Genomic DNA, 144179 nt, shown 5'->3' with positions numbered 1-144179 from the left:
ACATCTGGTGTAAGGACTTCTTAGTGCGAAGCTTTTACCTGAAAAACGTCCAGACGCAGGAGACGAGAACCGTGACGCAGTTTCATCTGCTGAGCTGGCCGGCACACGGCATCCCCACGTCCACACGCCCACTGCTGGACTTCCGCAGGTAACGCACACACATATTCTACCAATCATTCCATTTCCTTTCTTCATCATCCCACACATGGCTTCTCCTCCTCCTCTTCCTCTCTCTCTCTGTATGCAGGTTGGTAGGTTTGTATTTTCACATCTCCCAGTGTCATTTTTGTGGTTTGCAGCTAGTACTCTGGCTCCAGTTGCATAGTCACAAAAATGAGCATTGGCAGGTGGGACTGGCTGCTACGAGAGGGACACTGACGCCTTTTTCCTCTCTCTCTTTCTCTTTTTTGTCTGACTCACTCATTGTTCTTCCATCCTAACGCATCATTTCCATCTGCTGACGTATTCCCACCCTTCCTCACTCCTAACAGTCAACCCTAACCCTGTTATCGTCATTACCTGAAAGTAGAATTCTAGCTGCAATGTGACCTTTTTAACAAAGCGTGTTTCCCTTCCTTGTTTCTTTTTTCCTCTGTTTTCTCTTTGTTCTTCATGCTTTTCAGGAAAGTGAATAAATGCTACCGCGGTCGATCCTGTCCCATCATCGTCCACTGCAGGTAAGCAGGGATCTGTCATTAGAGAACATCAATGTGTACTATGTTATGTTTGCAGTTAGAGTATAACTTTCAGTGGGTATTTCCCACAGTGATGGCACAGGCAGAACTGGCACATACATCCTCATTGACATGGTTCTCAACCGCATGGCTAAGGGTAAGTATCACCAAACACACACACACACCTAATATAGTCATCAGAATAGATTACGGAGCTCAAAATTAGCAATTATTTAGTGTCTGTTAGCATAGTTTAATTTAAATACAAATGAACCATAATGAGTATTTCAAGTGCTACATGCTATCATAAAACGCTTATTAGCATTAGCTCACCTGATTCAACTAGATCCAGGTTATGTAGAATTTAGCGAAACCATTACACTCTGTGCAGAATTAGCATGTTCTCACTGAGTATATGTGGATTTACTGTAGGTCAGGGAGGCAGGGTGGCCCACGTCTAGTCCTGGTAATAATTAGGGCTGTAAGAAAATTATTAGATATTATATATCTATTCAGTGATATATCGCAATATTTCACAGCATGATTATCGTATCGATCCAAAAAAAATGTCCAAATCGTGTTTTTTAAGGAGAAAAAATGTTTAAAGGGTACCTGTAGTGAACATTTATACAATACAAAAAAAATGTTTAATGTATGACCAATAAACAAAATATGTGCACTTTTTTTTTCAACACATTAAAAGGACTTTTTAGAACAATTTTGTACCTAAACTATGGAGAGCTGCCATTTTGGACAGGAAAATACGCACGTTCGTTGATTCTTGTTAGCTGTTGCTAGGCAACAGTGTTCCGTTGGTCTACAGTTTCTGAACAAATGGCGGAGTGTAAAGCTAATGGTTGCTATAACAACATACTGGCTCAAAACCTGTTTTCCAAGCATTTATTTCAGAATGTAAATAATATACGAATTCATCAAGTGCTCAGAAAATAACAAAGCTTTAAAGAATGTTCAAATAATACATACTGTATCTATTGAATGTGATGCGGCATGGTGGGTAGTTATACAAATCAGTACATGAAGTATTTGCGCCCCCAGGCGGAGCTGTTACCCTACAGCAAAGCATTAGTCTTACGGTGTTTTTTTATTTTTGTCTTTTTTTGATTATTAACAATTAAAAACACCACAAAAACTGTCACATATTCACATGTACTATTAAAATATTTACATTTAAATATCACATCCCAGAAGCTCTGTCGTAAAGATTGAGAAGGGTTTAGCTGCTGCCGCGGAACTGTACAAGCAACACCCCTACAACCACGCCCCCTACTACAAACCGCGCCCTATCGATCCCCCTGAGCCAATACCTGGACATGAACCTTTTCACTAACCTCAACCGCTACTGCCTCCACTTTTCTGGCAAATTTACTAACCCTAACCGCTACGGCCTCCACTTCCTGGCTAAATTTCTGGTTACATTGAAAAATTTCTTCACCGGCTTGCGTGGCACATGTGGGCATTTTTTAAAGGCTCGGCGCATTGAAAAATTGCTTGTGAGGGCGTGGTTTGTCAAAAGAGGCGTGGTTGTCGGGGCGTTGCTTGTACAGTTCCGTGACTGCAGCTGGGTATACAGTGAGGATCATATGTGACAAGAAAGAAAATACAAATACATAATTTTAAATCAGACAATGTGATTTCCTGATTATTATTATTTTTTGTTTTATTATTATTATTATTTTTGTTTGTCTCTCACAGTGGAAATGCACCTAAGATGTAAATTTGAGACCCCTCCATAATTTCTAAGTGAGAGAAGACTTATGTTCCTCACTGTACTTGTAAAGATTGGGATCGAAGCAAGTGATGTAGTCTACGTGCATACGTTGAAAGGATCGGGCACAGACGATCATGATTTCGTTACCTATAGTCGATGAAAACGATGACGGAATTTTTTAGTCAACAAAATGAACGCTGCTTGAGACTCTCTGTGACGACCTGATGTTGCTTTCCTCTAATGATCAGGAGTGAAGGAGATCGACATCGCTGCTACTCTAGAACACATCAGAGATCAGAGACCTAGCCTGGTCCGCACTAAGGTACCTCCACCGTTGCTGGTCCTGGAGCTGATTTCCTTTCATGTTGATTTTAACCCAGATCCATCTCTCTGCTCTGCATTCATAGGACCAGTTTGAGTTTGCTCTGACGGCAGTGGCTGAGGAGGTGAACGCCATCTTGAAAGCCCTCCCACAGTGAGACGCAGTGAAAAAGTCATGGACGGAAAAAAGGACACATACAGATGACTTTAACACCGTCGTTTTCAGTATTATTCCCTCGACTGATTTTAAAAAGAAAAGGGCAAAAAAAAAAGAAGTGTTGGACAGGATGAACACGACAAATTTCCCATTGCTCTGTGTAGGGTTGCCAGGTTTGTCAGTTTTAGGTTTATTTTATGGTTCTAAATCTACTTATCCTGAACTAAAACATTCGTTCACGTCGCCTTTTCATGATCGTCCTTTAATCCAGAGGTTCTCAACCTTGGGGTGGGGTCCCAAGGCACTGGGAGGGGGTCGCCAGATGCCTTTAAGAAACTAACTCAATTCAATTGATCGTTATTTATATAGCGCTAATTACAGCAAAAGTCATGTCGAAGATATTTTTTGAACAAATTGAGCCCATTTTTCCTTATTTTTACAATTTTTCTGCAACTACAGCAAACTTTCCATATTTTAACGTATTTTCATTACTTTTCTTGCCATCGTTTTGCATTTTTGCCACATTACTCCCATTCCTCCCACTTCTTCATCAAATTTCAATGCCTATTCTCTACATTTTTTTCCAATTTCATGACATTTTCAGCGCTTTTCAACTACTTTTCCCTGCACCTAAGGTTGCCTATACTCACCCATTATTGTCACTTTTAACCTCTTTTCATCATATTTCATGCTTATTTTTGCCAATTTAATCACATTCACGATTTGTCATGGCCATTATTTGCCTGTTTAAACTAATTGTTCCTACTTTTTTTTTTGCCACCTTTAAGCCAATATTTATCCCTTTTTCTGTCCTTTTTCTGCCCACTCTAATCTGCAACTTTGAATCAATTTCTGTGATTTTTAAAATCCCATTTCACCAACTTTTACACCATTTTTGGTCACTTTTAACCCATTTTATTTTGGATTAAAACTGTCACGGGTAGCAGACAGGACCCAATTGCAGGACTCAGAGGCAGGATTGTGTTACAAAGTCTTTATTTTAACCACATATAGCACCGACTGACGTGAGGAACAGGGCGATCCTCAACCTGGGGTGTGCGGCCGACCTGGACTCCAGACTGACGAGTAGGACGGACCAGACGTGAAAGACTAACAGACCAACAAGGAAGATACACACAGACAGGATATATATAGGTGATGTGATTATAGCAGATTGACTACAGGTGTGGTGCTGACAGGAACGCCCAGAACATGTGACCCTCCCACTAGCTGAAGGTGATCCTCAGCCTAGTCCCTGACAGTACCCCCCCCTCCACAACCGTCCCCAGACGGCCCAGGCATTTCAGGATGCTGGAGATGGAAATCCCTCACCATGTCCGGGTCAAAGATGTCCCTAGAGGGAACCCATGCACGTTCCTCAGGACCATACCCCTCCCAGTCAACTAGGTACTGAAGACCACGTCCCCGCCGACGAGCTGCCAGGAGCCGCCTGATAGTATAAACCACCTCACCATCTACAACCCGGGGAGGAGGAGGGGCCCTAGAGGAGGGAACCAGTGGACTAACCCTAGCAGGTTTAACCATGGAAACATGAAAGGTGGGGTGGACGCGGAGTGAGCGAGGCAGGCGAAGGCGAACTGCAGAGGGACCAACCAGCTTAACTATCGGATAGGGTCCAATAAACTTAGGGGATAACTTCTTGGCCTCCGAGCGGATAGGCAGGTCCCGGGTGGAGAGCCACACGCGCTGGCCGACAGAGTAAGCAGGGGCGGGAACCCGACGCCGATCTGCGAGCCTTTTACGCTCTGCAGAGCACTGCAGGAGCCTGCTTCTTGCTTTAAGCCAAGCACGCTTGCAACGCCGCACCAACATCAAAGCAGACGGTACACTAACCTCTGATTCTAAGGCAGGAAACAGGGGAGGTTGGTAACCAAAAACACATTCAAAGGGAGACAGCCCAGTGGAAGAACAGGGAAGAGAATTATGGGCATACTCTACCCAGACCAACTGCCTGTACCAAGAAGCCGGGCTGTCAGAGACCAGGCAACGAAGGATGGACTCCAACTCCTGGTTTACCCTCTCCGTTTGGCCATTAGACTCGGGGTGGTAACCGGAAGAAAGACTCACGGTCGTTCCCAACAGTCTACAAAACTCCCTCCAAAAACGAGACACAAACTGAGGTCCCCTGTCCGATACTATGTCCCGTGGGAACCCATGGAGGCGGAACACATTAGTCAACATCACCTCTGCTAGCTCCTTGGCCGATGGGAGCTTCACCAATGGCACAAAGTGGGCCATCTTGGAGAACCGGTCCACCACAGTAAGAATGGTAGTAAACCCCTCTGCCTCAGGGAGACCAGTGACAAAGTCAATGGACAGGTCTGCCCATGGCCGGGTGGGTACCGGGAGTGGCTGTAAAAGACCAGAGGGGCGAGAACGAGAGGTTTTGTTACGTGCACAAACAGGACAGGCACTGACATACTCACGGACATCCCTGCTCATTCCTGGCCACCAAAAACGTTGCCTCACCGTGAACAGGGTGCGCTGACCTCCTGGGTGACAAGACAAACGGTTAGTATGGGCCCATTGAATGACCCCAGATCGTTGTGGGGAACACACAAACAGGCGATTAGGAGGACAACCTGGTGGTATCGTTGCCCCCTCCAGAGCCCGCCGAACCCGCTCCTCAATCTCCCACGTCACCGCCCCCACCACACAGGTAGGAGGTAAGATAGGCGTGGGGGAACGAGGAGCCGGATCCGGCTCAAAGGCACGGGAAAGAGCATCAGGCTTCACATTTTTTGAACCAGGGCGATATGACACCACAAAATTGAACCTGGTAAAAAACAGAGCCCACCGTGCCTGACGAGAGTTTAATCTCTTGGCTGATTTTATGTACTCAAGGTTCCTATGGTCAGTCCATACCACAAAGGGGTGCTCCGCACCTTCCAAATAATGCCTCCACTCCTCTAATGCAGACTTTATGGCCAGGAGCTCTCGGTTGCCAATGTCATAATTCTGCTCAGCAGGGGTCAGGCGCCTGGAATAAAAGGCACACGGATGCACCCTACCATCTGCAACGCTCCGCTGAGACAGAACCGCCCCAACACCCACATCTGAAGCATCCACCTCCACCACAAACTGCCTCCCTGGATCTGCAATACACAGCAAAGGTGAAGATGTGAACCTGGCCTTGAGTACAGAAAATGCTCGTTCAGCCGAGGGATTCCAAGAAAACGGAACCTTGGGAGAAGTTAAGGCATGCAGAGGCGCAGCAATGGAGCTAAATCCTCTAATAAACCTCCGATAAAAGTTAGCAAACCCCAAAAAACGCAAAAGTTGTTTACGGTTACCCGGGATCGGCCATTCAGCCACAGCTCTGACCTTCCCCTCGTCCATCTCAATCTGACCTTCAGAAATTACATGTCCGAGAAAAGAAGTTGAGAGAGCATGAAACACACATTTCTCTGCTTTCACAAATAAACGGTTACTCAGGAGGTGCTCCAAAACAAACCGAACATGACCGACATGACTAGCTAGGTCAGAAGAAAAAATTAAAATATCGTCCAAATACACGAACAAAAACTTATTTAGCGCTTCTCTCAGCACATCATTGACCAGGTTTTGGAAAACTGCAGGAGCATTGCATAACCCAAAAGGCATCACCAAGTACTCATAGTGGCCTGACAGAGTATTAAAAGCAGTCTTCCACTCGTCCCCCTGTTTAATCCGGACTAAGTGATAAGCATTACGTAAATCCAGTTTAGTAAATACTCTGGCACCCTGCAGACGTTCAAAAGCCGATGTCATAAGGGGCAGTGGGTAACGATTCTTAACCGTAATCTCATTCAGACCCCTGTAATCAATGCATGGCCTAAGTGTTTTATCCTTCTTTCCGACAAAAAAAAATCCTGCTCCTGCAGGGGAGGATGAGGGCCTAATAATACCTGCCTTTAAAGCAGACTCAACATACTCCCTCATAGCTTGGTTCTCAGGTTGTGAGAGTGAGTAAATACGACCCCTGGGGGGAGTGGTTCCCGGTAATAAATCAATGGCACAGTCATAAGGACGATGAGGTGGCAGCGACGTAGCTTTATCTTTATTAAAAACCTCTCTCAGATCATGATAGCAGCTGGGAACTCGATCCAGGTCTGGATACTCTGAAATATCAATCGCTGCAATATTAACTAAAGGCCGACATTGTTCAGGACATTCCTTTCCCCAACTCAAAATCACTCCCGACTCCCAGTCAATATGGGGCTTGTGTATCTGTAACCAAGGAAGGCCCAAAATAACTGGGTAAGATGGACTCAGACCTAAATGAAAAGAAATGTTTTCAACATGGGAGGATCCAAACAATAATTCAACTGAAAGTGTTTTTTCATCAATGGAAAAAATTTCATGTCCATCTAAAGCAAAAGCTTTTAAAGGTGATGGTAATGGTACAGTGGGAACATTGTGTTGCTCAGCCCACTTAATGTCCATAAAGTTCTCATCTGCACCTGAATCAATGAAAATGTCAACGTTTACAGTGGTGCTATCAAACCTGAGTTTAGCAGGCGTCAGTCTTCTTAAAGGTGCAGTGGAGGAATTCTTAAGTCTCACCGGAGCCCACCTTAACCCAGGTGAGACTGATCTTTTAACGGGCAAACTGCAGCTCTGTGCCCTTGCTGGCCGCAGTACAGACACAGGCCGCTGGTTAGACGCCGATGTCGCTCCTGCGTGGAGATGCCGGTGCGGCCAAGCTGCATCGGCTCGTCTGGATGCTGTGCAGCGGTGAGTGATCGCTCCTGTTGCGGAGCGGGGCGGAGAGGGGCGTGGTCCTCACGTGCGTTCGTGGCTCCTCCTCTCGGCGCGTCCGTCTGCCTGAGGCGTTCACGAACCGCCAGACGATTATCCATCTTGACAGCCAGGGCGATCAGGGAATCCAAGTCCTCCGGGAGATCCATCGGAAACAGCTGATCACGGACAGGCCCGGTCAGCCCATAGAGGAAAGTGTCCCTCAGTGAGGCCTCGTTCCAGGTACAGTCCGCGGAGAGAGTCCGGAACTCGATTGCGTAGTCAATCACTGACCTTCTGCCCTGACGCAGCGCTGCCAGCGCCCGTGCCGCCTCCTGTCCACCAGGGCGTCTATCAAAGATCTTTGACAGCGCGTCAGCAAACACGTCCACAGACTCACACAGCCGAGATCGGCTATTCCACTCCGCGGTGGCCCAAGCCTCTGCTCTCCCCGATAGGTGGGAAATCATATACGCCACCTTGGACCTCTCTGTTGGAAATGTGCCTGGCTGCATTTCGAAATGGAGACCACACTGGACCAGGAAGGGTCGCGAGTCTCCGGAGTCCCCAGAGAAGCGCGCTGGGTTTGACAGCTGTGAAGACGGGATCGCTGCGGCAGCCGGCGAAACCGATGGGAGGATCGGGGCCTCCGGAGCTGAGAAACGAGTGATGAGCATCTGGACCTGTTCGGTGAGTTGAGTTAACTGTGTTTCCATTGAAACGTGTCGACGTGAAAGATCTTGGAGCCCCGCCGTTAACCCAGCCAACTGCTCATCATGTTGAGTGAGGCGGCTCCCCTGCTTCCTGATCGCTCCTCGAAGCTGGTCAGAGTCTGCTGGGTCCATCAGGGTTGGTCTGTTCTGTCACGGGTAGCAGACAGGACCCAATTGCAGGACTCAGAGGCAGGATTGTGTTACAAAGTCTTTATTTTAACCACATATAGCACCGACTGACGTGAGGAACAGGGCGATCCTCAACCTGGGGTGTGCGGCCGACCTGGACTCCAGACTGACGAGTAGGACGGACCAGACGTGAAAGACTAACAGACCAACAAGGAAGATACACACAGACAGGATATATATAGGTGATGTGATTATAGCAGATTGACTACAGGTGTGGTGCTGACAGGAACGCCCAGAACATGTGACCCTCCCACTAGCTGAAGGTGATCCTCAGCCTAGTCCCTGACAAAAACAAGGATTTACATCTTCAAGATGACTATATACTATGGCGCAAATAATAGTAAACTTCCTGGGTAACAGTGGATATTATTCAGATGAATAAATGTGGTTATCACAGATTCATAGAACAATAAACCATCAGTTTGCTGACTTTAGGGATGGGCCCCAAAAAGGTTGAGAACCACTGCTTTAATCTAATGGTGGATGTTCTATTATTTTTGGGGCCAACCTAAAACAACACAACAAATGATTCTGTAGGATTGCAATAACACAATTTAGAACTCTCATATACACACGACATAGTTTATCTTATCCTAAACCAGCAATTATTAAACTTTCAGACCAGGGACCATTTAATAAAACGTGTTGGGCTCCTCTCAGACCACTACAGGGTCATCACTCACTAGCCTCCACACTTTGAAAGAGCTACTCGGGAAACACTGTGTACAATAGTAAGTGAGAATAATGACACAAATTGACTCCCATTATTTTTTGTTTTTGTGCTTTTCTTTCATATTTTCAGCTCAAAACTCAAACTGAAAATAACGTAAAAAGGTTTTAATTTGTAAAATGAACCCAAGCCCCATTGAAATAACTCAACCAACACATGCATGAGACCAAGTTGGTTCCTTCTCATTGTAACGCTCTGGCTATCGTGTTTCATGTCGACTGGAATATTGTAACTGACTGTCCTGTGTGTTGTTCTCGTTTTTCCTTCCTACTTTTGTTTTTGGTTTTTCTTCAGCAAAGCTCAATAACTTCTTTTTTTTTCTGTTCACAAAGAATCCTTTTTATTTATTTTGTTATTTCTGACTGTGCACAGCCTTGTGATGATCATTGTAAATAATTCATCCTGATGATTGTGTTGATTTTATGTAGCAGACAAATGGAAAATATCTATAAAAATGTATTTTTAACTCGATCTAAATAAATGTGATGTGATGCAACAGAAAGACAGAAGTTGTGACTTTTTTGAAACTTTCTTCACTTGTCATCATGAGTGTCATAATGAAAATGGCTTTCATTTTTAAAAAAAAAACATAATTATTGTCCATTAAATGTAAATCTGAAGCGTAACTTAACACCAAATTGATGTAGTCGAATTTACATTTTCATTTATTCAGACAACGAGGAAATTTATTTTGATCTCCCGACATGTTTCAATTGTCAACTGCCAGTCTTCTACAGAGGCATCTGCTGATCGCTTTGACGTATCCTTGACTTCTACGTAATAATTCCAGCAAGTTATTTTTGAATTATACTTTAAGGCTTCATTTGTTCAGAAAACTATTTTTAAGGAAATTTACTTTGATCTCCTGACATGTTGAAACATCAAAGGAAATTGAAACCTTAACATTGTATTAAAAAAGAACTTGATGGAATTATAATTTTTGGCTTACTTTAGTCCACATAACCTGTTAATTAATTCAATTTATACAAAGAATGTCACACCTCTGATCTTGGTCACTCACACTTCAGGTGAAATGTCACTTCGTCATCAAAGCGTTGGCTATGAAAATCAAAAGGAAAATATGCGATGGTAACAGGTTGGTCCTCAGTATGACTGAGAGTGCAGCATATAATTATTTAGTTGTGTTTTAAATCCAAAAGTAACCTGTGACAGTCGTTTAATCTACGTATATGCAATAAAAGCCTAATTGTGCTTTCACAGAATGGATACATAAAGACAGATTAGAAATCAAATGATCTTAAATGTTTTCATGTTCTCAATATTTTGTTGGTGCAATGTTTTAAGGTCTCCAAATATTTTTAAAATGTTATCAAACAATAAAACTAGGTTTAAAATTATTACAAAAAAAAACTTGTGATATGCAAGTATATAATATGCAACAGGTCGACTGGTGCAAGTTGCACTCGGTGACATCACATGTCTAGATCCTTTTTATTTCCCCAGACGCTTTTTTTTGTTAAGGTTTCATTTATTCAGACAACTATTTTTCAGGAAATTCATTATTTTCAGGAAACATAGTATTCAAAAAGAAGACAAAAACAATTATTACACAGAAGTCAAGGAAACATCAAAGCGATCAGCAGATGCCTCTAAAGAAGACTGGCAGTTAACAGTTGAAACATGTCAGGAGATTAAAGAACATTTCCTGAAAAACAGTTGACTGAATAAATGAAACCTTAACATATCAGATTAGGAAGAGGTTGGCAAGGCAACACAGATGAGGATGAAGAAGAGGAATATTGAGAGATACATTCCAGTTCTGGTTTATTTCATGACTATTCAGAATTTAGAAGCACATTTATAATCTGCTGATCAACTGACAGATAAATTATAACAAAGCTTGAAAGCAAACAAAAAAAATCTCTTATGATATCCCAACACAAAACATGTGATTTTCATACAAAACTCCTGACTTAATTTGGGTGTGACCACTTCCTTTCTCCCTTCTCTGCACCTCCCCCATTTTCCTCTCCCATGAGGAATGTTATGTTATGAAAGGACTCCTATGTCTGCTCCTCTACGCCATTCAACTGTGACTCAGTGAAAACAAGAGTGAGATAAATTAACTGACAAAAAAGTCACTATCTGCTAGTTTGTGTTATCCATAGTCAGACAGCAGCCTGAGGCCATGACAGGATCCCAGTTATGCACCAGTCAGTGATTACTGATCCTACTATTCAAGTTAAAAGGTTTCAATAAGCAGAATACAGGCCTGTTCTTATTTATTTGTTGCTTAGTAGTTGCTACTGTGTTGTGTCTGTGCAAAATTAAGGAAGCGGATTAGGGCCAACTTTGATGGAGAAAACTATTTTGGGCAAATCAATAATAAAGTTAAAATGTCTAGATTACAGTTTAAATATGATGTCGGAAAAATGAGATTAAGTCAACATTTCAAAAATGAATTCAAATACAATATTGTGATAGAAATTGAAGGTCTGCGAATAAAGTGAAATCTAGGGAAGCTGACTAAAGACAATTCACCATATGTCAAGAAACAGCAGATTGTGGCCATTTACAAAATGCCATGTATCGATGAATGCATTAAACTATACTTTGAAGATTCTTTCTCCATTTCTGACAAACCCCATGGGGGTGTAGACGACTCCTTAAACACGTTTTTTCAGTGAGACTGGAGCAGGGAAACATGTGCCCAGAGCCATTTTTGTTGACCTGGAGCCAACTGTCATCGGTCAGTTCTGTTAATGTTCATTCGTCGTAGACCGGTTATTTTTTCATGATATACTTGGGGCCTTATCAAATCCATTTTATTTTTTCCAAGTTTTCTGTTTTCCTCATTAATTTTCAAAACATATTTTAGAAATATTATTCTTTTTTTTTAATTTGCATGTGAGGATATATTCTCTGTAATATTAAAATTTACATTTGATTTTGTTTTAAAGGTGCAGTCCGCGAATTTCAGATTCCTCTCTCTCCCTCCCTCCTCGCTTGTCCTGCCTCCAAACTTTCCAAAGTCCCTCCCTCAGAGGAGCTAACGTTAGCCAGACAGCAACATCACAGTAATATAACATGCTCTGTTAAAAGCATATCATTGCAGCGCTTCTCACTCTCAAAGTTCACACACCTCAGCAGCAACAACACAGTGTCACTTACGGCAGCCACACGGAGGCTGCTGCGCGCACACAACTCATGCACTGCAGAGTTTTAGTGTAACAATTACAAATCAAACATAATGTAAGTCAAACAGCAGTAATTACCTTTTAAGCAGAAAAGTCATCAATTCCATCTTCTACTCCTCCAGACCATACAGTGTAAAAATAGATGGCGCTCTAGCTCCGGGAAAGGGGCAATGCCTGTGAGCAACAGCTGTCAGACAGCCCATCAAACACAATCCTGGCTCTGATTGGTTCTTTTTGCTCGATGGCGGTGCTTTCTGGCAATCTGCCAAAGGCTGCACGGGGGACTCAAAGAGCCTGTTTTTTATCACACAACTACTAGTTTGATGTAAAGCTGTCCTTACATAGTGACAGCTTTAGCAAATATGACAAGTCACTTTTATAAGAGTTGCAGACTGCACCTTTAAATAGCATTAGAAATACTTGTGAAATAATGCAAATGTCAACTTGTTTAGTTAATTTATTTTATATGCTTCTATATAAATGAGTGATGAGCCCAAACCTGTCTGATTCCATGTATATTAAGGTTGTAATAATTCATCTATGTTGAATCAATTATCAACCCTGTTGATGAGGGAACTGTGAACAGCGCAACAGGCAACCACTCACTCTCTCCTACAGGCAATTTGGAGACTCCAATCAACCTAACAGTCCTGTTTGCGGATTGTGGGAGGAAGCTGGAGAAACCGCACGGGAGAACATGCAAACCCTTCACAGAAAGGACCCAAGTCTCCACCCCGGGGCTTGAACGCAGGGCCTTCTTGCTGTGAGGTGGATGTGCTAATCCAGGGATGTCAAACTCTTTTTAGTTCAAGGGCCACATACGACCCAGTTTGACCTCAGGTGGGTCAGACCAGAAAACTCCATGTTTTTGTAAAGGAATAAAAGCACAAAATCCAGAATGTAAAGCTAAATGGGAAAATTCCTTGACTTTGCAACTAATTTTCTCGAAATGACCAAAGTAATTTGCCAGAATTCTGTGGGATAATTTACGTGAATTTTCCAGCTTTTTAAAAAAATACCTTTTTTAAAAAATGTATTTAGATTTAATATCACTGTAAATAATGCAGTATCGCAGCCCCATCACATTTTATCTCGAACTTATATTGTAATTTACAAAAAGTCCTGTTTTGATTTGTAAATTCCACTTTGAACGAAATCTTCCTGCGGTCCAAATAGATGATCTGGCCGGCCGAACTTGGGCCGCGGGCCTCGAGTTTGACGTGTGCTAACCACTACACTACTGTGCACCAATGATAAATTAGTTCATTAAAAGATAGTTTACGATATTAAAATAATTACTTATTAATTCATAAAAAAAAATCAAACGTTTTGAACAAAGCAAAAAATAAATAAATCAGCCCAAGGCCAACATTTGCGTCCTCATAAATATTTACCAATGTTTTTGAAGAAATATTTCATTTTTACAATTACAAAGGGTTCAGTGAATGCACTGTTAAAGCTTGGAGGGTTTAGTACCTCCAATAAGATAGAACCACTGCGATAGAACAACTATCCTCTCCATTTATTATTAATAATAATATATTTTATTTAAAAGCGCCTGTCAGGCCACCCAAAGACACTTTACAATAAAAATAGAATATTTAAAACAGTGCAATAGATTATAAAACAGAATAATACAAAAAAAGAAAAGAAAAAAGGACGATGTAGCTTTTTTTTTAGCTGCCCCTCCCTCCATCACTAAGCTAATGCTACACAGCTACCACTTCCTGTCCGCTGACTCCGCCCCCTCCACATGCTGGCCTATATAAGCCCCTGCTCTCCAGGTTAACGTCACTACTTTATCCCTGTGACTGAATCTTTAACGTCAGTCGAAGGACAAACGAACAAAAAATGGTGAGTAGCTGCTTAACTGATGACGTATCCTCTGAAATTCCCTGTTTATCCTCTCAGCATTTCCTGCTTTCTGTTTTTCTCATGAGTTAATGCATTTCATAGCATGCCCTCTTTGGCTTCGAGGCCTTACCGTTAATATGAGGCTTAAATATTAAAAAAACTACTTTAAATATGACTAATAGTTTTAATTTTAATAAATCACCTTAAGGTTTGCACGTAAGAATTATGAGCTACCAAAGAACATGACCTAAAAGACGACTTTGTTCTTCTTTGTGACTCCATCCCCTTGTTACACACAAGTGGTCTGGAAAAGGAAGTAAAGAAACGTACATAAGATAATAAAACAATAGGTTAAAGTCTTAGTCACGTAGTGTTCTGGGATAGTTTTCAAAATAAAGTAATTGTGGCTGAAATTAGAGCATATAAAGATGAGTGGTCTGTTCCGGGAAGAATGACTTGGCAGCCGTTGGGAGTTTTTGCTTTAGATGATGTGGCAAGAAACGGGAAGAGAAAGGAATGTTGAGGAAGAAAGAAGGCGGGGCTTAGAAAAGAGGAGATTGGATGAGGGCGGGGCTTAGGAAAAAGGACCCGGAATGAGGGCGCGGCTTTGGAAAGACGATACAGGATGAGAAAGAATGGGTGAGGCTCACCACATACCAGGGTTGGGGTCAATGACATTTTTTAGTGAAAATTACGGTTTCAATTACAGTGACTAACATTTTATCTTTTTTTTTTATCCTCGGAAGTTCAATTATGTGCTCTATTACTAAAGTTCAATTACAATTAATCACAATTACTCAGTCTTTAATAAATAATCTCATAAAAGTTAACTGTCTCTTGTTATAAAAAAATCCTAAATCAGCTGTGAAATACATTAAAAAAAATCTAATTTTAGTCTGTACTGTAGATAGAAATTCTATTCTAGCTCATGGTTTTCGTCAACATTTCTCATGTGGTTATTGAAGTCAGACATCTGGCAAAAACGAATTAACTCGAGCACAAATACATTGTACTTGTAATCTAATCTCCTTGTCCTTACATGAGTTGTTACCAGTTTTAATTTGAAATAAAACAAAAGCCTTTGACTGAGAAATGTGACTATTTTTCATCCTGTTTTCTTTCTCTCTTTTTTTTTTTTTTTTAGCGTGAATGTATTTCCATGCATGTCGGCCAAGCCGGAACCCAAATGGGCAATGCCTGCTGGGAATTGTATTGCCTTGAACATGGGATCCAGCCTGATGGACAAATGCCCTCTGACAAAACTCTCGGAGGTGGAGATGACTCCTTCAACACGTTTTTCAGTGAGACTGGAGCTGGAAAACATGTGCCCAGAGCCATTTTTGTTGACCTGGAGCCAACTGTCATCGGTCAGTTCTCTTAATGTTCATCCATCTTAGAGTAATAGTAAACTTTAACATATTGCAAAAACAGTGCATTTGTATAAATCTTTAAAGTACTGTGTAGTGTACTGATACATTTTCAAATATTGTATGATAGTAATTAGAATATAACAATTTCTAGTCAATAATCGTTAGTTTTGGTCTTTTCCAGATGAGGTCCGTACAGGAACGTACCGTCAGCTGTTTCACCCTGAGCAGCTGATCACAGGAAAGGAAGATGCTGCCAACAACTATGCCCGTGGGCACTACACCATTGGGAAGGAGATCATCGATTTGGTCCTGGACAGGACTCGTAAACTGGTGAGAGCCGGTTTCATTTGGTCAGGTAGATATGGTTTTCATTTCTAGCTTTAAAACTCTGGTTTTATTCTCTCCAGGCTGATCAGTGCACTGGCCTGCAGGGGTTCCTCATCTTCCACTCCTTTGGTGGAGGCACTGGCTCTGGTTTCACCTCCTTGCTGATGGAGAGGCTCTCTGTTGACTATGGTAAAAAGTCCAAGCTTGAGTTTGCCGTCTACCCAGCACCTCAGGTTTCCACTGCCGTAGTTGAGCCTTACAACTCCATCCTGACCACCCACACCACCTTGGAGCACTCTGACTGTGCCTTCATGGTGGACAACGAGGCCATCTACGACATCTGCCGCAGGAACCTGGACATCGAGAGACCGACCTACACCAACCTGAACAGGCTCATTGGCCAAATCGTGTCCTCCATCACGGCCTCTCTTCGCTTTGATGGAGCTCTGAATGTTGATCTGACAGAGTTTCAGACCAACTTGGTGCCTTACCCTCGTATCCACTTCCCTCTGGCCACCTACGCGCCGGTCATCTCTGCTGAGAAAGCTTACCATGAGCAGCTGTCTGTGGCTGACATCACCAACGCCTGCTTCGAGCCAGCCAATCAGATGGTGAAGTGTGATCCTCGCCATGGTAAATACATGGCCTGCTGTCTGCTGTATCGAGGTGACGTGGTGCCGAAAGACGTCAACTCTGCCATTGCAGCCATCAAAACCAAACGCACCATCCAGTTTGTGGACTGGTGCCCCACAGGCTTTAAGGTGGGCATCAACTACCAGCCTCCCACTGTGGTTCCTGGAGGAGACCTGGCCAAAGTGCAGAGGGCCGTTTGCATGCTGAGCAACACCACCGCCATCGCTGAGGCCTGGGCCAGACTGGACCACAAGTTTGACCTCATGTACGCCAAGAGAGCCTTTGTCCACTGGTACGTTGGAGAGGGAATGGAGGAGGGAGAGTTCTCAGAGGCCAGAGAGGACATGGCTGCCCTGGAGAAAGATTATGAAGAAGTTGGTACTGACAGTGTGGGAGAGGATGATGAGGAAGGAGAAGAATACTAAAGCACTTGATGTAACCACATATTCCAAAAGTTTACATCATTCCAGCGTTCTGAGTAACAGTTTGCGCAGCAGTGATGTTGGAAAACTAATAAAAGTCATTTACAGTGTCCTTGGGTGCTACTCAAGTATTTGTGTCCTTGTGAATATTTGCAATTGCTCAACACAATGTTTTATAACTTGCTAAATTAGTTTAATAAAAAAAGTTTAATATATCTAACCTAAAAATTTAGTAGTTTGACCTTCTGTGTCAGAATCATGACTCAAACAATTACACTAAAAGTTTTATTCTAGTAAAAACATAACCACTGCCGATTGCTTGCAAAACTTACTCATGTATTAATGTCCAAATAAACTTATTACTGCAGGGCTTCCCTCCAATTAATTCGTGAAATGCCTTGTGTGTTCTGTCTGATCTAGTTGTTTTTACACTGTTAAAGCTAAAATACTCATCTCAATATAATTTGATCGAAGTTTCTGGTCTAATCCAGCAATAGCAAGTGACGTCATAAAGTCACATGGCTAAAAAAAATGAAGCCATAAATCAATATTTTTTTAATCAACTATTCTCCACTCCAAACATTTGAGGTTGCCACAATGACATACTGTTTTTTGTTTTTTTTTTAAACTAGTATACATATTAATAGCTTAAAATGTCCATATAAAGGCAATAAAATGGATGCATAAAGGCAGATTGAAAATTACATTCTTAAATGTGTTCGTAATTCCAGCTCTAATATATATAATGAAATATTGAACAATAAAAGTAGGTTTATGACACAAAAACTTGCTGGTATGTGAGCATTTAATCTGCAACAGGCGGACTGGGGCAGGGCGGACCCGGTGACGTCACACCGCACTTTCTAGACGCTTTTATTTACCCCAGCTGAGCTCGTGCTGATGTATAGCTAACCGCAGCTCTGAGCGGACGGGCCTGACATCCTCGTACTTTCCTAACACCGCTGCACCGCGGAGGACTAACGGCGCCGGGCCTGTGGTGCTGAGCTGTGGAGGGGCCGGTGACGGAGGCTGGATGAGGGGGCGGTAACCCAACACACACGACGGGAGAAGCCAACAACACTTACTTATTTGTACTGACTTTAAAGGCGGACACCACTGACAGACTACCACGGTAGGTGATTTTTGTTTTTTTTCTGCTTTGTTGACTTACCAAATATTGATATCCCACCTCTAGCTTAACCTACTCGCTATGTATCATAGCCAAACATATGATTCCCCAATGACAGAAGAGTATGTAGGCTAAAGAAGGGTTGGGTTAGTCTAACACCTGCGTTAACAGCCCTGTGTTTAAGCCTGTGTCGGCCTGCTGTCATGTCAGCAGCAGTTGTCAGATGCCACGGAGCTAGAAATAACGTAGTAATAATAAAACATGCGGGCCGGGCATGGCAGCTCCAGCTCCCCCGGAGGGACGCTCTGTGGCTGGAGCCTGAGGCAGAAATGGCGACTCCAGAGGCCCTGAATTTATGACAGTAACTTTTCTTTAAAATGTATGATAAGGATAGGCAACTCTATCACAAACATGTGATTGTATCTTATCCGAGGGTCACATAATCAATATTCACATCAGCTTTTTAGAATAATGACTAATCAGATCAATTCATTTATTTGTGGGTTTGATGTTTTGTCAGTTTTTATTTTTTGTATTCTTGGTGTAATTTTCTACATTTTTGTTGTCTGTGTGTTTTTCAGGTCACTTCCTGCATTTTTTTTTTTTTCGGTTTCATTTTGTGTAAATGTAAACAGTGTAAACAGTTTGTGTGTCTTTGGAGCTATTCTGTCATGCGTTGTCATTTTGTAGTCATTTTATTTGTTTAAGTGGTTGTTGTGTCTGTCTGTGTCATTTTATGTTTTTTGCAAGTCATTTTGTGAAGTTTTTCTGTACTTTGTGTATTATGTTGGGCTTCATATTCCTTGCAACTTCTTGAATTACATTTTTTGGGGATTTGCTTTGGGGCCGCAAAAATGTTGACTGAGGGCCACCTGTTGTCTATTTCCGCTGTACAGCCATCTACTGTATGAATTGAATTTTGAATTTTATTTTGGCAGTTTTCAGAAAAAAAACAAAAGAACACTCAAACAACTGTATTCTTTACCATCTTGTTCTCAAATATAAATTTAGTTCAAATAAAATGCGGTCTAAAAAATTTAACTCACCCATCTCGTCACTTTGTGCACTAATCCTGGCTTAATCCAGAAATTTGTGATACAAAATTAGGTCTTGGCTCAATAAAATTTCAGAATACTGGATTAAAGTTCCCTGCGAACCTGAACAGGAATAAGTGGGTCTGAAAATGAATGAATGGATTAAAGTTTAAGGTGTCAATTATTTGATGTTTTTTGGCTAATAATAATTTTTAATTGTTAATTTGAGTTCATGAATATTTGTTTTTTAGAAATGACAAAATTCTGAAGTTATTGTCTTCAAAAGAAAAAAGATGAAATTATGAAAAATGTTCCCTTAAATGAAGCAGAAAAAATTATATTGTTGTAAAATACCTAAAAATAAAACCTACACTAGATATTTAAGGAGGTTATTGTGACATTTACAAGTGTAATTGATTTAAAAAAGTCCCATATTTTCCAAACATAAACAGTAATATTAATAACATGTCAAGGGATCATTGTTTTCTATTTATTGCTTCATCTATTTTTTTTTTACTTTGACTAAGTTGCTAATTTCCAAAAGAAGTCAACTGTGAAGAGCAACAATTGGTTCAGATTGTTGTATATCTATCGACCATCTCAGGAGAAGTGCTTAGTTTTTTTAGTTCAAAATCCTGAATATTAGCTTACATTAAAAATAAATAAATCAATAAAACTAATAAACACTGTAGTTTACCATTAACACTCATGGTGATATAATCCAACTGTGTGTGATGTAAGTACTATATGTTTTTGTTTGCTTTATTTTCTAGCTTGGCCTTTTATCAAAGTGAGTCATGGTGGACTACTACAACATACTGGGAGTGTCCAGGACTGCATCTCAGGATGACATTAAGAAGGCGTAGGTATCTGGAGATTTGATCTGATATAAGGAATATTATCGGTTATCTTTTCTGTAATTTTTTTATTTAATTCTTTTTTTTAAATTTTGCATTTCTTCTATCTGGATAGCAATTAACTTTAGCATACATTATTTTTTTTGTAACAAAAATATAAGTTTTAACATGAAAACATGTTAAAAACAACAGTGAAAATGTCAAATTCATTAAACCCTGGTGGTGTGTATTTTTAATTTTGTCCACAGTATTCACATCTGATTTTACATTTTAAAAATTACCAATTCCATTTCCGTTTTGCACTTTATACGCCTTTACGTTTCATCATATTTCTCTAATCCCATGTCATTAATGGCTTAAAACCGTCCCTAAATTGTGTCAAACATGCTTTGTAGGGTTAATTGGGTAAACTATTGTTATTAACTTCATATTTTTCTGCTGTATTTGGGCCAAAGCACATGTTGAAATTACGTGAGAAAGATTTAACATCTGTTTGCTAAAGCTGCTACACATTCAGCCCACCGCTTTATTGCGAAGAAATGTTAATGTAATGATATTGTCCTAAAATATGCATGTGAGGGTATATTTTGTGTAAACATCGCAATTTTCACTTGATTTTGTCAAATAAAGTATAAAAAATAATACATAATAAAATAAAAACAATATTGCCATTTTCGTTTCAGGGAGTGAATTCTCTTTTTTTTTTACCGCCAGTTTTCCGTGTCAAACTCAAACTCAATGCCCGGGGTCCAAATCTGGCCCTTTGTAGCATCCAATTTGGCCCGCAGAAGAAAGTAAAATTGACAGAGAAAACATGAATCATTGTGTAAATGAAACTCAACATTATTTGCACAGTTTTCCCAGTGCTTATATTGCATGATTGTAGTCATTTTTAATGTTACACAGTTGAAAAAACTCAAAAGTCTTACAAAATCCTTTGATTTTCCTCAAATAATGACCTATTTTTCTTAATTAAGTAAAAATTGGTCACAAAATCTGAAGTGAAGATCCTGTTGGGACTGATATTTGTCACTTTTTGCTTGGATATGGTTGGTTTCTTACATATTTTGATTTTTATGTAAGCGTAGAAGTGCAAACTTGGGCACAAAAATCTTGAAATTAGTCGTTTTCTCGCATAAAATCTGCGTGAGATCAAACTGCTCCGTATTGTCCCCTGAACTACAATGAGTTTCTCTATATAGATGATGGTTGTTCAGATTGGTACATCTCTGTGTCAATTGCTGCGTTTCCATTGCAAAATCTAAATAGCGCAATAAAAACTGGTAATCGAAAGACCTGAAATTAAAAAAAAAAAAAAAACATTCAAATATGGCAAAAAAGTTTTTTATGCTTTCATGAGGAGGAATTTCAGATGTTTTGATATTGAAATGTGTTGCAAAAGCACTATGGAAACAGTTTTTACGCATATACACTGGTCACATGACAACTTCTGTCCGAGTAAACATGACGCGATATGTATGGACAGAAGAGGAGGCTGGGATGAGATTTCATGGGAGATTTCAGACATTTACAAATATCGCTTTTATTTTACAAAAATCTGTAATGGAAACCCAGCTTCTGACTATGTTTTTTTTTTTTTTTATTTTGTTTTTGCAGATATAGAAAACTAGCTTTGAAATGGCATCCTGACAAAAATCCTGACAACAAGGAGGAAGCGGAAATAAAGTTTAAAGAACTCGCTGAGGCCTATGAAATCTTGTCTGACAGTAGGTTATACACATGTTCTATATACAGTTTGTTGGGGGTAATTTCTTTATGATAAAATCATGCACTGTTATTTATGGACTCTTCTTTTGACAGAGAGCAAACGTGATGAGTATGACAGATATGGAAATGACAGGATGCGACACACAGGTAATATTAATCATCTTTAGAAGAAGATAAATGTATCTCTTGACTCTTTGTGAACCTTCCTCCCTCCCTCCCTCTCTTTCTTTCAGGTCCTTCTGGCTCCGACTTCTCATCCGATTTCCCCGGATTCACCTTCACATTCCGCAGCCCGGATGAAGTGTTTAGAGAATTTTTTGGTGGCCAGGATCCATTTGGGAGCTTCTTTGGTGAGAAATTCATTTAAAATTTTAGAAGCGTCACATTTGTCTTATTTTCAGGATTGAATGGGTTTCCTTTTATTTGGCACCAGAGATGGAAATAGTTCGGAAAAGTTTTAAATTATCCTCACTTGAATTTTACCTCACTTTGTGTTTTTTTTTTTTCTTTCTTCTTCAACATTTAGACGACTTCCCATCATTTGGAGGTTCATCATCTCGACTTGGCCCCAATCGATTCTTCTCATTTCCCTCAACAGGAGGTACATGTCTACATTTCAAATAGTATGGAAGCGGATTCGGGACAATTTTGATGGAGAAAATACTTTTGGGCAAATCAAGAAAAAAAAAGTCGAAATGCCGAGTTTAAAGTCGCAATTTTGAAAATAAACTAAAAATACAATATTGTGATAGAAGTCAAAGGTTTACTAATAAAGTCAAATCTACGGAAGCTGACGATGGTTAATTTATTATATGACAACAAACAGCAAAATGTTTACAAAATGCAGTATAACAATGAAAACGTTAAACTATACTTTCTAAGTTTTTTATTTTTTTTATCTCATAAAGTTGTGTTGTTATCTCTTTATATATATATATTGCCAAAAACGTAATCTGTTCAGAAGGAAAAAAGCAGGCAAGTTTGGAAGAGGTGGAGCATTCAGTCCGTCTGTGGCTATTGAGGAGCTACGGAAACAGATTAGGGCCAATTTTAACCTTTGATGGAGGCTGTTGTCGTATAGTCCGCTTCCGTATATTTGCCTTTATTAGCAAACTTTCAACTTTTACCACAATATTGTATTTTGAGTTTATTTTTGAAATTTCAACTTTAATCTCCTCGTTATATTTTAACTTTATTCTTGACATTTTCACTTTATTCTTGATTTGACCAAAATCATTTTCTTCATCCAAAATTAGCCCAAATCTACCTCCGTAAAATAGATTTGAGCTCTTCATTTATCTAATTATTGTTTACTGGCTAAAGTAGTAAGGTACTGTTTTTTTTTTTTTCTCTTTTTTATTTCACCTTTTGGATTTCCTACAGTTGAATTCACCTCCTTCTCCTCTTCATTGGGCGGTTTGGATGGGATGGAGAGTATGGGTGGCGGAATGGGCAACTTCAAATCAGTTTCTACCTCCACTCGCATCATAAACGGCAAACGCACCACCACAAAAAAGTATGTAACGTGCACAGGGACATTAACCACCTTTAAGAGATAAAAAAAAAACAACAACAGACGATGAATATGTGCTTGCTGTAATAACAATGAATGCCAAATTACTCAGATCATTGAAATGAATGAAAGGAATATGGATTCCATTGTTTGTTGGAAAAACTTTCACTGCACATAATAAAGGATACGTAAGACGTAACTTTCAGAGAACAAATGTTTCAGCTTTGATTGTGTTTTCTTCTGACAGGATTAAAGAAAATGGGCAGGAAAGAGTTGAGATTGAGGAAGACGGAGTGTTAAAGAGTGTCCTCATTAATGGTAAGAGCATCATCGCTGTATTTATAGCTTCTGTTCACTGTTATGATTATACTTTAGTGCAGAGGTGGGACACTTTCATCATAAAAATGTGATTGTCTGATTTGAGGGCCACGTTATCAACATTGATGTCAGCATTATGTCTGTTTTTTCCAGTTTTGTGTATTTTCGTTGTTGTTTTGTGTATGTTAGTTTTGTATATTTTGTGTATATTTGTAGGATTTGCAGTGTTTTTCAGGGCAAATTTGTGTATTTTTGTTGTCCTTTTTTGCATTGTATTGTGATTTTTTTTTAATGGAATTTTCTTTTGTTGTGTGTTTTGCTGTTAGTTGTTTTATGTATTTCATTCGAGACATTTTAAAACAATAATTCCAGCAAGTTCATTTTGTCTTTTCAAAAAATAATAATAATATGTTAAGGTTACATTTATTCAGACAACTTTTTTCAGGAAATTTATTTTTGAAATTTACTTTGATTTCCTGATGTGTTTCGACTGCCAACTGTCAGTCCTCCTCAGAGGCATCTATTTTCAAGAGGGCTGATAGTTGGCAGTCGAAACATGTCAGGAGATCATTGTAATTTTCAAAATAAATTTCCTGAAAAAAATTCTGAATAAATGAAACCTAAACATATATTTTTAAAACAACGTTCTTTCTCCTCCACATACCCATAGAAGTTTGAGAACCACTGACCTAAATGAACTTGTATAAAGTTGGTGTCTGTGCTGATCCCAGGTGTAGAAGACGAGATGGCTTTAGCTCTGGAGCTGAGTCTGCGAGAGGGACAGCCGGACCTGTCCTCCCACAAACCCCGGATCCAGGGCAGATCACCTACTGACCCCTCCCACCCCAGCCCCTACTCCGCTGCCACGCGTCGATCCTTCAGCTCCGCCCCTTTCTACAACTACGGGGTCGCAGGAGGCCTCGAGGATGACGAAGACGACGAAGAACTGCAGATGGCTTTGGCATGCAGCCTGTCAGAAATGGAAGCCCAGCAGAGAACTGCTGCTACCAACGTCATATCAGGTGCTCAGTGGGGCAGGGGCAGGGGTGGGGGGGAGAAAAGCAGGGCTCATGAAGGCGGTAGAGTTGCAAACGTGCCTAGGTGTGAAACTGTGGGAACGGAAGAGGCTCATTTTAAGACGGGCTCAGGGCCCCGAGGTCAGTTTGAAACTGAGTCGAGCTCTTCTTCGCCCGCGTCTCACTCAAATATTAGCACAACTCTGCAAAACCAGTCCAGCGACGAGAGTTTTAAACCTGCGGTGAGAAATAGCGACGGCACTTGTAGGAAAAAGAAAAACAAGTGTGGGTGTGTCGTCTGTTAATTGGCCCGTTGTGTTTATTTGCCTGAACTAATTGAACTTAAAAGCCTGGTTTTACCAAGTTGTGAACAGGGTGTACATTTTAGGACATCCTCATGTTTCAGAGTCAAGTATCAGATATTAGGAAAACCTGTCATTTGTCAGACCGAACAGACTCATGACTCGGCAAAAACTCCGTCAAATCCAACAGCCTCACTTATCAAACTAAATGCTGTCAAATCACACAGCATCACTTGTCAAAACAAGCACCATCAAATGGCACGACCTCAGGCTTCAAAATAAAAGTTATCAGACTCACCGACCTTAGGACGTAAAACACAACATGGCGTTTTATTTTGAAGGAACCGAAAGCACACATCACAAAGTAAGTTCTATTCTTTTCTTTTTTTAAAGTTAAGATGTTTGCATGTTCTCCCCGTGCTGCGTGGGTTTCCTCCGGGTACTCCGGCTTCCTCCCACAATCCAAAAACATGACTGTAAGGTTGATTGGAGTCTCTAAATGGCTCATAGGAGTGAATAAGAGAGTGAATGGTTGTCTGTGTCTGTGTTGCCCTGTGATGGACTGGCGCCCTGTCCAGGGTGTACCCCCGCCAAGTGCCCTATGAGAGCCGGAAATTGGCACCGGCAGACCCCCGCGACCCTGTTAAACGGGAATAAGCGGGTATGAAAATGGATGGATGGATATATCAACAAATTGTTTGATTAATAAATACACAGTTAAATGAAACGTTGATGTATCTTAACCTTTAAAAACAAACAAATAAAATAACAGCTTTCAACTTACTCTCATGTTTGAAGCAGCACATATTAATGATGTCATGTGTATTTCCAGTTTCCTCAAAATACGTCATGTCGTGTTTTACGTCATGAGGCCGTTGAGTCTGACGACTTTTATTTTGAAGCCTGAGGCCGTGTCATCTGACGGTGTTTGGTTTAACAAGTGAGGCCGTTTGATTTGACGAACGACAGAGGTTTTCCTGATACCTCACTGAGACCTGAGGATGTCCTAAATATGTACTTCATTGGTGAAAATCTTGTTTTGTGACTTACAGTAACATAATCCGATTTAGTTTTGTTTAAAATTCCATTGGAAAGCTAAGACCATGATGCCAGCAAGTTAATTTTGTTTTCTTTTTTAATAATATGTTAAGGTTTCATTTGCATCAAAGCGATCAGCAGACACCTCTGAGGAAGACTGGCAGTTGACAGTCGAAACATGTCAGGAGATCAAAGTAATCTGCATGAAAAAAGTTGCCTGAATAAATGAAACCTTAACATATTATATAAAGTTAAGACCAATTTAAGATTGGTGCATTTTTTCAGAAGGACAGGGACTCAGTCGTTTGAATGAATACTTTAGTGTTTCTAGTGTGTTGCTCTCTGTAAGATGAGGTGAGTGCAATGCATGAGTGCCTGAAGGGATAAATAGGAGTAAGTGATGGAGGGATGGATGAGCTTAATTCACATTTAAAACCAAATGTTATAAAGAATTGTGAAATAAATTACAATATATATGTATTTTCCCCATTCAACTTAAATTCTATTTTTCAGACCATGTTAATGCTTTAATTTATTCTATAATACTGCCTTCATTCAAGTTCAAAGTTTTAATAAACTGCACACACAAATTCCAGTTCAGTAATGAAGTTTAATGGTGTTAAACTTGCTTGTGCTGTGCTTTACGTCAGCCAATGAGCTCAAAGCAGCAATTTCTAATCTAATAACTTTACTAAAGTAGCACACAGTTGAAAAAAAAAGTACAGCAATGTGACATAATCAAGCGTAAAAATGTGTTGGATGTTGAAAAGTGCCTTTTAAAGATGACAATTTCACTACAAATGTGCCAACTTACATAAACTCTCTTATTATCCTCAAATATTACATATCCCTGGGGTTAATCTGACCCCAGGGATATTTGCTTCCAGAAAATTGCTGACCAAGTCTTTGTGCCAAGTACTTTATTTATTTGTTGAATACATAAAAACCCCTTTTTCAAATGTGCCAAACACTCGCCCTCGCTTTCGCCTCCTGTGCCAAATTCCAACGATCCATGAGATCGTCTTCATATTTCCACTGAAATGCAATATTTGAAGAGTAAAACATATACACAATACTTCCTGTAGTTATGGCTGTCATGAGCTGGTGCTGGGTTCGGCTGGTGAAGTGTGAAGTGAAATTATTTTATTTTGTGTAGCTGTTAGGACAGGTGAGTGGAAGTTACGACTTCAAAAAAAAAAAAAAAGCTCTCCATAATGTGTGTTATGATTACACTGGTGCTGAGTAGATTTTTTTTTTTTAATGATACGACTGCCTTAACAAGTGTTTAATGACAGGCAGTGTGATCGCTTACCTGTATTGTATTGTTGTTGCACAACAGTATTACATTTAGTTTTCTCGTGTGTGTGTGTGTGTGTGTGTGCGTGACTTGCAAAAGTGTGACTTTTATATTTGCACAGGTATCATCATTATAAAGTCACTTTGACGCTGTGCTTTAACACAACATTGACACGATTCTCTTGAATTTATGTGTACTGTTGAATGTGAGTTAATAAGGCGAAAGACCTTTTCAAAATAAGAGCATGTATCAGCCCTGCTGCAGCGAGAAGCCACCTGTTTAAAAAAGGAAAAATAACCAATAAAGTTCCACCAAAAGAGGATTTCAGATGTTGTTTCTTATGTAACGGCAGTAATATGTATTCTATTTTTAAAAGTTTGAATCTCATATTTGGAAATGATTTTTTAAATATTATGATATAATGATAACAAATGCATTTCAGTTTGTGAACGATAAAATAAAGATGGTAATCATGATATTTTTCAAATTTCATAGAATTATTCTTTTTAAGTTTTTAAACAAGATATTGTTATTGTTCCATTTAAAATGATTCCACAATATACATATTTTTAGATCTTTTTCATATAATAATCTATGCTTCTGCTGACAAACTAAAAGTAGATATGATGTTGTAATTTGTTTTTTTTAAAAAAAAAAAGAAAATGACAACAATATTAGTGTGTTTTTTTTCTTCTTTTGTGACATTTATCACACATTAAAATGTGATCTGGTGTGTGTGTGTGTGTGTGTGCGTGCGTGCGTGCACATTTTGGCCTTATGAAGCAGAAAATGTTAATACATATGTGTCAAACTCAAGACCCAGGGGCCAAATCCAGCCCTTTAGAGCACCTAATTTGGCCCGCAGGAGAAAGTAAATGTGTATCATTGTGTAAGATACAAAATAATTAAACTGTAGATATCTCAGCCCCTCATGGATACAGATTTCCCATTCTTAAATCACATGATGGCAGTCATTTTTTAATCTCAAATTGATAAAAAAAAAAAAAAAATAAGCTCAATTTTTTATTTTTATTTTTCAAAATCCTGCAAATTTCCTCAAATTATTCTACTCAATTAAATAACAATTGTTCATAATATCAAGGAAATGTAAGCAAATATAAGTTTAAGGTTACTAAATGCTTGGATATTGTCGGCCTCTTATATACTTTATATGTAATTTATACAGTACCTGTCTAGAAACTTTAGCCAATGGCTATAATCTGACGTGTTGTTGTTGTATGTTCATTGATATGTACTGTCCCTATTTAAATAAATAAAATAAAGTGCTTAAATAGCTTTTTTTTCTGCTAAATATTTGTGGCCTACTTGAGATCAAACTGATCTGTATTTGACCCCTGAACTAAAATGAGTTTGACACCTGTATTAATATTTAATGTGAAATCAGGGTGTGAAAATGGCTCTTTTTTAATCTTCCTTTTCTCACCCAGACACGAACATCTTGAAGAACTAAACATAAAATGCATGTGGTTAGTAAATGTCGCTGTAGTGAGATTTGTCTTACACTTCCTGCTTCCTGTTGCAGACTCAGACTTCGAGGCCTTCACGAGCTAATCTGATTGGCTCTTGCTGCTCTGTGAACTAGCCCTGAGGTAAATCATCAGTGTGAGTCTGAAGCACCTGCACAGTTTTTTTTTTTTTCTTTTTTTTTTTTTCAGTGTCGACGCTTCTCATCATCCCGCCTCGTTGGATCACACGCATCCCACAGAGTGTGTAACGTGTTTCTTTATTTATTCTCACAGGTCACACATCAGTTCTTCAACGATGCACTTTTCTGTCTCTGCACACCGTGGCTCGCACTTCCTGAATGACACTTAAGAGACTTTTATTTAATGTGTGTGTGTGTGTGTGTGTAAGAGAGAGAGTGAGTGTGTCAATGGTTGACTGCAGAGTCAGACTGGATAATATGTAATTTGAAACATGAAGAAAAAGCTTTAAAATAGTAATATATATGCTGAGAGCAACGTCGTATCCACTTTATGTGCAGCTGTTGTATTCAGGGACAATAATAGTCAAATAAAACCACCCTTAAAGTAGTAATTGAACTGCTGTCTACAGTGAGAAATGCACATTAAACAACACACAAAGGGGAGAAAATAAAGGATTATCTGCTACACTACACTCAATGTGGGGTCATTTCTCTTTGCAACGGATAAACTTCTGCTCAACATCCGAGTAGAAAATGAAGACGTCCGTCTAGTAATTCCAGCAAGTTCATTTTGTTTTCTTTTTGAATATTTATTCAGACAACTTTTTTTCAGGAAATGTACTTTGATCTCCTGACCTGTTTCGACTGTCAACTGCCAGTCTTCTTCAGAGGCGTCTGCTGATCACTTTGATGTGTCCTTGACTTCCGCATAGTAATTTCAGAAGTAATCCTTTTAAAAAAAGAAGAAAAAAGGAACTTGCTGGAATTATTACTGTTATTATTAATTATTACTATTATTATTATTATTATTTTTTACTTAATTCAGGAATTTAGCTGAATAACTTACTACATTTACAAGAGACTCTTAAGTACATTATTATTTGACATTCAGGTCAAAAAAAAACTTATCTGTGGAAGTCATTGGGCCGTGTTGCTAAAGAAGGATAAATCAAGGCAAGACTTGCAATAAAAACAAGTTGCAAAATGATTTTGTGCAAATCTGAGTGTTACACTGAGCTAAAAACCCATGAAATAAAAACAAAACAAAATTAAAAATATTTTTTGTATCTATCAAATAAATGATTAAATAAACAAAAGTTTTAAAAATATATACATATATTTGTATTTTCTTTTTTATTTCCACTTTTATCTATATTTATATACATTTTTGCATTTATTTAATGGTGTACTGTATATTTTATCTTTTTTATTTTTCACTTAAATTTATTTGTATTTAATTTTCTATTTTTTTTTTTTTTTTTTTTTTTTTCACGATTAGTTATTTATTTGATTTTAATTTTGATAGATTTGGTCCTCCATACTAAAGGCATTGGGTAGTGTTTGATATTCATAAATTATATTTCATACTAATGGCTTCAAGAACACACAAAAAAAGATGTTTTTCATGGTAAACAAAAATGCTTTCAGTTCATTAAAAATAAAAACAATGGATTTTGAGTGTTATAAGACAAACTAACAGCAATTCCTGCACAAAACAAGCCAAAAATACACTTTTAAATGATGCGACACACAGTAAAAACTCACACTGACACACTGGTGACATCTGCTGGTCAAAATGTAAGGTGAGAGCTTTTTTATCCTCAAACTGGTGAAGACTGACTTGAGGTCATCCATGGTGGACTTAATATAAGAAGCAGAAACAAAAATTGGAAGGAATATTTACTACATGGTTTCATAAATGACGTGCGTCAAGAAATCATGAACTATTTAACAGTTGTAGTTAAGATGTGTAAATAATTACAGTTACTTTTTGCATTGTAGATTAGTATTTTTGTATACCTGTTTATTTCTAATTTTTCATTAAGCCTTACATTTAATTCTTGAATTGTTTTTTTCTACTTTGTTTATGTTCAGCTTTTAAATTCTTATTTTTTTGAAGGTGCATGATAATGACAACAGTATAATGTACATTAGTCTATTTTTTTCCTTTTTAAAAAGCTGCATTTATTACACTTTGATTAAACAATTCAACGAATATTACTGTTTTTTCATATTTGATTAAAGTCTTTACTTAAGTATATTCTGTTTGTTTTTTTATTTTTCACTCTCTGCATTTTTTTTTTTAAATGTCCAGTTTAACCAATAAAAGATACTTGATGGTAAACTGCATTAACTGCCACTTTTAATCTTAATGTATACACATTTATCTATTCATCTGTATAATATCCACTGTTAATCAGGAAGTTTATTGTAATTTGTGCCATAGTATATAGTAATCTTAAAAAGGTAAATCATTGTTTTAATGAGAAATAAAATGGGTTAAAAGTGACCAAAAACGGTGGAAAAAGTGGTGAAATGGGATTTTAAAAACAACAGAATTTTGTTAAAAGTTGCAAATTAGATTGGCCAAAAAAGAAAAAGTGGTAAAATAAAATAAAAAATAAATCAAAAAAACAGTTCTTAATATTGGATTAAAAGTGGCAAACAAAAAAATGTAGGAACAAATCTTGAATGTAGTTGAATTAGCCAAAAAATAAGCATTGAAATAGGGTGAAAATAGGTTAAAAGTGACACAATAATGGGTCATGACATTATATGGGAAAAGAGGAGGAAAGAGTTTATTTGTGCTGAAAATGTCTTAAATGTGGAAAGAATGCGCAGAAAAGGTGAGTAATGCAAAAAAAAAAAAATGTATTAAAAGGAGCAAAAATATGGCAAGAAAAAGTGATGAAAAATAAATATGGCAAGTTTGGTGGAGTTGCAGAAAAAAATTTCAAATTAAAAACCCGCAAAAATTGGCTCAAATTGTGGAAAAAAAAACGTTTATTCTTAGTTTCTTGAAGGCATCTGGCGACCCCCCTTCCAGTGTCTCGCGGCCCCAAATTGGGTCCTGATCCCAAGGTTGAGAACTCCTGCCTGGTGTAGGTGAAGGATAATCGTGTGTGAATAATAAAGCCTTCATTAACAGTAGTTTGTGCTTCAGTCTAAGCCCCCCCACCAAAAAATGAAAGTCTCCGAGGACCCCTAAAGGCTTGGGGCGGCCCTGTGTGAAGTGTACGTGAGTTTACGTCAGATGTAGTGGGCGTGGCTTCCCGCAGAGTAAACCCAGAGGCTCTACCTGACATTAATACGCACTCAGTCCGACCACATTGACGGCCGTCGAGTCTTCAGACAAACAAGTCATTTACCCGTTATCTCTCCTATACTCTACAATGGTGAGTAACAACTGTTGACAGATGTTGTGTTGTTTACTATTACTAATGACATTATTATTAATAATATTATTATGTATTCATATTAGAGTGTTTAAATTTTCTGTTGTGTAAGATGATTGCAAACAAATCTTTCCAATGTAAAAATAAATAAATGAAAAACTCATGTTAAAGTGATTGTGTGCATATCAACTTCTAGTATTTTTTCTTCTACTACTGGGTCAGTGGTAAAGAGGCAACGTGTCCCTTTTTTGAGTTCATGCTTGCCATAAATACATGTCTGTCAGAGTGGAATTTATAGGTGTGTCTTAGCTCTGCAGTCAACATGTCAAGTCAAATTAAAGCAGGGCTTGGTAGTCCTGCAAAACTGGAATCATTTCCCTCCAAAATTCAAACGGTTGTAGCAGGAAACTAATAACTGGCTGTTGTTGTTTTTTTTTTTTTAATTATTGTGTACTAAGCACCTATGGTTTGTCCCACATCTTTCTGTTGGAAAACCATCTGTTGCACACTCAACCTGTTTCCTGTTTGCACTATGTTGTACAAACACTTCTAGTCAGGGCTGATTTTACTAAGCAAATATTAAAGGGTGGCCTGATCATATAGTCCAGATGGAGAGTCTTTAAATCTTAAAAAAAAAAAAATAAACAGAATAATCTGTACATATACCGTGGAAATGAAAGAAAATGCAAACGTAATGAGTTCAAATATAAACTCAAAACTCTACACCTGGGGGGAAATCCTTATGTGACTCAAAATGTGAGTACACTGGTGTAATAATGTCATTTAAACCCTAAACATATGAGCAAATCATTAATTCCCACAGCACAAGTCAAGTTACAGTGAAATAAAATGTAAAATTTGAATGAAAAGTAATTATGAAAAGTCTTTTTGTCTGTTTCCAAAGGTGTGGCTGCGTCAAACAGACACAAACCAATGCCATTTTTTCCTGTGCCAATCGATAACAATAAGAAAAACGATATAATCAGTGAGTCAGTGGTGCCAAAATGACTCCAGGTGTCAAAGCTGTATTATTTACAACCAAACTATATGTTTTAAATGCTGATAACAGGACTCAATTGTGTCGCGACCAAGACAGATGAAGTCCACTCCTGAGTCCTAACAGTGTAAACCAGATTCATTCCTGAGTAAACACCAGGACGAAAGGATCAATATTTGTTTAAATCAACCGTTCAAACTGGATGATGGATTATCATATTGGCTTGCAATGCTTTCTTAGTATTAGCTTGCAAATTTCATTTTTTTTCCTTCATATTTTTATCTTTAAGGGAAACGTTGGTTGAAAAGAGGGCGTGGGAATTGAGATCATTCAAGGATTGCCAACATGTCTCTATTGTGAATAGAAGCTAATGCTAATTCAATGGTGCCAGCTCAGTCAGTAATTACATTTCACCTCTTATTGTTTCATGTTTTTCTTTAAGATTTTACAAATGTCTAAACATGTCTACGTGATGAATCGATTCCAGAATTTCTCCATTCTTGTAAACCAATGTTCAAAGTAACATGTAGTCCACCATGACGTGAGCAAACTGTGAGGAAATCATTAACTTTCTGGTTTCTGTTGCAGTCTAACAATGTTGCATTCAGGGACCTTGCTCATGTTAGCTGAATTTAAAAAACAAAACAAAAAAAACAACCTTGATCGCCCTCATTCTCTGCGTATTTCTTACTGCTGAGCTCTTTCAGGTTTCTGAGGGTTTTTTCCACTTACTCTTACAAAACTGGAATCTCAAGTCAGTGCAGCGGCTCCTTAGACACACCTTCACAGTCAACGAGTACTTTGTGTTTGTGTATCACCAGTCACATGTTTTGTACCAGAAAGTCGTAATAAAATTCCATTCAGCAATGATCATGGTTTTGTGAGGATGACACTCGGCGTTAATAAGAACCGTCTTTAGTCTTTGCAGCTCGGTGTCAGGTTGGCACCACAGAAACCAAAAATAGAGCTCTGCTGACCTGGAAACCCTGTGCAAATCCAGGCAGAGCTAACTGTGTATAATGGGTGAATTAAAAAAAAAAGAAGAGGTCAATTTCAACACATCAAATTGTACTCAATAAATTCATTCAACAACCAAAATCTGATTTCCAAAAAAAAAAACCCCAAAACCTTGTTGAACTGTGTACGTCACCGGCGCCACCCATGACGATCCCACGGTCAACCCCCCTACCATCATCTGATTACTGGGAACGTTAGGTGATGCGTAAAAATAGCAGCGTGACATTGAGTCAAGTAGCAGATGTGACAAGTCGTCACTGTTCATGATTAGCGATGTCCCGATACAACTTTTTCACTTCAGATATGATACCGATATTGCAGCTTTGAGTATCGGCCAATACCGATATTGATCTGATACGGTATCCCTACAAATCATACATACTTTTATTACTTATTTTGTAGTGTGGAATGTTAGAAAAGGCTTGATCAAGTGATAATACTCAAACAGAGAACATTAGTCAGCAACAGTAGATATGACAGAAACTGACCCATGTATGTAACCAATTAATTACATACATTTTAACCTTCAACATAAGATCTGCAGTATTCTACAATAAAATAAAATAAAATAAAAAATGAAATACACCAGTACCAACGTTAAGGTGCATTACCCACACCTACTTTGTTGGAGTGTGAACCACTGTCACCTATGGATAGAAGTGCTGGAGCGGAAAATTTTATTGGAGCGCTTATGTCGGTGATTTTAGATGCAGTCCGATAAAATACGATATTCGTTTTCTGGCTGATATCAGACCGGTACCCGTTATGAATATCGGATCGGGACACCTCTATTCATGATGCAGTAAGATCAAATGATAAATGTGTGATTTGGAAAACAACTCAACGAATTAGGTGTTGTTACCTCCACCAAGGAGCTCATATTTTCACCAGTGTTTATTTATTTGGTTGTTTGTCAGTTAGCAGCAGGATTACATTAAATGTACTTCACAGATTTTGACAAAATGTTAACCAAAGATAGACCTTACACCATGGAAGAATTCATTAATTTACATCAATATACTGATTCTGGATCAGTTTGAAAAATCCCTCATCGTTGGCAAAACTTCCAAAATTCATACCCTGGTTCGTAATTGACCATCTTCATGAAATTTTACTCAGTTAAGTTGATTTGGTTCCTCTATTACCTCACCAAGTTTAATTTGGACCTACAATATTGTTGTGGATATAAATTTATTCCAAGCCTGTAAGATGTCAATGATCATAGTATGATGATCAGTATTACTGATCTATATAACTGCCAATATCTGGCAAAGAGGAGATTTGGTGCTTGACAGAGGTTTGCTCTCTGAATGTTCTTGCTTTATACTATAAATGGATGTAACAGTTTGGATTTGCTCTGATTAAATAAAGACCAGTATAATATACATTAGATTTTCAAATATCAGAATGTAAACATTACAATTAAAATGTTTGTTTTATTTTTGACTCTAATATTATGGCTGTTCTTTTGAATACAATAATTCCATACAAAGTCGTGAATATTGAACCTTCACAAAGTATTTTACTTCCTCGTATCAAATATCTTTCACACACATCAAAGCTTTGTATGTGTCAGTATAACAACCCAACCCAGTTTTAGCAGATGATCAGACTCATGAGAATATGCTTGGTCATTGTGGTCACATGTCATCTAATGAGAGCTGCAGGTTGACTTCATCTGTAATTCTATAGTTGTGCTTCCATCTAGTGGCAGAGAATCTAAATGGTTTTTAAAGATTTCTGTTTAAGTACACTTTTATTAGATCATTTATGATTTCCCTCTGTATTATGTGAAGATGAGCTTAAATTCTTTCTCTCTCTTGTCTTGCAGCGTGAATGCATCTCTGTCCATGTGGGCCAGGCTGGCGTCCAGATGGGGAACACCTGCTGGGAGTTATACTGCCTGGAGCATAACATCCAGCCTGACGGTCACATGTCTAGTGAAAATGTCATACCCAATCCAAAAGCCCAGGATGATTCTTTTACCACTTTCTTCAGTGAGACTGGGGCTAGGAAGTATGTCCCCAGAGCAGTCTTTGTGGACCTGGAGCCCACTGTCATTGGTCAGTACTGTTACCATCTTGGTGGATGTTTTTTGTTTGGAAACTTGTTTAGAAATGACTGTTTACCAAACAAGCTAGGCTTTAATCTCAAATGACAATTGCTCCTCTTATTGGCTTGTATTTTTCCAGATGAAGTAAGAACAGGAGAATATCGCCAACTCTTTCACCCTGAGCAGCTAATCTCAGGAAAAGAAGATGCAGCCAACAACTACGCCCGGGGACACTACACCATCGGCAAGGAGATCATCGATTCTGTCCTAGACAGAATCCGCAAACTGGTAAAAGTTTATATACCAATCCACCTGTTATCTATTACTTGTGGCACTTGCCTAAATCACACAGGTTTCATTGGCATTAATTACAATGACTTTCTTTTTCAGACTGTTGTTTTTTGATGTTTGTTTCTTGGTTAATGGCGTGTTGCAACAAACTTGAATAGGTGCCTGTTGCCTCCTACTGTACTGGAGTGTGTAAATCTTGGTGCCATCTATTTCAGGTCAATAACTGTTTTCTTTGCTAGTCCTTATAACTGTCTTCTCTCTTTGACAGTCTGATCAGTGCACTGGCCTCCAAGGGTTTTTGGTCTTCCACTCCTTTGGTGGAGGCACTGGCTCTGGTTTCACCTCCTTGCTGATGGAGAGGCTCTCTGTTGACTACGGTAAAAAGTCTAAGCTGGAGTTTGCTATATACCCGGCACCTCAGGTTTCCACTGCCGTAGTTGAGCCTTACAACTCCATCCTGACCACCCACACCACCTTGGAGCACTCTGACTGTGCCTTCATGGTGGACAATGAGGCCATCTACGACATCTGCCGCAGGAACCTGGACATCGAGAGACCATCCTACACTAATCTCAACCGTCTCATAAGCCAAATCGTGTCCTCCATCACGGCCTCTCTTCGCTTTGATGGAGCTCTGAATGTTGATCTGACAGAGTTTCAGACCAACTTGGTGCCTTACCCTCGTATCCACTTCCCTCTGGCCACCTACGCGCCGGTCATCTCTGCTGAGAAAGCTTACCATGAGCAGCTGTCCGTGGCTGAGATCACCAACTCCTGCTTCGAGCCAGCCAATCAGATGGTGAAGTGTGATCCTCGCCATGGTAAATACATGGCCTGCTGTCTGCTGTATCGGGGTGACGTGGTGCCGAAAGACGTCAATGTAGCAATTGCAGCCATCAAAACCAAACGCACCATCCAGTTTGTGGACTGGTGCCCCACAGGCTTTAAGGTGGGCATCAACTACCAGCCTCCCACTGTGGTTCCTGGAGGAGACCTGGCCAAAGTGCAGAGGGCCGTTTGCATGCTGAGCAACACCACCGCCATCGCTGAGGCCTGGGCCAGACTGGACCACAAGTTTGACCTCATGTACGCCAAGAGAGCCTTTGTCCACTGGTACGTTGGAGAGGGAATGGAGGAGGGAGAGTTCTCAGAGGCCAGAGAGGACATGGCTGCCCTGGAGAAAGATTATGAAGAAGTTGGAATGGATTCTTTTGATGAGGATGAAGAGGGAGAAGAATATTAAGAAAGCTTCACTGGGGTATACCAACGACTTTCAGAATAAAACAAGTCAAAGTTATTTATTAAAAGAAAAAAGATACATATTGAATGCTTATGTAAAAATGTAAGCAAGGGTCGCTTTTTACTTTTATAACTTTGAAAATGTACTTTTTACCTTGACTCTAGTTTAAAGGGGAAGTGAAACACTCCAACAAGTCTTGGCGGTGACGTCAATGTATTATAAACAACATTAGACAACGTGGATAAAAATACTGCAAAAACAAACATAAATTAAAAAGAAAACTAGAGATATCGGTAGAGCCTATATAAACACTGCACGAGAATCAACAACTTCACGTCACATCTGGTTGAAGATGGCTGCTCACCATGATTTGTATTTAAAGGTATAAAATTGGGCAAAATAATACTTTAAATGTGTTTTTTTATGAACCAAATGTGTAATACATTAAACAAATTTTGTTATATACGAAATGTATATATCCACTTGTCAAAGTGTTTCACTTCCACTTTAAGTATAGAAAGTATGTAAATTAAATGATAAAAACTAAATATTGTACAATAACCTGATCATTCATTCTTGTTTTGTTCAATAAAAGTGTTTCTGAAATATGTGCCTTTTGGTTCTTTTACAAATACATTTTTTTTTTTAAATAAAATGCCTATGTATTTATGCTCACCGGGTGATTGAATACAGCTAATTAAAATAAACTTTTATTGCTTTGTTTTACATGAATTAAACACCTTATTGGTTTCAGGCAATAGTTTCCTCTCATCATTTTAGAATTGTGAAAAAGATTGCTCGATAAGTGGTTAAGTGTCATGCACTCAAATCTCAATTTTGTAGTTTATTGTTTTGCACAGTATTGAGGAATTATTGTATCAAACCAATGAATACATAAAAGCAAAAATATTAAAAACAATATAATTTTAAATGTATATATACGCTACTGGTCAAAAGTTTTAGAACACCCACATTTTTAGCAAAAAAGAAACCAATATTACACGACTAGCCTATCTTTTATGTTTACGAATACTGCATGGTTGTCGGTATTTTTTTGTAATTTTATTTGAAGAAAATCCAACAATGAATTACAAGTCATTACTCAGGTTTGGTTTAAAACAGAAATGGGCAACTTTTATTACAGTAGGGGTTACAAAATGTGATTGTCTGGTCCGATGACACATTGTCAACATTCATATCAGCATTTAGAATAATGACCAATTATTACAGAAAATAACAAAGGGCGTCTGTGTGTTTTTATTATCGTTTGTTGTGTTTTGAGTCATATTTGTATTTTTTTTATTTTTTCGTTTTGTATGTTGTTCTGTCAATCTGTTTTGTGTGAGGACATTTTGTGTATTTTTTTTTTTTTTTTGTTATTCTATATATTTTTCAGTCATGTATTTGTTTTTTTTGAAATAACTGTGAATTTAGCTTTTGTGTACGTGTATTTTCTGTAATTTAGGGGTTTTGTTCGGCGTCATTTTGTACTTTTACTTTTGGCTGCTGCATAAAATTGTTGTCATTTTGTGCCTCTTTGTTGTCTTTTATTTATATTTCTATAATTTCGGGTCATGTTGTGTATTTTTGCTGTCTTTTGTGGGGGGTTTTCCCCCTAAAGCACTGCTGGTTGCCGTGGCAACTGCTTAGACGCACCGTGGCCATCCCGGAAGTACGTGGCTATGAAGAAATATGGCGAGCAGTGCTGTGGAAACATCAGTGACAGTATTTTGCTCCTCTACAGCACTTTCGCTGTTGGTTGTGGTTTCACTTGCAGTGGTTGAAAGTGTAAAGAGTGACTATGCATTCAGTGCTAGCCATACAGCCACTGTACCGATTGGTGCAGCCAGAGACCTGCGGTAAGTTTGCTATATTTTGCGTTATCAGGGTGAGCTAGCTGCTAAGCTAATGCATTTTATATCGGTATTTATCGTTTCTGTGATGGTATTAGTCGCTGTTCTGCAGTTTGCTTGTTTATAATTAGCCTACCGTGCATGTACTCTTCCCATTTAAAAAACCCTGTACGATTAAAGTTGACCAAGTCTACCCTAAACGTGGTTTTTGGTGGACATTAAACAACTTTTGAGCGCCGAGGTGATGATAGCTGCTCGTTTGTTTACAGTGTAAAGTACACATTCAGCTATTGATTCATCTACCCCTTCATTCATCTACAGATATTAAAGTTCTCGTAAAAATATGTCAATGTTAAATCTAAATGTTAAATATTAAATCTATAAATATAAATGTAGTTTTAGATTCACTACTACTACTGTTGCTACTACTACTACTATTACTAGAGGTGGGGACCTCACGATATGATACTATATGTGATACAAAGCTCATAATAATGATTATCTCACGATATTACAATGCTGCGATTATTGATATATTAGTCAGAAATCAATCTACGATAATCTATGATGTAACAAGGAAAAAAAAGATTAAGTGAATTTTTTTTTTAATTTTACATCTCTGAAAGACAATACATTGAAAAAGTGTCCTATGAACAGTGACACTATTTTAGTGCAACATTTCTGTAAATAAGTGTCAACATACCAATGTAAACAAATACGTATCTCCAATAGTGCTTTGTGTAAACAAAAAATAGGGTCTTTCTTACCAGTGACACCATTATAGTGCAATATTCCAGTTCCTTCAACAAACAGTGACAACATCTCGGTGAAGACCTACCTCCACATTTTAGTGACAAAGCAGAAAAGCTTTTGAAAATAAAAAAATAAATCTTAAATCCAAAAAAATAAAAAAAAAATTCGGGAAAAAAAACCGATAATCAATTGTCAGAAAAAATATCGCGATATATCGCCGTATCGAGATATCGTCACACTTCTAATTATTATTACTAATAATAATAATGAATATAATATGATAAAAATAATAATAGTAATGTAATAATTTTGTATATTTAGATTTAGCATTTAGATTTACCATCTAAGATTTACATTTAACATTTAAAATTTCACATTTAGCATTTAGATTTAACATTTATGTTTAGATTTAACATTAGATTTAGATTTAACATTGACATTATATTATTACATTTAAAAAATATCACAAATACATTATTACACTGTCAGTTTGAAGCCAGAGTTTTCCCCCTTTCGCAGAATATTCTGTTAGTATTTATTGTAGTATTTGTTGTTGGTCGGTAGGGGTCAGTGTTGCAGAATGGTTGCTATTTATTCAGACAGTCAGACTGCTTTAGGGCTTCAGTGCCTGTAGATAGAAGCTTACTTCCAATGTTATGTCTATAGTATGAACACATAACAGTCAAATCCATGCCACCAATGCTTGATTTTTGCTTTCATTTGTTCATTTATCTTCTGGCCTCTATTTCTGTTTGGAATTTAATAAAACTATTATTTTCTATAATTGTTTTGAATAATAATTTAAAAGTTTCTTTTCTCCTAATTTTCTCCTCTTCTAACCCCAGCTACCTCCTGTATGACGTGAACCCTCCAGAGGGTTTTAATCTGCGCAGAGATGTTTACATCCGCATGGCCTCCCTGGTCAAGACTTTAAGGAAGTCAGGGGACGACTGGGTTCTGGTGCTCCCCCCCTGGGGTCGTCTCTACCACTGGCAGAGTCCCAACATCCACCAGATCCGCATTCCATGGGGGAGTTCTTTAGCCTCACGAGCCTGCAAGCTAACGTGCCTGTGATGGAATACGAGGAGTTTATAACTGGTGAGCATTATTGTTCTTTTCATTGTATTTATCATTTTTTTGGAATGTTAATCGTTCACAGTAAGGGCCACAAAAATGTGATTGTCTGATTTGAGGGCCACCATGTTTAAACATTCATGCCAGCATTTAGACCTAGAACCAATGTGAGCAATAATAGAAGCATGAACAAAGGCTTTGTTGTGTTTTTGGAGACATTTTGTGTATTTTTGTTGTTGTTTTGTGTATTTTTCTGTCATTCTGTATGTGTTTGTTTGTCTTGTGCACCAAGAGACTTTCTGTTTTGTTTTGTTTTTTATTGCTTTTTAAAAAAAATTTTATTGCGGTATTTGTTTATTGTTATCGTCTTATGTGTTTTTAGAGTGGGCTGTGTATTTTTATTTTTTTTCATCCCTTTGTATATTTTTCTGTAAGCATCATTTTGCCTATTTTTTGCTGTTGTGTTTTGTTTTTTTGGCTGTTTTTTGGTGTAATTTTGAAATGTTTTTGTACTTTTACTTTTCAGGTCACTTTAAAATCATTTTCATTTTGTGTTTTTTTTTTTTGTCCTTTAGTGTATGTTTCTATTAATTAGCATGTTTTTGGAGTCATTTTGTACATTTACTTTCGGAGCAGCCTGTATAAAAATTGTTGGCATATTGTGTAGTTTTGTTGTCTTTTTAGTGTATTGTTCTCTAATTTTCAATGTTTATGGAGTTTTTTGTGTAATTTTGCTGTTTTTTGTGTATTGTCTGTAACTTATTTCTGTAAGTTATTTTGTAAATTTACTTTCAGGGTTGCATAAAAATTGTTGCCCTTTTATGTGTGTATTTTTTTGTAGTTTTTTAGTGCTTTTTCACATTTATTATGTCTGATTTAAGTCTATCAGTGAAGCATAAATAAAAGAACTGGTGTATTACATGATTTTATCATAATCAATGAGTTTTTCCCCCACAAAATTTGCTACTGAATGGTCTTTCCAGACATAATATTGCCTACTAATGGTACAACATATTAATTTAATGGGTTTCTTTCTCTATCCATGTTGGTAGAAAATGGAGGTCCTTTCATAGACCAGGTTCTTGTTCTACAAAACTATGCTGAAGGATGGACTGATGGGAAATGGGAGGAAAAAGTAGATGAGCGACCATGCATCGAGAAGATGATGTACAACAAAGACAAGCAGGGCTACTACAGGTAAAGCAATTTATATAAATTACATGAGCACAGATTTGTGTTTTTTTTATAGTTATTTTCTATTTTAGATGATCTATATATGGTTTACTTTAGTAAACTCTCTTCACCCATTCTCATTTCATTGTGTGAAGACTTCTTTGCTCATATTTCATCTCTTTGGTTCTCAGAGGCTGGTTTTGGGGCTACGAGGAAACAAGGGCCCGAAAAGTGACATGCATGTCAGCACAAGGTCACGCCTCCATCATGGCTCCTGTACTTGAGAAAAACATCACTGTGACGTGAGTCTACAAAGCAGCACACTAATGTCCAACACGCTACAAAACATCTGCAGTGGCGTGACGTTTAATTAGTCTTTTGACAATCCTGTAAAATGCTTCTTATTTTACTAATTTTCTGATGGACGCGCGTTTGAATTAAAGATAAAACCCTGTTTGAACCTAAAGTAGTGCATTGGTTTGAAAACTTCAAACGCATTGTGTGTTTTTGAGTCACTGAAACACACTCCCACCTCTTTGTCCTTTAGGTATTGCATTAGTTACAGTGTTTACTGGATCACGTTGACACACACTGTAAATATGTCTGCTGCTGTTTTGCAGATCTGTAATGCTTGAACGAGCTGAGACGCTGCTTCACGATCACTATGCTGGGAAGGATTACTGGGATGTAAGTCGAGTAATACCACACCTGCTATTAGACTTTTAGAAAAGACAACAGCTGAGGTTCGGCCCTGCTTTAGTTGGTTTGTGATCAGTGGAAAGATTAATAAGTAATCCGATCAACCTCTCTCTGTTACCAAGCTTTTGTCTGATTTTACTGTTTTTACTACACATTTTTGGCACTGAATTAACAAAGATTTACACATTTGGTACAGTAATTACGTGCATAAAAAACAACAGCATCAAATATGAACTTAAAACAAATCAAATATAGAAGAAATTATAGTAACAATACTGTTAAACAAATAGTCAGCAAAGCAATAAATATTGGATACTATGGAAGCCTGTTTCCACCACTAAAAAAAAGAAAAAATCACCACGGCAAGTCATATTTATGATATAAAAAGTCATAATTATGAGATAAAATAATAATTATTAGATAGAAAGTCATAATTGTGAGAAAGAAAGTCATAATTGTGAGATAGAAAGTCATAATTATGAGATAAAATAATAATTACAAGATAGAAAGTCATAATTGTGAAAATGAAAGTCATAATTATGAGATAAACTAATAATTATAAGAAAGAAAATCATAATTGTGAGATAAAATAATAATTATAAGATAGAAAGTCATAATTGTGAGAAAGAAAGTCACAATTATGAGATAGAAAGTCATAATTATGAGATAAAATAATAATATAAGATAGAAAGTAATAATTGTGAGAAAGAAAGTCACAATTATGAGATAGAAAGTCATAACTATGAGATAAAATAATAATTATAAGATAGAAAGTCCTAATTGTGAGAAAGAAAGTTGTAATTATGAGATAGAAAGTCATAATTATGAGATACAAAGTGCGCATTTTCAGAAATCTACTACTATCATTCCTTTGCTTTTCTCTCTTAATCATGACTTTCTTTCTCATAATTATGACTTTACTAACTCATAATAATATTTTTTTTTAGTGGCGGAAACAAGCTTCCATAGGATACCCATAAGATTAAAAAGAAGAAAAAAAGGGTGTCACATAAAATTAGAATGTACACATATATATATATATATATATATATATATATAACAACACACATATTCATAGATATATGCACGTATACACGTATCAATGAAATAAACAAATTTTACTAAATAAATTGAAAGTAAATAAATAAAAGACACACAGCATACCAATATTTAAAATAAAAATAAACATAAAATTATATAATATAAAAAAAGAAAATAATAATAAATAAAAGTTGGGATATGTCAGATGGTAAAGGTTCATCATCAACCATACCAGTCTTAACAATACAATGTGTGCGAAAAGAATATGTACAATACACATCAATCAAAACATATTAACAAGAACAACCGTAACAACTAAACACAGGTCTTCCTAGATTGAGGCATCACTACAGATAAAACTGCAGGCACTCAAAGTATGGCTAATAGGGGAGGGATCAACGTTGCTAGATCTAATGATTTCAAATAAATGAATACAAAAATAAAGAAGAAAAGAAAAAAACCCACGATGGTACACTCTGAAACTGCAAAATCCTAACAAAAATAACTGACTTTTCATATGTGTCTAAAAATGTCTCCACACAGACTCGCCGCAGCATGGTTTTTGCGAAGCATCTGAGGCTCATTGGGGACAACTTCAGAGCGACAAACCTGAATTCTACAGACGACAAAGATGGGACGATATACAGTGAGGACTGGACTCGCATGAAGGTGAGCCACTGGTTTTGTTGCTTTTCTTGTTCCACTACTTGCCCTTCTCCTCTTCGTCACTGCTGTTGTTTTGTCTCCGTCTTCAGTCCAAACCAGGGTCAGCCAAAGGCGGTCCATACTTGGGAGTCCACCTGCGAAGAAAAGATTTTATCTGGGGTCACAGAGAGGATGTGCCCAGCCTTAAAGGAGCAGTGAAAAAAATCCACACGTTATTGAAGAAATACAAACTCAACAAAGTGTTTGTTGCTACGGACGCGGATGATGAAGGTACAGAGTTTACCCTGGTTATTGAACTTCCTGAAATCGTACCAAACATGCTAAATAGGGTTAATAGAGTCAACTACCAGTACTGTTATTCATTTAACATTTCATATGCAGCAGTTGATTCCCAAAAAACAGGATGGTCACGCTGAAATCACGTAAGATTACAACGCGTAGCTTAACACGTAGTTAGCCACAATGCTAGCCCCTCAGCCACCCGTTTAATAATGGGATAAATACCATTAAAGTGTGGAATATGGTCCCAATCCAAAACATCATTTGTGAAACCTTTAAATCACCCTCACGTTTTGCAACAAAATCCTGCACAAACGTGTGATTGTAGATGCTTTCAGCTGGTCAAACGTCACCAGGTAAACTCATCACCAGTTCAGCCTAAACACTTTGTACCCGAGCCTTTTCAGATTTTAATGCAGTCATAATAATCTAAATCACTTTTTATATCACAACACAATACAAACACACTTCAGCTGAAGCTCTGCATGCATTTTCAATCACAAAATAACACGGTTACTACTCAAACCGTAACACCTAGCATGGGATTTTGAATGAGATTATTGGCAAAATGGACACATTTGTCTGTTTGTTACACTTTCTAGACATCTAAATGCATGATATTTTCTCAAAACATGCATGCGAGGTATTTCTGTTTCATTTTGGAGCCCAGTTTTAAATAAAGAAAGATAGACGGACAGAAAAAGGAAATGGGTCAATTTGATTTTTATGTTTTAGATCGTGAATTCTGTGTTTTTATGTCCGTTTTTCGGAGGCCCTTTAAATGTAAAAAATGTGTTGATTACGTGCTTTTCAGATGAAAGTATAATGTACTACCTTTACCATATCTAATGATTTAGAGCTAGGAATAAAAATATTTCAGACAAAAATACTACACTACAGTGACAGAAATGATAATGATCCTCATATGTAGGTGTGATGATGATTCTTAGATTTTTAAAGATAAACGTATCCTTTAATACTCTGTTTCTTGAAGAATTGAAGGAGCTGAAGAAGTTGTTGCCTGACATGGTGCGCTACCAGCCATCCACAGAGGACCTGGAACTCTTCAAAGATGGAGGAGTGGCCATTATAGATCAATGGATTTGTGCTCACGCGAGGTATCATCATGTCATGTGTTCAATACTTGTTATCATTGTTGGGGTCAGAAGTGGGCTGTTTAGGGCTGGGGTTCCCAACCTTGGGGACCCCATTTGAGGTCGCGAGACACTGTGAGGGGGTCGTCAGATGCCTTCAAGAAACTAAGAATATTTTCTTAACAATTTGAGCCCATTTTTGCTTATTTTTTTTTTTTTAAAAATCTGCAACTACATCAATGATATGTTGATCCAAAATTATCACTTTTATCCTATTTTTCACCATATTCTTGCTTATTTTTGCCAATTTAACCACATTCACAATTTGTCATGCCCATTATTTGTTTAAACTAATTGTTCCTACTTTTTAAATTACATTGCCCCAACTGCCCCCCCCCCCCCAAATTAATTTTTAGTGACTTTAATTTGCAACATTTAACCAGTTCCTGTGATTTTTAAAATCCCATTTCACCACCCTTTCCACCAGTTTTGGTCACTTTTAACCCATTTTATTTCTGATTAAAACAAGGATTTACATCTTTAAGATAACTATATACTATGGCGCAAATAATAAAATAATTCATGGATAACAGTGGATATTATTCAGATAAATCAATAAATGTGGTTATCACAGATTCATAGAACAATAGATCATCATTTTGCTGACTTTATGGATGGACCCCATTCCCCCTTATAGATGGTCCTGTCTCCAGATGACTGTTCTTCAATGTTCATGTCTATGTTTAACCCCCTTCGGGTACAGTGGGGGTCCCCGGTCTCTGGCATCTTTAATTTGGGGGTCGCGGGCTGAAACTGTTGAGAACCCCTGGTTTATGGGTACAGAGGGAGGTGTGGCTTCTGCGTAACAAACAACTTTGTATAAATGTTTGTTGTTTGCTCCACAGAGTCTTCATCGGAACGTCAGTTTCCACTTTTTCTTTTCGGATCCACGAAGAGAGAGAAATTCTGGGTTTTGATCCCACAACCACATACAACCGTTTCTGTGGGGACAACGAGAAAGAATGTGAACAGCCCACGCACTGGAAAATAGTTTATTGATGTAAACCTCAATTAATGGACAAACACGTGCCAAATAGTATTAGAGCACAGGGGATATTTGTCAGTATATGTATATCCTGTGCGTTTGCTTTTAAACTGTTGATGCTTTTACGGATGTGCAATCAGGTCTTTAATGACCACTGTGACAAAAGTTTTGTAAGATGAACGCTGCCAAACATGTTACTGTCTGTTTTTTAAATATATAATTAAATGTGTATATTTTTAGCTTGTATGTTTATTATAGATATTGTTTTTAAAAGTTTCTGCTTTGTTTCAAAACATTGGGTTTTTGTGTGTATTTTATTGTGTACAAAGAGCATTTGTAGACCAAAGAGTGAAACAAATCACTTCTTGGATACTATATATGCATTACGTATTAAAAAAAGATACAACAGACTGAAAACAAACTAAAACATGGACAGATGATGATTAATGTATAAATGGATACATATTGGAAAAGCACAGCACATAAGCTTTTTAAAAAGACTGATCAAATAAACAGTAATTGTTTTTTGTTAGTTTTTCAAAAAATAATTAAATGTGTATATTTTTAAATTGTATTTGTATCTTGGATTTTATTTTGAAATGTTCTGCTTTTAGTTTTGTTTGTTTCAAAATCAAAAGGCTGCACAACAGGTCAGAAATGCAGAAAAAAAACATTGGGTTTTTGTGCATTTCGTTGTGTACAAAGAGTATTTGTAGATCAAAGGATTAAACAAATCACTTTTTGGGTACTATATAAGTGTAACTTGCCTTTGTGACTTGTTATAATGTTTTGTTTATTAGTTATTAATTAGTAACATAAAAATAAAATACATTTCTTTGGAAAAACAATTTTTGAAAACAATATTTATCATGAGCACATTTCTAATTTTTTACATTTTCTCTTATTTGGGGTGTTTTTCCTTCCAAAAACACTTAATGAATATCCTATATTCATAACAATCAATTTCAATCACAAAAAATGATGGAATTTTAATTCTAAAATATACTATTTGCTGTATCTCTGGGCAATCCTAGTTTAACTTTATCAATTGTTTTCCCAAAACATTCTGGTTCAGTATATTGTGTATTTTTTAGAATTAAACTTCCATACATACATTTATGTGATTGGAATGGATTTATTAAATTATGTTTGCTTTTCAAAAATATCTCATTTTGGGGAATAATGACCAGTATATTTATGAACATTGGATATATTGAATATTAGTGTATTTTGAAGGAAAAACAGACCAAATAAGATAAAATTGTACAACATGAGAAATGTGTTTGTTATAAATATTATGTTGTCAAAAATAAATGTTATTTCTGATGCAATGGTTTTTAAATAGTTTTGTTACTTGTGAAAAACTAAGACACAGACGCATCACATTACAGGAGCTGACTATTACTAAAAGCTACTTGATGGGAAGTTTTAGGACAAGTTTGACAAGTTTTTCAGAATAAAAAAGTCGATTTTTAGTTAAATCTATTTATAATTGTTGAATATTTAAGTTACCTCCTTGAAGAGAAGTGAATGCAACAACATAATTGCATTCCTTTCTTCATGGAAAAAAAAAACAGCTTCGCCTACGCCCTGATGAGCTCAAGTTTTCCACACAATGTTATCTATCAAGATGGAAAACCAGTATAACCACCCTAATACTGGGAGCTCTCACTATAGTCTCAAATGTCACCAGTGGACCAAAGGCTTCCTGCTGTCCATTGTTTTGTGATGATTTCTTTCTTTCTTCACACCATGTACTGGAAATGATAAACCCATAATGGTTTTAGACCCTTCCAGAACTGGGATATGTAAATCTATGATAGCTCATGATCTGCCAGAAAGAGAACACTGGTGTTGATGCAACACTAAGTAAACGTGTTGTAATAATTTGCATTTCATCTACGTTACTAGAAATGTCCTTTGTATTGAAGCACGTTTACAGAACTGTATGCCTGGAGAATTAGTCATAATGGTTTACCCACTGGATTTCTCATGTGATAGCACTGTGAATGTTCCCTGGAGGCTCTTCTGCATCTCCACAGCAGCACGTATAAACCATGGTAAGATACTGTTGTGCAACCAAATAAGCACAGTCATCCTCATGCTTCTAAAATGTTCCACTGTGCCAAAAAACATCTAATGAATTAAACTTTTTATATCATCCATTACTCATTCAAATTTCAAATCATATTTCATAATAAATTAAAAAAAAAACCGAAATTAAACAAATCACCTGCATAATGAAATAAATTTAGCAGTCATAAATACAGGAAATAATGAAATAATTTTTGCAATCTGTGACAAAGAGCTTCAGAAAACAAAAGAATTCCTTTTTTCATTTCAGCTATTGAAAGTTTGTTTATTGTTCCATTTCATGTGAAGTACATACAAGAACATTCAGATTTTTCCCCCCAGAATTCTGTCTTTAAACTCAGAACATTATTATTATTATTGTTATTATTATTATTATTATTATTATTATTAACAATGATATATAATAATCTGTGTGTGTAGTGTTAATGATCTTTATTGTTAATGAAGAAAGGTATTTAAGAAGATCGGCATGAAATTGTACATGATTTTTCTTCTATCTCTGTAAGGATCAAAATACAGAATACAAAGGACAGTTGGACGCCAGACAGACAAATAATCACTATTCTGATCAATCAGCTTTTTATGAAGATTTGTATTCAAGTCAAACAAGAATCTACCCTAACATAATACATAGAAAATACAGATTTATATGAAATAAATACTAAAGAGTAACTCACATGACCTTGATTACATGAAATAAGTTGGAACTCCGGCTTTTCAGTTCATTTAAATCTATAATACTTAGTTTTGTCTGACTTATTAGCAGAGGTGAAAGTAATGGACTTTAAGCACTCATGTTACTGTAATCAAGTTGCTTTTATGGGTACTTGTACTTTTTTGGAGTATATTTCTAAATCAGTAATTTTACCTGTACTTAAGTACGTATAAAAAAGAAGCAACGTAATTCATTACATTTCTACACCCAACCATTACTAAGTAAATTACAATTTTTGTGATTTTTTAATTTTTTATTATATAGATCATTAATTCCCTATTTCACCTATTGTGAAAAATAGCCTTTATAACACTCATATCATGTACAATATCTGTAAATGTGCATACTTATTTACTAATGCCAAATAAAACGTGACAAAGGCAGCTATATTACTCATGAAATATTTATTAACTAAATATCAAAAAAAAAAAAAAAAAAAGTATAGAGTTTGCTTCTGTATTATGAAATGAGTGTATACAAAGTAGTAAATTAAAATATTTTTGTATGGTTGTCACAAAATCTCACGGCACACCCGGACAAGCATCACGGCACATCAGTGTACCACGGCACACCGTTTGGGAACCACTGATATAGATGTTTACTATATGCAAGGGAACCATGACAATATTTATTACCAAAAATAAACGTAGTAACTTTTAGTTTGAGTACTATTTAATTGAGCTACGTTATACTTTTACTCGAGTATGTTATGTGTATGACTTATTTCTAGCACAATTTCTATCAAGTAACAGTACTTTTACTTGAGTAGAATATATCAGTACTCTACACCTCTTTATTTTGCCTATATGTTTGTTTTTATGTTTTTAATATTAGGTCCCTGAATGCAGCACTTACTGTATTCTCAAGGGCAGGTGCCTTTCTTCCTAGTGACACGCCCCGCCCTCCTTCAGATTCACACACACACAGGAACGACCAGTCTTAATTAGGCGTTGAACAGGTGCAGCTGCTGTTTCTTTCACTGCCTACGGCTTAAACTCACGGGCTGTTTTTTTTTTTTTGTCTTTACAGTTTAAATAATAATAATAATAATAATTTTAACTTTTAATTTTTTGCAATTTTTTTTTAAATTTCCAACTGATGGAAAAGTCCTCCTGCTAGTGTTAAGCTAGCATCATGCCTCCTCGAGCTAGCCTGCCTTCTCCAGACTGATATTAACCACTAACCGTTTTACCATCAGAGAGGACAACCAGGTAAGTCGATATACATTAGATATAATTAATTAATATCATTTAACACTAAGAATATGATAAAAGTTGTTTCATATATTATTATTTTATTAATGTGCATATATGATTGTTCCTTGCCTTTTAGTTTTAGGTTTTTTTTTTTTTTTTTCAAATTAAAGTTATATACAACTAGTGTGAACTGGTTATTTAATGGTTTATTAAAAATGTATTATGGTTGTTATTACATACAGCAAAGAAGAACAGTAACAGTAAGACCAAGAAGAGATTAAGTGAATAGAGGCGAGTGTATATATTAATACATTTCAAATTATAAATTATTATTTAAATTATTAATAAATAAACAATAATAAACAGTACTGCTTTCAAGCAAACTTTTACATTTAGTTTAAGACCAACATTTCAAATAATAAAAACAGGTCATGCAGTTTTTGAGCCTTGTGTTTATAGTTGATATGTTAGAGATAATCACGATAAATGCCTACATAAGAATCTGGTATTAAACTGTAATTTAAACATGTAAAATCCAAACAAACAAAAGAGCTATAGGGCCATGTAATAAAACATACACAGGATTAGACATACACAGATGTTACCAAGCCAAAGGAAGATTTTACTTTATTTTAAAACCATTATCCTAATAAGTTAAAAGTAAAACCTTAAAAGTTATTGCTGATAACTGTCAATTAGGGGTGGGAACCTCTGGGAACCATACAAGATGATAAGCGATACAAAGCTCACGATAACAATTATCTCACGATTTGACAATGCTGCGATTATTGATATATTAGTCAGAAATCAATCTACGATAATCTATGACGTAACAAGGAAAAAAAAGATTAAGTGAAAAAATACAATTTTTATTTTATATCTCAGAAAGATAATTAATTGAAAAAGTGACCTATGAACAGTGACACTATTTTAGTGCAACATTTCTGTAAATAAGTGTCAACATACCAATGTAAACAAATAAGTATCTCCAATAGTGCTTTGTGTAAACAAAAAATAGGCTCTCTCACCAGTGATACCATTATAGTGCAATATTCCAGTAAACAATATATTGGTTCCTTCAACAAACAGTGACAAAAGTTCTGTGAAGACCTACCTGCACATTTTAGTGAAAAAGCAGAAAAGGTTTTGAAAATAATAAAATAAATCTTAAATAAAAAAAAAAAAAATATATATATAAATGTATATATGTTATTATTATTTTTAAATCGATACTTAGCGCGAGCATATCGATAATCGATTGTGCGAAAAAATGTCACGATATATCGCTGTAATGAGATATTGTCACACTCCTACTGTCAATACACAGTGCATCACACATATCAAGGAAAAGCAATTTACACATTATTAGGCATGCGGTCATAGTGTTCATGCTTGGTTTTTACATTTGCTTCTTATTATTTTTTTTCCTGCTGCTACTCCTGGTGATTTTTTATTTTCTTTAACGGCATCTCGTTATGATGAATCATGAGTGTTTATTGTGCCTTTCCCACTTTAATCATAATGGTAATGTCCTGAGTATAGCTATTAATGTCAAAGGGCAAACACATACACTTATGAACAAATTTGGCAATTAACATTTTTCTCACCAAAGATCATATAAAGTCAGATAAATACGTTATTGCCTCTTGCGTTGTTTCGCAAACAAATTCTTTAGTTCGATAGAAACACAAGTGTTATAGGATTGTCATAATTTTTTCTGAAAGACATACTTTGAAGTTCAATGTTTTAGATCTTTATGAAGTATTATTGAAAAAATTACAGGTTCACCATTGTTTATCTATCACTGTTCCTCCTTTACCGAACGAGATTGATTATATGAGCAGAATATTATTCTTTTCTTCATTGGAAGCTCTGCTATCAGAGGTTTCAAACTCATTTTAGTTCAGGGGCCGAATGTGGAACAGTTGGCAAAATGGACATTATTGGGCCCTAGTTTACATTTCCACATTTGATTTTGATTTTATTTATTTATTTATTTATTTATTATTCCCCACCACCACAAAGTGGGCAAGGGGGATATAGGTTTGAGCTCCGTCCGTCAGTCTGAGTTCAAGGGCACAGCTTTTCTTAGAAACCGTTTAAAATACGATAACCGCCAAATTTGGTGTGTGGCTTCAGGGTATCAATACCTTGATGGAGTTCGAAAATGAGAATGCCGTTTTTTTTACTCTGTTCGAGGTATCTTCAAAGGGGACAGATTTTCTTAGAAATTGTTTAAGATAACTAGTCACAAACTTTCTAGATTTTCTGACCAAATTATATTTAATTTGGGGGAATTGTGTTGAAAATCTTAAGGAAAATTGACAGAAAAATTGAGAATTCTATCAACATATTGATTTAAAAAAACGACTGCCAAAACTGTGATCCCTTCCAAATATTGTAACATTACAATAAATGTATGTATTTGGAGCTGCTGAAATGTCTAAAGCTGCCTTTATTTGGTAATTTTCACAATGATTAATGTTTTCTATGTCTTTTACTTTCTCCTGTGGGCTGAATTGGAAATAGTATTGTGAAATGATGAGTTCACCATTTTTCTTTGTTACTGTTCCTACCTACTGTACATAAACTTTTTTAAGATTTTCTTTACGGTTAACATAATAAAATAAACTTACTACTACTTTTTTCTCTTTCCTAACCATAGTTTGCTCCACACATGGCCTTCCTTAAACAGCTTAAACTTCTTCTTTGGAAGAATGGACTGGCAGCCGTCAGACACCCGGTAAGAAATATTCAATTGTCATTCTCTTTTTTTTTTAATCAATTATATTTTCCTCCACTTTTGTTTAAACTTTGTAAATGTATTCAAACTTCCTGCTAATCTGTTCGACCATATTGTGTATTGCAGTTTTGGTCCCTCACGCTGATTATCTGGCCATTGGTCATCTTCGTCACTATTGCTGTGACCCGCAACCGCTTCCCTCCTATAGTGAAAGAGACATGTAAGTACAATCACTAATAGTCCTAAATCACTGACATAACTGGTGTGTGTGTGTGCGTGTGTTTGTGTGTGTGCGTGTGTGTGCGCGTGTGCGTGTGTGTGTGTGTGTGTGTTTTTTTTGTATTGCAAACATTACAATGTGCTCTGGCTGTGATTTTAATAATTTTTATGGCTGATTTTAATGTTGATCTTTTAGATTTTTAAGTTTTCTGATGTACTTTTTAATCACGTAAAGCACATTGAATTGCCTTGTGTATGAAATGTGCTATACAAATAACTGTGCCTTGCCTTGCCTTAAAAATCTTTTGTTGGCACAAGTTCAACATAAAGAATACTTGCGGGAGTTTTGGATTTAAATTTAAATCTTGTTGTCCTGGTTTGCTCTGCCTGGTTCAAAGGGTCAAACTACATGCACCATCAATTTGTAATACAATAAACCGCATCAAAGGCCTGTTTGCTGTCATTCAGCTGTCATGGTGGTAATAAATCTTTGCTGGGAAACATATGTATGTTGTTTTTTTAACCACTCCCAAATCAGGGAACATTCTTTCTATGCAATGAAATTAATGACCAGCAATAACCTTTAACCAAGTACATTATTTATTCCACCGCCTTTTTTAATGAATGGCTTCTGCTGGGAAAATAGTTGGCATTCAATCTAATTGTAATGTTGGACTGAAGTGTATGTATAAAGCAGTTTCTAAAGCAGCCATTGGAAAAATAAAATGACTGGTAAAATGCACAAAATTACAGAAGGATTCACAAAATTACTCGAAAACACAACTTAGATAATCTAAATTACTCCAAAACTACACAATTTAATTCAAATCAATTCAACTTTATTTATATAGTGCTAGTTACAACAATATTCATCTCATAGCGCTCATCACAAAATATAACATTTTTAAGAAAAAATCCAACAATTCTGCATGAACAAGCATCAGCTACAGTTTCCCGTTTAACTAAAAGAAATCTCAAGATGATGATAAAAATCCACAAAAGTAACAGAAAAATTTACAAAACAATGACAAAAATTCACAAAATGAGAACAGAAATACACAGAATGAATTGAAAAGCACTAAACAATAACAAACATGCATAAAAGGACTCAAAATACACACAAAACGACAACAGAAACATATTTTTGTGTCTCTTGCTGTGAAAGTAGTGGTCCGTCTCTCTAAAGAAAAAAAAAACCTTATAAGATATCATCTTTTGTTCACCTTTGCCTTAAAGGTTCCTGCTCAATGCCTTTGCTAGTTTGTTTAATTTGTCATTAAATGAAGTCAAACCAGGTCCATACAAGAGTAGTTTGTGTGTTACAGAGTGATTCTTTCACAGCAATTAGCTGTTATTGTCGGTGTTTTGCCTCGTATTTATATTATATAATATAATGTATAATTTTGGCAGTTTAACAAAAAACTAAAACTAATAAAAAAGGATTTAAAAGAGAAAAAAAAGAAAGGAAAAAAAAAGTTATGACATTGCCCTGACATTACAACTTAAATATAAATATCTTCCCCTAAAATGTTAGTTCTCCAAAACCATCAAACTGTTATGTATGATTGAGTGTACAAATCTGACTTGCATTTGAAAAAATGTGTTTATAAATGTTATGTGCATTTATAAATGTATCTTATGTCCTTTTTTGAACAATCTTACTGTACATGAAATAAATTACTTGAGCACAAAATTATTTCTAACTACCAAATTAGTATTATCTGAGACAAATAAATGAATGGTGGTGACTAAACTTGAGGTTTTGAGCAGCTTATTGGCTCATGTAATAGATTCAGTGGATTTTGAGGATGTGAGTAAGTGAATGTGGCTGTTGTAGTCGAGCACTTTAGGACAAAATAGGAAGTCAAAGATGAGCTGTATAAGTAAACTCTATTTACCATGATTGTCTGTTGGAGTCTTTCACTTTGTTGTTCAGGCTTGTGTGACGACTGAAGGCCTGTCATGACTCATCATTTACATGATAACATGTCCGTGTTTTGCCTACACAGTCTTTCGTCAGACACGAATACCAGACACCAACTGTTCCATTTCTTTATTCTAAAGCTGCCACTTCATCTTGATGTTTCTTTTGTCTCTTTTCTTTTTCTTTTGAGAAAAATAGTTGGAATTGTTTGCTGACAAAAGTCAAAAGCTGTTGCGTGTCATGTACAGAACTTGATACTGTTGAATGGTAATGACCTTAGGCCTCTAATCCTTTAGTCAAAATAATTTTCCACTAAAAGCTTTTTTTTTAAGTTCAACATTACATTCAGAGATAGAGATTACATTCTGAATGTTTTATTCTCATCCCAAGGGTAACCATTGTCCTGTACCTGTTTCAAATATGCCTAATATATATATTTTCTTTCAGAAAGTCATTTTTCAATGCATCTAATAATGATCATGTTTTCTGTAGGTTACGTGGCACCTCGCAATCTTCCAAGCACTGGCGTCCTCCCTTTCCTGCAAACCCTTTTGTGCAACACAGACAGCACCTGTCACAACAAATCTCGACTCGTGCACCAATCTGCGTCAAAATCATCAAGGCACAAACGGTATCCTGAATGTCTTTTTGTCAATGTTACGACTGAACAAACGATCCAACTCGTGACACTGTCGCGAGAAAGGAGTGCTTCTATTTTTTTGCCCATAACACAATTTCCAGATTGTTTTTGTGCTGCAAGACACAACTTTCAAACTCATGTGTTTTGATAGGAAGTTATTTTGTGCAATTCAATTTTATTTGAAAATTTCTTCCAGGTTATGGTTAAAGTGATAAATGCCATTGACATCAATCGGTTTGTTATTCGTTCCCTGCAGCTCCAAACAAGTTCATGTCACTTGACAGAAAAAGAAATGTCACGCAGGACGAAAACATCTTTCCCAAACAGCAAGAGTAAAAGCCATTCCCTCTAGCACTAAAATATTAGGAAATGGTGTTGCCACGCAAGATTAATTAGATAAAGTAATGTTTGTGATAATTTTCACAAACACAGTGAGACTGGGCTGTTCTTTATCAGTTTTTAAATTTGAGTTAGTTTTTTAATAGATATTGAGCTATTAGAGCTCCTTCAAGTTTCTTTTTAAGAGTGCAATTCGTTCAAAAATGTTGCAATGTGGATTAACAGGTTTGTTTATCTTTAACTTTTTCTTCGTTCTTCGATCATTTGTGTCAGCAAATCACAAAGGACAGACACTCCCTAATGCAGCACAGCCAAATTAAATGCTTAGTTATGGTTTACAAAGGAAATATACCAGGAACTTAGGTTTTCTAGGTCAAGGTTGCTTTAAAAGTTGCTTAATCATAAAATAAATCAAACCAGGTAATGTTTGGATAGGGTTTGAGCTTGTCCTTTTTTATTTAGTGTTATATTTAAAAAGTTAATTCTACACGTGGACCTGGATAGCCCTTATTTATGTTCCAGCATTGCAGGAAGTCAACAGTTTTGAAGTTGTTTGGCTTTTGTTTTGCCTTCACAAATAAAAATCTTCACTCGGTAATAGTGATTGCTTGTATATAAAACCTGTTTGCATAGAATTAAACCATATTGTTATTTTAATGAAGTCTATTATGTTTTATTCATTGAGAAACAAAATAAAAGGCAGGTTTCTTTAGCTTACTTGATCTAAAATGTTGTGTCAAATGTTTAAAATACCTCTGGGTAAAAAATTAAATCCAGTTTGTAAGAAAGTAATTAAATACTTTTCGCACTAATTTCTACTTTTGAATCTTTGTCAGGTCCACGCACTCAGAAAATAATTTACCATTGGGGAAGCAGTTTCTGGAGGAAGATCTGCTTAAATTTACTGAGTCCAGTGATGTCAAACACGATGCTGAAAAACTACTTAAGTTCTTGCATCGGATTCTGGGTATGTTTTCCATAATAACCTCTATCTCTCTGTCAATGAAAGATATCTTAGTGTTGATATTTTTGCCTGTTTTTTGTTTTAAATGTAAAATGAAACTTCCTTTTTTTTTGGTTTGTTAATAATCAGCTTTCCTATAAAGTGAACGTGTAATCCACATGTTCTTGTGTTCTAGGATCATCTCACCACACAAGGCCCAAAAATGACTCCCTGGTGAGGTTAATCAACACTATAAACACCACTCACCTGCAAGATGAAGTGAGTGTTGCACACAATCTGATTTAAATATTACAATATATAGTAGGTCAAATATTACATTAGCTATTGACAAGAGAGGGACTCACATAAATTGTGTTTCATGCAGACCATGCAGGAGTCTGCAAACCTGTTGAAGAGAGCCATCTGCCTTGTGACTCTGCCCATAATAAACACAACCTCACCGAACCCCCTCACAGACATCGTGGTTACTTTCTGCAAGACCAACAACACTCTTTTCGATGCCATGCTAATCAAACTCAATCAGGTATACTTGTGTGTTTATGTTTGCAACTACATTATATATTACAAAGGTTTTTACCTGCATTTGTCAACTTCAGTGTTTTTAACCCCTAAATTGTTTGTGTTATTAATATAAAACTAAAGTTCAACAAATTTGTTTCCAACTTTTCTTTGGTTACCAGTTATTGACAGAAGTGATGCTGACGGATTCAGTGAATGTGGCAACACTGGCAGGGGCGACAATCATGTGGTTTGATCAGATACAAAATCAGACCATGCTGTGGGAAACGCTCCTTGCTATTCCAGAGCTTTTCTCCTCCGGCTCATTCGACCAAGCACTGAGCAGCTCTGAGGTTCTGCTGACAAACACGAGGAGGTAACATATTTTCACGTATTATAAAGGAGTGGTTCTCAACCTTGGTCAAAAGTTGCACATTAGAGTGGCCAAAAAAGGAAAAAGGGTTAAAACTAAGTGTCAATATTGGAATAATTAGTTTAAACTGGCAAATAATGGCCATGACAAATCGTGAATGTTGTTAAATTGGCAAAAATAAGCATGAAATATGGTGAAAGAGGTTAAAAGTGACAATAATGTGTCGACATGTGACAGTAGGTGGGAAAAATTGTGGAAAGGGTTTATAATTGCCGAAAATGTCTTGAAAGTGGAAAAATGTGCAGATAAAGCATTGACATTTGATAGAGAAGTGGCAGAAATGGGAGTAATGTAGAAAACATGCATTAAAAGGGGCAAATTTATGGCAAGAAAAAGTGATGAAAATAGGTTAAAATAAGGCCAGTTTGGTTAATTCTTAGTTTGTTGAAGCCAAGCCACAGTGATGAATTAGTTCTAAGTTTTGTCTTGTAATTGCAGTGCTATGCATGTCATCCAGACCAACTTCCCTGCAACCAGTGAAACATTTTCCATGGTAAACCCAGTGCTGGATCTAGGCATCAACCTAACTCGCTATATTCAAAACTGGCCAGGGAAACGTAAGTGTCCATCATGTGCCTCATCGCTGATTCAATACGCTGATGATTAAACCTTTGTTTCAGTAGTTTTTGTTTAAAGGGTTTGTGTTTAAATACTGTTTCCAAAATATTGAAGTGTACTGTAATCTCTGCTGTGTACACAATTCTCAGAACAGCAGTTGCAAATCAGGTTTGGTGTTAAAACTGGTCTTTCTCTCTGCTCAGATGTGAACATATCTCTTGGAGATGTTGTGACAATGAATGAAACCCTTTTAAATCAGATACTGGGAATTCCTCTGCAGACGATTGCGATATCCTTGGATCAGGTAAATTTTATTGCGTGAGTATAACTATGGTATGTGGTTATGTATGTTGATATATGATACTTTGTACACTTTTCTTTTTCTTTTCTTTTATTTAATTATATTAATTTTTAAACCTACATAGAAAAGAGGGTGATCTCAAAGGAAAAAATATTTATTGTTGGTTTTTCCATGTGTATTTAATTTAAATTTTTTATTTTTTAATTTCTCTCTGAGTTTTGTTTAAGAAAGATGACTTGTAAAAACCGCAGGCATCTACATATTTACTTTATAATTTTATCTGTCAATTTGTGTTGTATGCCACCCTTTGTAAACTTTGTGATTGTTCAAACAAAAATACAGAAAAATAATGAATTAAAGAACAAAACAAAAACTAAGCCAAATGAGAGACGGCCAATTGGGTGTAGAGCTGTCAAAGGTGTATTTTTGTGTTTGTATAGTTTTAGCAGCTTTACATTTACATTTTAGTGCATTGATTATTATGTCTTATGTAAAAGCCCAAATAGGGACAAAAGATGGAATTTAGCAATATCTATGAACTCTTTGTACAACACATCAGTACAGTATTGTTAGTCTTTATATCATCCCTATTTAAATATATTGTATTTTATCCTAACTCAAACCCTCTAACCCAGAGATGGGCAACTTCATTCACAGCGGGGGCCACAAAAATGTGTTTGTTTGATCGAAAAGCCACATTATTAACATTCATGTCAGCATTTTCAATAATGACAATCTGAGCATTAATACAGGAAACAACAGTTTTTATAGTAATTTTGTGTTTTTTGGTCATTCTGTGTATATTAGTTGTTATCTTGCTTGTTATTAGGCATTTTGTGCATTTCTATTGTCCTTTTTTGTATTTTTTCTGTAAAATATATATTTTGGAGTCATATCGTGTATTTATGTTGTTGTTTTGCTTGTTTGTTAGTACTGTGGGTGGGAGTGATTTTTTTTGTGTTTTTGTTAACTCTTTGTGTGCTTTTCTTCTCATTTTGTATCTTTTTTGAGTCATTTTTCATATTTTTGTTGTTGTTTTGTGTTATTTGGAGTCGTTTTGTGTATTACTTTTGTTGTTTTGTCAATATTTTAAGTGTTCTTGATTTTGTTTTGTGTATTTTTCTGTCATTTTGTACGTTTAGTTTAGGGGCCTCATAAAATTAGGCCGAGGGCCACATGTGGCCCCCAGGCCACCAGTTGCTCATATCTGCATTAAACCCTAACTCTTCTAACCTTTACCAGCTGTATGGGTGTGAAGAGTCACTTAGGATGTAGGAATACTTGATATGAAACATATTTTAATAATTGTTTACGACGTGTGTAAGCCATTGAACTGTAACATGGATCCCCAGTTTTATGCCATTTACAATTTCAAAGTCAATTATCTGAACTCACTTACAATTCAATTCTGATTACAACGGCAAAAAATTATAATTGACTCCAACCCTGACATTCACATAGTTTGAACATTGTTTTTTGTTCATTAATGAGATTTTCTATGGTCAACATCTTTCCCAATTTTAATGCTATAGATTCCTTTCCTTCTTAGGCGATTGGCCTGCTGTTGGACAAAGACATGGTGTATAAGCTGTTTTGTGAAGACGAACATATACCGGCTACGTTTCAAGCAGTGTGCTCGACCGGCATTGTGGAAATTGTTCTAAACATGGTCAGTCAGGATAAGCTGGCAAAGCAGGTATGTTTGAGACAGGAATGTTATTAACGCCAACATCACATTCACCGCATTTAAATAAAAATGTCTCCTGTAGTTTGTTGTATTTGTCTTACACTGTACATCTCCTGAGCTTTCATATTTGCTTGAAATTTGCCTTTTCAACTCCCAACTTTGCAGTTAGTTCCAATCCTAAGCCGCCAGTTAATTAGTTCACAGCTGCACAAAGCCGCCATAGTAACAAGCAAAGAAACTCCTGGGTAACAACATGTAGACACCTTGAGGATTTCCTATTAGCATCACCAGCTCTGCTTTCATATTCTGATGAGTTTACTCCCAGTTAGAAAAAACAGTTATTCAACATCAGATCACATTTTATTGCTGGTTTGATGAAATGTTGTACATTTATTATTTTTACAATAACACACCAACTACAGAATCATTGGGCTGCTGTTCAATTTACATTTAGTTGACTTAAGGAATTATCTTGATTCTACCCATTCAGTATTGTTCACTTACATTTTATATCTGTATTCATGAAATATTGCCATTGGGAATAAGTTAATTAATCCCCATGTTGTCATTATATAAAACTCACAAGATAAACAGTCTAGATCATTTTCAGGACAATTGTTAAAGCTGGTGGAGACTAAATTATTTTAATTAGATAAAGACATAGTGTATGCCTCGTAGATTAATAAATCATTTGCTTGAGGGAAAAAAAGATGTAAATGGTTGAAATTGCAGCTCAAAAGTTTGTCCACGATTGTTAACATTGCATTGTGGGATGTGTAGTCCTGGAGACAGATGCATAGAAGTGTTTTTACTTCGTTCTTACTGTGATTTTTTGTTTGCGCCCAAAAACTCTGCCAAAGTGACTTCTCAACACATTTCTGGTGTTTTCACGGATTGAAAGTCGTGGTTAAACAATGGCAGATGTTTTTTTTTTTTGTGGTTTACACGGAAAGAACCCAATCTAGCCTAAAAAACAACAAGCGAGAACAAAAATGGTGTCAAGTAAATCATCAAGTAATTAAATTATTGTCCTTAACAGTCCTTAACATGCATCCGTCTACGAGACTACACATCCCACAATGCAATGCATGAAGCTTTTCTGACAATGTCAATACAAGAGTGTTTACAGTGATGAAAACAAATTTTCGAGCTTCATTTTCAGCCTTTTACATCATGCAAATAATTTTGGATTTATTGAGCTATGAGGCCTACACTATGTCTTTATCTGAAAAATTGATCTTGTCTCCTGCAGCTTTGTTGTGAAATTTGTATTTGAAGTTTTCACTTTTGAAATCATTCAATTTAAGTTTTTGGCCATTCTCCTAGGAAGGTGCATGTTTTGAAAAAAATATGTATGTGTTTTACCTGAAAACATAACAAAACTAAAACACTTTTTGATACAGAAAGAATTCAGCTTTTTTTTGGTATTATTTCATTGCATTTTAACTTTCTTGTTTGTTTTGTGCCTCTCTGCTATAAGGATTTTAATTCTCCGATAAAGACGATTGAGGCCAATCACTCTCGCTTTTTCATTTGTGTGATACTTTAATTAACTATGTTTAATATGTGCTGTCAAATGCAGCATTTCGCAGTAGCAGGTCATGAAGGAGATGTATAAATATTTATTGTATGTTTGTCTTTTTTAAGGTGGAAAACCTTCTTCAAGGCATTAATTAAATGTATCTTTCACCTGCTGGAGGGTGTGATTCATTAAACATTACAAAAGCACATGAACGCTAGCCCTTACTCATAATGTTCAATCTGTTCTTTTTAGATTCTTGTGAAATGGAGTAAAGACGTTGCGCCACAAGACGTGTCTTTTGTCAAAGGCTTGGTTTACAGTTTGATGGGAGGTTTGACTTCTGAGGGACAAGAAGGCTCCAACGTCAGCAACAGCAGAGCCCGACGTAGTGTTGATACACAACCACGAAACATTGATGAGGAACTGTAAGTACTAAATTGGTTTTACTGCGAAATCCATACAGTTGTAAGGTACACAGTAAAATAGAAATGCATATATTGGGAGAAACCAACAGCTAATATCCATCCTTCTGCCAATCTAGACTTTTCTTCCAAATTATTTGACCAAATGTGTAGTCTATTGATTAGAAAACTAATTTTTACCTCCACCAAGGAGGCATGTTTGTCTATTAGCAAGATTACGTCAAAAATACTTCACAGATTTTGACAGAATTTTAAATAAGGACAGGCCATATGCCATGAAAGATTCCATAACATTTTGTAGGTGATCCAGATCAATATACTGATTCTGGATCAGCTTCAAGAATGGAAAAATCCCTCTCTCTCATTATTGGTGACATTTCAAAAATTAATATCTCAGTTTGTATTTGACCGATCTTCATGGAATTTCACTCAATTATGTCAGGTTTGTTCCTCATTTACCCCACAAGTTTCATCTGGGTCGAATCCGGATTGCACATTTCATCGCGAGTAAATCAACATATACAGTATATGTATATATATTAAACTCTTAGTAATTTAGATATTAAAAATGGCTTCTACATGCTTATTCTCCTGATTAGGGATAACAGTGTTCTGACTCACTTCCATTGAATCCACAACACTTCAGCACCCAACATTTTAATTTTATTCAGTTATGTGTGCGCATCTGCTTCATACTAGTCTTATCTTCAGGTTTTTAGAATTGGGACAAGTTGTGATGGACTTGATAAAGACTTTACCTGATGTGGAAATGTTTGCCCAGAGCGTCCTCAACACAACTCTTAAGTCGATGCAGTTCACAACAAAAGCTTTACAATCTGCCGATGGTAAGTCTTCAGCACCTCATGACTTCTCAATTCAAAAGTCCTTCAAATTACATGTTCAACTCTTAAATGTTTTTTTTTTTTTTTTATAATTTCCTGAATATTTGGCTTGTTATAATTATTTAAAAAAGAACTGCTGTACTACGAAGTAGGTTATAAACAAGTTAACTCTCCCCAGGGTTTTCCAAGTTGAATCAGTGCGTGCTCACATAAAACAGGTGGAGATGCAGCATCAGACCAATCACAAACTAGGAGAAACCGTGCAGATCAACTTACGCCACAATTGAGGAATAACTCCTTAAAGATATGACAAATTTAAATCCATAGGTCGGGCCAAAATCAACACAGTTGCTGCAGAAAAAGCAGGAAGGAAGGAATGCAAGCAGGAAGCTGCCAACACTGGTAATGCGTAAAAGCTTGAGATTATACAATATGAATCCATCGGATGATAAAAAGACTGATCAACCAGTTTCACTTTATTACAGCACAGATCTGTTTCTAGACACGTAGTCCGTTTTAATTTCACAGATACTGGGACGAGAGCCCATTTTTTATTCCAATGACTCAGTAAACTCTGTGAAAGGAACATGTTGCATTCAGTACATACCATTCATTAAGCCTACATCAAAAGGTGGACATTTGTATTTTATTTTACTTATATTATTTCAGTTTATGAATGAATAAAAGAATGAATAACTTTATCCATTGGCGGATAGGGAGAGCGCCCGACATAGGCTTCATCAGCTGTCTGTAGATCAGTCCATCAGATGAAAATCTATACCTTTCCTATAGGATTGCATGGGTAAATGAAAGGATTGCAACTATCCATTAATAATTTAACATTCACATCAGCATTTGAATTGATTACAAGTCTGAACATCAAGCACTGTGCTGATCAGCTGTCTCCAGTGTTCACAGACAATTTTAACACCTCACTGGAGACATGCATCGTACCAGCCTGTTTTAAGGCCTCCACCATCGTTCCTGTCCCTAAAAAGCTGAGGATCACAGGACTTAATGACTACAGACCCGTCGCTCTGACATCTGTGGTCATGAAGTCCTTTGAACGCCTCATGCTCTCCCACATCAAGGACATCACCGAACCCCACCTGGACCCCCTGCAGTTTGCCTATAGATCCAACAGGTCTGTAGACGATGCTGTAAACCTGGCTCTCCACTTCATCCTCCAGCACCTGGACTCCCCAGGCTCCTACGCCAGGATCCTGTTTGTGGACTTCAGCTCTGCTTTCAACACTATAATCCCAGCTCTCCTTCAGGACAAGCTTTCCCAGCTGAACGTGCCAGACTCCAACTGCAAGTGGATCACAGACTTCCTGCCTGACAGGAAGCAGCACGTGAAGCTGGGAAAAACCATCTCTGCTCCCCGGACCATCAGCACTGGCTCTCCTCAGGACTGTGTTCTTTCTCCTCTGCTCTTCTCCCTGTACACCAACAGCTGCACCTCCTCTCACCAGTCGGTCAAACTCCTGAAGTTTGCAGACGACACGACCATCATCGGTCTCATCTCTGATGGAGACGAGTCTGACTACAGGTGGGAGACAGACCGGCTGGTGTCCTGGTGCAGCCAGAACAACCTGGAGCTCAACGCTTTAAAGACAGTGGAGATGATAGCAGACTTCAGGAAGAACCCAGCCCCCCTCACCCCCCTCACCCTGGGAGACTCTACAGTGAGCTCTGTGGAGTACTTCTGCTTCCTGGGGACCATCATCACTCAGGACCTCAAGTTCAGCTCCCTTATCAAAAAAGCTCAGCAGAGGATGTACTTCCTGCGGCAGCTGAAGAAGTTTAGTCTGCCAACAAAGATGATGGTGAACTTCTACAGATCCATCATCCCATCATCCAGTCCATCCTCTGCTCCTCCATCACCATCTGGTACGCTGCAGCTACGGCCAAGGACAAGGCCAGACTGCAGCGTATCATCCACTCTGCAGAGAAGGTCATCGGCTGCAATCTGCCCTCCCTGTAGGACCTGTACGCCTCGAGGATTTTGAGGCATGCAGGAAAGATTGTGGCCGACCCCTCCCACCCCGGTCATAAACTGTTTCAATCTCTCCCTTCTGGACGGAGGTTTCGGTCCATCAGGAACAGAACCTCCAGACACAAAAACAGCTTCTTTCCCTCTGCCACCATCCACATGAACACACCCCAAGTCACCCACTGACTCCCCCCCCCCCCCCCACCCGATCACCACCTCCATGATGGCATTATCTGCTGCACTGTATATATATTTATATTTATCCTATTTATCCTTTATTCTCTATCTATCCTTTATTTATCCCTCATCCTTTATATTTATCATTATTATTATTATTGTTGCTGGGTTGTTCTTTGTTTTTTTTAATTTTTTGTTGTTTGTTTTGTGCACCAACTACCAAGACAAATTCCTTGTACTGTCCTTAAAACTGTACATGGCCATTAAAAACATTTCTGATTTCTGATTCTGAAAATGCAGATTTTTTTTCTGTTTTACTCTTTATTTTTTTGTGCTTTTATTGCTGTTGTTTTGTGTTTGTTGTAGTCATTTTGTGTATTTTTGTTTTTGTTTTGTATATACGTTTTTTTATTATGTACATATTTGCAGGAGTTGCCTGCGTTTTTGGATTAATATTAGATGTGCTTTTTTTGTCTTGTTTATTTTCAGTCATTGCGTTTTTTGGAGAGAAAAAAATGTAGTCATTTTGTGTGTTTACCCTCGAACAACCAGTTGCCCATTGTCTAACTAAGAAATGTATGTAACACAATACTTTATAAATGTATCAGTATTGATTGATTTACAGCTATCATGGAGAACTTTCTGATGGATGCTGCTGAAATCCAAATGATTTATCAAATGCTGCTTACGAACCAGTATGCTGCAAGTGCTTGGATTGGTCGTGTTATGAACAGTGCAGTGGAAAGTTTTTGGCAGGTATGATAATTGTGAAAGTAAGTCTGTGTGTCTTTTGTTTAAACACCCTGGTCATTTAACCCGTATGTAACAAGTCCAGCCTCTATTCGTTCCACATTATGTTAAAATATTTTTTTTAAAGATTACACTTATTCTCATGTTGATTCAAATTTAAATTGATTGAAACAAGCAAGGGTTCATGGATCATGAATAGCGGCATAAAAACAAGATAACATCCTCATTGGACAGAATTTTATGTGATCGATACATTGTTTCTTCAGCTGATAGCAACGAGCTCTTTGACATGCGATGATCTACTGGATCCCTTCAAGTGGCTGTTAAACACCAAGAGCATCAAGTTTGAGGTTTGGAGATCACTGATATGCCAAAACGACACTGAACTGGTGCAAGCCCTTCTGATGGACTGGACAGAGTTGATTGAAATGGTAAAAGTGTCTTAACATAAACATAAAAGTGTCTGTACCAAGGGTGTTGAATTGTTTTTAGTTTAAGGGCCAAATATGGATCAGTTTGATCTCATGTTAGGCAGGAAAACAAGAAATTTCAACAATAATGTGCCCCTAGTTTTCATTTTCATGTATTAATGATTTGTACATTATGTAAGACACTGACAATATTAAAGCAATACATGACAGTTATCAATCCCTGCAGGATCTTTGCTTAAATATCCTAGATTTTGTGACAAATTTTTATTTTGTTTAAAATTGCAGGATGTTAGAAAAGTTCTTTTAACAGTTAGTGATTGAAAATGACTGAATGGGAAAACTTAGATTAACCTGCAAATATTGTGGATTTTCATAGAATTTTTGTATTTAGAGGAGTTGCGATATCTACAACTGAATTATTTGGTAATTCACACATTTTTACTTTCTCCTTTGGGCCGATTTGGATGCTTTAAGGGGTCGTATTTGGCACCCGGGCCTTGACTTTGACTCTTGTGAACAATATACCATTTTTGTTTTCAGAATTTTCAGAGCCAAACTAACATTCATTCTTTTATCTCACAATGTGCAGGCACATGAGGTGTACTACACCCTCACCAGTGCAACAGACTACAATGTAACCCTTCCCATGGTTCTCGCTGAGTGGCATGAGTTGTATAATGGCAGCGTGCAGTTTGGGGTGTTTTTGAACAAACTTGCTTCAGAGCTGGATGAAAAATACTGGATGAACTGGATTCCTGGAAACAACACACATGACCTGTCAGAGACTTTACAGCAAAGGTATTGTCAATGTGCACGTGCAATTTATTTGCAGGGTTACAGTCCACAGTGCACATGAAAAGAATAGTTTTTATTGTATTAGACACCAAAGAATGAAGTTTGACAAATGTATTCATAGATAGCAGGTTGTTCTCACAGGTAAAGCTAAAAAGAACAATAGTCAAGTTAGATAACACAAATGGTAAACTCATGTTTAAGATGAATTTTTATTTAAATTTTATTATTATTATTTTGATTTTGTTTTTTTTAATTTTAAATATGTTTTAAGATTACCATGATATAATTCACAATATTTTTTAATTATTTGTTTGTAGTTTTTACCAGTTCCTGGTGAATTTTGGTGAAACAATGCAGAAAACCCATTTATGGCCTCAGGTAAAAGACTACTTCCACATGGCTAACTGGATTTTAAACTACAAGCCTGGTATTACAACAGCGGTACCAAATTGTGAGTTCTTAATCAATTTTTATTTGTGAAATTTTAACAAAAAAAGAAAGATCTGATGATGTATTTAACTATGTCCCAAATATTGAATAACAAAGTTGTGGGAACAGAAATGGTCTTTGAATTATTAACCTTTTTGTACAGGTTCTGTGGATGCAAATTCAGTCATTCATTGCGCAACTGGTTTTAAATGGACAGAGTTCATTCACGCTCTTACTCAGGCTGTGATTTCACCAAGTAAAGAAACATTAGTCAAGTAAGTCACAAAGTCACATGCTTTGATCCAGTGTAAATATAACGGATACCTTTGCTTGCTTTGGGTTTCAATTGACTTTTGCAATATTTACTTTTAAAAGTTGACTGTGAGAAAAATAATTATCAAGGTGACTGAAAGTGGATGTGGCCAAAGTCTGCTTTTAGATAATTTTGATTCCTTCAAGGAAAAAAAATGTCAGCCAGTTTTAATGTTAATGTTAATGTTGTTTTTACTACATAAATCCAGTTTTATATCCAAGCTGACTTTGTTATGTAACTGTTAATTTTTTGCGCAATTAGGTGTTTGAAGTCACTTTCTTCTTTTTTTTCTACAGCTTTCTCAAAGGCTCTGTGGCCTTTTTGCAGCATGTTTACAGTGATACCTATACAAACCTGGCAACGTCATTTTTAAAACAAGAAATCAAAGGCGGAGATGCTTTATCTGACTACCTGATTAATCTGATGACGAATCTTGAAGTCTTTGTTACAAATATCGCTCTTCTGCCAGACCAAAACATTACGAATCCTGCTGTCATGCAACTTCTTGTTGGCAACCTTGTGCAGTCTATAGGTCTGGCACCACTTCTGCCTGTGATATACAGTGAAGGTCCCCTGAATGTCTCCACAGTGATTGATGTAGCCTCAAAGCTCGGTCGGCTCAACCAACACATTTTCTCCTTCAATGAGTCCGACCCCACAATGCCTGAACTGGAGCAGTTGATGATGAAGTTTCTCACCTTGGAGGGAAACCTCACAATGTCTGTCTCCCACATCATGGGACACTCTTTGCTTACCTACTCTGCTGACGTCCAGCCTGACAAAGTGGCTTATCTCAAAAAAGTAATCGAGCCCTTCACTAATCAAACCTCCAAAGGCATTGTTGAAGCTCTCCTCACTGCACTTGAGTTACTGAACACAGCGACTTCACCTGGGGCTAACATGACTGATGTTGTTCTTCACTACGTGCTCGAGTTTCAGAAGTTTGCGAGTTCCCTCTTTAGATTACAAAAGAGTTATCGCTTTGTATCGGCAACCGGCAACCTCAGCCCAGTTCAAGTCAAAGACCTCAGCCAGCAGTTAATGAAGGTCTTTAACCTCCTCACTCCTGAGGAACTTCAAAAGCTCACTGAAGATGAGCTGAATGTTGCTCTGCCCAAGGTCCTCGCAATGCTCATTTCACTTCTACCCGATGAAATCAAACTTAATGCTACACAATTTCTCCAGAATTTCCAAGATGTGTTGTTGAAGCTAACCCAATGTACAGATGACCAGATCTGCCTTGCTGGGGTTTCAGAAACTTTTGAAATCTTGGATCAGATTATAGATGTGATGCTCACAGCTAACGGTAATGTTAGCATGACGTTAACTCTACCAAATGTTGATCCTGGTATGCAGATGTATGACGACGAAATTGCAGCCACAGTCTTTTCACTCCTTCTGCCCAAAAATGACGCTGCCTCTTTGCAAACAGTCAAACAAATTCTGCATTTGGTCCAACTTGTTACACAAACACCAAATATCACAGTTTCCAACATCCAGATGGCTTTAATAGAGTCCAATCTGACCATTCAAGACCTCAACGACTTTGCAGCTCTTGCTGGGGCTGCCAACATAAATGAACTGCTCCTCGATGTAATGGAGATCGCTAAAGTTCAGCAGTGTTATGACACCGAAATGCAGACAATGGGAACAGCCCAGTGCGTGATGGGGTTGATCAACAGGGTCAGCGTTTTTCTGACACACCTCCCAGTTCTCCGTAACGACACCGGCATTGTGTCCCTCATCCCACTGATTGCCAATAAAACCATCACTGACATCCTTCGCATGAACTTCAGCTCCAGCCCTAACAAACTACTTGCTCACAGTTTGAGCAGCACTCTAGCCAACATCAAAACTGGTCTTCACATGAACCACCTGAATACCAGTGAGATCATGAATGAAATCCAAGTTGTAGAGGGACTGATACAGCTATTTATTTACACGTACCCATATGACAGCATTAACAGCACACTAATGGAGGGCCCTTTGAACACCCAAATTGTATATCTGGACATAATAGAATGGTACCTAAAACAGCTCGAAAATATTACAATGAAGAGTTCAGCAGCAGACCTCCTTGAGCCATTTTTCGGGTTTGCTCAAATGCAGTTGACCTTGCAGCTGGCACAGGCGGAGCTTTCTGTGTTCATCAGCAACAAAGTTCATTTCTTGATTGACAACCTGCAGTACCCACTTGATGGATCTGAAATTATTACAACTGGTCAGATAACGGTTGAGATCCTTCAACGTCTCTCGGATGTAATATTTGATAGCATAAAGTATCACAATGCACTCCAGGGGTGCACACTGTGCAACAAAACCATTCTGAGTTTTACCGAGCAGCAAGTGAAATTCTACCTCTCAAAAATTGAGAACTGGATGAAACAACCAAATGTCACATCACTTCTCACAAATATGCTCCAATGGGGAAACTCCTCCTTGTCGGTGTCCGCCCGCATTACAGACCTCCAGTATTTGCTTCAGATGATACCTCAGTATCTCAGTGAGGACCAGTTGATTTACATCTCCATAGTCAACAACATCACCCAGTCCCTGAACCAGGCACTTGCTGTGGCAGAGACCACAGGCGATCTACAGAGTGAGCAATTCTCAGCCCCCATTTTACAAGCAGCCCGATATGTAATGAATATCCTGAGTTTAGCCACCGAACCACTGTCACCTCCTGTACAGCAGATGTTGCTTGATATTCTTCAAGATACAACAACTGTCATAAGTAATCCAGACCTGAGCTTTGCACAATCACGCAACATCTCCCTCCTCATCTTGAAGAGAGCAGAGAGCGTCATCAGAGAGATTATACCTGGCATGGCTGCAGATTACTTGCTCTATGTAGTCAAATTAATAATCACCTATTTTGAGAACATCTCTGATGGCGGTGGACCAGACAAATGGAATGAACTGTGAGTGTCTTAAACATTCTTTTGTTTATCATGGCTATTAGAATGATGAATGAAAAGTAATGTATCTTTTAATGCCAGTGGATTTGATCTTTTTAAGTAAATAAATCAACACTAGGTAATTTAAAAAATGTTAAATAACAAAGTTGTAAACTTATTTACTACCTATATGAAAATGAGGGCTGTCCCGAGACAACTTTTTCACTTCCTGTAAGATACAATATTGCCACCTTGAGTATTAGCCAGTAGAGATATGGAGCCGGTTTGATATCAGAACGGATCAGATATTCTTTTATTACTTATTCTGTAGTGTGGAATATTGGAAAAGGCTTGATAAGTCATATTACTCAAACAGCAATCATCGGACCTGATAGTCATGCGTTCTCTTGCATTTTATTTTATATTTATATTTCAAATATGAATTGAACTATTTAATGAAACTGAATTATACATTTTTAGGAAAGTTAATTATAAAGTTTTATGAATTTTTTAAGCTGTTTTAGAATGTGAAATGTTTTGGTACTAATATTGTTAGATTTAGTTTTTAGGGTGACTTTTAACAGCAGATAAAAAATAGCCATTAGGCTAACTCTGGTAGATTAACTGTAATGTTGATGAATGTACATTGTCCCTGTCAAATAAACAAAAAAATAAAAAAAGAAAGAGAACAACAGTAGGTATGAGAAAAACTGAGCTTATTATTAATAATAATAACAATGGGTTACATTAAATCTAACCTTGAACATAAGAATATTCTATAATTGAATAAAAAAAAATACAAATAAGAAAGAATTTAGAAGACCCTGAAAAATAACCTCAATAAAAACAATATACCTGTATATATGTGGAAAATTTTAGATTCAGGCCAATATAATACTTTGCTGATAGCTGGCCGATAACGGATATCAATATTCGGTCTGGACTTTAATAAAGATTAATTAGCAAAATATGAAATACTGAATAAGGGATTAAGAGTGAGTGCATTGTAAACTAAATATATAATTAATATAATCTGGTTTCTCACATTAAGAAAGTATTTCAATTCATTGTTTTGCTTTTATTTTGGTCGACAGTTTGACAGCAGTTTCATACCTCGGCATTTTTCACTGACTGCTGACAGCTCCTGTCTGACCTATTGTCCAAACCAAACATATTGATTATTTAATCTTTTTTATCTCTCTCTCTTTCTTTCTCTCTCTCTGTCTGAAGGATCTTGGATGAAATGAGGACAGTCGAGAGCTTCCTGCCACCAAACAGCACAGAGCAGGCTTATGTTTCTACCATCTTTAAAGTCACACACTTCCTCTTGGAGTTAGGCCAAGGCAAGTCAACATCACTGAGGTCACTTTGTGTTTTTTTATCTATTTGATGTCAGGGAAGAATGGGTTGCTTTATTATTAGATTTAAATGACTGCTATGTTATGATCTCATACACAACTTCAGATTTGCTTATGTTGTGTTAACAGTGTGTTTTATTGTTTTAGGCAACACGAGCCTCTGGACAAGTTTGGAGGATCTATCAGAAGACAATCTGCCAGAAGTCTTTAGCCAGGTGAATTCATGATAAAATGCTTATTGTCTGAAACGGGAGAACAGAAACTGCTTTTTCTGCAAATTTACAACTTCACAACCAGAAACGGAACACATCGCCAACCATCACTGTTCTTATTAAGCTATTAAACATATTGTTAAATTACAATAACTTTTACACAAGTTTTCACTCATTTTTCTTTCAGATGATCAAAATTGTAAACATGCTTTGGGCTCTTGTTACAAGTGTTACCGGTTCAGGTCCATCAACGCTGTCTACGCAAGGTTTTCCTTATGTTGTCGAGGTGCTGGAGCAGATGGCGACAGGAGACGCTGACCAACATACCTGGAAAAAGTTTGTTTGATTTCAGAAGCAATCGTTATTTGTATTCAAGATGATACCAATGCAAAATTCTGCTTTTCCTCAATAAATAAATAAATGGATTGATAATAAAAAAGAAAAAATACACGTTTATTTACAGGCTGGGACAGATGATGGAATCCCTACTGTCGATGATCAAGGAAACACACATTTGGGATGAAATTCCCCCTGTAATCCAAATGTTGGAAAAAATCGCAAAGACTCAAGTGATGACGACACAAGCAGAAAATGGTGAGAGAAAAAAAGATTCCTTGGTAAAAATCAGCTTGTAAAACTATAAAAAACAATTCTTTAACATTTTTTTTAAAGTATGTTCACTATGAAAAAAATTACAGTTATTTTCACTAGTACCTAATCATTTCGGAAATTGCCCTGTGCTTTTATTTCAGAGATGATCCAAGACCTCCAGGTCCCCATAATTTCCCTGATAAACGAAATTGTTGAGGCTGTGAACGGCAGTCATTTGGATTTATTTGTGTTTTTGACGAGCATTCAGCCTGCCATTATACACACAGTGGAAGCAGCTCAACAGGTCAGTCACATTTCCCTGTTGAACTGACAAAGAACTATATCAGAATAAATATCTCTATACATGTTTGTAGAGAAAAATGCCAGTCATCCACACTTTACATCACACCTTGTTTATCAGTAGTTTGACAGCAGCTGCTGGGTGTGACTATGGTTTTAATTAGTTTCCTATTTCTGCTTTTCTAATCATTCAAACTTTATATTTTGACGACCTTAAAATGAGCATTTTTAGATTGTTAGTTTTTTCAGGTAATGTTGCCATACTTGCAAAAGCGTTATTTATTTAATTGCAGCATTTGGCTCGATGAAGGTTAAATAAAATAAAATTAATAAAGGGTAGTTACCTAAAGCAGGGTTCTCAACTGGTTTCACCCTGGAACCCACTTTGTGCCACGGCCATTAAACCGTGAACCACTTTTTTTTTTTTTTTTAGAATTCAACCAATGAAATGTAGTTTTTCAAAAACATACATACACATACATAACCCACATACATAATCTTTTAATATTATATTTAAATTTTATATATATATTTACTTATATTTATTCATATTTCATATTGTGATGCATTTTCAATAATTTATTATGAACATTATACTTACTTTTTATGTATTTTATTGCTTTTGCATTAAGAATATACTGTTCCAATTGCACATGTCCACTGTAAATTCAAACCACCATCAGCAGTGTGTTTGTGGTGACTCTGGGTGTGTATCACAAAGAGATGATACCTGTGTGACAATTCTGCCCTTTTCTTTTCTCCTCGCTCTTCATTAGAAGAATAACGAGGTTGGCTTTTGTGTCTAAGACCTTTTTTCACCCATTTTTATCTCTGCCTTTCTAAACTATGATGGTGTCTTTTTACAATGCTTATGAAACATGACAATACTCCTTTGTTTCTCTCTAGGCCGATGGAACATTGGAGTGCAGTGATGTTCTTAAAGAATGGGAACCAGTAGGTGAGGCAGTGGGATTGAGTCAGGCTACCATGGCCACGTGGTGTAGCATCAACCTGCAGCCTGTGTTGAAGGCTCATGCTGCAGCACAAACAGTTTACAACCACCTGAACATGACTGTGAGTTAACGTTTGATGACTGTTTTGCTTTTGTTCCTTTTGAGTGAAAAATAAAATCACCACTTGGTGGCAGTGTAGACACACAACAACCACTGTTCTTTTCTGTACTCAGGATGTGGGAGTGGAGCCATTCAGTGTGAGCGCCATAACTCACAGGATCGTCAACATTGCACAGGGGCTTTACCATGTCAATGTGAACCGCACAAACCTGACCATTGAGTTATATAATACTCTGTTCCACCTCATTTCTACAGCGTCAGTCCAGCCTCTGAGTCCTGACTTGTTCAAGCAATTAGAGGAAATGCAGCTGCAACAAAGGTCAGCAGTGATCATCACTGGCTCTCATCTATCACATTGTACTCTCCACAGTAGGAAGGATTTAACCTTCCCCGGATGGAAAACAGTGCAATTGCTGACTTTTTCAGTTATTTCGACATTGTTTTGTGTGAACAACTTCACACAACAACTAGACTTTGAGAGGCTAAATCAGGCATAGCAACCGGCGGTCGGTGTAATTTTTCATGAAGTTGGAAGTTACAGTATATGAAGCCCAGCATAACATTAAAAATTCCAGAACCACAAAAAATGCACAAAATTTTATCAAAAGTACATAAAATGATAACAAAGACACACTAAACAACTCAAAATGACTACAAAAACAACAACATATACACAAGGACTTCAAAGATGCACAAAATGCCACTGAGATTGCACAAATGACAGAGAATTACACAAAATAACAGCAATAACGCAAAAAATATAAGGCAAGGCAAGGCAAATTTATTTGTATAGCGCATTTCATACTCAAGGCAACTCAATGTGCTTTACATGATAAAACATTCAATTGTTTAAAATCAATAAGAACATTTAAAATCATCAGTAAAATCAATTAAAATCATCAGTAAAATCATCAACAAACACGACATCAACAACATGACCAAAAATCTCTCTCTCAATCATATGCAGTAGAGAAAAAAAGTGCCTTTAACTTTGATTTAAAAGTGTTCACATTGGATGCTGTAACAAAAACACATAATGACTCAATAAACATACAAAAAGGCAACACAAATTTGTCATATTGACAAGAAAATTGATGAATTTGAAAATGTCTAAAAACTAAAAAAAAAAACAAGAAAATCCACACAAAATGACTACAAAGACAAAACCCTGTGTTCTTTCCTGTAATAGTGCTCAGATTAGCCCCCGTTCTGATAGAAGTTGCCCATCTATGGTTTAAATGAATACAGAATAGATGTCAGATTACAATACTAAATACAACACCCTCCAATCATCAACTACCTTTATCTGGATTTCATTGAACATTAATGACTTCAGCTCCTTCATATAAATCAGTGCTGAACTCAAGATGAACCTACCAGTTCATTTGTTGCAACTTGCTACATTAACCACAGAAACTCCATTCCAACCAATTTCATTTATGATCGTTGGTCATATTTGCAGTCTAAAATTGACACACCTGCATATAGTAAAAGCAAATGTCAAACTCAAGCCCCGGGGGCCAAATTCAGTTAAAATCCACAATATTTGCAGAGTTCAGTTTTCTAGTTCTTATATCACTTAATCTCAAATTGTTGAAAGAATTCTCAGTTTTTTCAAAATCTGGCAATTTTTTCCTGAAATGATTCCACAAAATGTCCCCAAATTCCCAAAATCAGTAAACTTTAAGTGAAGATCCTGCAGGGACTGATATACTAACACATCATTTATATGTAGAAGTGAAAACCAGGGCATATTAATATTGATTTTGTTCTTTTTTTTAATCTAAAATCTGTGGCCCACTCAAGTCCATATTTGGCCCCTGAACTACATCAGTTTGACACCACTGTAGTATAGGGTTTGAGGGACCCTTCATTTTAATTTTAAAAATATGATAAAACCAAAAAAATCTAATACTTTTTGTTTTCCCATTTTTAAAGAATACCATATAGCATCGATCTTTGAAAAAAACATTGCATCGTATCGTGAACTTAATGTATTGTTCTATCATAACTATCACAATCTAGATATTGCAGGAAATCAATCATCTTCTTCTGCAAGAAATAAATATTTCTGCCGTCTCTTACTGAAAAGGAAACTGAAAAAAATAGATTTGATGGTAAAGTCAGTAATTAAGAGTAATTTTCCTCTAATCTATTGAAAGTTTACAGATTTAAAAAAGATAAAGCTGATCTCTGATGTTGTAGGAAAGTAGCCCTTGGATTTTTAGAATTGTTGTATGTTCTGCAGATAACTTCAATTTCATTTTCATTTATTTATTTAATGCACATTAATAACAACATTAAAGGTGCAAGGAGGGAACGAAGCTCAAAGGGCTTGTAAAAGACCTCCACCCCTTTCAATAAACACAAACAATTTAAAACAAACACATTTAAAATCATAAGACAAAATACACAATTAAACTTTGATATATGAGGAAAACTAATGTATAAACAAAACTTATATCAAAAGACAAATGAAAATATAATGTGACCTTTTATAATAACCGCAGTGAAATTCTTCTCTGCATTTCCCCGAGGGGTAGCAGAACAAAATATTAATTGAAGTTCAAAAAGGAAATACAAACTTAAAATATATATACATACACACATACACATGTGAATACATATTACACGTTGTAATCATGGTGGCATAGAGTAAAGTGAGAGAGGGCATGAAGTAATTAGGTGTAATGTAGGAGGATTCATGAATGGATAAGATGTTTTTTTTTAACTGCCTTTTAACGAGTGAGTAGGAGGAGAGGGCCACTATAGGATATGTTAAATTGATGATGTGATGTACGGGCAAAATTTGCCAAGGTTAACCTATTGTACTATGTTCGTTCTGTCACTCTCTACAGTTTGTCCATCATCCGCATGCTCTCCAAGGAGCTGTTTGCAATGGCTCCCTTCCAAGAATATTACTTTTACTGTCTAGATGTAGCCCTGGTCCGCTTTCAGCACAACTATTATCCTGATCAAGTCAGCAGCTCAATCGAGGAAGCCACCATGATGTTTTTAACATGTTCAAACCTCACTTTACCCGAGTTCTCCCTGCTTTCTGGAAATGTTGCGGAGCTCACTGGAACATCCATCACAAACGTTGTTAATGAAGTTCTCTCGCTGATGATCACAATTAATTTATTGGGGGATGATGCACAGACGGTTCTTCAGGACTTGCAGGAACTTCTGTACTCTCCTGATGTCAACCTTGTTTTAGAAGAGTTAGTTGAGGTGTTTGTGTGGTTTGCCTCCACTGAAAGGGCTGGAATGGATCTTCTCACACAGACTTTAGACAAACTACAAAGCGTTCTCACACCTCTTGTGTCACTTCTTGGACACCTAAACATTATTGAGGAAATACCAAATAGGGAACTATTTGAAGACCTATTTCAAAATCTAATTGCATTGCTTGGACAACTGTTAAGTACTGAAGATATTCTTCCCTCGATGGACCCCCAACTTGGTCTGGTTGTATCAGGACTGAGTCCTAGTCATGACACAACACATGACAGACGGAGGCGTGACACATCGTTGATGATGACGACAAGAGAGCCAGTGGATGATTTCATAGACCTGTTCTACATCGACTACACTGCCATGTTTAAAGCCATCTCCACCCCTCCGACACCAGATGAAATACTGGAGACAGCTCACGTGTTGTTTGCAAATCCAGACCTGGGTGTTGTCGTTAAAGGCTTGATCAATGAAATGGGGGTGAATAGCACTGAGAAGTTTCCTGTCGATGCAGTTCTGGCAACGCTTGGAGATCTTACCCTCACCAACACGTTTGACGGGTAACTTTGTTTTACATCTACTCAAAAGCAATCTTTAGTTAGAATGAAAATACCCAAACTGTTCAAGAGTATGGTAATTAAATATTTATTTTATGTTTCCCTTAGATCCTCCATGGACTCTCTGTTGAATCTTATCTCCATGCTTCCGGATGAGTTTCCATTCGATGTGATTAAGAAAATCACCGAAGTCATGGTCTCTGAATCACCAGGTACCACAACAATGCAAATCTACTGTTTTTGATTCACTTTTGAAAGTTATTGCTTTATTGGTACAAGTAACAAACTATTGACAAACATGCAGTTATCTTATCAGGGGTTCTCCAGATGCCTTCAAGAAACGAAGTATATTTTTTGAGCAATTTGAGCACATTTCTGCTTATTTTTACCCTTTTTTGCAACTACACATAACTTGCCATATTTTATCCTACTTTTATCACTTTATTTGCAATATTTTTGTCTCCTTTTATTGCATTTTTGCTGCATTACTCCCATTTTTGCCACATCTCCGTCAAATTTGGATGCCTTTTCTGCACATTTTTCTCGTTTTCTGGCACTTATAAACCCTTTCCACCACTTTTCTCACCTAATGTCACATGTTGACCCATTATTGTGCCTTGTCAATATAACCATATTCATGATTTGTCATTCCCATTATTTGTCAGTTTAAACTACTTTGTAAATTACATTACCTCAACCCCTCTCCCCCATTTCTGCCCCTTTTAAGCCAATATTGACACTTTGAACCCTTTTTGCCACTTTTTCTCTTTGTTTTTTGCAACTGTGATTTGCAACCTCCATTTTAATAAAACCAAAATGAATTTAAAAAAATCACAATGAAATGCGCAATCCGGATCCGCTGTTGAATCCACTTTTTGGGGTGATTTTAGAACCATCCCGACATTACTGAGTCAAATTCTATAAAGATTGTCAATTACAAACCGATTAATTTTTGATATAGGCATTTTTTTTCTTTTGAAACTGATTGAGAATCAGTGTACTGATCCGGATTTCCTTCAAAATGTATTGAAATCATGATGTGAGGGCTATCTTTAGGTGAGATTTGGTCAAAATCTGTTAAAGTACTTTTGACATAATGTAATCTTTCAACAAAACAAACATATAAATGCTGGTGAAAATAATAATGGTCACTTAAATGACTGCTAGTTGTAGCACGAGTTGACGCTGATGTCAATTCACACTCATTATGGCTTAACCTATTTTAAGCTAGTATATCTATTGTGATTTTATATACATGTAAGCAATGAAAAGCAACAGTTTTTTTTTTTTATGATTACCATTAAACATTTTGTTAATACAGATGTTGCGTGCACTTTATGGATAATTAGGTTGCAGGGACATTCATTTTCGAGCTTCGAGGGATCAGACTTCACTCCATCTTAGCGCAAGGTCCCAAAGAGCCTGAGGCCATATGGCCCTTCTCCAGCAGAAAGCCACTCAGCACCTTTTTAAATGTCATTAGCAAAGTAGAATTCAATCAGTTACCCTGTCCGCCCGTGCTAAACGTCTCCTTCTGCACTCGCACAAGTGGGCATCTATGACCTGCTTTTAATTTGAGTCTGTGCAGGTTTGATAATGTTTTTCAGTGCACAGAACTGTATTGAACGCCACACATATGAATGCACACACACACACACACACACACACACACACACACACACACACACACACACACACACACACACACACACACACACACACACACACACACACACACACAGTTAACTGTTTTAAATGCTCAGGCTGTGGGTTTATCATGTCTTCAGATCTTGATCTACTGTATATGTTCTAGCTGTGAGATTAAACATCCCCATAGTATAATTTTGGTCTAATTATTAATCAGTCATCAAATCCTGCTGCCTGCGGTAGTGCCTTTCCCTCTGGCGTGTCAGATGTGTTTTGATGCTTGACAGCACCTCTTCATGCTGGTCCTTCTGGCCCCATCAGTAGTTTAAGGGGCTTCACTCTAAGCACATCATTTGCTGCTCGCCGCCTGCACGACGGTGCACCGTAATGGTGCGTGGCATAATGAAGCCCCACTGGGACGTGGTGTTATTCTGTCACCTCAAGAACCTTGCTCTGTACTGTTTTAGTCTATACTAGCATCGCATACACCCTTTCTTTCTTCCTTTTCACTCAGATTGTCTTTGTTTTTTTTACAGATATACTGAACTTTATGCAACAGGCCTACGGAATCACCATGCAGCTTTTCCAGATGAATTTGACAGATCCGAGATTCAAACAACATCTAGGATACCTGAGATCACAGGTACCTGTTTCAATGAGTTTTGGTTTTAAATACTTTTATTTTGAAGAACTACAAAAACATAATTTGTAATGCAAAACTGCATTCTGGAACTTTACTTTGGATTGAAGAACCATAATCCTATGACTGAAATGAACTTTTAGGGATAGTTTCTTGTAAGACTCAGGTATTAGCTTCATTTACTTTTTTCTATTCACATATAAAGCACATAAAACAAGATATTATTACTTGTTTTGTTCTCAAATGAGAATTGCATTAGTTTAAGCGGTGTGCATTATCATGAATCTGACAATACAATACAATTTGCAATATATCCCGTTACTAAACAGTACGATATATTGCGATATCAGTAATTACAAATTTCACCTTTACAGGTGCAAAATGATATGAAATACAATTTATTTAATTTTTTTTAAACTTGTGAGAACAAGTAAATGGTAACTAACTAATTCAAGTACCAATGTCAAAAACAAGGAGTATGTTTATCAAACTGTTAAATTACATTTTTCAAAAAAGTTTAACTTTTGCTTCTACAACAGATTCTGATTCTGTTAAAGCAGAGTTAAGTAACTTTTTCTTAATAAATCCTTTCCATAGTCCCTGTGAGAGTAATACAGGTGTTTAGGGGGTGATTGGGGGGTCTTTCAGCTCTCCCTGTTGTCTCCCGCCAGAAAACAGCACTTGCAACTTTTCCTGCCTCCGACCTGGTGGCAAGACGTATTGCTTTACGGCAGCCCAATACAAACTAATGCTAGATTATGACCAGCCCCGTGCCTGCTCACGGTTGTCTCTAAATTCACTTTTCTCAAACTTATATAATGGTGGAGCCAGCAAAAACAAGGCAGAGAAGACCTTTGCCTGACGAACAGAGCAACTCCATGCACTGACAGCTCAGCAGCAACACACAGCAATCACACATGCCGTCGTAGCGGCAACAGGCACCCAGCGCTCCATCAGGCAGCACACACACAAATATCCATCCATCCATCCATTTTCAGAGCCACTTTGTCAGCACACAAACAAAACACATTTCCACATTCCCTTCCGTAATACTCCCACATCATTCATTTATTTTAGTGTCTCTCTTCCTCATACTGTTCACATGGTCACATGGGACTTTATGTGTGAAAGCACCCTTAGTGTCACTTTTGTATTAGGATTTTTCAGTGATCGGTTGCCACTGTCTTGGGAGAGCAAAGGTGCGCATGTAGCTGTGGAGTGGGGCAGGCGGCGAGGGGTGCAGATTTTTTACAACAGTGACATAAGCAAAAGGGACCTTTAGGGGGAGCGCTAAGCTCAAGTTACTTAGTTCTGCTTTAAGTTAATAAATTCTTAAAAATAAGTAACCACATACATCTATAAAAGTGCCTAGTATGTTTTATGAAAATAAAGTGAAATCAAATTCCAAGCTAAAATCCATTGAGGAGTTAGTTTAACAAGGTCTGATGTGGTTCACTGACACTTAGCACCGGGCGTTTACGTGCTACGCATGTTAGCGCAATCAAATTAAAATTATAATCGAGTATATTGCGATATATTGCCTAATCATTTTTTTCTTACACCCTTAATTAGTTTGAAAAGAAAATCATACAATTTGAGTCATCAATGAAAACATAGTTTTTTAGGTCAGTTTAATCTCAAGTGGGTTGCAGATATTAGGTGGGGAAAAAGTACTTTCAACATTATTGTGTCCTTGTTTGCGCTTCCACATCTAAGTAAGATAAACAGTATGTAATGCACCGACAATATCCAAGCAAAAAAGACAAACATCAGTCCCTGCAGGATCTTCACTTTTAAATTCATAATTTTAACAATTTTTGTGTAATTGTTAGGGTGATCTTATGGGACTGTTTGAGAGTGAATTTGGAAAGATTCTTGCACAATTTGACTCCAGTGATGTCATAAAAGCACAGAAAAATAGGAAATATTGTGGAGTTTCACTGAATTTGAAGGGACCGCGATATCTACAGCTAAATTATTCACAAGTTTGTTCTGTCATTTTTATTTTCTCCCGAGGGCCACAGTGGATTTTTCCCGCAGACTTTGAGTTTGACACGTTCTAATTTATTTAAAGGTTTTATGTTGTTGTTGCAAAGAAGCAGCAAAAATAAAAATAAAATAAAATGCTTTCTGTGAAGTTGGATTTCTTTAATTGCTTTCGTGTGATGAGACTGTTTTCTCAAAGCTACATTTAGTTTGCTGTTTTGACTAAGCTTTGATGTGTTTGTGGTTTCCTCGTAGGTGTGCGCCTTGGAGAGAACAGAGTCTGTGAGCCTCCTGATGAGCACCCTGGCACTGGAGCCCGGGCAGCTTTGTCACACAGTTCTGCCCACCCTCTACGAGAGCTTGCTAATGAACACCACCAAACTGTCAGATGTTGTTTTTCTGACTTTTATCGGAGACCCCGACAACTACAAAGTCCATTCAAACTGGTACAAAAGTGACTTTATGTATTGTGAGGCTGCTTTATCGTTAAAGCTTTAAAAAAACTAAAAAACTAAAAAAAAAATCTTAGAAAACAGTACTTTATACAAAAACAAGCTACTCACCAGTTATTTGATCTTTGTTGTTTAGTTTGGTGTAATGCACATTTAGAACATAATTATCCAAGCTATAGGACAAAGCTCATAGTGCTGGGTTGGAATAATTTATTGTCTACATCAGAGATGGGCAACTTCTTTTAAAGCAGGTGCCACTAAAAAGTGATTCCTCAATCTCATACCAGCATTTAGAATATTGACCAATCCAAGCATTGGATTGCATGTTTTTGTTGCTGTTTGTATATACTTTTATTGTTGTTTTGTATGTTTTTGTGGTCATTTTGTGTATTTTTCTCTCATATTTGTTTTTTGTTGTCTTTTTGTGTGTTTTTATTGTCAGTTTGTGCATTATTGTTGTCACTTTGTGTATTTTTTGTTGACAGTTTCTGGATTTTTGTTCTTGTTTTGTGTGTTTTGGGGTCATTTTGTGTACTTTTGTTGTTTTGTATATATTTTTGGTTATATTATACTTTCAGTGTTTGTGTTATTGAGGTCATTTTATACATTTACTTTTGGGGCCGCACAACAATAGACCGAGGGCTTTATTCAATGACGTTCTCTAGCATCTGGAAGAAACTAAATGCCTATTTGATTTTAGGAAATCAAATAATAATTAATGTTCGGAACCTGTGAACAAAGTGTTTTGTGTATTTATCACTGCAGGACTTATGTGCTGATTCAAAGCCTGAATTTCAACATCAGTAGCCTGAGTTCTCTCAACATTACATTCAGCACTCCAGGTAAGACATTTTTTGACTATTTCAAAATCCCACAAAAATGAACGAAACCCCTTTCACTGTTGTAATTTAATTTATAATTCACTAGTTTTGCTGCTTTCTTAGAAGTTAACATAATGTATATTAACTGTCAATAGGATTAAGAAGTTGCATATTTTGGTTTAATAAACAGATAAGAGTAGAGCTAATATATAAAGGAAAGAAATAACTACTGTAGTGTTGTGATCTCTCTTTATATATGTATGAAAAATGAAAGAATGTTTTGCATTCTGTGTATTTTGTACTTACAAGTTGTTAGGAGATAAATTAACGTGTAATTAAAAAGAACAATAACAAGCACTTTTAATTTTACTTATCACACTCTTTTTGTAGAAACGCTGACGGTGGAGGAGATTCTGAGGGATCAAACTGCGTTTGCTTCGGATGTTCAGCGATATGAAGCATTGGATTCCAGTACTCTTAAGCAGCTGCTGGAAGCCACACTTCCAAACAACATTGTTGAGGTCAGCACGGGCCCAAGTATCATTCTGCTCTAACACGTGTCAAAATTTCTCTAGACCTACAGCACACTTCTCTGATTTTACATCACAGAAGAGCATTTATTGCATGCTGTACACGAGACATTATAGTTAGTTTTCACACAATCTATAGGTATTAAGGATGAATGTCCATCCATTCATAAATACCCAGTAATAAAATAGGATTATATTTAACTTTTTAGCTTTGGACAGCATCACGACTGATTTATATTTTAACATTTCATAAAGATTAATTAATTATTTACCCAGATATGAATTTTGGAAATTTTGCCAATGATGAGAGAAATTGAAACTGACCAAGAATCAGTATTTTGATCCGGATTCCTTCCAAAAAAGGAATCCTCCATGGTGTAAGGCAGGGTTATTCAACAGTGGGGTCGTGAACCCATGTGGGGTCCCCTGGAATTTAAATGGGGTTGCCTGAAATTTCTAGTAATTGATTTAAAAAAAAAAAAAAAAAAAAAAGTTCTCGATTTTTTTAATTTGTTTTGAAATTATTATTTTCAAAATTAAAGCAACACACAATCTTAAAAAACTGTATTTTATATTTTGAATTTCTCAAATATAAATCTAAAATATTATAATATATAGTACAAATACATTAAATAATGTATATAATAAATAATAATAGTAAATAGATGATATGAAATAATAAAACAATATTTTTTTTTATTTTTAAATCACTAATCCTGGCTACTTGTGTTTATAACACAGTATAACAAACATGATCAAAAATTAATTCTAGAGAGAAAAAAAAGTCTTTGGAGTTGACAGAAATTTGTGATATCAAAATGGGATCTCGATCCAAAAAAGGTTGGGAACCACTGATCTATCTTCTGTTAAAATTTTGTTAAAATCCATAAAACTTTTGACATAATCCTGCTATTAGACAAAATGAAAATATTACCTCATTGGCCAAGGCAACAATCAGGATGTGCTTTTGATGCAGATTTTCTTTTTTTTTAATTATTATTTTTTATGAGAAAATCAGAGGAATTTCTCAGAAATTTTGATACATTATATTCATGAGTCAGCAGCATTTACTACATGCTGTAGGAGCCTAAAAAATATAGGGTCGAATTTGGAGTCGTGGAAAGATTAGAGAAACTTTAATTTGGAGAAATTAATTAAAATTAAATTGGGCTTTTTGCCTTTATTGGTCATATATATGTTGGTACACATACATTGAAATTTGTCCTCTGCATTTTAACCCATCCCTGGGGAGCAGTCGGCAGCAATTTTGCGGCGCCTGGGGAGCAGTTCGGGGTTAAGGGACTTGCTCAACATCCCACAGTGATGGCCCAGGTGAGGTTTGAAGGTTTAGAACCTTAACCTTTTTAAATCGTGCAGCAAAATTTAGCAAAACAAGAGACGTGAACACAAACAGCATCGACCAATGAGTGGCTGTGGTGACTCTTTCACTTGATCATCTTTCCATTTCTGCCCACTCGTTTTTTTCTTTCTCAATTCTGACACAAAGATGTTCTCTGTTTTCTGACATTAATCTTAAATTCTACTATTTGTTGATGCTGTGTTATTTTTCTGTGTCTTTTTAACTCTCCCACTCCTTCTGGAGCAGATCCTGTCCTGGTTGACCAAGCTGAATAACTGTGACACACCATCAGATTCAATGAACATGGAACACAAAGACATGACAATTTTTAAAATCATCTGTTCCATGCCTGGTGAAAAGCGCTACATCATCTCTCTGCTGATAGTTCGTCATTTAAACTTTGAGAAATTCATCTACAAAGTAAGTGCTTTTCTATTAACCTTTCAATGACACCTTGTCTGAATGTTGGAATAATACATTGTGGTTTTTTTGTTATGGACAAAGAAATTGCGTAGGCTAGATCTGGGGAGAATACGTGTGAAACCAAGGAAAATGTATTTTTTACTCAACAGAGCTTTGCCTACAAGCATTTTTTTTCCTTAGTTCTTTCTTAGAAAATGAATTTTGTTTTTGAAGATCCAAAGGAAACCCAGTGTTTCGGCAACACATCAAACGCAATCTATTTTTGACTAGATGACTCACAAGGATGGAGGACAGTTGAAGGAACACAATTCATGTGAAAGTTGGTAGATAAGTCATGCTTAAATCAAATCAGTTTTACTTTGCTTAGCATTAAGTAATGCCATTACATCATTTAGCTTGATCCGGTTTGTGTGCTAGCATTAAGTCACGGCAATGTCCATTATTAAAATTATACTTCACTTTTGTTTTCTTCTTCTGGCAATGCAATTAATTTAACTAAATTTGTTTACTTGATAAGGTTTTTTTTCTTGTTTGTTCTTTGTTTTGCTTAGATATGTGTTTTTGTTGTTGTTGTTTTGTTTTAAATGTAATTTAAGACTAATAGAGTGAGATTGAGTTATCTTAAAACATTTTGCTCAGCTCACATTTACATGTATGTTAGATTTGAGTTGCTTCCTGTCGGGGGTTGGTGTCAATTATAATTGTAATTACGTAATTGACAATTAATTACAATTATGTCGTAATGCTAATTGTAATTTTAAAAATGTGTTGCTGTAATAATCGTAATTGAACTGTAATTGAGTTTAGAGATAATTGGCTTTGTAATTATAATTGCCATATAAATACTCAGTAATAATTTAATGCAAAACTGGGGAACCATGTTACAGTTTTATGCACAGTTCTACACATATACAGTTACACAAAAAAGGCTCAGATTCCCACACCAAAAATATTAAAACCTATATTTTCATTGATTAGGAAGCCTAACAAGATAACCAATAGATAGGGTAAAAATAGATGATAGATATTTGTTTTTAGTGCATTTTATAGAGGAAGAGGAAGGGTAACTTTTATTACTTGTCACGTTTTGTATTTAAACAGTAACAAAAACCCAAAACCACTTTTTCCTGTTGAAAACAAACCTATTTGGGTATGAAGTAGTGTTGTTGGTGGACTCTTGTCCAACTCTAGACATTTTGAGATTGAATTAAACAACAAAAAGAAGTGTAGTTTTTAAGGAGGGAGTCAGGGATTTGCCTTTTTAGTATGTTAAAGAATGATGCCAAGTATCAGTGGCATCCAAAACTGTGGAACCGAGGCACTCTTGAGGTGTAAAATCCTTTATTCATCACAGGGATGTCATATCAATGCATTTCAACTCACAATCTTCATCAGGACACGATTAAAAGAGTAAAAACAGGTGGTGTGCGAGTGAAATGACATACAGGTATATGTGACCAAAAGGCATAAAGAAACATAGACAGACAAGCTGTAAACGGTAAAGATATTATTAGGAGCTATTTTCAAGATAGTTATCTCTTTCATAATGGTATTCATTTACCAACAGCTTCACTGATTAGATAAGATTAACCACCAAACAATGTCAAAAAAAGACATGCTAAAAAGAATTAAATTAGAAGAAGTATATGTAATACTAAAATATTATATGTATCATTATAAAAATATTAGATTTATTTGTAGATTAAATAGCTCATTAAATTGTTCATGTTATTATATTATACTGTATAATCATTATTAAAAGCTTTATGTATAAAAATTAAAGTGTTACCAAAGATTGTTATAGTTGTAAATGAAATAGCTCATCTCAAGGTAACACAAGAAAAAACAACACATCCAAAGAAAGGCTATAATGATTATAGGCCTGAGACCAGAGTGAACCGAGATGTGACAACAAGAAGTGTGTTTTGGGTATTCCTATTCTCCTCGATCAATTCAAATGGATTTTTGCATTGATTACATCTCTTAAACTACACACAAGAGAGGGACTCTTTCCAAAAACACAATTCCATATTCAGTACTTACGATGGTCTATTATCTTATTTTTACACCCATCAGATAAATAAAACCCCAAAGAATAAAAAGGTAGAAAACCTATATTTGTATACCAGACTACTGTCTTTGAGTGAGGAAAAATAAATAGAAATAGGCTTGTATTTCAGTTTTGGTCTCCTTTTTTTCCAGACTGTGTTGTCTGAAGAAACACAGAGTCAAGTGGGAGCCTTGCTTCAGGTGGCAGAGGTAATGATGCAAACAATAGATAAGGTTTTTCCGGTACTTGGTCAACTTCAGAGCTTCATGCGCTCCGCTCAAGACCTTCGTTTGGCAGCCAACAACGAATTTGACTTGGTGGGTTCACTACACTTGTATCATCAGTTCATACACTGTAAATCACCTTGGTCATATTCGTTATTCTGTATTTATAATTCAGTATTCAACCTATGGTTTGCGTCTGTGTTTGTGTTACTGGGCATCCATAGCTCCTTCTATATATTAAAAGGCAACAAATACATATTATTCATTGTGTGGCAGATGTGTGATCTATTATTTTTTTTACGTTTAGATGTCGAGAGGACAGAGACCCACCATCTCAGGCCGTGCTACATTTGTGACTCTCTCTCGAGCTCTATGCAGGCATGGAATTGTGGCTCTATTGGGAGTTGCCAATCTTCCTGCTTCAGCGGAAACTGCCCCTTTCTCTGTAAATCACCCCAAGAAGGAGGAAATGATTGAGAGATTCAAAATTCCCCGAGACGCCAGTATGCTTTTTTTTTTATTTCTGTCTTGGTTATCTGCAGTTCCTACAGTTCTCACTTGCTTTTTTATGTATTCAACAGTATCAGAATCTATATGGTATTTCAGATAAGGGGAAGAATTACTACCAGTAATAACATGTTCACCCTGCTTGCTTGGCTTTATATGTAGTTGGAAAGCTCTAGTTTTGGGGGACCCATTGAGGTGGATGATGACAATTAATCACTGAAAAGTAACAATTACAAAGTCATAGGTTTGGGGCCTCCCTCATTTTCTTTGTCTGTGTTTGTTGGTTAGTTAGTTTGGCTTTTAGCCGGATTGCGTCAAAAGTACTCAACAAATTTTGACAAATTTTTAACCAAAGATAGATCTTAACACCAGTTTTTCTCAACCTTGGAGTTGGGTCACCTATAATTTAAATGGGGTAATTGATTTAAAAAATAAATAAAAATACTGATTAAAAATACATTCTTGATTATTTATTAATCAATATTCTTTTTCAAATGAAAACAACGCACAATCCGACTGTATTCCATTTATAAATGTAAATCTATTCTTATTATTCATGATAATAATAATAATTAAATGCAGTACAACTAATCTAATCCTGGCTACTATATATTTGTAATACATAACAAACATGATCAAAAACTAGTTGTAGAAAAATCCCCAGAAATTCTTGCTATCAAAATGGGGTCCAAAAAACATTAGGAACCACAGCCTTACACCCTGGAATATTTTATTAAATTCTGGTGGGGATCTGGATCAAAATACTGATTCTGAATTGGTTTAAAAAATTTAAAAACCATATAAATAAATTAATATCTCTGTTATCGGCCAATATTTAAAAAATTTCACTCAATTATGTCAGGTTAGTTACTGAATTACCCAGACAACTTTCATCGAGATCATCATGATAAAAAAAAATGGTGGTGCCGATACATTTGGATCTACTTAATTATATATTCATGGGGATAGAAATGTCTTACGTGCCAATAAAGTTTGAATGATCATGGTATCTTCTTTATTGGACGAGTGACCTGCCTTGTACAAACCTGATCAAATTAAAAGATACAGAGAAAAACAATGGAATAATAAGAGAGTATTTTAGCGTACGATAGATGATATTACTTTTTTTTTTTAATACAATCATAGACATTTTTCTGCATTATTATTTTTCTCAAAGTATGAAATAACAAATGGTTGTTCTCTTTTCTAAGTAGTACTCTCTGAACTAACTGCACTCTTTTGTTGTCTTCAGGTCCTTTCTGCATGGACATGTACTTGGACATGGTGAACACCACAGGGGGAGCCATCGCATGGGCCTTCCTTAAACCCATGCTGATGGGTCACATCCTTTACTCACCTGACACCCCCGTTACAAGGAATATTATGAAGAAGGTGAACAGCAGTTATTGCATACAGAAAACCTACATGTTTGGCAGTTTATAGCTTTTTTTTTTTGGAATTCCTGACACATAATCTCACAATCGTGTGAATGAGTAATCCAAGGTCGCTAAGATAATTTAACACCATCTGTATTCAGGCTTTGGGTTTATGTTCTTCTGAAATGTGTTTTTTATTGTGCTAATTTCCTGTGTTTTATGCATTTCTAACCTCTTGGCTTTGCACAGGCCAATGCCACCTTGCAGGAGTTTGCAAATCTTCAAAAAAACTCTCAAGACTGGCTTGATTCCACCAAGTACATCACAACGTCTTCCGAAGTACTCAGAAACACTCTGCCCATGCTGCAGGTATGAAAATTCACAACTGCCCTCCGCGTAAATCTAATTATTCTCGCATGCTTGTCTGTAAAAGTTTGGAGATAAACTTTTTTGCGGCGCTGTTCAATGACTTTCACCAGCCGAATCCTGATGTTGTTTATCGTCTCCTGTGCTTTTTCTATCCACTCCTGCCAGAATTCCCTCAGCAATGCCTTTGTGAGGAGTTTCATTGAAATGCAGACAGACATCGATGTAGGCAGAATGAAGGAAACGCTCAGTAATTTTTGTGAGTGCATATTTAAAAGGTCCTAATTTTGCAAAGCCGCATGTACAATGCTCAGCTTTTAAATCACAGACTCACTCATTACCAATGAAAAACACACACACAGGGTCAAAACAGGATGGCTCTTTAGATTTAATATGTAGAACACTTTAGATTCAATGATGTTGGTAATAAGTTGCCAGTTAATGTTCACAGGGTAATTGTAATCATCACCATTGACTTCAAATTGCACTCAAAATCTTTCTTTTAACCTTGTCTGCCCTCACTTCTAAATCTTTATAATTTCACAGCTAACATAACATTGCTGCTGGAAGAGCATAAATCCATACTGAATCAAATAAGCACCTTGTCCTTGCTGATGGTGAACCTCTCATCCTGTATCAAATTTGATCGCTATCGTGGATACAACTCCACTGACCAGCTTAACCACGAGGCTCAGAAACTTGCCAAAAACCGTGATCTTTACGCCAGTAAGTACACATTTTCTGTGTAACACATGCATTCGAGGCTGACATTGGTTTTTAAATTTTCCTGAAGTATTTATTGATTTTTAAGGGTTTTGTATTTCTTTGATTTGAGCTTCTCTTTTAGAAAAAGGAAAATCTAAGATAATTGCATTTTGATTTTTATCAAAACAAAGAACGACGGTTCAGTTTCTTCTTCTTCTTCTTCTTCTTCTTCTTCTTCTTCTTCTTCTTCTTCTTCTTCTTCTTCTTCTTCTTCTTCTTCTTCTTCTTCTTCTTCTTCTTCTTCTTCTTCTTCTTCTTCTTCTTCTTCTTCTTCTTCTTCTTCTTCTTCTTCTTCTTCTTCTTCTTCTTCTTCTTCTTCTTCTTCTTCTTCTTCTTCTTCTTCAAACTTTTGTACCTTTAAACCTATTGCAAATTATTAGTCCATTACTCTGTTTTTGTCTCATGTACTGTAAAGTGACCTTGGGTGACGTGAAAGGCGCTGAATTACAAATAAAATGTATTATTATTATTATTAGTATGTGTTTGACTATTCATTGCAGCTGTAGAAATCCTATTGAGCGACATACTGCACTGCAGCTCAGTGAGATAGAGCGTTGTCTCTTGTGCCAGAAATTGTACTGTAAGTTCAAGCCTCAACTGGTGTAAAATGCATATGTGGATGCCTCCTTTTTTACATCTACTTTCACTCTTCTTGTTGCTCAGAATTGCCTGAAATCACCTGGCTCCAACCATTGCCTGCGCAACATTTACAATTGTGCTTGGATTATAGCAGATGAAATGCTTGACTAAAACATGTCATTGAAGTGTTTGTCCTCAATGGTTTCCTTTACATTTCAATTTCATTGATTGAAATGCAACCATTTGTTCTTCAGGTGTCCTTTTCAAGCTTGATGGGGATTCCTCCTCCTCCGTGCTGCCTCCCAAAGTCAGCTACACTATCCGCATGCACATGGACAATGTCATGCGTACCGACAGAGTCCGTAATTCATTCTTCATTAAGGACCCACACATGATAGCAAGGATCACGATGCGCTACAGTCGGGGATTCATCTACCTGCAGGAGAACCTTGATCGGGCTATCATTGACACTCACACTGGGCAGAGAGTCACAGAGCCGGCTGTGCAGCTACAACCCTTCCCTTATCCATGCCATCTACGGGACGAGTAAGTCCCTGAATATTGAATGTAAACACATATTCAATGCTTGCAAAGTGCTGTACTTCTATTCAAGTGCATGCATGCAAAACACGAAAGAAGACGCTGTTTCTGTGGCATTTACGTGGAATAATGTATGGCGTCATTATTCATTTAACACTTGGGACTGACAGTAAGTAGTCACTCACAGGAGCCTGTCACATTATCATTTGCCAGAATCATAGGCATGAATATTTATCATTGTTGTGAAGCCATTATTGAAGACCATGCGTTATACTGTATCCTCCACCCTCACTCTTTGGCACGTTTCAGGCCTTTTACTGAGCATCAATACCATAAACATCAGTCATCCACACACTGCGGGACTGCTATTTACTTGTGAATTGATATGCGATATTGTTAACAATGAATCAAGCTTGAACTTGTTTGTGTCTGCCCTGGAGTGTGACATCAGACAGTGTTAACGTCTCATCTCAGGAAAAAAAACAGCGTTTCTGTGTTTGGAGCTAGCAGCAGCTGTCTGAATGGCTTGTATGATACGATGAAGCTCATATTTCATTACTCAACAGCACACGTTTTGTCAGGACAGCAATAAAGATATGGATAAGTAGTCTATAAATCACCATAAGCACTAAATCCTGTGTATCAAGCTGCTGATAGTTCCGTGTTGGTTGAACATGGAAAGGAAGATGATTTAATAAATATCGCAAGGATTAGGAAGCATCTGTCAAAATCACCAATCTCTTCCAATATTCCGCTTTCCTTTCGCTCCAGTTTTGACTAAGTTATTGGACTTTTCATCTACTGGTGTTTGACTGTGATTGGCTGGGTGGAAATGGATTTACAATTGGCATTTTTGTGTTGCCCAGATATCTCGAGGCCATCTCTTTTGTCTTCCCGCTCATGCTGATGATCGCCTGGGTTTTGTTTGTGGCTGATTTTGTGAAAAAGCTTGTGCACGAGAGAGAGCTGAGGCTGCATGAGGTAATACGATTATCTTTGTGTAACTATTTTAGACAATTTTTTCCCTCATTTTGTTGCTACTCTGGCCTAAAAAGCAGAGGTGAAAGCAAGTACTCCAGTTACTGTAATTGAGTTGCTTTTATGTAGTATATTTTTTTTGTCTTAAAATGATCAACGGACATTTTAAAACTACAAAAAAATGAAATGACCAGACAACAATCAAATGCATCACATTATAGCCGACCAATCAGATTAAACGTAATGCACCATGCCAAAACAGCTTTAAATGAAGGTTATTTTCTTAGTTTTAGAGTTAATAAATTTAGCTATACATATTAGAGCCTAATAATTTTTTTTATTTTGAATTGAATTATTTTGTTATTTTATTTTAAGAAAAATTGCACATTTTGACAAACCTTTTATTTCATACAGATGCGTTTGTGGAAAATAGATTAAGTTCCAACCTTTACCAACTAGTAACTTTTACTTTGAGTACTATTTAGTTGTATTTTATGTAGGACTTACTTGTACGTGAGTACAATTTCAATCAAGTAACAGTAAGTAAGTATATTTTATTTATAAAGTGCTTTTCACAGGTAAAAACCACTAAGTGCTGTACAGAAATTTCAGAAATCCCGTCAATCACATATAACATGGGAGGACTAGAATGAAATAAACTGTTTACTTCTACTTGAGTAGGATATATCAGTACTCTGCTAAAAAGGTAATAATCTTTTGTGATTTGCAGTATATGAAAATGATGGGAGTCAACACGCTGAGTCACTTCTGTGCCTGGTTCCTGGAGTGTGCTGCCTATCTGTTGATAACCATCTTCATCCTCACTCTGGTGCTGAAGTATGGAAGCATCCTGCCCAACAGCGATGGTTTTCTCATCTTCCTGTACTTCTGCGACTACGGTTTGAGCATCATCGCCCTCAGTTTTCTGATCAGCTCCTTCTTTGACAAAACCTACATTGCCGGCCTGAGTGGCAGCCTCCTTTACATCGTGAGCTTCTTCCCTTTCATCGTTGTCATGGCTATGGAATCCCGGCTAACCTTTTCCCAGAAAAGTGTCCTGGTGAGCGGTTTTTTTTTTCTGTCATGATAACCATTTATTAGCAGTTACAAATATTTGGCTTGTGAATGTTTAAACTCATAACTTAAAGATGTATTTTTTTTAATAGTCAAAAGCACACAAATTATGAAGATGATATCATAAAAAAGATAATGATAATAATATAAAGGCAAAATTTTCATTAGGGACACAAATGCAGAAAAAACATGTCCAGGCCTTATACCTTTTAACTCATTGTTTTCAGGTAAAAATTTACCCACTGAAACATCATGTGTATTGATTAATAAAGCAGAAAAAAGCTTGCTCCAAGTTTGTCATACCACAGAAGTGTGTTGTTGACCACATGTGTTTAGAAGAAAATGGCTGAATTCACTTTACACAGATTTAAATGTGCAGTTATTTTTTCTGGTGGTGGATGACTGGGAGTTTGTTTGGGACAAAGTGCCTGGGACTAACTGGGACAAACTTTTTACAATGTAACACACATAGCTTACACATTTTCAATTACCACTGTCACGTTTTTTTCTTTTCATCCTCTTCTTGTTTTTTTTTTCTTTTCGTGTGCCTTTAGGGATATGTCCGCTTAATTTTTTCCGTGTGTTTGACAACAAGCACTGCACGTTGATGCAGGATATAAGTGAGCTCCCATTAGGGAGGTTCCCGACATGTCATTGTAATGTGTCTGGGGGGTTTCAAGTTGTGTTGCTGATATCTGCCGTCTGTCGGGTCGCCCTACTAGCAACTAGCCAGTGACTACTCGGAAAGGGCCCCGTGTGGGGGATTTTTGATTTGCTGCCGTTGCAGGGTCTCAAAGCAGTGACACTATGTCATTGAAATTGACTGTCAGCCATCCATCGGAGCCCCCTTAAGCTCAGAGCCCTTGGCAATTACCTGTGTTGCCTACCCCGTTGTGGCACCTCTGGCTGTGACCAACTTTGATGTTTTCCAAGATGAAAGACCTTCATCATTCAACATCATGTTAAACAAAAATTAGGAAGAATTCAGCACCCCCTTACTAACATGGAAAATTAAGTGAGCTACTGCAACCTTTGAGTTCCATGATTTTCAACATCCCAAATGTGCCCCTAATGAAAATGTTGCCCATAAAGTCTCTTGGTGCATCTAAAGTCAGAATTTTTCAGTCAAAGTCTTTTTATCTTGTTGAGAAAATCTTTGATACATCTTAAATCAATGCCTGATTATGTATCTGTATTTTGATTTTCCTGCAGAGTCTCTTTTCTCCAACATGTTTCAGCTACGCTAGCCAATACGTGTCTCGCTATGAGTCTCAAGGAGAAGGTAAAACAGGTTTCTAACGATTCCTTTTGACTGAAAAGCTAACCAATCAGTTTAAGACATCTTTGTGTTTTTCATCTTTAGGAATTCATTGGAGCAACTCGTACATCTCTCCGATTGCTGGAGACACCACCTCCTTCGGGTGGCTGTGCTGGCTGATGCTCATTGACTCCATTATTTACTTCACTATTGGAGGTTACATCCGAATGGTATTTCCAGGTAAAGTTTGCAAATTAATATGATCACAGGTCGGTTTTAATGGACTGGGGTCAGTAATTGGTTTTTAATATTAACAAGAGTGAGGTGTAGTTTGTTCAGTCAAGGTTTGAGTTTGTTGAGTGTGTTAGTGTTGGATTCCTCAATCTTTTTTTTACATGATACATTGTGTGAAGTATTAATTTTGATATTGTTCATTATTATTCATCATCATTATCGTCATCATCGATCTTGCAGACTCAGTCCAAAATGAAATAGATAAATAAAAGGAAAAGAAAATCATTACAATGCATTATTATTATTATTATTATTATTATTATTATTATTATTATTATTATTATTATTACTATTATTATTATTATATATCCTTTATACTTCAAGTGACTATCATAATACACATATAAGACAGCTAGATGTATGAACTCTATGCAAATCGCATCATCTTTGACATGCTTTTTAATTTAAAATCTAATCAATTATTAAATACATTATTATTATTATTATTATTATTATTATTATTAGATATAGATTAAAAATTCTCATAAAAATTTAATGCATTTAAAAAATATAAATCGACCAACATATTTTGAATATACATTCAGAAATTTTAGACATTTATTTGATATTTGGGTTTAAGAACAAGATCATGTATTTCTCACATGTTTGTAAGTAACTAATGTGATAAAATACTGTATTCATAGTTTTATTTATAGTATTGTCATTTTTTATTAATAGTAGGCAAATATGATATGAAGTTATGTATATAGAATTGTTTTGCAAATTAATTCAGATTTAAGTCAATTAATGAATTCTAATATAGTGGTTTTTTATTTGATTTGATTGTATCTCATTGTTTTAATCCAAACAGGAAAATATGGCATTGCCATCCCATGGTACTTCCCCTTTCAGAGATCCTTCTGGAAAAAGATATGCTGTTGCATCCATTCTAAAAGCAACACAAACAAAGGACTATTTTTCACCAACATCATGCAAGAAAACCAGTCCGTCTTTCCAGATGACAAAGGGAAAGGTACGGAAAAATGTCATTGGATCACTTGGGACACTGTCACACTTTTTTTTTCATTCTGCAGGTCACAGCTCCCTTTCCTCTCGGGTTGGTGAGGACTTTTCGAGGCTCCCAGTGGGCGTCACCCTCCATGGGCTCACAAAGACCTATAGAGATCAAATAGCCATTGAGAACTTGAACGTTTCTTTCTATGAGGGCCACGTCACTTCACTGCTTGGTCACAATGGAGCTGGAAAAACCACCACCATGTATGTAGGCCAGGAGTTTGATTTGATTCCCTCTTTCTACATCAGCATCTTCTCTGCATTTTGACCAATATTCACTGTATGAGCCCTGTTTTAAAATGAAATCTGCACATCTCCTTTAATCATTTGAAGGGTCTTCTGCTGACAGGCAAATTGTTTTGTCCCAATCTGGCACAGCCAATGTAATAGGTAGAGATTAGCCTGACGGGTCTTCATCAACTAGAGCACCTACATTTACATGTTAAATGTGACTTATTTTTTTCTGACCCTCTTATCCACTGCAACACACAGTGATTGCAACAAGATGGAGCTTAATCATGACTGCGAACACCCAAAATAGGGAGCTGGTTTTATGGTTTCTGAGAGTTTTGGGCCAAACAAGTCCTAATTCACGTAAAAAGGCCCAAAAAGCTGGAAGAACCCAATCGATCCTTGACATTAGATTATCCATTTCCACTGATGTTTTTAAAGGAAAACTAAAGATCTTTTTAATCTTATTTTTGTAATTTAATTATATTTTTAACTCAGTATTATCATTTTTAATCTGTGGTTTTCTTCTGAATTGGCTCTCCACTGAATTGATTTTATTTCCTCATTCAACTTTGTTGCCTGTCTGTTATTGTAAAGCACTTTGGCCTACTTGTCCTATATATGAAAGGGGATGTATAAATAAACGTTTAGTTGAGGATGAACAATATATTTATAATTAATTGAATCCAAAACAAAGAAATAACACACAACCTATTGTTTTGATGTTATTTGCCTAATTTTGTGTTTATGTTATGCATAATATAGGGGTGGGACAATACGCTAAGTTCACAATATAATACACAATAATATTCTTGCGATAACGATGATAAAACATTTTTGGAAAAGGAAAAAAGTTGAAAAAATAACAATATTTTACCTTTTCAACTTAATAATAATATAAAATATAAAAGCAAACCATAACAATCTGGTGTAGTAGATTGTGTGTTTTTTATTTTTATTTTGACGATACATCTTGTATCAACTCAAAAGTACAAACTCTGCATCTGCAGGTGTGAAGATCACATGGGCAGGGGTCTGCAACCTGCGGCTCTGGAGCCACATGTGGCTCTTTGACTGTTTTGCAATGGCTCCTTGAAGCGTTTAAAAAAAATATGGTATTGATGATTAATGACAATAACTTAAAATAAAATTATGAAAAAAGAATTGGTTACCCTAAAAATGAATCACATTGTGCAATAACTTTGCCACCATCCTACTTCACCTCCTGCAACATCTACAGATCATCAACTTTCCTGCACCTGTGGCTAACCTTAAGTTTTAAATCCCTGGTAAGATAACTAAACCAACAAAAACACTATTTTGGAAGAAAATAGAGATTTATTTAATTGCCAACAAGTCGGCTTAATATGCATAATGCATGCTTGATTTGTTGCAAGAAATTAGCTATTAGCATGGGTTGACCGACATGATCTCTCACGTCATCAAATTCAAGTTGTTTTTGTAGCCCTTCAATTCCATTAACTCATAAATTATTTGATATTATTTTAACTGTATAGAATCTTTACCCTGTATTGTCTTTATTGAGAATGTTTTTTTTTTTTTTTTTGGCTCCAGTAGGACTTTAATCCAGGCGAGATTAGGCAAAATGGCTCTTTTGAGAGTAAAGGTTGCAGACCCTTGCACATGGGTCACACACAGCTAAAACAGCTCGGGGTCAAATTGACCCCATAGGAAGCACATTGAAAAAATATCATCATGATAATTTTATGCTCAATGAAGTATACCCATGAAATTAAGGAAAAGTCATGAAATATGAAAAAAATTTTTTTTTGAATGATAAACAATGAATGGGGTCAAATTGACCACAATGATAGTAGGAGGGTTTACATTGCAGTATTTTGTCGCACGATATATCGTCCCACCTTTAATGACTACATAAATAAAGTATTTACTAATTCCATCTGTTTTTTTTCAATGGTAGTCTGTTCAGTTTTTATTTGGATCACATTTTGCGAATATGGGGGATTTTACTATTTTCTTAAAATGTAAACAAAATTTTTAAAAAATTCACCTTGCTCTATGTTTAGGTCACTTCTCACTGGCCTTTTTGCTCCGTCTTCGGGCACCATAGAGGTTTATGGCAGAGACATGCAGGCAAACATCAACGATGTCCGTAAAGAGCTGGGGGTCTGCATGCAGTACGATGTCCTGTTCGACCACATGACCACTAAGGAGCACCTGCTACTCTACGGACAGATCAAGGCTCCACACTGGTCACGTGGAGAACTGCACGAGCAAGTCAATGCGTGAGTGAGCTGCAAAAGATGGACTTTCCTTAATAGATCAATAAAGCCTTGCATTATAAAGACACTCTTAAACATGATGTGCTTTTCAGTTATGTGGTTTCAGCAGCAATCTGTTTATTTTAAAGCCTTATTTAAACTGCTCTTTGCTCAGCTGGTGACACAGACCTCAATAAAAAAGTGAAAAAGGGCTGGAGGTTATGGGAGCTATGTGTAATATGGTTTCCAGCTGCGGCAGAGGAAAGAAAGTTGTTGCACAGGAGAAATTTCAACATAACGTTTAAAACGTTTTTCGGGTCATGACCCTATTTTGATATCACAAACCTCTGGCGACCCCAGATACTTTTTTCCCCTATAATTAGTTTTTGATCATGTTTGTTATAGTGTGTTATGCACCATCTCAGATATGTTTTATTCTGTATTTTATTTGAACCAGATTTATACTTGAGAAAATTTAAGTATAGAATTGTTTGATAATGTGTGTGATGTAATATATCGTTTTTATCAGTATTATTTTTTTTTATCAGTTAATAAACATTTTAGGCAACTCGATTTTAATTCCATAGGGCTATGACTCCAAGGTTAAAAAACACTGGTTTACATTGTTGCGGTTTTTTGTTTCTTTTTTGCTATTTTTTTTGCATTATTTCGAGACACTAATTAATTTCTTATCATTATTATTCTTTGAAATTAGCCCTCATGCAAATTTCTGTATACTAATAAACTGAATTTAAGACAAAAAAAAAGACATTTTATTTCCCTCCCCCTTTTGAATCTGTTTATGACAATTGTATTGTTCAAAAAAAAAAAAAAAAAAATCAGAATCAGGAAAAAAGATGAAGGGTGAAGGATAAGTATGAGTCACAGTATTTAGCGCAAACCCATGAAATTGCATCATGTCATATTTTTCCTGAGAGTTTCCAGTTGATGAGTGAAGCAGCAATAAGACTAAACCTAAAGGCAAAAAAAATAGTTGCCTCTGCATCTAAATCAGGAATTCAGAAACTCCTGCTGGGTGACTGATGGAACTGATGCAACAACACACTCGAGGTTGTAAAGCATTGAAAGGGTCTGTTAACATGCACTTTGTGCTAAATGGCTTTTCGTTGTCTCCCCCGACCAGAATCCTTCAGGAGACAGACATGTACGCTCACAGACACAAGCGGGTGGGCACTCTGTCAGGCGGCATGAGGCGCAAGCTGTCAATCTCCATCGCTTTCATTGGGGGTTCTCGGTTAGTGGTGCTGGATGAACCCACCACAGGAGTGGATCCCTGCTCCAGACGCAGCATATGGGACATTGTTATCCACTACAAGAAAAGTGAGTGCTGACAAAATGCTCACTCTGTGAATGATAAAATCTAATTTAAATTTACACATCTTCTGTGGACTGTATTAAATATATTGAATAACCATTTTTGTGGCTTAGCACTACAGTAAAAACCAAGAAATGAGCATTGGAGATCCCACATGAACTCCAATTACTTTTTTCTTTTTACTTACGTCACATTGTTGTTTTTTTTGTTCAGAAATGTGTTCTTGGTAATGTGGCTCTATGTTTTCATTTATTAAATTATATTCTATAATTTGTTGACCAATAATCCCATTAGTGTATTGTTTTCATTTAATTTTATGTAAATTAGGTTCATTCGGTTAATCATTTGTACTTTGTACCAAATCAACTAGAAGTAGCGACTGTCCTGTGCGCGCTGGTATATTGACCTCCAAAGTTTAACAAAGACTTCATTGCAGACTTTTCCGACTTTGTAGCAGAAACCGTTCTTATATGTGATAATTTTTTAATAGTGGGTGATTTTAACATACATGTTTGCTGTGACTCAAAGCCTCTGGTAAAGGACTTTTTAAGTGTCATCGATTCTGTGAATCTTACACAGTGGGTCACTGGCCCTACGCATGAAAAGGGGCATTCACTTGATCTTGTGTTGTCTCATGGTTTAAATGTAGGCATTGATAATCTTTGTAGTACGCAGATATCGGACCATTTGCCAGTTTTGTTTTCACTAACACTTCCGTGCACTCCAGCTAAACCCTGCGCCGCGGCGCGTGTGCGGTGCGTCATGAGCCCGTCGACAGCAGAACCATTCTCAAATGCTTTTACTTATCTTGTGCCCCCACTGGTCTTATCACAATAGAATAATGGACAGGAAGAACAAAAATAAACACCAAAATAGGATAATAGTGCAAAATGGATGACTGTGAGACAGGCATAAATTAGAACATAATAAAATTAATAGAATTAATAAAAAATAAAAAAAGAACATGAAAATAAAAAATGAGCACATAACGTCATAAACGTCAAAGATAAACCTCAAAACAATCGAGAGATAATTACAACATTGTAATTTTTGATGTGGAAAAAGTTCCTGTAACTGTCAAAAAAAAATGTTTCTTCCGATTTTCTTGTTCTTCACATTTCTGTGTTTGTCATCTTAGGTTGACGCTACATAGTGCTGGAATGTCAAACTTATCTTAATTTAAAGGCCAAATATGGACCAGTTTGACCTCAAGTGGGCCATAGATTTTAGGTAGAGGGAAAAAAGAACAACTTTAACATTTTTGTGCCCTAGTTCCTAATACCAGTTCAATTAACTTCAACAATTCCTGATTTTGTTACCAATTTTTGTGTAATTTAGAGGAATTTTATGGAATTGCTTATGAGAAATTGCAAGATTTGTGGAAAAATGTAGAGTTCTTTCTGCAATTTGCAATTAAGAATGACTGCATTCATGTGATACAAACAAAGGAATAATGCAAGTACCTAAAAATATTGTGGAGTGGGAATATTAGGTAATTTATACAATAATTTATGTTTTTTTTCTGTAATTTTTACTTTCTCCTGTGGGCCGAATTGGATGCTCTAAAGGGCCGGATTGAGCCCCCGGGCCTTGAGTTTGACACATGTGACATGGTGCAAACCTTTTTCAAGAAATATACTTGGTTTTTTTACAAAAAAAAAAAAAAAAAAAAATCAATCAATTGATTACCTTTCAGGATTGTGACCACTAGCCCAATCTTAACCGTTACTCGATAAAAGCAGTGCAATGACAGAGAATAACCTCCAGAAACATCCCAATGCTCATATGCTATTAAGAGAAGAGTTAGCAGAGAGGAAACAGATGTGTGCTTCAAAGTATGTGACAAAGCTATTTGCAGGCAGCTAACAGTTGAATCAATAAAAAGGAAAACTAATTAAGTTTGTGTTTCTGTGCATGACATTGTATTTGCATTGATACACACTTGAGTTTGACTGCATTGTTCCCCTCAGACCGTACCATCATCATGTCCACCCACCACCTGGATGAAGCCGAAGTACTGAGTGACCGCATCGCCTTCCTGGAAAGAGGAGGCTTAAAATGCTGTGGGTCTCCATTCTACCTGAAGGACAAACTAGGTCAAGGCTACAAGATCACCCTCACCAAGAAGGTAATCGTCACGCAATGCAATAATTTACTTTGCCTGTGGCAGAAAGGGGTAGGAAGTCCTCTACTCTTGCAGTAAAACTCTATTTAAACCTCATCTCAATATAATGCCTTAAATCATAAATGTTAATTTGTACTCGTGGCAGAATTTGCAGAGTAACGGGTTTTAGTTTATTTACACACATTTGCAAGTAATTGCTTTGCACTTGAGCAGAATCTTCATTACCCGCTATTTCTTTTTTTACACCAATTTGTAATACATTTAGGTTATCCTTAGCACCACCCCTGGGTTTAAAAATCAAATGGTATGTATTTAATGGCATGTAGTACAGTATATGACATTAAGATAATAGTTTACAAGGCAACCCATAAACTAAAGAGTAAGACGTGATGTGAAAAAAAAACCCAATTATTTGTTTGTTTATAATGGGAGAAACTGACTCTCCACATCAAAAGTTCAGTTCAGTTTATTTGTTTCAGTTTAACAAAAATCTTCAAACATAAATCACAATTTAAAAACCTATCATGAGACGGAAACAGGCTGAAGCTAAAGTGCTTATTTGCCCAACCTAAATAATTATATTCAAATGACCTTTGTCAAATGATATGCACAAAAGAAATGCAAGCATTCAACAAATACATTTGAGTTGCCTTTTTCAAATAATGCAAAAAACCCTATTTATATATATATATATATAAATAAATATATATATATATATATATATATCTTTTTTTTTCTACAACATTTAACAAAGTACACTTTATACCCTTATCAAAGTATGATGATTTGTTGTTATTTAGTAAACTTGATGTTTTGCTGTTCGCTGTTTTTGAGATAGTTCATCATCAATAACTGTTTTTTTTTTTTATAAATAGAGATAGTGACAGGTATTTCTATATTGTTGATATTTTCCTATCATGTACAGCAGTATCTAGCAGTACTCTGTGTAATGAATCAGGCTATATCAATGTTGATTCTCAGGCGCGAGAAGTATCTAAAGGCAGAAACCCTCAGGCACTCCCTAAAAAAATCATGTTTCCAATCTTCTAAGTTTTCATGTTTATAGCTTAGGGTAATGAAAATTCTTCATAGTAAAATAGAAAAGCTGGAATAGAATTTTAAAATCGAGGGTCACAGTTTATTTTGAATGTGGGAAACCCTTATGAACTTTGTTGGATCCTAATAAGTTTAGCTGTTAAAAAATATATGAATTTTGATTTTGATTTGGCTGTTTGTGCTTTCAGATGCTTAACTCTGAGTCAGAGCGCATTGATGGTGCTGAACTTAAAGCCTTTATCCAAGCACATGTACCAGAAGCACGGCTGAAAGAGTCCCAGGGAGGTGACTTAGTCTACTCTCTGCCTCCTTTCACCTCCGCCAACGCCTCCTCGTACCGCTCCCTCCTGACGGCGCTGGACTCCAACCTAGATGCCCTACAGCTGGGAGGCTACGGCATCTCTGACACCACCCTGGAGGAAGTAAGCTCAAACACACCCACATTATGAAAATACAGGTTCAAGCAAAGTTCACAGTAAAGGATAAACAGCTCCATTGTGGAGGTGAATTTCTTTTTCAACTTTACGCAGAGTTTGCAAAGTAATATATATCTACATCAAGTCTGTAGTATAAGTTTTCAGTAAAATGTGTCAGACTTTTGAGGCTTTAGGTTGGTTTTTCTTTTGTTGTGCAATTCTCCTTCACAATGTAAATGGTGAATTGACACTGCGCCCAGCAGATCATATATGGTACTGCAGCAAAAATTAAGCAGATTTGATCATAAATTTACAACATTATCAATTATGTTACTAATCATTTTTGCATCATTGTATATGTTACACACATTGTGGTTGGCGCGGATCTCAAGACGGTCTATACATTTAATTCTTTTTTTTGCCCCCCGGCAAGAATCTCAAACTCTGCCTGTGGATAAAACCTATTCTAATTAAAATAAGAATCACTTTACACTTTAGAATTGTCCTTTCACAATAAAATATAACCAGTTGTCATTTCTTTTTGGCAGGTTTTCCTCCAGTTGACTGGTGAAAACATGTACGGCAAGGGTGGCCCTCTAACTATCTCAGAGACCATTTCTGATTCAGTGTCCATTGACAGCTTCTCTTCAGACCTCAGTGAAAGCAACTCCACCTTTGGTGACAACATCGTTTTTCATGTTGTCTGACTTTTATTTCATTATCAACTTTTTCTTCTTTCTACTTTTCTTTACATATTCACTCACTTTTCATTAATTTTCCCATTTTTCCTTTTCTTTCTAAAACATTCATATTTATCTTCACAATTTAATTAAATGTTATAGTTAATCTGTTAAAGCTGCTAGGCATGATAATTTGTGTAATGTTGATCAAAACAAACTTTCGAGCAGCAATTTCAACCTTTTTGTTTGAGCAAAAGATCTTTGATTTATAGATCTATTACAGAATTTTTCAACCTTGGGGTTCTGAAATGTAGAAATAATTTAATAAATTAAAAAGACTCATTAAAATTAAATTTTTTATTAAAAATAAAGTGTTGTGGGGTCACCTGGAAATTAAATTAAAATGAGGTCGACTGAAATGTCGAGTAATAATAAAATAAAATAACTCATTCAAATTGAAAAAAATGTATTAGTCTTATTTATACAATTAAAAAACGATACATAATATCACAGAAATTGATATACAGTGCAGGAACAGGAAGAAAGCTCAAATTATTCTTTTTCAAATGAAAACATCACAAACACAATCTCAAACAATTGTATTTCTCTACTTTCACTTTCTCAAATATAAATCTAGTTAAAATAAATTACAGTACAAAAATGGTTGGTGCACATTGTCACTTTATTACAAATACATAGTACCCAGTATTTGTGCCCCAATTATAACTAATATGATCAACTGAACTGATTTTAGATAGAAAAAAGTCTCTGGGGGTCGCTAGATATTTGTGATATATTATGGGGTCATGACAAGAAAAAGGTAGGGTACCACTGATCTATGCTATATTCTACTGTATATATTTATCTGATTTAAAAAAAAATGATCATCTTCAGCAGCTTTAATTGCACTATTTTATTATTTATGTGTTACTAACCTGTTTTTTTATTGTTTATTGTTTTTACTAACCTGCCTTTTGGCAGCTGTGTAGCTGTTGAATATGTTTAATTTCCCTCGGGATTAATAAAATATCTGTCCATCTATCAAACATTATCCTCAATGAGACACTTAATGATTGAGTCCTGTTGTGTTTCAGAGCTCAGTGGTCCCTCCTCAGTGCGTGGAATGGCTCTGGTCTGGCAGCAGCTGTCAGCCATGCTCATCAAAAGGTTTCATCACAGCCGCAGAGACTGGAAGGGCCTCATCTCCCAGCTACTGCTTCCTGTTCTGTTTGTGGTGTTTGCTATGGGACTGGGCGCCATCAGGAGTGACCTGCAGCACTATCCCAAGCTGGAGCTCAGCCCTGCACTTTACAACATCGGACCCAGCTACTTGTTCTTCAGGTCAGCTTGGTTTGACCTGAAGAACAAGTTTCTTTCTTTCTTTCTTTCTTTCTAGAAACTATCAAGTATTTTATATAAGAATTAGGGATGTAACGATTCACTCAACTCCCGATACAATTCGATTCACGATACTGGGTTCACAATACGATTCTCTCACGATTTATTGTACAAAATGGGACTGTAGTCAAATGATGACTGAAAAAACTAGAAAATACTGTATTATTTTCGTTTTATTTTTCATTGTCAAAAGATAGATAAACTATTCAAAACAATGCAATTTAACTAAAAATAAATCTTGAATGAAATAAGTAAAGGAATAATACAAATGAAGAAAAAGCCTATTAATTTAAACTCTGGTTCTATAGTAAACAATGCAAAAATGCATAATAGTTCTTTTTCTTTTTAAAAGTGCAACTGTAAAATGTATTTTGTGCCTTAACAATTGGACTTAAAAAAATAAAAAAAAACAGTCATTGCACTGATTTACGTCAGATATTTGTTTGGAACAGCAGAGGGCGCTGGTAACCCAGTGGTCGGTTGGTATGCTGAAATTCGTGCAGTGAAGAAGAGATGCTACGTGCTAGCAGGCAGAACTAATAGAAAAACGTGACTTTTACAGATATTCACGTAATATTACAGATATTCTTTTGGTGCTAAAGGGGTAAGGAATCATTTATGAACATGTTTAAGAGTAGAAGGCGGCCAGAAAGAAAGAAGTAGCAGATTCCGGCCGCCGCGTACACTGTTGGACAAGAGAAGGGAAATATTTATTTCTCCCTATCTATCAAGTATTTTAATAGTATGTATCAAGTATCTTATGTAAGTATATATCAAGTATTTTATATAAGTATATACCAAGTGTTGTAAAAGCATTTATCAAGTATTTTATATAAGTACCTATCGAGTATTTTAAAAAGTATCTATCAAGTATTTTATATAAGTATCTATCAAGTACTTTATATAAGTATCTTTCAAGTATTTTATATAAGTACCTATCAAGTATTTTATATAAATATCTATCAAGTATTTTATATAAGTAGATATCAAGTATTTTATACAAGTATCTATCAAGTATTAATAGCATTTATCAAGTATTTAAAAAAGTGTTTTATATAAGTAATTATCAAGTATTTAAAAAAGTATCTATCAAGTATTTTATATAAGTATCAAGTATTTTATATAAGTATCAAGTATTTCATGTATATATACCAAGTATTTTATATATATAAGTATAATGTGGACTTTGTATCAAGGTCTCCAAACAAGGGACTGTAAAGTGAAATATTCTGCCTTCTGCAGTAAAACCTACAATGCTGCTCTAAAGTTGACAATTCCCCTCAGTCGAGTGGCTCATTGACTTTCTGCATTGTGTGGCACTTGTTGTGAAATGAATGTGAAGATGAAGTATATGTTGAAGGGCAGACGGACCTTAAGGAGGGAGAGGAAGAGGGAACATGAGAGATAGAAAGGGTTTGGGCGGAGGCAGTCAGTGGGAGATCAAAGAGGCTAAGATTAGGTGTGTCAGGAGATTGCGAGATATCTTCATTTTCAAATTGCGCTGTTGTTTGATCACAAGAGTATGTCGTGTAGATGAAAACATTAAGGCATTAATCCATATCAAAGGCTTTATAGATGCACTCCTTACCCTCTTTATTTTTATGATCTTTTGAATGATGCAAATGTAATGATAATCATTCCCAAAAAAGGCTCATACTTAGATGTTAAGTAGCAGATCAAATGATCTTCAAATTTCATTGATTTTCCCCAAATTCATCAATTATTTGCCCTGTTAAACATTAAAACCTCAACTTTGAACAACAAATCAATTTTTTTCCCCGTAGCATTAGATTATTTTCATCTATATAATAATTTATCTGTAAAGCAAGGAATGTCTGTCTGTTCCTCAAATATCTCTGCGGATTAGGATCAGACTGCCATGAGACTTTAAACATGGCTGCTGCTTGGCTCAACGGTGTGCAACGTCAGATTTGCTTGAACTGCAATGATACCATTAAATTATTTCATAAATGCTTTACAATTTTTGTTTGCATCTAAATTGACTGTTGTGAATTAATGACAATAATCGAGTCCAGACAGAGTTTGTTCCGGTTTGAGGGGATCCGGATCCGCAAGGATAACAAACTGGAATTGGAATAGATGAGGTTCAACTCCCTACAGTGTCCTTGCTAAAAGCCAAACTATATGAAAAAAACAATAGTTATCACTCTGCACATTTCACAACAAACCTATGGCCATCCATGAAAAAGCTACTTAACCTCCCACTTTTCTATAGCAATACATACTTCCTACGGGCACTGCACTAGTATTAATAATATAGACTACATTTTTAATTTTTTTCTTTACTATTTAAGACATTTTACACTTTATTAATCATTTTGCTTTTAAAAAACAATCTTTCTCTGTGAATTTGTACAGTTTGAGACAGGACTAACTTTTCTTTGGCTATAGGAACCAAAACTCCAGCTCCAATCCTCTGGTGGACACCATGACGTCGTTCCCTGGGATTGATAACTCCTGCATGGACAAGTCACACAGCGAGTAAGTAATTATTGCTGGGATGACAATCATTACACGTATATGAATATTTAAAGAGAGTTTCTAAAAGTCCTTTGGTTCGTTGTTATCATTATACCATCTTTTAATCTAATGAAGTAGTCATTGTTCTTCTGCACTGGCTTGAAATGTAACTTCATTTTTAGTTGGTTAGTTGAAAGTCTGATGGTTTTCTGCCAGTCACCTTGCCCTCTCTTTCATCCCACACACTGTGTTTTTGGGGCAGATCCTCCCTTTGCAGACACTCAAATCAATGTTGGCACTCATGAACAAAACCTCAGAGGAATTTTAGAAATGTCATCCAAATGAGGAAAAAAAAAAAAAAATAGATAGCTTTTCTTCAACTTACTGCTGCGTGTCTAAGAATACACATTATTTTACACACTGTTCTTTACAAAAACTGCAGCTTCTTTGCAACAAAAATGACAAAACTTCACTTTAAAGTGCATTAATATTAAATAAAATTCACATGGTATGAAAGAATAATTGATATAATAATTTGGGACAGACTAAAAATAATGGCTCCTTCTGCTGTAGCTGCCCAACATTTCAATAAATCACAAATATCCCATGCACTGCTTTACTGTTTTAAGTTGTGTTTTATTTGCAGATGATACCACCCTGTACTGTTCTAGTAAAGACTTACCTCAGCTTTTGCACACTGTGGAGAGAGCGTTACATAAAATTAAGATATGGTTTGATATAAATAAGTTGTCCCTAAACATTAGCAAGACTATATTTATAGTATTTGCAAAATGCAAATTTGAAAATCAAATTAGAATAATGATTAATATTATTTCAATAGAGAGAGTATAGGAAGTAGAATGTTTAGGTGTAGTTATAGATCATAAATTGAACTGGAAATTGCATATAAATAATATCCAAAGCAAAGTATCAAAAGCAATAGCATTAGTATATAAACATAGATATACCTTAAATAAAAAGAGTTTGTTCGTACTATACCGCTCTTTAGTAATGTTCTACATAACTTACTGCATAGCGGTATGGGGCATTACATATAAATCCAATACAAAATCAATTTATTTATTACAGAAAAAGGTATGAGCGCAATTACATTTAAAACAGACAATGAACCAACAAATAATGTATTCATTAATCTGCACATATTAAAATTCTATGATTTAGTGGACCTATACTACCAATGTTTAAAGTAAAAAATTAAATTTCAGCCCAAAAGCACTCCGGAAAATTTTTGGAATTAGAGACTGTCAATATCTCAGAAGCATTTTGTAAAAACACAAGTTTAGATACAGACTTGCAGCTGTTGTTCAAAGGGTCTTCAGATGATTGGATTTTTATTTTATTCTCACAACAGTAAGCTCACAACTTAACTGCAGCGAGACTATCTCAATCCAGGTTCAATATTTGTTCATGCTGGTGTAAAGGCAAACAACTATGGCATCATCACGTACATAAGCTTCTCGCCGCTCTGTCGATCCATCGTTTCACTTTGTAAATAGTTTATATTCTGTTTTTAAAGGGTTTGCAGAAGAAACACAAACAACTGGGCTTCCACTGGGAACCACTCCAAGCAATTCAGAGTGTGTAAATGCAGCCAACAGGAGCAGGTGAGGCTGGGTCATTAACAACAACCACAAGTGTCTGTGGGGGGAGTGATGGAGGTTTTCGGGTTTTAACTCGCATTCATCTGTGTACACATTTACTACAAAAAAGTGTAACGCCTGTGTGTCCTTTGCACACAGATATGTGATCACAACAACTTCCAGCCTCCCCACAAGGCCATTCCATCATCTCAGATTGTTTATAACCTGAGCGGCATCGACACAGAGACCTACCTGGTGGCTACGGCCAATGACTTCATCAGAAACAGGTAAATGCAAAAAAGTTCAATACTGGTTTATACTTTGTGACAAATTGGCTACGTTTACATGAGAGCTTTAATTCCCCTTTAACTCAGAATACAAATTAAATCCACTTTAAAGTTATGGAGATAGATTTGTGTCTTTATTATTCAATTAACAAGACTTTTCAATGAAAAAAAAATCACTTCAATAAAAATAAAAACTTTTCAATCAAAAAATTTTTACTTCAATCAAAAAGAAATATTTTCAATCAAAGAAAAAAAAAGTGTTCAAATGCAAAAAAATTATTTGAGACCCAAATTATTGCTTTTGAACACTTTTTTTTTTCTTTGACTGAAAATGATTTTTTTTCTTTAAATTTTTTTCTTTGATTGACTTTTTAAATTTTTTGATTAAATAATAAAGAAACAAATGTACTACCCATAATGTGGCCAAAATACAAAAAAAGTTACTTCAATAAAAAAAGCACCGTTTCAATCAAATAAAAGTTTACTTCAATCAAAAAATTGTTCAAATGCAATTATTTGGGTCTTAAATATTTTTTTATTTTTTTTGGATTTGAACAACTTTTTTCTTTGGGTAAAATGTTTTTTTTTTTTTTTTTTCATTGAAGTAAACATTGTTTTTGATTAAAAAGGTTTTTTTTAATTGAAAAGTCTTTTTTTGATTAAATAATAAAAACACAAATCTATCTACATAATAACTGACCTTGTTGATAGAACTGTATATAGTTCACTATGCAGAATGCACAATACACTTTATAATACACTTATATTTGAATTTTCTACCTTGTACATACTGTATATATATCTTTATTACTTTTTAAATTATTGTAATTATTATTATACTTTTTTCTTTGTTTGTTTTTTGTTCTTTGACATTTGTTTTTTGCTTTTTATTTGTGGCATCCAGTGTGGTGAGCAAAGTAGGAATTTCATTGTGCAGGGAAACATGTTTCTTTATTGCGTAGATGACAATAAACACTTTAAATCTTTGAATTTTGAATCTTGTCGACACTTAATTCCGAATGAAAATGGCTATTACGAATTAAACATAAATCGGAATTAAGTGCTGGTTTATTCTAATTAAATTATTGTGCACTTCATTCCGCTTTAAATTAACTGTGGTTGTTCTGCGCATGCTCATTCTGTTGCAGTGATGCGCAGGTGACGACAGAATCCAAGATGGCCGCCAAAAGCATTTCCGTGTAAACACGAGGCAGAATACTTAAATTCCCAATTATTTAATTCTGAATTAAATAACATCATGTAATCGTGGCCACTGGGAACTCCTGCCTGGAATGTGTATAAGATTTTACTGCAAGATCTGAAAAGTTTTATTACATATCATTTCCATTATTTAGAATATTTCATTGCATTATATCATTAAAATGACTTAACCTAATTTACTATAGTCTGTAAATAATATATGGATTTTTAAAAAAAGAAATACTACATTAAAGGAGCTCAAATTATTACTGAGATGTTTAATCTTATGGCTTTATAAAAGCAGATTTTCCAGCAAGAAATAATTGGCAAAATATTCTTCCACGTTCTACAAAAAACATCTTACTTTTTTTGCTAACACATCAGGGCACCAGTACAGCAGTGCAGTGCTTTATTGGTAACTATGTTTCATTATTTATGTCACACATACTGCAGTGCTGTCAGGGATACAGACATGTTGGCATCTGGAAATTGGAAATCTTATTTGCTGTTAGGGCTTCATCAATACTTTCTGTTGTCATGCTTTTAGTAAGGTGTCCCTTTACTCTGATCAAAATGTCTGATTTGTTGAGGGGTTTTTTCTTTCCAGATATGGTGGATTTGAATTTGGTATGCCGCTGCCGTCTGACTTACAACTCGACATAAAGGCAGTGCCTAAAAATCGTACTCTGTCAAAGGTAACGTTCACTTTTCCCTCCCTGTTTCCTTTCCCATTACCACTTTAATTGCCGTACTGATGAGTAGTTAAAAGCTGAAGCATCATCTTCTAATGAGACAAGTTTGACTGCAAGACCAACGCTGTCGCAGATGGAGTGGGATTGTTGCAGCATCAGTGTCACCATAAACATGCTTTACTGCTGCAGTTGTGTCTCAGTTTGTAAATGTTTTCAGATGATGATGGCTTCTTCCTCTCTGTACACCCTTTAAAATGTTTCGTAGGTATGGTGCAGACTTAAAGGGATCCTTCACTGTTTTTTACAAATGTGGTGTAAAACCTTTGAAATGTCCTTATTAAAAGATCTTTGTCTAACAAAACATTATTTTGCACCATATTTGTTTAGAACCTGTATTCTACAATTTACCTATAAACAGCCTATTGTTTTCTATTGAAGTGAAGCATTCAGCTTACTTTTTTGTTCATTTAGCAGCTTTTTGGTCAAAATGCCAAATTGTGCTACTTTTGGTTGCTCTAAATGATCAGGAAACGTTAAAGATGTCAATTTAAACCTCTTTTGTTTACCGAAAGAGGATAAAAACAGTTGTGACCCGAAAAATAATCTATGACTGGAGGGGGTGACAGCTCCGACTATGCGGTTTTGTTGTAGACCTTTACTCTCCCTTAAACGGTGCGCGGCTGATGCTCTGGTAGCTGATGTTAACGAGTAAATCACAGACTGTTGAAGACACACAAACCCTGAGGATAGAAGATCTTTTGCCACTAGAGGAGAGCTCTTCTTCTCTGCTACTTTATCTACTCCAAAACCGCAGACTTTGAACTGTCGCCCCCGGTGGTCATAATTTATTTTTTGAGTCACAATGGTTTTTCTTCTCTTTCCATAAACAAAAGAGGTTTAAATCGCCATCTTGAACTTTTTCTGATTATTTAGAGCAACCGAAAGCAGCACAAATTGTCATTTTGACTGAAAAACCTGTTAAATGACCTAAAAAGCAGGCTGAATGCTTCACTTCAATTGGAAACAATGGGATTTTTACCGGCAAATGGTGCCATGTAACATCATCAATCACGTGATTTCAAGATGGCGAAAAACAGTAAAGTTTTAAAAGTGAATTAAACAAATATGGTGAAAAATAATATTGTTAGGCATAGATCTTCCAATAAGGACATTTCAAAGGTTTTAAGGCACATTTGTAAAAACAGTGGAGGATCCCTTTAAATAGCTTGATCTTTAGCATCATGAACAATGTCCCTATGTAAGTTTGAGTGGAGGTGCATGTTTACAGGTCTGGTTCAACCCTGAGGGACACCACACAATGCCAGCATACCTAAACGGCCTCAACAACCTCATCCTACGCTCCAATATTCCCAAAGACAAGGATCCAAGTAAATATGGTAAGAGAGTTTTTTTTTTCTTCTTTAACTTATTTTAATACTCAGTTATCTTTTATTTCACGTTGATTAATAAGTGAGACACATGAGGAAAAGCTGTGTTCACTCATGGTTTATTTCACTGAGACAAAGCCAGGGGGCACTGTGTGTCCCCCCCACACACACAGCTCTGTGCTTGAAGAATACTGATGAGTGCCATTAACTTGGGAGTTATGCTAAAGAGCAGCAAGGCTGGCCCACAATGCTAGGACTGCTTTATCTGCCCTAAACATCTGCCTGCAGGCACAACTACACACACACACACACACACACACACACACACACACACACACACACACACACACACAAAAATACACACAAGCTCTGCTCACAGGATCATCCCACGAGGTACAGGAATGCAGACAACGTGTATTTATCTACTCCTCAGTAGATGATAAAACAGGAAATGTGTAATTAGTTACATGCAAACTTGCAGCAGTTACAGTTTGTTTATTTGATACTTTCAGATGTCACCGCTTGATCTGTTCAATGATGTGGATTTTGATCAATGAAAAATGTCCTAATTAATGGGTGTCATACTTGAGGCCCAGGGGCTAAATCCGGTCCGTTGGATGGTTATGCTTCAAGTAATAATTACATAAAAACAGTATTCCTGAAATGTCAAATTCATTTTTTCTCAGGAGCAACATTCAAATGCAGATTGATGTGAAATGGGCCAAAACTGATTAATCCAAGCTTTGGTATAAAGGAAATAATGATAATCTTACCACAATGTGCTCACGTTGATGTCAATGGTCGTAAATGAATACTTATACATCAAAAATAATCTGCTCAAAAGCAAAACAGTGATGCACAAACATCTAAAACATTGCCATATAAGGGTTTACTTCTGATTTAAAGATCAGTCAGTAAGAAACCCAGAAGTCACTTTTTTTTTTTTTTGAAACTAATGAGATCTGTGTTTGTTAGACCTCAGATTGTCAGTATGTTAACTTTTTCTTTGTGTTCACTAGCAGTTACGAGCTTATTCTTTAGGTTTTTCAGCTGATTCTGTTTCAGAGTTGAACCATTGTAAATGTTTTGTCATTTGCCTCATTACTGACAAACTACTGTTTATTCATCTACAGCTATTTCAGCTTCCAGCCACCCATATTTCGGACGACCAGATGATGAAGATACAATGTAAGAACAAGACTTTATACGATTCCCATGTTTAACTTGTGCATCAGCATACTATACAATCATATAAACTAAACGGCAGCACTTGAATAAAACCTGTTTTAGAATTCCTACCAGTGAATATATTCCAAACTTAATCACATAATATTTTGAATGATATTGGCTTTTGTTAAGCTGACCAGAGATAAATTGTGGAGAGCGTCCTACATTTCAATTCTGTTTTATCAAAGTCAAGGTGGGCTCAGGGCAGCAAGGTACATGACAGCATATTTGATTTTCTAAATGGATCTCCCTGCAGAGCTCCCTGTATTAATGAGAGTCCCGATGAAATGAGTGTTTATGCTGAAGGTGGCACTGAGGTGGATTTCTTAGCTTTCTCCACCCGTAAAATAAGTTCATTTCAAACACTCACCACATTGTCTTCAAAACTCTCAGGCTGCAGTAAAGGTGGTGTGTGTGTGTGTGTGTGTGTGTGTGTGTGTGTGTGTGTGTGTGTGTGTGTGTGTGTGTGTGTGTGTGTGTGTGTGTGTGTGTGTGTGTGTGTGTGTGTGTGTGTGTGTGTGTGTGTGTGTGTGTGTGTGTGTGTGTGTGTGTGTGTGTGTGTGTGTGCGCGTGCGTGTGTGTGTGTGTGTGTGCGCACGCGCGTCAAACTGAAGGATTTTTAACATCCTCAAACTTGATCCTTTACAAGGTCTGTGTTCTTTAGAGATTTTCTACCACAGCCTCATGAGTCATTTCAATTACTATGGAAGACATTCTAATAGGCCAGGGGTTCTCAACCTTGAGGTCTGGACCCCATTTGGGGTTGCGAGACACTGGCAGAGGTTTGCCAGAAGCCTTCCAGAAACTAAGAAAAAAGTCAGAATAATTATGAATCATTGTGTAAATTACCAACTGATTCAGTTGTAAATGTCTCCACATTAATACCAAAATTGACTGAAACTCCACAAAATTAGCATGGCTAAACATTTACCCCATACTTATATCACATGATGGCAGTCATTTTGTATCTGTACATGATAAATCCTGCACATTTCTATAAATTATTCTACCATACTGCCCCAAATTACATAAAATTAGGTCACAAAATCAAATAACATGAAAGTGAAGATCCTGCAGAGACTGATACCTGTCATTTATTGCATTGATATTATCAGTGCTGCACATATTTTATTGTTTATTTGTACATAGAAGTGCAAACTAGAGCACAATAATGATTAATTTACTTGTTTTAAAATCTGCTGTCCACTCTGGACCAATGTCCTCTGGACCAATGTCCTTATTTGGGCTAGAGTCAGAAGCCTAGATTTAACTCAAGGAGCGGAGAGTAAATACACTGAACACAGTTCTGATTTTTGGTGATACCTTATATTGTGATTCTTAAATTGAATAAACCAACATTTAGACATTTACAACAATAGACAATACACATGGCCATACATAGAAAAATACGATATATATACAGTTTCTTGGGGTTAGTGGACATTCAATAATTGTGCCATACACATAGTCCATCAAATGCCAACCAGAGTTCCAAGTCCATAGAAGGATAAAGTCCAAGTATCAGAGGGGAATGTATGAGGTTTGTGGGCCCTTCACTGTGTTGTGAAGGGGGAAAAAAACGAGGAAAAGAGCGGCTGCACAAAAGAGCCTCCTACCCGCCCGACCAGAGCAGTGGAGGGTTAGTTTGTTCGGTCCAGGCAGAATCTTCAGCTTAGTGCCCAGACTAGGCTATAGCTCACCATCAACTGGCCTATATGACAAACAGGTCCAATTAAATATACAGTGTGGTACACACAATAAGAAACATTCAAAAATACTGGTGATCCATAACACAAGCTGCATTATATTTACTAATATTTCATTAATCAAATATTGTACAATATAATTAGTTCTTGATATATAAATACGATTAAAGTCATTATAATATTTGTTATATTAATCAATTCATTGCAGTACTAAACATCAAAAACCCAGCATTCACAAATAAAGTGCATAGCAGCCCAGTGATTGACTGGACTGCATTAAAGTGCATAGATGACAACAAGGAAACTGGTTTAAAGTGCTCAAAGTGCATTCATTCTCATCAACACAGCCATGAGAATAAACTATAAATCCAACATTACAGTCAACGGATCATAATTAGAGAAAGAAGGCATACAAGATGTTATTAAATGTGCCAACCAAAGAGCAGCGGTAGCAGCTAAGCTAAGCTAAGCTTACCAATTCTGTGGTTCAGTCCGTAAATGGCTCCGTTTCGGACAATCAATGGCTCCGGTATTCGGCTCCTATAGTTGGACATTTACTGCCTTTAGTTTTAAGATGTTCCCTAAATAAACAACACCACAACGTACCTGCAGCAAACATCTCCGTCGCATGACCCTCTCACTCCTACCGGCATTCAGCCACAGCTGTGTTTAAACAGTGAGTTGGACGCGCCATCCCGTGACGGTGTGACGTAACGCCGTGACGTAATGACGTAATACGTAGTATTTTATATAAAGGAAAGGAAATTAATTAATTAATATTAAAGGGTTTTCCACCCGGGTTACACTGGGCATGAGGAGGCCGGATAAAGTAGCTCAGCAGGATGCAAGATGGTGCAGAGGACATAGGACAGATTTGGGCAACGGGTGGCCCGAAGGCTGCATGAATCCCCCAAAAACAAATACACAAAAGGACTCCAAAAACAAACAAAATGTATACAAAGACATACGAAACAACAACAGGAATTTACATAACCACAACAAAAAATAAACAAAATGTCTCCAAAAACTCAAAATGTCCAGAATATGACAAAAAGTACACAAAATTTCCGAAAAATAGACAAAACAACAACAAAAAAGAGTTGCGCTCCACTGACATTGAAAGGAGTGAATACAGGCTAAAAGGTGAAGTGGATTTCTTGAGTTTGATCAGAAACATTGGCTCTACAGTCCTGATTCCTACAAAACCCCATTGGTCTCTTTCGCATTTGTCTTAATTAGAAGTAAGACACATACAGTAACTCTTTGAAACAAAGCTGTTTGTTATTAGCGTCGTTCCATTTAATTTTAGCTACTTTAATGGTTTAAAAGAGCCCATGTGGCAACAGGGAATGATATGATAATTTGTTGCTGGCCTCTAAAACGGGTCATTGTTTTTTAAACAGACTTGCACCAGGTTGCCTCATTCAAAGTTATCCTTCACACCAGGAGCGTATTGATCTGTTTGTGCTCTTTGTAGTCTCTTCTGCACCGTAGCCTTAACACAAAGAACAGGCTGAAGGGGGAAAACCAAGAGTAGACGACACATTAGCAAACACATTGTTCGTTTTAGTTTAAACATCATTGGGGTGAATATTTCAGTGTACATCACTGATAGCTTTTAATGCTAAAACAATCTTTTCACCCTTGTATGATCTTCTCACAGCATTCAAGGGATGCTCCAGATCCTCGTGGCGATGTGTGTGCTGACGGGATTCTCAATCACAACAGCCAGTTTTGCCATATACGAAGTCAATGAGCACCACAGTGGGGCTAAGAGGCTCCAGCACATTGCTGGTGTCGGCGAGCCTTTCTACTGGATCGTAAATTTCTTTTATGACATGGTAAGAAGTCCACAACATATTTTATTGCCATTTAAATATAATTTACCATTGCAATGATTAATTTTGTTTTTATATTCAGTAATAATGGGCTTCTGTTATTGCATCTTCTTGTCGTTCTGCAGGCCCTCTACATGATCCCTGTGACTTTGACTGTCGCTGTTGTTGCTGCCTTTCAAATTCCAGCCTTTACTGATCAACGGAACTTGGCTGCTGTCACCCTCCTGCTGGTGTTATTTGGGTCAGTAACATATGGAGAGAAAAAATAAGCAAATCCCAAGTGCACAAACATTAATGTCATGTAACTTGGAAGTCAGAATCAGAAATACGTTATTTATCCCAGGGGGAAACTACTTTGTTACAGAAGTGCAAGACATATTACAAATGAAAAGATTAAACACTAAACAAAGAACGTAAGAAAAAAGAAAAACGTACAAAAACGTAGAATGACTATTATGTAAGTAAGGATTAATTACAAGTGTACACATTACAGTAGAAAAAATGAAATGAGATACAAATAAATAAAAAAAAATAATAATAATAACTGGTAACTGGATTTATCAGGGGTTTTTTTTATTTTAACCAATCAGAACCATGCTATGTTTGCCAATTCAAGGAGTCATCAGTTTAAAGTTGTTTGGAAATGAAAGCTGTTTGAGGATAATATTGATATTGGAGATATCAACCGTAATTAAGCTCAACTAGTGCTCACATTTGGAGTACATGTACTCAATTTTGGGTCGTTTTTTTTTTTTTTTTATTAAAAGAGGCTAAAACATTTTTTCTGACCCATACTTACTGCAAAATTACTGAGCAATGATCTTTTTAAAAGGGTTAAGACTATGTTAAGAAGCTGATGCTACACTTATTCCAAGAAAATATCAAATAGTCCCATCATATCCACTTGAACAATATTCAACTTGCTTCAAACTCGAACTTCGCTACCAATCGTCTCAATGACAACTATTTACAAATGTCTGTTTCTTTTTTTAGAGCTTTTCTCTTATAGAACAAATTGCCTATGGGGCCTGAAAAACATGTCAACTTTACGCATTTAAAAATGCTTTAAAATCATATTTTTACCAGTGTTAATTTATGTCATGTATTTTTTAATGTGTAATGAAAATATGTCTTGATGTACTTTTTATGTAATATTTCTGTATATTTTGAACTGTCTTTAATTTTTTGACCTTTTTTTTTTAATAGATCCTAGGAAGATTAGCAACCATCATGTTGGAAGCTAATGGGGATCCAATGAACAAATAAACAAATGTGTAAATTATTGAGATAAATAACCAGATGCCCCTAAACTGTTAACATCATTTGTTCCACAATCACTTATCCATTGGAGAGTTTGGTATGGAAATTCTGGTGGGGCCATATAATATTCATTCAAGAAAATCTGATGCAATCCAAACATTATCACTCTACATTGTCACAACACATCAAATGCAGTAATCCAGGTTATAATCCTGCCAAAAACATGCCTGTTTTCTTCTGTATGCACTATGTCAAGCTGAGATAATAATCATAATATAAATTATATAGAAGTAATAATTTATATTTATTTGTAATTGGAAAAAAATGCTGGTTATCGTAAAGATAATTGAATTGTAATTGAACATGGATAATTTTAAACATAATTGTAATTGACTCGAACCCTGGGCAGCACAGCCCCCTAAAGCAAAATTACCACTGCTCCTCCTATAATAAACCCACGCTATTTAAATAAGTTTCTATTTTCAAAGAGAGAAATATGTTTATCCTAATGCATTTTCTAAGGGATCCGATCCAACGTGACCACCTTGACAGTATTTTTCTCCACATATGCACCGAGCTTTCTTTGTCTGACTACGTGTTAGTTTGTGTGCCACGTGGAAGGATTTACAGTACGCAGCATAAGGAGGCTTCTGCTATTGAAATGCAAAGAGCACTTTTTTTTTCCTTCTTCTTCTTAATTTCTCACAAAGACAGATGGCTGTCGAACTGAAAAGCTGATTGAAAAATTTCTGCCAACATGTTTGCCACATTCAAGCCAAAAGGAGCTTTAGAGCGGGCAGGAAGCGGGAAAAGAAGGAAGCGACAGGGATGATGACATTAACAATGGGACTCTGTGGCAGATCAAGCTTACCTACATTCTTATAACATTAAGATTTATTTATTATTTTTGTAAACAGTTTACAGTGCAGTGCTTTAAATAAAACAATTATACAAAAAAAAAAAATATCCAAAGAATTAAATATGTACCAAGGGCTAACTGAATAAATATACTATTACAGAGTGCTTTCATGAAATGCAACTCATTGGAAACAATTACAGCTCACACATGGCCCCCACAGTCATGAAATTCCTGGAAAAGTTATGGAATTTGAAAAACCAATTTTTCAGTCTTGAAAAGTCATGGAATACTTTAATTGTTTTGGAAATATAGCCTATTTTATTTTAATGTTTAAACTCTAACCTTTGCTATTACTTTGGGACTTTAAGCAAGTCCCTTAACACCTTGTGTTGTACATCGAGTTGGACAAAAGTGTCTGTTAATTGAAATTCATTCATTCATTCATTCATTTTCAGACCCACTTATTCCTGTTCAGGGTCGTGGGGCTCTGCCTGTGCCAATCTCCGGCTCTCATTGGGCGCTGGGCGGGAGTACACCCTGGACAGGGCGCCAGTCCATCGCAGGCTAATTGAAATTGTAATCTTATAATGTTATAAGTTAAAAAAAAAGTGTGGGAACCCTTCTCACAGCTCTCATCAACTCAAACTAATGACTCTGAGCTGCTGCTGACTAATGGTTGATAAAGTGCCTAATTAGATATGCAGCAGAGCCCACTTTTTAAACATAAATATTGCCGACGATCCGCTTGATTTAATCGTGGCAACCAAAATTGTGATCACGATTAAAATTTGATCAGTTGTGCGGCCCTACCTAGTCCTGAACCTTGATTGTTAGAGTCAGAGCCAAGTCAGCACTTTTAGCTTCTCCTTAATCAGACATATGTCTCCTCCCTCCCAAGAAATGAGTAATCACAGAACTCCATCTGTCTGGCTGCACCACCTGGTATGATCTTCGTCCTCTTTGTTTCTGTTCGCCATCATGTCTTGGCATCACGATTGTCCGCTAGCAACTCTTTCTTTCTTTGGGCCCAGTTCACAGATGCTTTGTCTCTGTCAGGCTGTTCCCACTTTTATATTTTCTGCCCTACATATCTTTCACTCCCCACTCTCTCCCACTCTGTGTGACCCAGACATCACTATGGAATGAAGTATATGAAAGGAAGGAGAAAGCATTGAGATGGGGGGGTGGGAGAGATCCCATGCTACTCTGGGAATAAAGAGAAGTAATTTATCTTCTTCAGTTTTGGCATCATGACTGAATGTTTACCCTCCTTGTGGAGTGGTATTTCCCCACATTTCCTTTTTTATGTTCCCCGCTGCCTATTTTCATCAGACCTACCGCTGCTCAATTTAGACTTAAAAAAAAAATCAACTGGCTGTGTTTGAAAGTATAAGTGCATTTTTCTGTTGCAGGTAAACATTTTATTTTACCACTATTTTTTGTGGAGGTGGTGAAACCAGCTTGAATAATTCAGAGTTGTGATCTTTTTAGAATCAAATGGAGTAACTCAGTGTTAATAAATAAATACTGATTCAATTTACATTATTTTAATTTTTCAAATTAACACATCACATAATAAATGTCAAACAACTGTATTGTATACTTAAACTTTCTCAAATATGAATCTAGTTCAAATAAAATGCAGTATAAAAGTGTCTTGTCGCTACTGTATTTGTAACACACTTTAATAACAGGGTTCCTGCAGATCCTTACTGTCTAAAAAGGCATTAAATTAATGAATCTAAAAATAAGGCTTTTATTGTCATTAAAATGTCCTAAATCTATGTTTCAAAAGTCTGAAATTTTAACACATAATAAGTTTGATTTTTTATTGTAATTAGTCTCACGTTTCAAAATAAATGGTAGCATTGTTTTGTTTTGTTTTTTAATAAATAAACAACATGGGAAAATGTAAATTTGACAAAAATTGCCTATCTAACAAAGATTTTGTTTTATAGATTTCTGGCTACTTTTGTTGTGTTTTTGGAGTGATTTTGCTTATTTTAGTCTGTTTTTTGTGTGTATTTTACTGTCATTTTGTGTATTTTTTGTGTTTTTGTGTTTGATTTACCCTAACCCTATGTAATTAATGTGGCGTTTTTCCCCCCAATTTTATTGACTGTGAAGTTAGTCTTAAATTAAATTTTAAATGGCAATAAAAGGTCTTAAAAAATCTTGAATTTAATTTGACTACAGCTTTAGGAACCCTGAATAAACATGATCAAAAACTAGTTCGTTTTTTGAAAGCTGTGTCTGAAAACGTTTTGTTGTCATTTTCACCACAGGTTTTCTACCTTTCCTTGGATGTATCTGCTGTCTGGTGTCTTCAAGGATCCAGAGACAGCCTTCATCACCTACATCTGCATCAACCTCTTCATCAGTACCAACACCATCGTGTCTACAGCTGTGCTCCACTTCATATCTCTAATTGCGCAGGGGAACCCTGAGGTCAGAATACAACAATGGCGTATGTTTAGATCTGTGTAAAATGAGTGAAACTCTATTTGAGCTGTTTATTTAATGTTCAATGAAATCAACACAGTCCCTGTGGCGATGGAGGTATTGAGTTTCAGAATAGTGAGAGAAACAAACATTTAATATTTCCCATCTCAACTTGTAGAAAATCTAATAAGATGCCATGCTGACGCTCAGGTTTTGTATTTTTATTTTCTTACCAATTTTTCTTTATGTCCTACTCTTGCTCCCACAGGCCATTGTGGACATTTTCCATAAGCTGTGCCATGCCTTCCTCATCTTTCCTCAATTCAACTTTGGGCATGGGCTAATGCAGCTAGCCAGGAACAACATCGAAGTCCAACTACTGAGTGGTTATGGAATTGATGCTTACAAGGATCCTTTCTCTACTGAGGCTCTGGGCTTGATGTTCATTTCCTCCTTAATCCAAGGGCTGGTCTTCTTCAGTCTGCGTCTTCTGCTTAACAAGTTTCTAATACGGAAAGTCAGGCAAGTCCGTCCGGTTGGATTTCTCCAGGCTTCAGTTGTTGGTGTTTTTTTTGCTCGATTTGAATTTGTTGAGGAGAGGATTTATTTTATATATTTTATTTATATTTTTACATTTATTTTATTTTATTTTTTGATCATGTATTTTTATTTTTATCATACTATTTATGTTTTTCATTATTTTTATTTTTGTTTTATTTTATTTTATTTCTTAAAAATAAATAGTAATTACTCCCGTTTCAACACATTGTTGTATAGCGGCTTGATACGAGGCAAAAAGACTGTGCCTAATGTGGCTTGTGAGGACATGGATGAAGATGTCTTGGCAGAACACCAGCGGGTGTCCAGTGGAGCAGCCACCTCAGACGTCCTGCAGGTCAACCAGCTCACCAAGATATACGAGAACTTCAGGAACAAGGTCCACGCTGTGAAGAAGGTGTCTGTTGGCATCCCTGCAGGAGAGGTAAAGTCTCGTAGTATGAACCTTTTAAACATCAATAATGCATCAGTCTTTTACAGTATGTTGCACGACTAAATGAGTCACTTACATGAAAACTAAATGTAAATGTCAGACAATTGCTGAGAGGTTTTACTAAAATGTCACACAACCTTCAATTCACCAAACTGCTTGAAACTGCAATCTGTACGGAGAAACGTGTTACCTGGAAATAATCATTTATGACAAAATTTAACACAGAGGTTCTCAACCTTGGGGTCAGGACCCCATTTGGGGTCACAAGACACCAGATACCTCCCAGAAACAAAGAATATATTTTTTAACAATTTGAGCCAATTTTTGCTTATATTTTACCCTTTTTCTACAGCGACACCAAACTTGCCATATTTTAACATATTTTCATAATTTTTTCTTGCCATATTTTTGCTCCTTTTAATGCATTTTTCTCCATTAGTCCTATATCTGCCACTTTTCCATCAAATTCCATTGACTTTTCTGCACATTTTTTTCCACTTCCAAGACATTTTCATCACGTATAACCACTGTCCACCACTTTTCTCACCTAATGTCATATATGTTGACCCATTATAATCACTTTTAACCTCTTTTCACCATATTCCACGATTATATTTGCCATTTTAACCACCATGTATTTCTGTCTGTCTTCTGCTTTAACTCATTTCTGTTTTTTAAAAACCCATTTCACCACCATTTCCATCCTTTTTGGTCATTTTTAACCCATTTTATTTCTGAATAAACCAAGGATTCACATCTTTAAGATGACCATATACTATTGCACAAATAATAATAAACTTCCTTGATAACAGTGGATATTATTCAGATGATTAAATAAATGTGGTTATCACAGACTATGGTTGGGCCCGATGATATATATATATACTGTATATATGTTGATAAATAGAAAATGTATAAATATTGAAAAAATAATTTAAACAAACTCAGAAATCACTGAGATGTTCAAGCGCTAAGATTAGGAATGAATAGTTCACAGTATACAGTATACTATAAGATTAAATTGTTACCTTTTCCATTAATTCTGATGTGAGGCACTGTTATCTTTTAACATTTGTGTCTTGCTCAAATTGAAACAGTTGGAAAAAAAAAATGACTCTATTCTACCTTTGTTATAGTGTTTCGGTCTTCTGGGAGAGAACGGCGCAGGGAAAACGACCACTTTCAAGATGCTGACTGGTGATGTGAGCCCCACAGATGGCACAGCACAGATCAGAGACAGGGATGGGTAAGCTGTGATTTCAAGGTCCACACCTGAACATTATGCAAATACGGTGTTTTTTTATTTTTATGTTAACTTGTGTGTTGGGGCACTTAATATCGCTCTTCTCTTATTGAAGAATTGGTTTTCCAAACTAGTTTTTTGGCCACCGTTTTTATCTTGGCAGCACAGTGGGCATGTGGGGGTGTCAAGCTCGTGACATAAATATTTATAGACTTCATGAGAAATGCTTCTCAGAAGAACCAAGAAGACACAGTTTAGCTTTAATTTTAATATGCTAAGGTTTCATTTATTCAGACAACTTTTTTCAGGAAATGTACTGTTAAAAAGTATTGTCAGGACAAATGTGCTCCTAAAGAAAATGTTGCCCTTATACTGCATGAATAAAAAACATGATTTATTTTTTTCCAAATATAGCACTTAGCAAAAGAAGATTTTTGAAGATAATTAATTTAAAAAGTGCAACGTGAACATTGTTTTATCACATTTCCAGATTAAAGAACGTTTTTGCCGTTTTCTACAATCACATACATTATTGTAATCACATCACTGCTGCAAAAAGTAATGATTAAGGTTACAAACATTTTTTAGGAAATTTACTTTGAAAATTACTTTGATCTCCTCACATGTTTCGACTGCCAGTCTTCCTCAGAGGCATCTGCTGATCACTTTGATGTGTCTTTATGAGTTCTTTCTGGGCGTGGCCTACTTGAAAGTTCTGTCAGGCTGGCCACGCCCCCTGTCACCCCTTGGTCTCTGGAGAAGAGAGTCCCACATATGGGAGCATGGAAAATAACGCATCAAAGCGATCAGCAGACGCCTCTGAGGAAGACTGGCAGTTGCAGTCGAAACATGTCAGGAGAACAAAGTAAATTTAAAAGTATATTTCCTGAAAAACGTTGCCTAAATAAATGAAATCTTAACATATAATTTCAAAAAGTTAACTTGCTGGAATTATTGGTTTTAATTTTATTGATATTATTAGGTAAAAAAAAATATGGTGGTTTGCACAAAGAATTAAACATTCTTTCTTGACAAATATTGAGCATTATTATGTTATTACATTCTATCCCTTGCTATGTTTTGATTTGTTTTTCCCATTTCTTTTCCTTCCCAGGCGACTGGTTGATATAATGGAGTGCCGCAACAAGGGAATTAACATCGGCTACTGCCCCCAGGTGGACGCCCTGGACAACCTGCTCACCGGGGAGGAGCACTTGTACTTTTACGCTCGCATTCGTGGAATCTCAAAAAGGCAGATTGATGGGGTGAGTAAAAGCTCACTATGAAGCGCCTGTGCTTCATTTTGAACCTTTAGCAAGTGACAACATACTCTGCATGTTGACACGCCATCTGATTTGAATTCAAAAGCATACTCCCACAGCAGGACTCCTAGCAAATGCTTGATGCAAGCAGAGCGACTGCAAAGTAGTCGCTGAACACGATGCCTACGCAAAGCTGCACAATTGCAAAATGGGAAGGCATTTATTGGCAAGTCAAGCAGTGCAAACGTTAGCTTTGAAGCCCATCCTGTAAAAACCAGCACCTGTGGACTCTGGATTGAGAGAACTGAGAATAGAGGTAGTTAGCATATTTGGAGAATTTATAGTATAGACGGGGTGTGTCTTAACTGATCCAGGAGCCCCTCCCACAATCAAGACATTTTTTTTGATTGCCAGCCTAGACTCACGTCAGCCTTTACCAAGAGTTTAGTTACGTTTGATTAGACTTTCAAACCGACAGTGTTTAATTCAGTGCAGGCAAATTTGTATTTAAAGCTGCTGGAAATGATAATTCTTTGTCAGATAAAGACATATTGGCCACGGTTACATGATGTTCTTTTAACTCGGAATTGGTTATTACGAATTAAATTATTCGGAATTAAAGTGTTCTGCTTTGTGTTTACATGGAAATACTAATTCCGAATTGAGGTTTACGTGGTTCATTCGGCTTTATTAAATTCCGCTTTCGGTCTGGCGGTTTGGAAGGGTTCTGATTGGACGGGGCGAACGTGACGTATTCACGTCTATTGGGAAAAAACACACAACAAACCTTTTCTTTTCAGCTACAAAATAAAAGACCACATGAGAGCTGTTTTCACTTTTATTTTGATTGTAGTTTTGAAGCAGCTGCTCGTCAATAACATACGGTTTCACTTTCATCCGCGGAGCAGGAGAAGGGAGATAGAAGTCTACTTTGGTCAATCAAAGCCAGTGGTTCATGCAACAGCTGCTCTTTCTCCACGAGACAGGACGTTGAGTGAAAAATGAACTGGAAAAGGATTCGCTTTTATTCTGAATTAAAGAGGAATTAAAGCTCCCATGTAAACGTGGCCATTGATAAGCTAATAATGACCTCAGTTCCCTATTCTTTCCATTTCTCCATCTAAGTAATCAATCCTGCTTTTGACGCATGATTCTGACGTGAGGTGGACACCAATTGTTTCTTCTAAACAAAATAACAAACCTTTCTTTCTCAACATTGTTTCAAGCCTAAGCTACAGAAGTGAAAGTACACTGATCCTTTTTGACAGTCTTGATCAATTTTCCATCAACCTTGAGCACACACATGAAACTGTGTTCATCGGAGCACACAAAGCCACACATATCTACACAGATGGTGAAGCACAAAGCTCCATCCCTGCTGTTGTATACAGCTTTTCTTTTTTTGCTCAGGGTAGTGACAACAATGGTTGTAATGGCCACAGCATTAACTAATTCACAGAGATGTGGTTATATATAGCGCTCCTCCTCCTATGTGCTCTCCCTCTGTCACTGCCCTCGCTGTACATAATGAGACAAGTCTTATTGGGGTCATTTTACATTGACATGATTTTGTCTGCTTAATGAGCTGTTACATCAAAGGTGATAGAAAGTGGCATTTACGAGGGGGGAAAAACACCTTTTTGTTCTAAAATGGTTTGTTTTCAACACGATAATTCAAATGAAGTTTGGGTTGAGGCATGAAATCATTTCAGAAGCTCATATTTAAATGTGTGCAGCAAACCATTAAATTAGTGGACAAGGGATAAATAAAGCTGCTGGAGATTAAAATATTTTATCAGATGAACACAGAGTGTTGGCCTCATCGATCAATAAATCAAAATCAATAAATCATCTTATGTTGGAAAAAAAGATGTAAAAGTTTGACATGTCATATTTTTTATTAATTATAGCGGTATTTACAGAAACAATAATAATGTTCTGAAAATTTCATAATCCCCCACCACCCCACCCCTTATCCCCCACATATCAACAGGAAGGGTACAATCAGTCAATAAACCAAAAAACAAATAAACAGATATGTATATAATACACATACAAATGCATTTGCATAAACACGCCCCCAAAAAGCAACAACAAAAATACATTAAATAAATTCAGTCCACCTCATTCTTATGCACGAGGGCAAGGAAATTGCCCCATACCTCATCAAAAGCTCCCAGATTTTCTTTTTAAGTTGTACAATATTTATAAGATGACAGCTCATTCAATCACATATAATAGCATGGAGGTGCAACACTTTTTCATTTTAGGGCAGCTATCAAAGCCATTTTAACAAATCTGATATTTTATCCAAAACTTAAAGGTTACATAGATTTATCTCCCAGCAACACCATCCTTGGATTTAGAGCACAAACACAGAACCAATTACTTACCCAAACATATTCTTAAGTTTTTCAAAACTCATTTCGTTGAAATTGCTGCGCGAAAGTTTGTTTTGATTCCCACTGTAAACACTCTCTTATTGACATTTAATAAAAGGTTTGGTGCATTGCATTGTGGGATGTGGAGTCCCATAAACAGATGCATAGAAGTGTTTTTACTTCATTCTTACAATGATTTCTTGTATTTCTTTGTCAGACAATTAGGACAGTGATTCACTCATTTTTTTTGTTTGTTCTCCTTTGTACCCAGTATTCCCCGTGATATCACTTCACTCCACGAGACATTTAATTTTGGCTTTTTCCAGATTCAGTTCTTTCCATGTAAGCACTAAATTAGTCATCCGTTAATTTTTTGCCATGACTTTCAGTCTGTGAAAACACCAGATACCAGATTAGGAAGTCACTTTGGGATAAACACAATGAATCACGCTAAGAATAAAGTAAAAACACTTGCACTATGCATTTGTCTACGGGACTACACATCCCATAATGCAATGCGCGAACAATTTTTGAAAATATCAAGAAATGGAGTTTCCATGTTTGCAGAACAGATCAAAACAAACTTTTGAGCTTCCATCTTTTTTTCCCAGCAAATTATTTATTGATTAATTGATTTATGAATATATGAGGAATACACTATGGGCCAGATTTACTAAAGGTTTACTAAAGGCAAATGTTACTACACAATCAGGATTGTGTCTGTCAAACACCCAACGTAACGCAAACAGTCCTTTTAACGCGTTTGCTCTTTTTTTCTCCAGCTTTAACTTTTACACAGGAGATCTGACCCAAAATAAAACATACACCATTAGTAATAATGAGGTATCAGTTTACCAAAACCCAAGTGTGAGGTTATGGAGTAAGGTCGTCATTGTTGTATAAACACGATTAAATATGCATCGAAGGGAGACCAATAAATAAATTACTCAGCAGCTTGCTGGTGCGGCACAGAAAAGGAGCAGGCGATTACAAATAGAATGTAAATATCAACTAGCTGATAAAAAGCAGGCTGAGTCTCCATTATGTTTCACCCTCGTAAAACCATCATTTTCTTCCATAAAGAAACTCGGAGGGGTTCACAAAGCTGAAATGACTACCGAGAGATTAAATAGATAAAAAAGGTGACTTTTCTTTTCAGGATTTCAGATACAGTTTGTTTTCATCAAATAACACTCGTATCTAATGTGTGATTTTATCTATTTGTGCAGCAGAAGGTAAAAACACATTATTTATTAGAATTGTTTTGTGATTTCTCTGCTATCATATTGCCAAGGATCATTTGGCATATTGACTCCTGAATGAGATGATGGCACGTTTATGGATTGTGCATTTTATTGTTTCTTGACAAATAGGTTAAATATTAAACACAGCTTTATGATAATAGCCTTTCTGGGTATGATTTAAAGCAGGGGTGTCAAACTCATTTTTAGTTCAAGGGCCAAATACGGACCAGTTCGATCACAAGAGGGCTGTAGGTTTTAGGCAGGAAAACGAACCATTTCAACATCAATGGCATTGGAGGGAGCATCTCTACTATCAGAAAACATGGCACATTTATGACATCTCATGAATGAGACCATGTTACAGAGGGGGAGTCCTCCACGCCCCTCTGCGCTTGCCTTAGGACAGTTTCCCTCCCATTGCTATCAGGATAGCTGTGTTCATCGCCATGACAACTGTTGTGATGGTGATGAATATTATTTTATGGAGACGGTGTCAGTCCCCCGACCCATATTTCACAATGATTTTAACATAAAATCAAATAAAAGAGCTATCAATTATAAAAATCTGAAAAAAATTAAAATCTCAAATCTAGAAACACCAAAACATAAAACCATTAGATGTGCTCTATTAAATATTAGATCACTGAGATCCAAATCTCTACTAGTAAATGACCTTATCTCAGAAAATAACTTTGATTTATTCTGTTTAACTGAAACATGGCTGTATCAAGATGAATATGTTAGTTTAAATGAAGCCACTCCTCCCAGTCATTTAAATACTCATATGCCACGAGACATAGGCCGTGGAGGTGGTGTAGCAGCTATTTATCATTCCTCTCTCCTAATCTATCCTAAACCAAAGGCCAGTTTCACTTCCTTTGAAAGCCTGGTTCTAAATTTATCTCATATCGAATCAAAAACCTGCCAGCCAGTCTTATTTGCGATAATTTACCGTCCTCCAGGCCCTTATTCTGAATTTCTATCAGAATTCTCTGAGTTTATATCAAACTTAGTCCTCAGTTCTGATAAAATACTGATAGTAGGAGATTTTAATATCCATGTGGACAAAGATAGTGATAGCCTGAGCTCAGCCTTTATGTCCCTAATAGACTCAGTTGGCTTTTTTCAAACTATTAATGAAGCTACTCATCGTTTAAATCATACTCTTGATCTTGTTCTAACATATGGCCTTGATATTAATGAACTAAAAGTCTACCCTGAAAATCCTCTGCTATCAGATCACTTTTTAATATCTTTTAACATTATCCTAGAGGATCTCGCACTGTGCAATAAAATAGTTACAAGTAGAAATCTATCCAACAGTGCTGTGGCTAAATTTAAAGAGGCCATTCCTGCTGCCTTAAACTCAGTGCACCATCCAATAAATAACTATGATATTAATTATAACCCCTCTCAACTGGATCTGCTTGTCGATAGCTCTGCTAGCCTACTAAAATCCACCTTGGACTCAATTGCCCCATTGAGGGAAAAAACTATTAAACGTCAGAGGAAAGCTCCGTGGTTTAGCTCTGAAACTCACACACTCAAACAAACAACCCGTAAATTAGAGAGAATGTGGCGCTCCAATAAAACAGAGGAGTCACGAATACTTTGGCAAGAAAGCCATAGTAAATACATGACAGCCTTACGACATAGTCGATCTACATACTACTCCTCACTAATTGAAGAAAATAAAAATAATTCGAGGTACCTTTTCAGCACTGTAGCCAGGTTAACACAAAGTCAGAGCTCTATTGAGCCCATGATTCCTCTAGCCCTCAGCTGTGAGGACTTTATGACATTTTTTAACGATAAAATTCACAAGATTAGAGATAAAATTAGCCACTCCCTGCCTTCACCTGGGCCTGCTGTACCATTAAATGTAAATAGGCCTAACCTAAACTGTTTCACACATATAGGACTTCAGGAACTTAACTCTATTATTTCATCCTCCAAACCATCGACCTGCCTTTCAGATCCGATCCCAACTAAGCTGTTTAAAGAAGTTGTTCCCCTAGTCTGCCCATCTTTGTTGGAGACAATAAATATATCCCTATCAATAGGCTACGTGCCACAGTCCTTTAAAGTAGCTGTAATCAAACCCCTTCTCAAAAAACCTACTCTTGATTCCAGCACTTTAGCAAACTACAGGCCTATATCTAATCTTCCTTTTATTTCAAAGATTCTTGAGAAAGTTGTGGCAGCTCAGCTCTGTGAATTTCTTCAAAACAACAGCCTGTTCGAGGACTTCCAGTCAGGCTTTAGAGCTCAACACAGCACAGAGACTGCTTTAGTTAAAGTAACTAATGATCTACTCTGGGCTTCAGATGAAGGACGACTCTCAGTGCTGGTTTTATTAGATCTTAGTGCAGCTTTTGACACTATAGATCACTATATTCTACTAGAGAGATTAGAGAAATTACTTGGAATCACAGGGACTGCCCTAAACTGGTTTAAGTCCTACCTATCTGATAGGTACCAGTTTGTACACGTGAATAATAAGTCTTCTGTGTACACTAAAGTAAGCTACGGGGTTCCTCAGGGCTCTGTGCTAGGTCCAATCCTCTTCTGTATCTATATGATCCCCCTTGGTAATGTTATGAGAAAATACTCTGTTAACTTTCACTGCTATGCTGATGATACCCAACTGTATGTATCAATGAAGTCAGGTGAGACAAATCAGCTATCTAAACTTGAGGCCTGTCTAAAGGACATTAGGGCCTGGATGGACCAAAATTTTCTTCTTCTCAACTCAGACAAGACTGAGGTCATTGTACTGGGCCCGCGACACCTTAGAGAAACCTATGCTAGCCTAACTGCCCTAGATGGCATTACTCTGGCACAAAGCACAACTGTTAGAAACCTTGGGGTTCTATTTGATCAGGATTTATCCTTCAACTCTCACATAAAACAAACTTCAAGAACTGCCTTCTTTCATCTCCGTAACATTGCTAAAATCAGATCTATCCTGTCTCAGGGCGACGCCGAAAAACTAGTCCATGCTTTTGTTACCTCTAGACTGGATTATTGTAATTCTCTTTTAGCAGGCTGCCCGAGCAAGTCGCTTAAGACACTTCAGCTGGTTCAAAATGCTGCAGCACGTGTACTGACTAAAACTAGGAGAAGAGATCACATTACTCCTGTATTAGCCTCTCTGCATTGGCTTCCCATAAAATATAGAATAGAATTCAAGATTCTTCTTCTCACTTATAAAGCCCTAAATGGACAGGCACCAGTCTATCTCAAGGAGCTTGTAGTGCCATACAATCCCCCCAGAACACTACGCTCTCAAAATGCTGGACTACTCGTTGTTCCATTCATCTCTAAAAGTAGTATAGGAGGAAGAGCTTTCAGTTATCAGGCCCCACTTCTCTGGAACCATCTACCAACCACGGTTCGGGGGGCAGACACCCTCTCTACCTTTAAGGTTAGGCTCAAAACATTCCTCTTTGATAAAGCTTTTAGTTAGGAACCAGCTCATAGCTCATAATTAAGATGCAATAGGCATAGACTGCCGGGGGGGGGGGGTCTGGCATGCTCGGTTGGAGAGAGGTTGGAGAGGGCGTTAAGAGAGAGGTCATTTAGGTTAGAGAGGGACCGGAGAGGGTCCCATTCCTCTTTCAAACACTCCCTCTATGTCTGCTTACTCCCTTGTGTGTTTGCTCCTGTACTCCTTCTGGCTTTTGTCTTGCAGGTCCGTGGGATCCTCAGTGTGGAGTTACAGAGACTCAGCGGCTCTGTCTCCACCCTTTTCTCTGCACACACCCAACACAGCATAACGTGGATGGCTGTTCATCATAGGAATGGGATCCACACAAGGTTCCTGCTGCTTAACAGAAGGTTTTCCTTGCCGCCATGATGAATTCATGTTGGGTGTGGGATACATATGTATGTGTATATACGTATATATGCATATGTGTGTATCCATAAAATGAAGAGTCCGTCCTTAAGACTGCTCTACTGTAAAGTGCCTTGAGATACCATTGGTTATGATTTGGCGCTATACAAATAAAGATTGATTGATTGATTGAAATTAGTGGCAGCATGAGGCGATGCACTTGTGCAGCTGCTTGCCCGCTCCCCCAGTGGTTGGCTGCAATCCTCCCCTCTACAAGTCCCCTCCCCCTCGCCCGCTATGTGCTGTGTCTTTGAATTCTGTTGTAATTGTGTTTTTTTTTGTGCTTCTATGTGCTGAAGAGTTTTTTTTTCCCAATCTCACACTGTGCCCCCATACTAAAGTGGCATAGTTTGGGACCTACCTTTTTTTCCTCTCTACTTACCTCCTGTTTCCACTTCTCATCTAAGAAATACGGGGCTCCTCCCATGTTATATGTGATTGGCTTTTCATGTTTCTTGGACAGGATGAAACTGAAATGTTATTTCGTTGCTCTGTTGCTCTGTAACATGTGCAGTGACAAATAAAGATTGATTTGATTTGATGTGCCCAAATTTGTACTTTCAGTTTAGACATAAAGTATGGAAGGTATCAATAATATCTAAGCAATAAGTGACAGATACTTAAATGTCTATTGATTTGTATATTTTTTTGACCAATTTTTATTTAATTTGGTGAGATTTTGTGTAATAACTTGTGAAATATTGTATGGATTTTGGAAAAATTTAGAGTTATTTTTACAACTTAATTATTTGGTAATTTGCACAATTAGCCATGTTTTCTCTGTCATTTTCACTTTCTTCTGCGGGCCGAATCGGATGCTCGTAAGGGTCGGATTTGGCTCCTGAGCCTTGAGTTTGACACGTGATTTAAAGACCTCAAACAATACATTTGTACACTGTGTTCTGCTCATTGACTTCTAATGGAAATTGTATTTTTTTCAGTTTATTTTACACTTTTTTCCTCTGTTATCCCCTCCATGTTTACTTTGTAGGCAGTGAATTATCTTCTGAAGAGACTGGAACTGAACTACCACCGAAAAGTTGTTACAGATAGTTACAGCTGCGGCACCCGCAGGAAGCTCTCCACTGCGCTAGCTCTGATCGGACACCCACAAATCCTTCTATTGGTGAGGGCTCACATCACATGTTCTCTGCAGGCTAACCTGATATATTCAAGCTGGTGGTGCAGCGATGCTCATGAAAATATTTTTGCAGCATTGATCATAAAGATTTAACTGAATTCTTGTGATCAATTAATCCATTCTCTCAAACTTAGTTAAAGCTGGTCTTCCAGTATCTTTCATTATATATATATATATATATATATATATATATATATATATATATATATATATATATTATTATTATTATTATTACAATTTCTCTCCTAATCTCAACTGTTGGCTTCATTTGCATTTCTCTTTTAACTAATTCATTTTCTAATCTTACCGTGAATCTTTTTCTCATGCATGCATATTTGTACTTGTATTTAATCCTTCTTTAATATTTAATCATTATTCTTGTGTTAATATAATCAAAGTCTACTTTACTTTTTACTTTTTAATCATGCATGTATCCTTTGTTAGTGTTTCTTTTCACCTTATTATAATTTCTACTTGGAGCCTCCGTAACAAAAGTAATTTCCTCCTGGGATTATTAAAGTAATTGTGATTCTGATTCATGCATCTCTTTTTATTCGACTGTTCCTTACCACTGTCAATAGTTTCCTTTCTCCTTCCTTTATTGTTTTATCCTGATTCCACCATGTTGCTAACTTTTTAATTTAATTTTTGGGGGGTTTTTTTATCTCCAAAGGATGAGCCAAGTTCTGGAATGGACCCTCGCACAAAACGTCATCTGTGGAAGATAATATCTGAAGAAGTGAAAGGAAAATGTGCCGTCGTGCTCACTTCTCATAGGTAAACTGAATAAATGCAGATTACATTTAGCTAAAATTCAATGAAGTCCTTGCAAGTAAATTACTCATTATAATACATACACTTGTAATTATCAAGTCATGCATTTGTGCATAGTTTTTACACATTTGTTTAGTTGTTTGGTGTCTATTTATCTAATGAGAAAACACAGTTTCCATGTCTGCCTATGTCGTCTTCTTCTAGATGTAAAATAATTATTTTTTATGTTTTTATGTAAAAAGTGAATATTTAAGATTTGACAACTCTCATGGTCCTATTGCTTGCTCTCTCTTGTTTATAGTATTGTGATATTGGTGTTTCTTTTTCTTTTTTTTGTGCTGCTGCTGTAATGAATCTTTTTTATATATTGATGTGTTTATCCATCTAATATGGATTAAATCAGTGGTTTGCAACCTTGGAGTTGTGGCCCCATGTAGGGTCACCTGCCTGAAATGTCATGTTATTGATTAAAAAAAAAAAATACTGATAAAAAAAATATTTAAATGTATTTAAATGTTATTATTTTTCAAATTAAACCACAACACACAATCTTAAACAATTGTATTCTATAGTATACTTTCACTTTCTCAAATATTTATCTTTAAATAAAATGCAGAATAAAGAAGAGTTAATACATAAAATGTCTGAGCTGATGCATCGTGTGTGTTTGTGCACTAATCCTTACTACTTTGTATTTGTTACACAGTATAACAAATATGATCAAAAACTATTTATAGGAAAATAAGAGTATTTAGGGTCGTCAGTAACTCATGACATCAACATAGGGTCACCATCCAAAAAAGTTTGAGAACGACTGATCTAATAGATGGATTAAAAACAAATATGCTCTTCTTAAAAGTGCTGTGTGACATTTCTCCCTGTCTTTTTTTGCCTCTGTAGCATGGAGGAGTGTGAGGCACTGTGCAGTCGTCTTGCCATCATGGTGAAAGGCCAGTTCCAATGCCTGGGCTCCTTGCAGCACATTAAGAACAGGTTAGTGACCTCAGCTCAATTACCCATCTACCCATTACCACTCTCCTCTTCTGGTCTATGCCTCCCTCCCAAGCCGCTCTCCCTGCCCGTCGTGCTCTTTTGTGCTGCAGAAGGCACATTTGTACTTAAAAGAAAGTTGGCTCCCTCGACACATGGATTGCACTTTACTTCTTCACCTCCCTCAGCAAGCAGTAACACAGCTTTATTTGTAAAATCTCCATTGTTCAGGTTTGGCAGTGGGTTCACTGTGAAGATGTACTTGGCTGAGGCCTCCCGTGATGCAGAGGCCATCACTGACTTCATGCAGCGCAGATTTCCCACCACTTACCTTAAGGTGAGCTCTTTCAGCTATTCAAAGCTGTTCAAGGTACTTGTGCAGAAAAAGAGAATAATAATGTATAATAATAATCATCATGGAAGTTGTTCCATATGTGCTAACTTTAGCCTAACTTTTGTACCATTCAAAATAAACCACTAACACAAAATGTCGCGAACCATTTACCAAGAAGCACTTACCTGTAGATGCCCTGCTGCATTTAAAGCATTTTTTTTTTCTTTTTGAATGCCATCACTAATGCACAGTCTTTAAAAGGTAAATGTTAACCGCACAGTAGCTTATTTACCAATCTGGGGGCGGGGGGGGAACAACAACAATAGACAGTTTGCAGTGATGCTTCTATTAATTTTCCCTTACGCTTTTAGCTGCACCGACTTCTGGAAGAAACTTTTAGCATCTTAAGCTATAAGTAGCCATAATTTCTCTTACCTAAAAATATAGGTAAGATGAATGACTCATGAGGGATCGTGGTAGATAACTATATGTAATAGACCTGTTCTTACTAAGGAGAGTCAGTTAAGTCAACAGTAATGTCTAGAATCAGTGATGCTGATCATGGTACCATAATTATTCACACTTTAAAAGCTTGGAAGATTTATTTTCCCATTAATAATAATACAGAAGGTCCAAATGTATGGGCACCGCCATTTTTAAAAAAAATTGCCATGAAATGTGCAATTCTTATCAAAAGGAAACTTGGTGGGGCAATTGAGAAACCAATTTGACAAAACTATAACAAATTTAATAATGTAATGAAATTTTGACAATTGATTAATTGATTTTATTATTTATTCCAAACATGTAAACAGAATGTTATTTAAAAAAACTAAGAAAACAAAAAGATTCTCAACACAATTTCGCAGTTCAATTTACATTTCTTAAAATGAGTGGGAGGAAGTACATATTTAATCACCCCCATCCATAAATCCTTTTACCTAGCTTATCATTATAATAATTAACAACATAAACTCTTCATTTCACCCTAAAAAGTCTTACAAATGGTTTTAAAAAAAAAAAAACACCAATTTACAGTCAAGATATACCAAAATACAATTTTACAAGTGGCAAACAAACAAACATCACCATAATTATATAAGGGAAACAAATAGAATGAAGAGAGATCGGGATTTTTCAAATTTACAAATCACAACACTATATTGTTATCAGGATATAAATTAACTGCTCTTATCAAAGTGATCAATGACATAAGGTTGAACACTGATTCAGGAAAAGTATCTGTTCTCATTCTGTTGGATCTAAGTGCTGCATTTGACACTGTAGACCATACAATTTTGTTGCACAGATTGCAAACATGGGTTGGACTAAATGGAAAAGTAATGCAATGGTTTAAGTCATACTTGGAGGAGCAAAGCTATTTTGTAAGCATTGGAAACTTTGAATCTGACAGATTACCAATGTCCTGTGGGGTTCCTCAGGGATCTGTTCTTGGACCTCTTCTGTTTAGCCTTTATATGCTTCCTTTAGGACAAATTTTACAGAACTGTAAGGTTGATTATCAGAGCTACGCAGATGACACACAACTATATCTATCACTGAACCCAGATGACTATGGTCCCATTGAGGTGTTGTGTGACTGTTTAGAAAAAGTAAACTGCTGGATGAGTGAAAACTTCCTTCAACTAAACCATGACAAGATGGAGGTGATTGTCTTTGGTAACAAGGAAAAGAGGACTGCTGTCAGCAAGTATCTGAGTCTCGATCTTTAAAAGCTAAAGACCAAGTCAAAAACCTTGGTGTTCTGATTGACTCAGATCTTACATTCAGCAGTCAGATCAAATCTATCAGAAAAACAGCTTCTACCACCTAAAGAACATCTCCAGAGTGAAAGGTTTAATGGCTCAGAAAGATCAGGAGAAACTGGTCCATGCTTTTATCTCCAGCAGACTGGACTATTGTAATGGTCTTCTGACAGGAATCCCCCAAAAGAGCATCAAACAGCTACAGCTGGTTCAGAACGCTGCAGCTCGGGTCTTAACCAGAACAAAGAGGTCAGAGCACATTACTCCAGTTTTAAAGTCTTTACACTGGCTCCCAGTCAGCCTCAGAATAGACTTTAAAGTTCTGCTGCTCGTGTATAAATCTGTGAATGGGTTTGGTCCAGAATACATCAGTGACATGTTAGTCAGGTATGAACCCAGCAGGTCTCTCAGATCTATGAACACAGGTCAGATAGTGGAGCCCAGAGCTCACAGTAAACATGGTGATGCTGCTTTTAGTTGTTATGCTGCAAAGAAGTGGAACAAACTGCCAGCAGAGCTGAAGTCAGCATCCAATGTGAACATTTTTAAATCAAAGTTAAAGGCACTTTTTTTTCTCTACTGCGTATGATTGAGAGAGAGATTTTTAGTCATGTTGTTGATGTCATGATGATTTTACTGATGATTTTAATTGATTTTACTGATGATTTTAAATGTTCTTATTGATTTTAAACAATTGAATGTTTTATCATGTAAAGCACATTGAGTTGCCTTGAGTATGAAATGCGCTATACAAATAAATTTGTATAGCTTAACTATATTGTGATAAATGTTCCTCCATATCGCACAGCACTAGCGTAAGGTCTATCTTTGGTTAAACTTTTGTCAAAATCTGTTTAGTACTTTTGATGTAATCCTGCTAATCGAAAAACAAACAAATAAATAAATGCTGGTGGATTTATGAAAAGTAAATTCTCACATGAACACTGGTTAAATTTGTCAACTGACATTGTTTTAACTACATATTAAAATATTAAAACTAAAATGCACTTCAGAAGCATTTTGTGATATTTTGTGTTGTAGTTAATGTTATTGTTTATTGTTTAATGGGATCCCCATTAGCTTACACCATAGTGATTGCTAGTCTTCCCAGGGTCCTTAATTAAAAGCAGCAACCTATTTACAATAAATATACAATAGAGAAAAGAGAATAAAATAGATTATATACAAATACAAGTGCAATAATAAAAATGGTGATAGAACAATGTATGTCTCGATCTCACATGTACAACAGGGTTCTTATTTATTTATTTTTGATATATATATACATGCAAATTTGTTGAGTTCCTCAGTTTTTAGGCAGTTTATTCCATAGTTGAGATGATCGAAATAAGACAGACCTTTGTAGTAAATTAGTTCTAGGCTGATTAATGACCAAATCATGACTAGAAGCACGCCTCGTAGATTGAGCGTGTTTGGTTTACATATCTAATATTTACCGGCCAGGATTATTTTCTTTAAAAATAATAATTGGTTGTATTGTATTTTGTCTTGGAGCATAGGCCAAGACAAGGTACAATGCCTTTCTTTAACACTAGTAAAGTGAGGACACTTTAATACAAGGCGGGTCACATTGTTTAGTTTATAGCCTTGTTATATCTGTTTTATTTGCAGCAGACCATATAGTTGAACAATATTCAAGACGAGTACACCAAGGCTAATGCTGATTTTTCCCAAACTTAAATGGTGATTCTCTCCAAACATGCAGGACCAGCACTCTGCCATGGTGGAGTACCATGTACCGTTTGCTCCTGGTGGGGTGGCTGACATCTTCAACCAGCTGGAGTCCATCAAAAGCACTCAGGGGATCAAGCACTTCTCCGTGAGCCAGACCACACTGGATGAGGTGAGAGAGTGAAAGAGGGCTGTGAGTGAGGGGGGACAAGTGTGAGGTATTTTTTTTTATATCAGGGAAGGAAGTTGGCAGCGAGGGACAGAAAGAAATGAAGAGGAAAAGACAGGATATGAGAGAGTAAATGAAAGGAAAGGGTGAGAGGGGAAGCAGGGACAGAAGCTGAATATAGTGAAAGACAGAATATTGAAAATAGCAGAGAGGCAGAGAGGATATGCTGGAGGGAAAGTAAACTGGATATGTGTTAGAGAGAGAATCCACACGCTTCATATATTCAGCCACTACTGATACTTCACTTTGGCCTTGTTGGGCTTTGAGGTTTGAAGCTGTGAGCCGTACCAGAGCAGGAGAAAGTTGATGGGTAGCTTTCATGTCAATTATCTATTATGTACAGACTTGAAGAATCTAAGAAAAATGTGTCCACTTTTTCCTTCTTCCACAGGTTTTCATCAACTTTGCCATGGGAAACATTGGCACGCAAACCCTCTCAGTTGATGATGAAGATGTTTATGAAGGCATGGAACATGAGGCGAATGTCCCCACATAAAACCTTTCTGCTGCTTTTCTTTGTTTTCTGCCTGCTGTATGATTTTAATATATTTACGTTTCAAATGTTGGTATGAGAGTACCGTACTAATCGCTCTAAAGACTCTTTATGAAGGGTAAATTAAAATAGAATAACAATGAACTGAAAAATGCACAAACATTGTCATGTACACATAGATAAGTGATCATAATTGCTATTTGTTTAGTTTATTTGTTATTGTGCGAGAATGAATGTATATATTTACCTTTAATATCTATATCTAATTATGTATAAATCTTAAACCCATTTTTTTTAATCATTACTGAACAAATCAAGTAAGTAGATATTTTTTTCTTACATTACCACTCTATAAAAGAGGATTTCTAATATTTGTAACTTATAAATTGTCCTGCTTTTAGACCAGGTCTACATGGTCCTGTATGTATCCAAGCTGTTTGTATAACTGCAATAAATCTATTTTTCAAACGCACCTGGTCTATTTTTATTGTTTGTATTGTTCAAATGGGCCGAAAGAATGTCACACAAGTGTTTTTTTTTCTTTCTTTTGTTTCTTTGTTTTTTCATTATTCAATGAGGCAAATTCTATTCATATCTAGTTATGAAGTTTTCTAGATTGGGCAATGGAAAACAGTTTAACTTGTTTACCTGTAAGTAACGAATGGATGGATGTGTAAGTAAATAAGAAATATGGGAAAGAAGTGACAAAAAAAGACACTACAAGATTTTGAATATGAATGTATCCATCATCACCCAGAAAACAAAAACTAAATTATAATATTGTTGACTGCTTTTTCATAATTCTGCATCAATTT

General features: G+C 36.5%; 5 protein-coding genes across 12 annotated transcripts in view; all 5 read left to right on the top strand.

Annotated features, from left to right (window-relative positions):
- ptprna (protein tyrosine phosphatase receptor type Na) overlaps window positions 1-3270 on the top strand; it is a 27720-nt gene extending 24450 nt beyond the window's left edge. For both annotated transcript variants that reach the window (XM_028435712.1, XM_028435711.1), the window contains exons 20-24: window positions 1-148; window positions 624-677; window positions 767-831; window positions 2652-2725; window positions 2811-3270. The exon at window positions 1-148 is cut by the window's left edge and continues 19 nt beyond it. In XM_028435712.1, coding sequence (XP_028291513.1) covers window positions 1-148; window positions 624-677; window positions 767-831; window positions 2652-2725; window positions 2811-2882 — 413 coding nt within the window. In that variant the 3' untranslated portion in view covers window positions 2883-3270. The remainder of the gene's footprint in view (window positions 149-623; window positions 678-766; window positions 832-2651; window positions 2726-2810) is intronic.
- An 8656-nt stretch (window positions 3271-11926) lies between these two features.
- Window positions 11927-38295, top strand: LOC114454882 (tubulin alpha chain-like). 4 transcript variants are annotated; one of them, XM_028435736.1, is made up of 5 exons: window positions 14160-14265; window positions 15410-15632; window positions 15817-15965; window positions 16043-16973; window positions 37649-38295. In XM_028435736.1, exons 1-5 carry the CDS (start codon window positions 14263-14265, stop codon window positions 37690-37692), a joined length of 1350 nt encoding a protein of 449 aa, XP_028291537.1. In that variant the 5' UTR covers window positions 14160-14262; the 3' UTR covers window positions 37693-38295. The 4 variants fall into 4 exon arrangements, with proteins under 4 accessions (XP_028291538.1, XP_028291537.1, XP_028291536.1 ...); XM_028435735.1 differs by lacking the exon at window positions 37649-38295 and having other exon boundaries at window positions 16043-17148; XM_028435734.1 differs by lacking the exons at window positions 14160-14265; window positions 15410-15632; window positions 15817-15965; window positions 16043-16973 and adding exons at window positions 31941-32091; window positions 35937-36168; window positions 36298-36446 and having other exon boundaries at window positions 36718-37920.
- Window positions 17884-29386, top strand: dnajb2 (DnaJ heat shock protein family (Hsp40) member B2). Of its 4 annotated transcripts, none has more exons than XR_003672642.1 (11): window positions 17884-18149; window positions 19954-20042; window positions 21655-21764; window positions 21859-21912; window positions 21999-22115; window positions 22292-22366; window positions 23149-23281; window positions 23526-23596; window positions 24328-24618; window positions 28793-28872; window positions 29010-29386. XR_003672642.1 is itself a non-coding variant. In XM_028435744.1 (11 exons), exons 2-10 carry the CDS (start codon window positions 19978-19980, stop codon window positions 28819-28821), a joined length of 945 nt encoding a protein of 314 aa, XP_028291545.1. In that variant the 5' UTR covers window positions 17884-18149; window positions 19954-19977; the 3' UTR covers window positions 28822-28859; window positions 29010-29386. The 4 variants fall into 4 exon arrangements, 3 of the variants coding, with proteins under 3 accessions (XP_028291545.1, XP_028291544.1, XP_028291543.1); XM_028435744.1 differs by having other exon boundaries at window positions 28793-28859; XM_028435743.1 differs by lacking the exons at window positions 28793-28872; window positions 29010-29386 and having other exon boundaries at window positions 19954-20046; window positions 24328-25397.
- Window positions 38296-39381: 1086 nt separating the features above from the next.
- Window positions 39382-47935, top strand: pofut2 (protein O-fucosyltransferase 2). The gene is given in 10 exon segments (XM_028435739.1): window positions 39382-39548; window positions 41141-41325; window positions 41328-41393; window positions 42422-42566; window positions 42734-42844; window positions 43163-43229; window positions 44826-44951; window positions 45038-45218; window positions 46222-46345; window positions 47227-47935. Coding segments are annotated over 10 exon segments (1326 nt in total). The 3' UTR covers window positions 47381-47935.
- A 3194-nt stretch (window positions 47936-51129) lies between these two features.
- On the top strand, window positions 51130-143836 carry abca12 (ATP-binding cassette, sub-family A (ABC1), member 12). The gene is made up of 71 exons (XM_028435686.1): window positions 51130-51386; window positions 54037-54114; window positions 54241-54334; window positions 56750-56888; window positions 58073-58203; window positions 58376-58458; window positions 58565-58723; window positions 58881-59074; window positions 59570-59688; window positions 59893-59993; window positions 61540-61686; window positions 63452-63624; window positions 64333-64466; window positions 67262-67392; window positions 67653-67817; window positions 68407-68615; window positions 68930-69063; window positions 69205-69316; window positions 69651-72275; window positions 73482-73594; window positions 73757-73824; window positions 74009-74157; window positions 74285-74415; window positions 74574-74716; window positions 75619-75786; window positions 75899-76104; window positions 78644-79579; window positions 79685-79788; window positions 81760-81866; window positions 84105-84295; window positions 85067-85143; window positions 85513-85643; window positions 87259-87432; window positions 89638-89802; window positions 90017-90212; window positions 91469-91608; window positions 91842-91961; window positions 92127-92217; window positions 92505-92684; window positions 93557-93848; window positions 94709-94823; window positions 95551-95880; window positions 97107-97176; window positions 97258-97392; window positions 98258-98419; window positions 98481-98664; window positions 100740-100958; window positions 102079-102275; window positions 104241-104398; window positions 105640-105873; window positions 106416-106545; window positions 107642-107888; window positions 110358-110447; window positions 111964-112051; window positions 112187-112314; window positions 114122-114209; window positions 115495-115603; window positions 116728-116782; window positions 120191-120368; window positions 120491-120606; window positions 124770-124932; window positions 125195-125448; window positions 125704-125908; window positions 127054-127163; window positions 128275-128425; window positions 136937-137071; window positions 137760-137863; window positions 138761-138853; window positions 139082-139187; window positions 142677-142814; window positions 143263-143836. Exons 2-71 carry the CDS (start codon window positions 54049-54051, stop codon window positions 143365-143367), a joined length of 13395 nt encoding a protein of 4464 aa, XP_028291487.1. The 5' UTR covers window positions 51130-51386; window positions 54037-54048; the 3' UTR covers window positions 143368-143836.
- The last annotated feature ends 343 nt before the right edge of the window (window positions 143837-144179 follow it).

This window comes from Gouania willdenowi, chromosome 21 (assembly GCF_900634775.1).
Source record: "Gouania willdenowi chromosome 21, fGouWil2.1, whole genome shotgun sequence".
NCBI lineage: Eukaryota > Metazoa > Chordata > Actinopteri > Blenniiformes > Gobiesocidae > Gouania > Gouania willdenowi.
Note: the sequence above shows the minus strand (reverse complement) of the source record. Positions and strands in the feature narration are given on the sequence as shown.

What these genes read in the sequence shown, in the direction of transcription:
- LOC114454882 (XM_028435734.1), top strand. An exon ending in CCTGGAGCCCACTGTCATTG is followed by an intron (nt 36,169 to 36,297) that starts GTCAGTACTGTT and finishes GTATTTTTCCAG; the next exon opens with ATGAAGTAAGAACAGGAGAA. An exon ending in TAGACAGAATCCGCAAACTG is followed by an intron (nt 36,447 to 36,717) that starts GTAAAAGTTTAT and finishes TCTCTTTGACAG; the next exon opens with TCTGATCAGTGCACTGGCCT.
- dnajb2 (XM_028435742.1), top strand. Translation starts at nt 19,978, where the DNA reads ATGGTGGACTACTACAACATACTGGGAGTGTCCAGGACTGCATCTCAG. An exon ending in CAGGATGACATTAAGAAGGC is followed by an intron (nt 20,043 to 21,654) that starts GTAGGTATCTGG and finishes TTGTTTTTGCAG; the next exon opens with ATATAGAAAACTAGCTTTGA. An exon ending in TCCATTTGGGAGCTTCTTTG is followed by an intron (nt 22,116 to 22,291) that starts GTGAGAAATTCA and finishes TTCAACATTTAG; the next exon opens with ACGACTTCCCATCATTTGGA.
- abca12 (XM_028435686.1), top strand. Translation starts at nt 54,049, where the DNA reads ATGGCCTTCCTTAAACAGCTTAAACTTCTTCTTTGGAAGAATGGACTG. An exon ending in TACAACAGCGGTACCAAATT is followed by an intron (nt 69,064 to 69,204) that starts GTGAGTTCTTAA and finishes CTTTTTGTACAG; the next exon opens with GTTCTGTGGATGCAAATTCA. An exon ending in CCAACAACGAATTTGACTTG is followed by an intron (nt 89,803 to 90,016) that starts GTGGGTTCACTA and finishes TTTTACGTTTAG; the next exon opens with ATGTCGAGAGGACAGAGACC.